This window comes from Cherax quadricarinatus, chromosome 64, assembly GCF_038502225.1.
Source record: "Cherax quadricarinatus isolate ZL_2023a chromosome 64, ASM3850222v1, whole genome shotgun sequence".
NCBI lineage: Eukaryota > Metazoa > Arthropoda > Malacostraca > Decapoda > Parastacidae > Cherax > Cherax quadricarinatus.
The window spans coordinates 2,471,431-2,601,879 of NC_091355.1; the positions used below are offsets into that span (position 1 = coordinate 2,471,431).

The 130,449-nt window shown below is 38.8% G+C and overlaps 5 protein-coding genes across 15 annotated transcripts in view; 2 read left to right on the plus strand and 3 right to left on the minus strand.

Moving 5' to 3' along the window:
- The first annotated feature begins 3,286 nt into the window (after positions 1-3,286).
- P32 (complement C1q binding protein P32) lies at positions 3,287-10,905 on the plus strand. Its single transcript, XM_053792834.2, has 5 exons — positions 3,287-3,595; positions 5,145-5,292; positions 7,188-7,384; positions 8,019-8,104; positions 10,317-10,905. The coding sequence occupies exons 1-5, from the start codon at positions 3,403-3,405 to the stop codon at positions 10,464-10,466; spliced, it is 774 nt and encodes a 257-aa protein (XP_053648809.1). The 5' UTR covers positions 3,287-3,402; the 3' UTR covers positions 10,467-10,905.
- Positions 10,906-10,988: 83 nt separating this feature from the next.
- On the minus strand, positions 10,989-32,165 carry LOC128700075 (uncharacterized). The gene is made up of 6 exons (XM_053793031.2): positions 32,047-32,165; positions 26,590-26,986; positions 25,202-25,375; positions 15,644-15,854; positions 14,838-14,956; positions 10,989-12,423 (listed from the first exon to the last, which is right to left on the minus strand). Exons 1-6 carry the CDS (start codon positions 32,162-32,164, stop codon positions 12,228-12,230), a joined length of 1,215 nt encoding a protein of 404 aa, XP_053649006.2. The 5' UTR covers position 32,165; the 3' UTR covers positions 10,989-12,227.
- Positions 32,166-34,764: 2,599 nt separating this feature from the next.
- On the minus strand, positions 34,765-99,795 carry ema (C-type lectin domain containing ema). Of its 11 annotated transcripts, none has more exons than XM_053792832.2 (20): positions 99,606-99,795; positions 97,795-97,923; positions 97,232-97,365; positions 96,641-96,789; positions 96,007-96,236; positions 94,203-94,380; positions 92,765-92,917; positions 89,377-89,605; positions 89,008-89,131; positions 87,806-87,954; positions 79,374-79,496; positions 78,791-78,963; positions 73,319-73,480; positions 72,827-72,965; positions 72,089-72,240; positions 68,625-68,785; positions 67,970-68,106; positions 56,675-56,812; positions 55,667-55,869; positions 34,765-35,620 (listed from the first exon to the last, which is right to left on the minus strand). In XM_053792832.2, exons 1-20 carry the CDS (start codon positions 99,677-99,679, stop codon positions 35,609-35,611), a joined length of 2,949 nt encoding a protein of 982 aa, XP_053648807.1. In that variant the 5' UTR covers positions 99,680-99,795; the 3' UTR covers positions 34,765-35,608. The 11 variants fall into 11 exon arrangements, with proteins under 11 accessions (XP_053648807.1, XP_069954806.1, XP_053648802.2 ...); XM_070098705.1 differs by having other exon boundaries at positions 55,623-55,869; XM_053792827.2 differs by lacking the exon at positions 34,765-35,620 and adding an exon at positions 48,986-50,726 and having other exon boundaries at positions 89,377-89,587.
- A 5,748-nt stretch (positions 99,796-105,543) lies between these two features.
- Positions 105,544-113,742, plus strand: mRpS18A (mitochondrial ribosomal protein S18A). The gene is made up of 4 exons (XM_070098707.1): positions 105,544-105,801; positions 107,298-107,440; positions 111,902-112,025; positions 113,520-113,742. The coding sequence occupies exons 1-4, from the start codon at positions 105,648-105,650 to the stop codon at positions 113,648-113,650; spliced, it is 552 nt and encodes a 183-aa protein (XP_069954808.1). The 5' UTR covers positions 105,544-105,647; the 3' UTR covers positions 113,651-113,742.
- A 7,506-nt stretch (positions 113,743-121,248) lies between these two features.
- Oda (Ornithine decarboxylase antizyme) overlaps positions 121,249-130,449 on the minus strand; it is a 12,164-nt gene continuing 2,963 nt past the window's right edge. The window contains exons 2-4 of the mRNA XM_053792823.2: positions 126,558-126,712; positions 125,299-125,539; positions 121,249-122,293 (exon numbers count right to left, since the gene is read on the minus strand). Coding sequence (XP_053648798.2) covers positions 122,184-122,293; positions 125,299-125,539; positions 126,558-126,712 — 506 coding nt within the window. The 3' untranslated portion in view covers positions 121,249-122,183. The remainder of the gene's footprint in view (positions 122,294-125,298; positions 125,540-126,557; positions 126,713-130,449) is intronic.

Sequence of the window (130,449 nt, forward strand, 5' to 3'; positions counted from 1 at the left end):
ATAATAATAATAATAATAATAATAATAATAATAATAATAAAATACCAGTTGAGAAATTTTTTGTTTCGCTTTCTTTTCCTGCAATATTCGGGTGTAGAGTTTTATCATGAGCAGAGTTTTATCATATAGCGCTGTATGACCCTAGTGGGTTTAGCGCTTGGTTTTATTATAATCATGTATAGTAGTGATGTATCGGATATCCGCATCCGCGGAACATCCGCACAATTTCCTGCATCCGCATCCGCAAAGTGAGATATCCTCATACACATCCGCAAAGTGAGACATCCTCATACACATCCGCAAAGTGAGACATCCTCATACACATCCGCAAAGTGAGACATCCTCATACACATCCGCAAAGTGAGACATCCTCATACACATCCGCAAAGTGAGACATCCTCATACACATCCGCAAAGTGAGACATCCTCATACACATCCGCAAAGTGAGACATCCTCATACACATCCGCAAAGTGAGACATCCTCATACACATCCGCAAAGTGAGACATCCTCATACACATCCGCATCAGAGGATATCTAAATTTTTACATCCGATGCATCTCTAATGTATAGAACTATATCAGTAGTACAGCTTTATCATGAGTACAGCTTTATCATGAGTACAGCTTTATCATGAGTACAGCTTTATCATGTGCAGGCTTTATCATGAGTACAGCTTTATCATGAGTACAGCTTTATCATGAGTACAGCTTTATCATGAGTACAGCTTTATCATGTGCAGAGCTTTATCATGAGTACAGCTTTATCATGAGTACAGCTTTATCATGAGTACAGCTTTATCATGTGCAGAGCTTTATCATGAGTACAGCTTTACCATGTGCAGGCTTTATCATGAGTACAGCTTTATCATGAGTACAGCTTTATCATGAGTACAGCTTTATCATGTGCAGAGCTTTATCATGAGTACAGCTTTATCATGAGTACAGCTTTATCATGTGCAGAGCTTTATCATGAGTACAGCTTTATCATGTGCAGAGCTTTATCATGAGTACAGCTTTATCATGAGTACAGCTTTATCATGAGTACAGCTTTATCATGAGTACAGCTTTATCATGAGTACAGCTTTATCATGAGTACAGCTTTATCATGAGTACAGCTTTATCATGTGCAGAGCTTTATCATGAGTACAGCTTTACCATGTGCAGAGCTTTATCATGTGCAGAGCTTTATCATGAGTACAGCTTTATCATGTGCAGAGCTTTATCATGAGTACAGCTTTATCATGAGTACAGCTTTACCATGTGCAGGGCTTTATCATGAGTACAGCTTTATCATGAGTACAGCTTTACCATGTGCAGAGCTTTATCATGAGTACAGCTTTATCATGAGTACAGCTTTATCATGTGCAGAGCTTTATCATGAGTACAGCTTTATCATGAGTACAGCTTTATCATGTGCAGAGCTTTATCATGAGTACAGCTTTACCATGTGCAGGGCTTTATCATGAGTACAGCCTTATCATGTGCAGAGCTTTATCATGAGTACAGCTTTACCTTGTGCAGGGCTTTATCATGAGTACAGCTTTACCATGTGCAGGGCTTTATCATGAGTACAGCTTTATCATGAGTACAGCTTTATCATGAGTACAGCTTTATCATGAGTACAGCTTTATCATGAGTACAGCTTTATCATGTGCAGAGCTTTATCATGAGTACAGCTTTATCATGAGTACAGCTTTATCATGAGTACAGCTTTATCATGTGCAGAGCTTTATCATGAGTACAGCTTTATCATGTGCAGAGCTTTATCATGAGTACAGCTTTACCATGTGCAGGGCTTTATCATGAGTACAGCTTTACCATGTGCAGGGCTTTATCATGAGTACAGCTTTATCATGAGTACAGCTTTATCATGTGCAGAGCTTTATCATGAGTACAGCTTTATCATGTGCAGAGCTTTATCATGAGTACAGCTTTATCATGAGTACAGCTTTATCATGAGTACAGCTTTACCATGTGCAGAGCTTTATCATGAGTACAGCTTTACCATGTGCAGAGCTTTATCATGAGTACAGCTTTACCATGTGCAGAGCTTTATCATGAGTACAGCTTTACCATGTGCAGAGCTTTATCATGAGTACAGCTTTATCATGAGTACAGCTTTATCATGTGCAGAGCTTTATCATGTGCAGAGCTTTATCATGAGTACAGCTTTATCATGAATACAGCTTTATCATGTGCAGAGCTTTATCATGAGTACAGCTTTATCATGAGTACAGCTTTATCATGAGTACACCTTTACCATGTGCAGAGCTTTATCATGAGTACAGCTTTACCATGTGCAGAGCTTTATCATGAGTACAGCTTTACCATGTGCATGGCTTTATCATAAGTACAGCTTTACCATGTGCAGGGCTTTATCAAAGGCAATTAAATATATTTTTTTCGTTAGGGTCACAATCATTTATGCGAAATTACTGCATACACAAATTTTCGCTTGCCTTATTCGGCAAGAATAGCGTTGCTATTTAAGCCAAAATCGTAAGTTTTACCTATATATATATATATATATATATATATATATATATATATATATATATATATATATATATATATATATATATATATATATATATATATATATATATATATATATATATATATATATATATATATATATATATATATATATATATATATATATATATATATATATATATATATATATATATATATATATATATATATATATATTATCCAAATGGGTTTAGCGCTTTCCAATAACAATAATAATTAATAAAAAATAATAATGTGGGAGTATGGATAAAGCAAGAACACTGGTAGAGTAATTATTTTCATTAATAGATATAAATCGAAGCTAAAATATTTCCGAAAATAATACAAATTTTACTAAAATATATAATGAAACTAAAGTAAATATATATTTTTTGTTTCTAAGGAAAGAGTCGATTTTTTATTCAATTGTCATGATTGTGGAGGAAAAAATATATTTACTAACGTAAATTAGTATAGTTTTTACCTCTTGCTTATTTTATTAGATAAAGTTTATGGAATATATGGTAGAAAATATATATAACAGAAACAAGAGGGTATATATTACTTTGAGGAGGAAATTTGTAATTATATTTCCGTTTTCAAAAATATCGAGGGCTCTTAAAAGGCTATTTAAACCATGGATAGGCATTAACTGGCCTCCAAAAAAAAATTTCCTTAATGCCACCCATAAATGATATGTTAATACAGTCTTTGGCAGTCAAATTCCCTCTTGTTTGACCTTTTTTTGGAGTAATATTGGTGGGTGTAGGTGAGGTAACCTGACGCTGCTGTGATGGAGGAGTGAGGCTGACACAGCCGGTCGTCTGCTGCACGTGTCTTGCTGTTACTGCTGTGTTCAGACATAACTGTCTTTACTGCTGTGATCATGAGTCTCCTGAGTCGTGCTGTGTGCCGCCTGCGGTCCTGTGTGCTGCCAGTGATGGCTGTGAAGGCAGGAATGGCACCCTCACGAGCCCTGGCCCGCAGCTTGGTGGTTCTCTCTTCTAACCGCAGCCGCAGTCCTCGCTCCTCACATCTCTGCTCCTGCGGCTGCGGCATCCATGGTCTGCACACTAGGGGTACGTTCTTACCCTAAATACCCTTCGAGGGGGTAAGGGGCTCTGGTGACAGTAAAGGGCTCTTGATTCTAGGAATTGGAGAAGAGTGACTGGTTATCCTGGGTAATTTACACTGATTATTGTACCCCCTCAAGGGAGGTTCCTTGATGCTGGTGAGAGGCTCTTGATCTTGGGAATTGGATCTGTGCTCCAGTTCCCTGAATTAAACCAGAATACATTTCACCCCCCCCCCACAGGAGCTGTATAATCATACGGGTTTAGCGCTTCCCCCTTTATAATAATAATAATAATAATTATTATACTTATGTCTGCCTGTGCCTAAATAAACTTAATTTACTTATTATTGTAAGCTGATCCTCTTTTTAATGTTAGTGTAAATAGCTTATTTTATTTATCTTGTATATCCTTTTATTGTGACTGATTTTCACACAGTTGAGTTACTTGTATATGAATATATATAATATATTATTATATAAGTAACTTAGATGTTTTAACTTATAAGATTTAAATAAAATGGTATTACAAGGACCAAAGTGAAAGTAAGTCACTTTGACTTTTTTGGGGTTATTTTGGGTAATTTACACTGATAATGGTAATTATGTATATCTGCCTAAATAAACTTGCTTAATCCTTGGATAAAACACTACTCATTCCCATGCAGTGTACGATCCCAATGGAATTAAGTCGCTTTGACATTTTTTTTGAGTTATCCTAGGCAGTTTACACATCATTATTTAGGACGTTTGTAAATATCCGAAGATTATGTAATTGTACCTTAATGAACTTAATTACCCTGCACGTATTAGGCTTTAAATGATAAGATATTACAAAGACCCCATTGAAATAAATCACTTTGACGTTTTTGGGTTATCCTGGTGAGTAATTTACACATTATTATGTATGATAATTACAGTAGGATGCCCATATCCCAGGGGATACATTCCAAGGACCTCCCATGGATACAGAAAATAGATAGTAGTAAACCCTATATGTAAGTCTTTTACATACCTATTATAAAGTTTATTTGATAAATTATGCCAGCTGGCCCAGTGGCTTACGCACTGGCTTGGAGTTTGACGACTCGCTTGCCATGGGTTCTAACCCCACCCATACCTTGGTTTGTTTAGCCTCTCCTCGGTGGCCGAACTGTGTGCAAGCTTCGTCTCGTCTACCTGGCCTACTGTTCCAGGCTGTCTTGGTGGGTGTAATTACTGGACACAAGTGGAGAATTATTTTTTCACTGATGGGAAGCACTTCAATGCTTCTCTTAGGCTTTGAAGAACAACCAGTTTCTCTTACTTTTGTGCTTTGGGACCATTATTATGCAAAATTAAGAGGTATTTTTGGGCCACAGCAAACGGTGGATAACTGAAACCGTGGATACTGAATCAGTGGATACAGGGGTTATACTTTGTGTACCTGTACCTAAATAAACTTACTTCCATAAAACCAGTCTGAAATAACACTTAACTTTTCATTGTCTTGTGCACTATATTGGTATTATTTGTAATCAAATGCTGTGTGTATCATGTTAATTTTATCATTGCAGGTGACCGTGAATTGGTAGAATTCTTGCAAGAGGAGATTGTTGCTGAGAAAAAGACTGTAAGAGGGAGTATTCCTCAGCATCTTGACGATTTTGCTGTCAAATTAAAAGATGCGGAGGTCATCCTCACCAAGAATTTTCATGATGAAAAGTAATTATATCAGTGTTGGTATTGCTCATTTCTTTATTTCATTACTACAGGATAATGGTTGCTACAGTATAAAAGAAATTAAAAAAAAGTCTATAGAGCACTTTGGGTTACCATTCACTTATTACCAGCAATCATTATGGGTTATGGAATGTACGTGATGTATGAATAGTGATTAGCTGTATTGTCAGTATAGCTACTGAATTCCCTACACTTATACTTTTGTAGTATATTGTAGATTGTATCATCCATGTATATATTTAGGCTCCCTTTCACTAGGCTCAGCAACTAGCATGTGTCGTCACGTGATGCGCATGTGTGCGTGAGATTCCCTGTAACTCCCTCAGTTCTCCACGCTTAGGCCTACAGGCAACACAGGCAGTCTGGGCTTCCCTCTCACACTCTGCTAATATAAGTGTTACCATCCAACAAGTGTGTTTAACTCCAACCATCACATCTCCACGAACCCTCTCGACAGTATTTGCTTTGCAGCTTTCCTACATTGCAGTCACAACAAACTATATTTCCATAATATCAGTAAAAGGAAGGTGGCTTAGTTTGGTAGGCAGTGCACTCTCCTCATACACTGAGTGTCCATGTTACAATCCCCTGGCTGAGTGGAAAACATCAGGAATGTTTCCTTACATCTGCTATCCTGTTCACCCAACAGTAAGTAGGTACCTGGGTGATAGTCAACTGGTGTGGGTTGCATCCTGGGGGACAAGATTGAAGGACCCCCAATGGATTAAAACACAGTCCTTGATGACACACTGACTTTCTTGGGTTACCCTGGGTTGCAAACCCTCCAGGTTAAAAATCCGAATAAATCTTAGTCTTGCTGGAACAAAACCTCTTGGATACAGGCTCTATATTGTTACTACAATACCCTGGACAGTTAAGAAAACTGTAACCTAGAATTATTACTGAATTTTCTGGTTTATTATAGACCCCATACTGTAGCTCAAGATAACTTTACATTCTACTTTCTGTTCCACCTGAGGTACCATTTTAAAATAAAAACTAAAATTTCACTATTGTTAATGCAACAGTAAATTGGTTTTAATGTGGCCTAGATCAAAATTGTTTTATTGAGATGCTGAGGGTCACAGTCCCCTCAAGGAAGGTTCCTTGATGTTGGTGATGGGCTCTTGATTTAGGGAATTGGATCTGTGCTCCAGTTCCCCGAATTAAGCCTGAATGCCTTCCACATTCTCCCCTAGGCGCTGTATAATCCTCCGGGTTTAGCGCTTCCCCCTTGATTATAATAATAATAATGAGGGTCACAGTGGCAGTCTTCTTGACTCATGGCTGAATGAGGTGCTACAAGTCCTTGTATACCAGGGAGAGAATTCAGTTGTTGTTTTCACATTGTCAAAATAGACAACTAAAATGGCACTTAATCTGCTATAGATTTTTAATTAAATATTCCCATACAGCCCATATGTTGGTATCTTTATTAGTAATAATACTGCTTTAGTTTCATGAGGATTTTATGGTATACAATTAGTAATGTCAGAATAATATTTATATAAGCTTATTCCAAAATCTCTCCCCTAGTCAATAATCACTTCAACAGGGTATTTATTTTTGATGCCAGATTTTTTCACATTGGATACTTTAGATAGTACTGTATGTATGATATTGGAGCACAGTTACCAAGATCATTAGGTTAGTGTACTGAAAGCTGCAGGTTCCATAGTTTGTCCTCACTTCATAAGGAGTGCCTTGATGTTAAGGGGCTCTGGATCTGAAGAATTAGAGCTCCCCTCCCCTTCCTCAAATTGACCCTGGTTATCTCCTGTTCTATAGGTGCTTTATGACTTCCTGTGAATACCATAATAAGAGTACAGTTTATCCTGATGTTTGTCAGTCACATGCTGGGGAAATATTTTTTTCAGAATTACAATCTCCTTGAATGTGAATCACACTGTTGAGTCCGAGGAACAAGAAATTAATGTGGAACAGACAGAGGAAGCAAATCTGACAAGTCGGCCAAGCTTTGAAGTTGATATACAGATTGGTTCAAAAATTTTGTCATTTACTTGTTCATACACAACACCTAGTGATGTTGTAGAGGGACAGGACCAAGTTGAAGGTGAGACTTTATTTGTTGTATTTATTGTTTTAACAGTTCAGTTTACAAGCTAGGTGGTTTAATCTTACCTAGGCTCATTACTAAACCTTGACCTATCTATATCTTCTGATGCTGGACTTTCAGACGATGACCCGCTTAGAGATTAAGTAGCCATCTGATAAATTTCAGGTGCTATATACCTGGGATTAATCATTCTGCACAATTCTAATTCATGAATTTATACAAAGCAGGACCATCCAATTTACTCTTGTGTGATCTCACTATGATTTCTGGAATCTAATAGTTACCATAAAATTTTTTTATTCTTAATTGAAGAGGGCATCTTGTTGCATGAACAGGTTCCTCCACTTTTTATTTTTTAATTGAAAAATGTAGTCCAACATGACAGGGAGTTCCAAAAATTGCAAGATATAAACAATCCCTAAGGATTATAAAAGGTAAGACCACCCTTTCTATGGGTAGTTCCCAGACACATCAAAGCACCACAAGGAATAAAGGAGATAGTTGTATTGAATAGTTAATTTTATCATTCTAACTACTGGAGAGGAAATCTGTTATACATTGTTATTTCATATTTCAATGTTGTTATTCCCTTTGCTCTTTATTTTATGCTTATTTTTTCTTTTCCTTTCAGATGTCTTTGGAATCAGTGAGTTAACAATATATGAAGGAGAGTGGGCTGAGAGTACTTACTGTGTTTCAGGAGACATCTTAGATGGGGTAAGCTTATAGTATTCTCATAAGTTTTCAAATTGTTATTGTATCATAGGCATTGTAGCATTAAGATGTTTTGTACAGTAGCACATTTATGCCAGTTATAGTCGGGAAGCATTGAATCCAAAAGCATACGTTAAGAAGTAACAGATAATTAAAGGTGGAGAGAATTGTTATAACTGCTGAAAACTAACAGCCCAAAAGTTATAGCACTAAAAAGCTGTTATGTGCTATAAAGTGCGAAGGAAGCAGTGTAGAGTCAAAGTACTGTATGTGCAAAAATCAGGTTACTACACACCATAGATTCTTACAATCTGCTCGCTTACCCACAGGCATTACTTCTACCAAGTTAGAATAAGTCACTACAAAACATTTTTTTTCTAATAAATGCTTTCCAAAATTTATATTACTGTATTTAGGAATGTTTAGTTTATATAAAGTACTTATGTAGAAAGTTTGAAGAGCCTACTCAGTGCATTAATATGAGGGATATTCAAAAAGTACAGTACAAGAAATGATGACCTCCTTTGAAATAGTAATGGACAAATAACCTGTACTCTGGAGAGCAGCGTTGTATGCCCCTTGTGGTTTAGCGCCTCTTTTAGTTTATAATAATAATGTACTCTTTAGAGCAAATGTGTGGTGAAGTTTCTGTCCATCTTGGACCTTTTGTCAAGTCTTGATGGACAGTGGTCCAGAATAGACAAAAAAAAAATCATTATTAGTTTCTTCTCCCAAGTGCAAGTTATTTGTATATTGTTCCAGCTGCAGTACGTATTGTGATTTTTTTATTTCTTTTGGAATAGTAACCCAGAATTGTACATTATCCTAATTGCACTGAAGTTGCAAATTCCTGTACCTTCAATAATTTAGTATCTACTCTTTCTGATTTCTATTCCTGTACATGGTGAATGATAATTAATGAAAAAGTGTTTAAATGAGAATGTTGTAGTGGGGGTAGAATACACATCTTCACTGAGGCTCTACCCTAATACATTGCACATTTCTAAAGATTCCATTAACCTCCTTAAGTAAGGTATAGTAGTACAGTGGACCCCCGCTTAACGAACTTTTTTCATTCCAGTAGTATGTTTAGGTGCCAGTACTGACCGAATTTTTTCCCATAAGGAATATTGTGAAGTAGATTAGTCCATTTCAGACCCCAAAACATACACGTACAAACGCACTTGCATAAATACACTTACATAATTGGTCGCATTTGGAGGTGATCGTTAAGCGGAGGTCCACTGTATTTATTTTGGCAATAAAATGAGGGAAAATGTATAGGCAAGTATTCTGGCAACTACTGCTTCAGCTATGTTTTTTTCTTTAACACGCTGACCGTCTCCCACCAAGGCAGGGTGACCCAAAAAAGAAACACTTTCACCATCATTCACACTATCATTGTCTTGCCAGAGGCACACATATACGACAGTTTAGATGTCCTTCTAAACTGCAGATATCCTCACCCTTCCATCAAGTGCAGGCATTGTATCTCCCACCTCCAGGACTCAGGTCTGGCTAATTGGTTTCCTTGAATCCTTTCACAAAATGTTACCTTGAAAACTAAATTATTTGTGATAATTTAAAGCCTGGATTTCAATGTTCTCAAGAGGTCATGACCTAGATTATGACACATTCAAATGATTTAAATTTTAGGGGCAAGCATGAAATACTTTTCAAATAATCTTTCTCTTCAAATTTGTACTCATTTTGGGGTCTCAGAGGACTTCTCTTTTAAATGTTGTTCTAACTTCAAAAGGTAACCACTTCACAAGAAAAAATATCTAGAAATACATGGGATTTGTAGTTAGCATTTTCAGTTAATCTTTATGTAATTTTTAATTTAGGGGTTGCTTGCTAAGGCTAAAGAAAATGGATAGCTTAAAACTGTAAATAGTCAAATTTATTCAGAGGACCTTCAGTAAAAAAAAAAAAAAAAGAATTCAAGAATTGGTTTACAGCAGATTTGCAGGGATCACTCTTTATATATAAAGTACAGTATTTCAATACTATGCAAGCTTGCATCCCTGCATTACTAGGCTTCAAGCAGGGTCTGTCAGTGCATAATACAAAGTTAACACTTTTTTTTTTTTAAATTCTGTTGTAGGACATTTTGCATGCTCTGTAATACTCGAGAAGAATGTCCAGAGTAGGGCTGTCACAGCTACTCCCTGTGCACAATTTTAAGGTTAATGCAAGGCCCTCCTGATTGCAGATGATGTATGACCTTCTAATGAACATGCTGGAGGAAAGGGGCATTACAAGTGAGTTTGCCGAGAAGCTAAGCAGCCTATGTTCTAATTACGAGCATGTTCTCTATGTATCATTACTTCAGCAAGTTCAAGACTTTGTCAAGAGGAAATAATAGTGAGGCCTGTCATTATATATCCATTTGTCTGGCAAATTTATTCTGCAGTAAGGCCAAAGAAAAGCTCCGAAAGGATTCTGTATTAAGTTTTATAGGAAAAATAAGTAATTAATTAGGAGAATAGTACTTGCTTTGAAAATATAAATTCAGATTTTAAACTTAAAAAGTGCACATAGAAAACTTTCATAAAATACATCTTATCAAATTTGGCCTACCTGTTTTGTGTGCTGGATATAAGAGAGGCTGTAGTAACTGAAGAATATATTGAGGGGATAAATTTATGCAGATTTTTGTATTTGTTTCTACAGCTTAGTGGTTAATCTGTCATGTTAAAATATTTGTAACATCTTTGGTTAAATATGATTATGTACAGATAATGTGTAGCTTATGAAGATGTTTTGTATTATTAAAATAAAAAAGTATTTCTTTTTAATAACTTTCAATTCTTATTAACAATTTTTATTACTGTTTTTCACTTCTTTAATGAGCTTATTTCATAATAGATTTTGCTGTTTTTATGCACTGGAATATTAAAGAAACCTCTCAGATAAGAAGCCAACACACTACCAATACTAAATCAATTATTATTTACTAAAAAATAGAAAATTCTCTACTATACATGTATAAACCCTCTTGGAAATGATCATGTTCTACTGGGAGTAACATATCACATGTTACAAACTGTAACTAGGGAGCAATAAAAAATGCAAACAGGCATGATTTGCTTATAAGAAGGAAAATATAATTTATGACAGTATTTCAGATACAAAACTCCTTAAAGGGGGTGAGGGGGTTATGTTGATGAAGGTCTCAATCCTAGGAATTTGAGCTACTTCTCAAGTTGAACCTGATTGCCTCCCATTTCTCATGCACTGTACGATTCTTGTGGAGATAGCTCTTAACCGTGAACATAATAAAGACAACATGGAATAAAATAATGCCAATGAGTAGACACAAATTTTTTTTAATAAGGGTTTTCGGTTTATTTCCCAAATACAAAAGAAGTAGCAAAGAATAGTATAACAGGTGCTGGAGAACCATGAATAGGAAAGGACTATGAATCATTACAGGAAGCAAGTCATCTTAACATACTACAGAGATTCAAACAAACTTGAAATATTTGATTATACATACAAATGTAAGGAAGAAGGAGCTTGAAGTGAAAATATTGATAAGGACAAGAAAGTGACATTTTATATTAAAATTTGTGGAATTTAAACTGAAAGACAAAATATTAATGTCCACAGATGACAACAAAATTGCCAAATTGGAGGAAATGTAAGAAATATTAAATATGAAGTTCCAAAACAAGTTTACAGAAGAGGACAATTTCATTGCATGAAAGCATATTAGCTGACAAATAGAGAATGGCAGTATATTGTACTAATATTTAAAAATGTAACAGGAAAGTCATTTAGCGGGAGACTTGCTGTTCATAATACACACACACATTTGTCAAACCTAACTGTTCTAGCACATACTTTTATAACTTAGAAGGTATATTAAACTCTTATAAAATGTTAGGCTACCACAATAAATTTCCACTTTTTACCAGAATATTCCTTAACCACATTGTCCTTTTTCCCCACCAAGGTAGAATGACCCAAAGTTGGAGACACATTCACTATTACTCATTTAATAGCTAACTTGCTAGAACATTGACATCACAATTTGAATGGCCTTTCGAACCACAACATTTCCATGTCACTTTTAAATGGAAATTTTTGCTGGTGACTAGGATACATTTTGCCAAGTTGCTTAGGAACTGAACAGCTTTACCAGTGTTTTTCCTTTTGCTGGCAAATTTGTAAGTTTCTGGTAACTTGGGTTCACCCATAATGTTTCAGAAAACACATGAAAGGTTAGACCGACATGAGTGGCTAGTTCTGGTGCTTTGTAGTTGGGTTCCCAGTGCGCCAAGTGGAACCCTCGTGACTGAAGACCACTCAGTACCCTGTAAGAAATTAATTGTTATAAGTTCTACCTAGAAAGTGTGTGCTTTGTAATTTTGCTTCTCTTTTCTTCTAAAATGGGGTGGATCCAATGCATGTAGTGTCTCCAGCTGTTCATTTATACTTTTAATCATTATATAATTATTTACAACCTGCACAAAAGCTATACAATATATATTGACTAGGTGATGGTTTGGTTTTGATTACGTACCTCCTTTCTATCCTATTCATTCAAGACTTTTCCAATGCACTTTTTTTTTTTTTTTTTTTTTTTTTTTTTTTTTTTTTTTTTTTTTTTTTTTTTTTTAACACTGGCCATCTAGCACAGACAGGGTGACCCTCAAAGAAAGCACCATCATTCACACTATCACTATCTTGCCACAGGAGCTCCTTTAACAACAGTAATTCATGACCCATATTCATATGCTCCCAGTGAAAGGCCCTTGATCCAAGGAATTGAAACTACCCTCTCTTTCCTTGGATCATATCTGATTGTTTCCCATTTCCCTGATGCTGTATAACTCCTATGAGTTTAGACACTTGGTAAAATTATTGTATTGGTGGGGTATGACTGTATGTGTGGCCTGAATACTCAGCCTGGCTAAGAATCCAGCAGCCTAGTTTTTGGGTCTGAATAGTGGGGAGATTAACACGTTTTATCGAATAGGCTACAATTTGTATCCTGTAACTTTGAATGAATTATGGATACAGTTTGAACTTCAATAATGTACTTCGAATTATTTTAGTTATGTTATAATTATTGTAATGGGAGTACGTTAGTCAAGATAGCATATTAGTATTGATAGTAAATTGTTAAGATAGTTGAAAATTAGTAATGATTTTAGCAACTTACGCTAAAAGCAACAAATACAGAAACCGGTCTAATATGTTCTTTGAAATTTTAAAAACTATTCGTTCTCGGAGCATATAAATTTTTTGTTGCAGTAACTTGGCAAAAACTCAAGGAAAGTTGCTTGATGCTGGTGAGGGGATTTTGATCCAAGGAATTGGACATGGCTTTTATTTCCTTGGCTTGAACCTGATTGCTTCACATTCTCCAAGTGCTGTACTCGCTTATATGTGCTACAGGTCTTTAGTACTTCCCCAGAAATATAGTAATTCAGCAAAAATAAGTCTAAACATCTGAGAAATTAATATACTAATGCATTTCACATATGTAAAATATTAAATTTATGCTGACCTAACTGAAATTAACAGTGATCATTTTAGTAAGGTTAGGTTAGTGCTGATTTAGTCTTGATGCAAACTTGAAGACATATAGAGTACATGTACCTTGTTAATTCACAATAAAACAGAGTATACTGTATTAATTCTTAAGACAGTATTTCTGAAAAATCTACAGTATTTTAAAGGTAGTTTGGCTTGTTTGACCAACACTGCCTGAAAAGCATAACATACTGGTGTATACTGTATTGTATTACAGTATTTGAGAGTTACCCAAAAGTTTAAGATGTAAACAAGTACAATGGACCCCCAACATTCGATAAATCCGACATTCGATGCATTTTAACGCAAAAATTTCGCCTCGACATTCGATGGGAAACCCAACATTTGATTCGATTCGTACGAGACGTGTCCACGTGTGGCCTGAACTGCCCCGTGTTTGCCAGTGTTTACAAGCCAGCCAGTGTGCGTGCATCTAAGGATACATTCAGTACATTCCATATTATCACTGTTTTTGGTGCTTGTTTCTGCAAAATAAGTAACCATGGGCCCCCAAGAAAGCTTCTAGTGCCAACCCTTCGAGAAAAAAGGTGCTAATGACTATTGAAATGATGAAAGATAATTGCAAAGTACGAAAGTGGAGTGCATGATGATTTGGTAAAGAAATTGCCTGCAACTAGTGGTGATGTGAGTGAATTTAAGGCCAGCAAAGGTTGGTTTGAAAGATTTAAGAATTGTAGTGGCATACACAGTGTGGTAAGGCATGGTGAGGCTCCCAGTTCAAGTCCTAATGGAAGGGGATTCCCCTTCTAAACACTAACACCATCCACACTCTCCCCTCTTCCCATCCCATCAATCATCAGATCTTCATTAAAGGTAAGTGTCAATTATTCTGTTGTTATTAATCTATTGTTATTATTGTTATTGTAATTATTCTATTGCACTAAACTTAATATTTCATGTGGTAAATTTTTTTTTCCATACTTTTGAGTGTCTTGCACGGATTAATTTGATTTCCATTATTTCTTATGGGGAAAATTAATTCGACTTTAGATATTTTCGACATTCGATAGCTCTCAGGAACGGATTAGTATCGAATGTCGAGGGTCCACTGTATAGGTAAGTTTTCTGTGGTTAGCATTGCTTTAAATTTCATAAAGTGCATTAAAGTACATAGCTAATGTATTAGTTTGGCCTATAATTAAAGATGGCAGAAATTAATGTCACTAACCTGAGGTATTTAGTAGCACTTGTAAGTAGGGACTGGGGGCTACGGGACCTTCCTTTTTGACGGAAATCATCAAGGTGTACTTCAAGTGCCAGTTGTTGTGTTCTATTCAGTATGGGAGTCTGTAATGAAGGAAGATGTCAGTGTAATGTCATATATCTTTATTAGATGGCCATACCTTGGGCATTTTAAACTTTGCTAGATTATACCACCAGCATTTTATACAGGTGTGAAACAAAAAGGCTTGGTAATTGAATCTCAATTTACTGTTAGGGGAGTGAGCTTAAGTTTAAAATTGTTTTGCAGACAGCTGGGAGTACAACAAAGGCCACAGTTGGGAAAGGAGAGGGGGTGGAAGAGGACAAAGGCTTCCATATTACTGTCAGGAGAGCTCTGTTGGCTAAATTGGCAAACCTGTTGTATTGCGTATAGTCTTCGTGCTTTATGACCATTTCGGGTTTTGTGTTTGATTGCAATAATAATATACTCTTCCAAGGACCCTTTAATTAGATGGGTTGCTTTAGACTACAGCAAGTGTGTGTGTTCATGGGGATGTATCTTAGATACTAATATACACACATTTATTGCACTTAAAATCTCATCAAGGGGAAGGGAAATTACTCTCTATCCTAGGAGTTGGAGCTAACCTTCTCTTAGATTCAACCTGATTTACCCCTCTTATTCTCCTAAGCATTTAAAAAAAAATTATTATCAATATTACCAGTAGCTTCTTCATGTATTTCAAGTTCTTTTTATTAAAACTTTTTCTTTATTAGTACCTCCCTTACATTCATGCTTCCATTTCATACCTTAAAGACAGACTCCTCCAGCACTTCCCACTCTGCACCTTCGATGTCTAGCTTGAGGTAGTGGAACTGGTGACGAGTATGACCCAGCTTGATCATGATGGCAGGTAGTGGCCAATACTTAACTAAGTAGGGTCCAGAAGCTTTGTCAGATGCTTGGTGCTGAAACTCGTTCAAGAAGTACGTCCCCACTCGCACCTTATAGAATGTCAGCCTGAGAATGTAGATCAATGTTGTGTGCATGTTACAAAAAATGTGATTCTAAAAGCTTAGAGATCTCCAGTGAATACTAGAAAGGACTACCCTTCTAGCATCCAGCCTGTTACTGGGTTTTCGTAACAATTAGTCAGTATCCTTGTCCAATTATCCATTAGAATTCAATAAGAATTATTAGTGCTTCAGGATTACAACTGGTAGGCTACTAACTAGAGAAATTAAAATTTAATAAATTTATTAATCATGGTCTAGAGGTATATTATCAAAGTAAATTAAATTTATAATAATCAAAATAATAATAATCACTTCTCTCGTTTACAGTAGTATTGTGCTGAAAGCACATATCACATTTATAAGTCTTAAGTACTGTCTGGTACAGTAGCATTTAATAATACAATGTACAAATAAGATTATGTGTATGTGTGTAAGTGCTCTAAGTAGTTCACTATGTCTCACGACTCGATTAGACTTAAACAAGTGACTGACAAAGTCCTCACATAAACTAACTTCTCGACCAACTGGCAATCAGAACAGTCTGCTTGAACAATAAAAAGAATGCTAAGCCCAATAGCAATATAACAAGCAACTGCGACACAGAATCAGGAACAAGGAGATAATATAACGACACTAAGTAGGGACCATCAGCAGATCCTCCACAAGTCACAAAACTCCCATACTACTGAATCTAAGTTCAGCATAAGAAAATCCCCGACTGTGACAGTACACAGATACCAGTACAAATTAGGTCCGAAGCTACAGCTCAGGACCTGAGTTGCTTAGAGTGTATAAGAGACACACAACTTCAGTACAACGTTGAAAATCACTAAGTCTATACAATGTTCTGTGAACAGTCTCTCTAGAACTAACAATAAAGCTACAGAGACGATCTTCCAACAACGGCCAATAAGGAAGAGTTAGGCACTTGTCAGGAATACGTCCAACCACCAAGCGTGTCTAGAGCAGACTGAATACTTCAGGCGAGGTGAGATCACCCCCCCCCCTCGATCACCTGATAGCTCCGTGGGCAGTTGCTGCCCAGCAACAGAAGCCGGCAGGGAAACGAGCCACAAGCGATAATTACAGTACAGTGGTCCCTCAATAATCGTTCATAATCCGTTCCTGGAAGTGGGACTATTATCGAAATGGACGATTTACGAATCAATTTTCCCCATGAGAAATAATGTAAATTCAATTAATCCATTCCTGACACCCAGAAGCATTAAAACAAAAAATTTTTTACATGAAATATAGATGTAGTACATAAACAATACAGTGGCACATGATGAATTAAACATTAACAGAATAACACTTACCTTTATTGGCGATTCTTCTTTGTGTATGGAAGACTGGAGAAGGAGACAGATTGGATGATTTACTGTTTGGAAGGGGAATTCCCTTCCATCAACACCTCGGGTACCAATTGCTTTTCTGGGGTTACTTCTCGTCTCTGTTTCTTAATGCCAGTAATGTAGGTCCTCTTTGGCATTTTCTTCCAAAAGAGGCCTGTTTCATCACAATTGAACACTTGTTCAGGTTTCAGTCCTTCACTGTTTATGTACTCCTTGAATTCATGCACATATTTTTCAACCGCCTTGTGGTCTGAACTGGCAGCCTCACCATGCCTTACCACACTGTGTATGCCAGTACGCTTCTTAAATCTCTCAAACCAGCCTTTGCTGGCCTTAAATTCACTCACATTACCACTAGTTGCAGGCAATTTCTTTACCAAATCGTCATGCAACTGCCTAGCCTTTTCACAAATAAGCGACGTCATCAGACTATCTCCTGCTAATTGTTTCTCATTTATCCACACCAATAATAACTTCTCAACATCTTCGAATACTGGTGATCTCATTTTTGTCAGCATATTTACCCCCTTTGCAACAACAGCATCCTTGATTTCCTTTTTCTTGGCTATGATGGAAGATATGGTTGTACGGGATTTGTTATACATCCTCGCCAGTTCGCCCACACGTACGCCACTATCATATTGTTCAATGATGTTTTTCTTAAAATCAATCGTATTTCTCACCTTCTTTACCAAAGGCTTGGTACTAGGAGCTTTCTTTGGAGCCATGGTAGCTTATTTAGCACTTAAATAACTTGCAAGCACTAAAATAAATGGAATATTATGAAATATTTCGCTGGAGCACGTGAGGGGACTGTCACTCACTGGTAAACAATGGCACACTGGCTGGGAAGGAAAGGCCGAGGCGGCTCAGAGCATGAGTACGTGTCCTGGACGAAGGACTATTAGCGAGTTACCGGACCATTTGCGAGCCAATATTTTGACGAAAAAACAGGACTATTTCCGAAATGGATGACTTTCAGGCCGGACGATTATTGAGGGACCACTGTAGTTAGACAATCAAGACTTGAACTTTGAGCACATAATATGTTACATCCTACCTAACAACATAACTAAGTCAAATAATAATATAAAGTCATATATTTACAATTTAGCTATTATCGCAAATATAAGCAATATAAAATTATATGAAAAGGTAATATACATTATATAAATCATATACATTGTAACCCATTCAGGGGTTGCAACACCCCCCCCAACACGACAAACGGTCGCACTAGGAGTTGCGTTAATGTCTTTCACATTATTACTGATTACAGTGGACCCCCGGTTAACGATATTTTTTCACTCCAGAAGTATGTTCAGGTGCCAGTACTGACCGAATTTGTTCCCATAAGGAATATTGTGAAGTAGATTAGTCCATTTCAGACCCCCAAACATACACATACAAACGCACTTACATAAATACACTTACATAATTGGTCGCATTCGGAGGTGATCGTTATGCGGGGGTCCACTGTACTCATGTCACTTTAGTAATAAAAAAAAATGAGTCAATCTTGTGCCAAGCACTTCTATAATTTCACAGTGTCTATATCACTAAGATATGCCCCTAGTACTAGGGCAGTACACAGCATCGTATCTCTGCATACTCGTGGTTATGTACATCAGTGTAGAGACAGGATAACGTAGACAAGCATGACACGTTGAGGCTCGATCATAGTAGTGGAGACTGCATAAGAACAATAGTCTTGTGCGATAGACAGGAGACAGCATTCCACTCTTAAGTAGTGGTTGTGGAATGCTATGCAGTATGGACATCTGAGTATGAAACAGCTTAAGGTGTGTAGTGAGGGGGGGGAGGGTCTGCGGCAGGACAGTGTTCTGCCACGCAGTAACATCATCGCCCACACAACACTACCCACTCAACACTCAGCTTCTGTCTCCTCCTCACACATATATCACCACTACTGTGAATATATAAATAGATTAATTAGACATGACTATATATAATTAACATGGGCTGGAGAGATTACGTTACTTTACTGAATTTGACATAGCAAGTAACTAAAGGAATTTGGGCATAAAATTACATTAATTTAATGTAACTGATAATTATTAAGGACGTGACAGAGCGTCAGCAATTACATTACAATGACCACTTATGTGTTTTATACTAATAGAATAAGGTTGGATTCTGAGTGCCTACCTCATGATCCTAGCATTCTTACTCTTCATAGTGTTAATGTAGGTGAGAGGATTGTGGTCTGAAAAAACGTTAATTTTAAATGGGGAAGTGCCCAAATACACGTCAAAATGTTCCAAGGACACCACAAGAGCTAGAGCCTCTTTCTCAACAGTGGCATAATTTTTCTGGTGTCGTTTAAGCTTAGATGAATAGTAACATATAGGATGGAGAATGTCAGTGGATGTTGACTGTTGGAGCAGCACAACACCCACTGCATAACAACTCGCATCTATATATAAAAAGAAAGGAAGATTGAAATTAGGACTTTTCAACACAGGAGCGGAGGAGAGTAAACGTTTCAATCTTTTGAACGAGTCTGAACAATCTCTAGTCCAGGTGAACCGAACTTTGCTACTAGTGAACACAGTAAGAGGTGTAGGTGGAGGTGTGTGTGCTGGCTTGCCTGTCACTTGACACACGGCAACGTCGCACATGATCAGCTACTGTTTCCTTCATTTTAGGCCAAGTAAAATGTTTTGCCAGTTTACCGAGTGTCTTCTTGACACCCAAATGTCCTCCAATGGGACTATTGTGAGCAAAATCAATGGCTTGTTCACGAAATGTAACTGGTAACACTACGAGAAGCTTGACTGTGGTGGAAACACTATCAGCTGACAACTTACATGTATTTTTCTCCATCAGTACACCGTTACTATAATAGTAACAATTATCGAGATCTTTTGCTTCACTCTCAGTAACTGCTATATCTCTCAGTCTTTCCAGTGACTGATCAACAAACTGATCCTTGATTAAATCATCATGAGTTAGAAATTTAACGTCAGTTGTATCCTGACTAGGTTGATGACACGGGGGAGTTGGTGTTAATGATCCTGGGCGCAGAGCATCACTAAACAACATATTCAAGCCCCAATCATTGTCATCCACTAACTCAACAGGATACAAGGATGGTTGTTGTATCTTTGACATAGCTCTAGTAATTGCACTGAGAGGAAATAAAATAGGCGTCTCTCTACAAGCTTCAATGGCATAATTATCATCAGTGTTATTATCAATCACAAGTGGTTCTTTACATATACCAGCATGAAGGATATCGTTCCCTATCAACAAGTCCCCTGACCTGATGGGAAGTACTCCACTGGATATACCCACTGAAATATAACCAGTATAATAGCTTGTTTCAATGTAAACTTTGTGCAGAGGTACTTTTGTAACAGCCCCACAATAGGCTTCTAACAATACATCTATCTTGCAATAGGTATCATCAGTTATGGGCAGTACATCTTCTCTTAATAACGTGAGATAACTGCCTGTGTCTCTGAAAGTAATTATCTCAGTTAGATGTGATTCGTCAAATCCTACTTTACCTCTCGAAAAGTAAGGACTCATCGCTGAACGAATCTTTTCATCAGATACACTTTCTGACACTAGTCATCTGTTCTGAGTAATATTATCTAAAACAGTAGGATCAGAGGTATTACTAGGATTTTGGTGCCTTTGTTGCTCGGAAGAGGATACAACTTGAGTGGGGGCGCAAGCCGCACGACTGCTTCTCGTATCTCTTTCTAACTTATAGCAATACTCTCTAGCATGTCCTTTTCTGTTACAATAGGTACATTTTACTTTCTTCTTCTCGATATCAGATTTCTGTCTAGCCACAGAGACAGAATCAGGATTGTGAGTTTTCCTGGTAAAGGTACGAGAAGTTACAGTAGCAGGTACATCAGGCCGGCAATGAGCAGCTGATTTAGGTCACCAACTTCTAGGACAACTTTTAGTTACCTTGTTTCTCTGTGTTTTAGTATGTACAAGTTTGTGAGAAATCTCGTAATTGTCTGCTAATGCTTCAGTTTCCAGAATATCCGAGGAAGTATGATCGATCAGATATTCTTGTATGTCAGCAGACATACAGTTGTTAAACTCTTCGTGTAGTAACAACTGAATAAGAGTGTCGTAATTGTTACATTTCGCAGACCTACACCATCTCTCAAATGCAACTTTTTTCTCACGAGCAAACTCTACACAAGTTTGATCTTGCCGTCGTTGTAACATACGAAATGCACGTTGATAACTTACAGGCAACAAGTTATATGTCTCTAGAATAGTTTGTTTGACACCGTCATAACTAATGTACTTGGCAAATGGTAAAGCAGCAGTACAAGTTTGAGCTTTTCCTGTTGACGCTGTGTGCAACAAGGTAGCCCAGTACTTACATGGCCAGTTCATAGCACGTGCCTGGTTCTCAAACACATCAAAATAGGTGTCTAAGTCACTCTCAAAAAACTTAGGAACCATTGATGCAGCTTTCTGCACATTTAATGTGTCCTGTGATCTATCAGTCTGTTGACTTCCCAGACGAACATTTTCTCTTTGGAAATCTTTGTTCAATTTCCTCTGTGCCTCTATTTGTGCAGTCTGCAACATAATGAGGCATTCAAACCTCTCAAACTGTTCCTGAGAGATAGGACCAGTGGGTAATGGAGGAGTAGGGAAATTACCACGTCTTTCTGGACGGTCCTTAGGTCGGACACCTCGTCCAGCCGTCCCTAGAGAGTCTAGATCTGGTCTAGGATAAGTAGATACAGGTGTAGCATACACAGTACTAGCATGAGGCTGAGTCATACTACCAGCTATACTCTGTACTATTGTGTCAGTGAGGTGGGAAGGTGTAAGCGAGAACAAAATTTCACTAGGCTCAGACACTCCTGCCTTAGTTGCTCTCTCTTCTAAGTCATCAGATGGAGTTATACTTTCTAATTGTGACACTAGGCTTTCTGAATCTGAATCATAATCAGACATCTCTGTATGAGCAGGAAACAATATATCTTTAATTAACGCTCTGACAGTTTCTGCGGTGTAATTCCTGTTATACGTCACACCGAGATATTTGGCTACTTGCCAACACGTCTGAAGTTTTAATGTACTCAACTCAGACAAAGTCAGAGTATCAATTAACTGTTTCACTTTGGCATACATCACGAAAATAAATGTACTACGAGAGAGTGATTATGGGAAACTATAATCCTAATAGGAATTTTAGTGTTGGCTGTCTTAGAGCTAGAGCTTATAAACAGTATTTCCATCTCATTGGATCAAGAGACTCAGTCAGGTACATACATCCACCTAGTATGTTGTACAAGACTAAACTCAAAGTCTTCAGATTAGGAAAATACTCCAAGCATCCAACCTGTTACTGGGTTTTCGTAACAATTAGTCAGTATCCTTGTCCAATTATCCATTAGAATTCAATAAGAATTATTAGTGCTTCAGGATTGCAACTGGTAGGCTACTAACTAGAGAAATTAAAATTTAATAAATTTATTAATCATGGTCTAGAGATATATTATCAAAGTAAATTAAATTAATAATAATCAGAATAATAATAATCACTTCTCTCGTGTACAGTAGTATTGTGCTGAAAGCACATATCACATTTATAAGTCTTAAGTACCGTCTGGTACAGTAGCATTTAATAATACAATATACAAATAAGTTTGTGTATGTGTGTAAGTGCTCTAAGTAGTTCACTATGTCTCACGACTCGATTAGACTTAACCCTTAAATGGTCCAAACGTATATATACGTTTTTTCAACATCTGAAAGTATGTAAAAAAATGTAGATCTTCTTTTTTGTTTTACATTTGAAAATGTGTAAAAAAACTTTTATCTACATTTTTTTTGTTATATTTGAAAATATGTAAAAAAAGTGGATCTACTGTTGTAGCACTACGAATTTGACGTTGATCTGTTTGGATCGTTTAAGGGTTAAACAAGTGACTGACAAAGCCCTCACATAAACTAACTTCTCGACCAACTGGTAATCAGAACAGTCTGCTTGAACAATAAAAAGAATGCTAAGCCCAATAGCAATATAACAAGCAACTGCGACACAGAATCAGGAACAAGGAGATAATATAATGACACTAAGTAGGGACCATCAGCAGATCCTCCACAAAAGTCACAAAACTCCCATAATACTGAATCTAAGTTCAGCATAAGAAAATCCCCGACTGTGACAGTACACAGATACCAGTACAAATTAGGTCCGAAGCTACAGCTCAGGACCTGAGTTGCTCAGAGTGTGTAAGAGACACACAACTTCAGTATAATGTCGAAAATCACTAAGTCTATACAATGTTCTGTGAACAGAGTCTCTAGAACTAACAATAAAGCTACAGAGACGATCTTCCAACAACGGCCAATAAGGAAGAGTTAGGCACTTGTCAGGAATACGTCCAACCACCAAGCAAGTCTAGACCAGACTGAATACTTCAGGCGAGGTGAGATCACCCCCCCTTCGATCACGTGATAGCTCCGTGGACAGTTGCTACCCAGCAACAGAAGCTGGCAGGGAAACGAGCCACAAGCGATAATTACAGTAGTTAGACAATCAAGACTTGAACTTGGATCACATAATGTGTTACATCCTACCTAACAACATGACTGAGTCAAATAATAATATAAAGCAATATATTCACGATTTAGCTATTAGCGCCCCTCAAGGAAGGTTCCTTGATGTTGGTGAGGAGCTCTTGATTTAGGGAATTGGATCTGTGCTCCAGTTCCCCGAATTAAGCCTGAATGCCTTCCACATCTCCCCCCCAGGCGCTGTATAATCCTCCGGGTTTAGCGCTTCCCCCTTGATTATAATAATAATAATAGCTATTATCGCAAATATAAGCAATATAAAATTATATGAAAAGGTAATATACATGTAATATATATACATTGCAACCCATTCAGGGGTTGCAACAGTGCACTTGCGGTAGTCACAGCATCGTTTGCTAAAAGTGCCGCTGAATGTGTGTGTGAATATATATATATAAATATATATTACAACAGATAATTTTGTAACACAGCCATTTTCCACAAAAGTAAAGTAACTCAAAACAGGAAACACTGACCATCAATTATTCTCTAGCTGTCTTTCCAAAAGTGAACAGACATCAAAATTTAGATGACCCACTGAACCCCAACATTACCACTCATCCTTCAACTGAAATTTACCTTTATTTTAATCTAGCACATCATATTCACTATAAACTGCACACTGTTTCATCCATGGTTATTACAAATTATTTACCTCAGATGAGGAATATTCAATATTAAGACATAATTAAGTGCAGTGCAATTTTTCATGAATAAACCTCATTTTTGGGGCTAAATGATCTGTTGCATTTTGAATATGTAGATTTATTATTGGATATGAAAAAAAATTGCTGTATCTGTAAATACATATCTTTATATGTATATGCTTCTAAGCTGTTGTTTTCTGAGCACCTCTGCAAAAACAGTGATTATGTGTGAGTGAAGTGAAAGTGTTGAATGATGATGAAAGTATTTTCTTTCTTTTTGGGTCACCCTGCCTCGGTGGGAGACGGCCAACTTGTTAAAAAAAAAAAAAATGCTGTAGCCCGGCAGGCTGGACTTGATTCCTGGAGATGGGAAGTACAGTGCCGGCACTCTGAAGGAGGAGTGCTAATGTTGCAGTTTTATAACTGTAGTGTAAGCATGCCTCTGGCAAGACAGTGATGGAATGAATGGTGAAAGTTTTTCTTTTTCGGACCACCCTGCCTTGGTGGGAAACTGCCGATGTGTTAATAAAATAAATATAATAAATGCTGTAGCATGTATTCTTTGGATGGTGAGTAGTTAAAGAAATATTAGAAAAGTTTTATCTTTACACCAGTGTTATACAATGCTGTACATGTTTGTACCGAATTGAAAAAGTCACTGGTTGGCAAATATCTTCAAAGTAGAGATACCCAGGTGTTGCATGTGTGTATAATTCTTTAGGAAAGTTGGTTAACTTTTTTTTAAATATTCTAACCTGTCACTGATGAAGGTTGGATAGTCTTTATGGTAGACATCACTGTCGAAAGCAAACACTTCACAACCAACTTTGTCCATTTGTGCATCGAAGGTTAAGTCGTGGCCTACACCAATTGAGTACACCAGGCAGTAATGATTAGGTGGAAGGAGGTCAGGATCATAACATACATGTCTGGGAAACATTTTTACTTATTAGCATTGATTTTTTTTTTTATTAAAATGTAATTGAAAAAATAGTAAATTAAAATAGTGAATTAAAGTAGGGAAGGAGATGAAGAGTGGAGATAGAAGTACATTGAACTTCTGGTTGATTTATTTTGTTAGTTTTATTGATTGTGTAACTGTGGTAATTTTGATACTGTACATCATTAAATTTTTTCCACAAACATCTAATGAAAAATTGAGATTTATCTGTTTTTCATGTTGCCCTTAATATTAAAGCTTCCTGAAATTTTAGGACATATAGTAGAGCTTTTTGGCCAAATGTTAATAGTGACACAGTATTGCCTAAAAATAATTCATTTGTGGATGCATAAACAGTGTTAATTATTCACTGCACAGGAGCAGAGACTAAAAGGACATAAAATTTGCTCGAAAATTAGGTGATTTTAGATGCCTTCTTTAGTGCCCTGACGTGCTTACTTTCTCATCCCTTACTCTGATGATTCCATCTTTGCTGCAGGCCCTGATTTTTTAAATGGCATTGATTTTCTACACCATCTGTTGCTCCCATTCTTTCAGCTAATGTCCTTTCCCTCAATACATCTACCTCTTTCCTCCTGCTGTATCTTTAACCTCTGTCATACACTCCTAGAGTGACCCTTATGTGTTTTCCTCTTTTATTGCATATCATAATCAAATAGGAGGTAAGGTCAACCAATTATCACAATACTACACTTCACTAGGTTTAACTTACACTATGTACAACATATGCTGTATTGTTTAAATAATTACCTTTAGTTTTCTTTGATACGCAGTGCATACAAGAGACCTACTATAGATAATTACTCTGCCAATAATGTATGCCAATCACTCTGAATTAATTTTTAACTGTTATGCTGATATTGTGCATACAATGCAGGTATACGAACTCCACAGGTTTTGCCTTTTGGTACCATTATTATTATAATCAAAAAGAAGCTCTAAACCCATTAGGGTCATACAGCACTGAGCCTTTTGGTACTGAATTTTTTACTTTTCAGAGACTTGATTTTGTTTGTTGCGCTGTCCATCTTTGTGATGTTAGTCAAAAATATACATATTTATTACCCTACTGTTCCTGTTACACCTTTTGACTAGTAGGAGATAGAGTACTACTGTACCATGTAAACATTGTAAGCCCAGGGTTCTCACCTGGCAACAAAATTTTACAATTGCTCCACTTACTTTTCTCCATCTGGTTTATAGTTGCAGTATATTCCTCCCATTGTAATTAACTTCCTGCAGTGGTAGGTGGGTGTAGACATGCTGTACAAAAGTTGCTCCAGAGTTTCTCGCAGCTCCATCTCTGTAGTTTTATTGTCTAGATTTGTTAGGTCACTCTTGATGTCTTCTGTCACCTCATACATTGAACTGTGATTCCTGTACGAGTCATGCATTGTTCTCGACTTAGGTGGTGTTTCTGAGAACTTACTCGAGTCTTTCAGACCTAAATGTTCATTATGCAATTTATCCCAAGACTTGTTTCTAGTGACGATCATAGACTTCATTCCCACTGGGAAGAATGACAAAGAGGGAGGTGGGGAAATATTGTGGTACTGAAGTGGTTTGTGTAACCCAGCACCTGAGGGAAAAAAGAATTTGCAAGGGAATTTTTTCAACATAAGTTTTATAGTAGTGCAGTTTCAATGGTTTTCTTTGGGTTAATTTATGAAACATGATTTTTCAGAATATATTTTTAGATGCATACTTTTTTATAATAAAAATAAGGAATATATGAGAGTAATGAGGGCAATTTGTGGTGTTAATATAATGCAGAGAATCCATAGTTTAGAAATTATGAGGAGGTGCGGAGTTACTTTAAAGTATTATCCAGTGGGCTGAGGAGGGATTTTGAGGTGTTTCAGACATTTAGAGAGAATGAAACAAAATGGAATGACTTGGAGAGTGTATAAATCTGTATTGGAAGGAAGCCAGGTTAGGGGTCAGCCTAGGAGAGGATGGAGGGAGGGTTTTGTGTGCTAGGAGCTTGGACTTCCAGCAAGTGTGCATCAGCATGTTAGATAGGAGCAAATGGAGACAAATGGTTTTTATGACATGTTGTTGGAGTGTGAACCAAGTAATATTTATGAAGCTATTCATGGAAACCAGCAAGCTGGACTTGAGTCCTGGAGGTGGGAAATACAATGCCTGTGTTCTGAAGGAAGAGTGTTGATATGTTACAGTTCTTTAACTAGTGTAGGTACACCTCTAGCAAGACAGTGATGGAGGGAAAGATGATGAAAGTGTTTCTTCTTTTTCTGGTCACTGTGCCTCGGTGGGATATGGCTGATGTGTTAATAAAAAAAATAGAGTTACAGTGTACTGTCATTGAATGTATTTCATATAGTTATTTTCATATGGTTATGTATAATAATGTGAAACCTCCTTAATAGCTACATATTTAATCTCTCACTTATGGAAGAGTGACACCCTGATTGTTTAATTATTGTAAGTGTGATGCATACCTGGAGGGAGGGACACATGCAGTCAATGCCTGAAGCAGAGTCTGAGCACAAAGGAGTGGTGTTTATTTCACTGCTCTACTCTTCACTCCTTTCAAGGTAGGTGCCCTGATGCTGGTGAAAAATACCAGCATAGTGAAAAAGATGAGTTATCATGAGAGTAGAGGTGTGAGGTTGGTTGACAAGGTGACATCATTACCTGTGCTAGTGGAGACTTCATGCCTCTGGCCAGGAATTTTGATGTCAGTGAATCTACTATGCAGTACTTTCCTCTTTGTTTTGCGCTTTTTCACCCCTTAAAGGTGGTAGGTGCCTTGATGTTAGTGAGGGAGTTCTTGATTCAAGGAAATGGACCTATCCTCCCCTTCCTTGAACTGAATTTGATCGCCTCCCATCCCTCATGTACTGTATGACCCCTACAGGTTTATTGCTTCTCACTGAACCAGTATCAATAATAATTTTCATGTAACTTCCATTACATGAAACTTATCTACACTAAATTCCATCAAGCATCATTCCACTTGCTCAGTTAATTCAAGTCTCCTTGTAAGGATTTAGTCATTTTTAATGCTTGTTTTACATAAGATGAGGTTTAGCACTTTACTTGATTATATTTTTACTATTATTGTACATAGGATCCTTGTATCATCCACAAACATTCACATATAGCTTTTAACCCGTAAACGGTCCAAACGTATATATACGTTTTTACTGCTAGTGCCCCAAATATACAGTGGACCCCCGGTTAACGATATTTTTTCACTCCAGAAGTATGTTCAGGTGCCAGTACTGACCGAATTTATTCCCATAAGGAATATTATGAAGTAGATTAGTCCATTTCAGACCCCCAAACATACACGTACAAACGCACTTACATAAATACACTTACATAATTGGTCGCATTCGGAGGTGATCGTTATGCGGGGGTCCACTGTATATATATACGTTTTGTGTGTCATACATTTAACATTGCCACGATAAGCCTGAGTCGCCTAGACATGAGAGAATGGGTGTGCACACTCACTGTGTGCCATATTAAAATAATTGGGGATGCCTGGGTACCATATGCTCTTTTTTCCCATTAAAAACAAACTATTTTTTTTTTCTCTCAAAATTTGGGGCACTACGGTAGATAACGTATATATACGTTTGGACCGTTTACGGGTTAATCCTTCTTGTGGATCTTTTTATACATTAGATGCATTATCAAGCCAACTTCTGATCCTTGGGGCATTATTCTGATGGTGATTTTACCCCACGAAGACATTTTGTATCTTATCAGCCTTTGCACTTTCCTTTCAGATAGGAAATCTATCATTTACTATAGTAGTATGCCTTTTATTTCTCCTGTTATTTTTTTCATGACATGCACTCTACTTACTCATTTCTTGAATATTTTGTGGGAGTGTCTTAGTAACCTAATATATATGATGTAATGTACAAGAGCTTAATGATCATGAACAGAGTATACTTTTTGTGTAGCATTATATTTTGTTCCCTGTATGTTTTATCCACTTTTCTCTGATACTTTTGTCAGTACAGTATTTTAAAGACTGCTTACAAATGAGGCACAGTGTGTGCCTTTTTTGCTTGTAGTAAAATCTTTATATTTTTCAAAAGTGGATAACTTAGTTCACAAGAATATTTGTCTAAGACTGAAACTGCTATCTCATTTGGGATCTTTGTGTTTTCTTAACATCCAGTAGAAACTTCTTCACCTCTCCATTGGATATGTCAGTGCTCTCCATGTCATTGGGCTGTTTGGGAATAATTTAGGTTCTCTGCACCTAAGAAAAGTAGTAGTGTGTGTGGAGGGGGGTGCAAGTACATTATATACGTACTCATTGTGTTTGTAGGGTCAAGACTCAGCTCTTAGTCCTGTCTCCTTGATTAAGTTGATCAGCATCACAGATTTCTGGCCTCTTGGGCCTTATCATATCTTCTCTTCAACCTATGTATGGAATTTTCTTCTGTTTCTACCTTGTCCATGTCATTCCAGTTTTCAACCACTCTGAGACTAAAGAAATCCTATACAGGTCGGCCATCACAAATCCAGCATCATTGGGACCTGTAGTGTGTTAGATTAGTGAGTCTGCCAGATTACAGAGTGGTTAGGTTAGAATACACTTAATGAACCTATCAACAGAGACTCTTTCTGCTACATCTTCCTCATTTTCATCACTGCTTTCTCCTCCATTGGCTTGCTGCTGTGGATTTACAACCATCTGCACAATTTCTGAGTCAGTATAATGATGAAATTTGAGTTAGCATAATGATGAATTTTGAAATTATGCTAGCCGAAATTAGTGCCGGATTACTGATGGAACCAGATAACTGAGTGCCGGATTAGTGATGGAACCAGATAACTGATTGCCGGATTAGTGATGGACGACCTGTACATCCCTGTAGATCATGTTTCTTCAGCTTCCACTCATCTCTCTTCAGTCTGTCCTTATCTACTCTATCAATTACCTTTAAAATTTTGTATATCTCTGCCTGGTTTCTTTGTCCTCCAGTGTTAGAGTAAATTCTTTTAGCCTCTCCTCTCTATGCCTGTTCTGTATATCCCAAGATCTAAGATACTACTTTACCACCCTATGGGAGGCAACCCACAACAGTCAATTAACACTTAGATACCTACTTACTGCAAGGTGAACAGGGGCAGCAAGTGTAAGGAAATATATTCAGTGTTTCCACCAGTGCCAGGGATCAAACCATGGACCCTCAGTATGTGAGCTTAGTGCACTACCAACCAAGCCATGGGATGTGAGCCTCTGGCAATATACCAGGCACTGTGCTCTCTGCTAGGTCATTTTTTTTGTAGCCTCTGTCCCTTTCTTCTCATTAGCTGTACATAAGCAAACAGGGTTATAGCTCATTCACATTAACCAGAAACAATACTGTTCCTGGTGGAAGTCCCCAGTCTGACATCTCATTTTACACAATCACTCTGCTTCCTTCCTGCTATTCCTGCCTGCACCTTAAAGTTTTTTGCCCCAGTTTTTTTTTTTTTTTTTTTTTTTTTGGGGGGGGGGGGGGGGCCGGGAAGGCTATAAAGTATCCAATGCCTTCTTGCAGTCTAACAAAATGCAGACTATCCATCTCTCTCTCTCTCTCCTGCCTCACTTTTCTTACTTTGTCATAAAATTCCAGTGGACTGTTAAGACAAGATTTGCCATTTCTGAACCCTTGTTGCTTATTGTTTATGAAACCACTTCTCTCCAAGTGCTCTACCACTATCCTGATTATCTTCTCCATTACATTGCATAGTATGCAAGTTAGTGCAACTGGTCTGGAGTTCAGTGCTTCCAGTTTGTCTCTTTTCTTAGAAATAGGGATTATATATCCTATCTTCCAGATTTCCATCAACTGTCCCATGTCCAGTGAATCATAAATCTTAGCTAGTGGTTTAGACAGTGCTTCTGCTTTCTCTGTCTTTGAAAACACTTTGTCGGGTTTCATTGTCTCTGGTGTATCAAGTTTCTTTACCTCTACCTTTTTGTGTGTATGATGTCCAGTACCTGTTGAGGTACCCTGTTTCCTAAGCTTTCTGGTATTGCCCATTTCCACCAAGACCTCGTTGAACCATTTGTTCAATGTTTTGTAGACTTTTTTTTATAAGCTCTCCTCCAGTCAAATTATCTATCTACTCTGTCTCTCTGTCTCTGTCTCTCTCTCTCTCTCTCTCTCTCTCTCTCTGTGCACACTCACGTTCACCTAGTTGTGGTTGCAGGGGTCAAATCACAGCTCCTGGCCCCACCTCTTCACTGGTCACTACTAGGTCACTCTTCCTGCTCCATGAGCTTTATATTACCTCTTCTTAAAGCTATGTATGGATCCTGTCTCCACTACATCACTTCCCAGACTATTTACTTCCTGACAACTCTGTGATTGAAGAAATACTTCCTAACATCCCTGTGATTCATTTGAGTCTTCAACTTCCAATTGTGACCTCTTGTTGCTGTGTCCAATCTCTGGAACATCCTGTCTCTGTCCACCTTGTCAGTTCCTCTCAATATTTTATATGTGTGTGTTTGTGTGTGCATTTTAATTATCATTGTTGTGTGAGAAAGAGAAAGTGAGTTAGTTACCATTTGCCATAGGCACTTGTCACAAAACACTTAGCGTGTTTTGTGTATGTCTGTGTATTTGTTTGTTTTGTGAGGTGGAGAGAACAGACCTTGAGGGGATGAGACAGACGAGTCTAGGATGATGTAAGTGTGCAGGAGAACAGGGAACACGAGGACTGACACCACCTTCAGTGTGTCCATCAGGCGGGGCCACACTATCACCACCATCTCACCTGTGAAAAAACAATCTTCATGTTTTCTTAAACACTGTATATTAAGGAGGCCAAATTGTCAGGCACACTATATCATAACTTGGAAATTAGAGGGGCTGTAATTAGTATCCCTCAAAGGAAGGATTTTTGATGCTTGTTAGGGAGACTCTTGATCCAAGGAATTAACCTTGGCCTTTCTTTGAATCAAATCTTCATACCTCTCATTCCCCAGGTATTGTAAGGCATCTACAAGTTTAGTGCTCCTCATGAATATAATTATGGGGTATACAGGAAGTAGACTGATGTTGGTGAGGTAGTAGAGTACTGAACATGTAATGTCTGCTGGCAAGCATATAGTACCTCACTCACTCAGGAACACCAGTGGAGTAAGTCACACTGATTGGCTTTACTAGGTTATCCTAATTTACTAACCCTTCTAGGTTAATGATCAGAATAAAAGCTTCTACACAGGGCTCACTCACATCTGTACAACATACTCAGTCTTTACTTCCTCCTAGTTTTGGTCAGGTTTTCCTGCATGTTTATGTATACCTGTTGAGTTTGCATTCACCCACCACAAACACACACACACACGCTCGCTCTTATATGAGCGTAATGCATGGGTTTTGAAGGCTGCTAGAGGCAGTGATGTCATGTTTGAGAGCAGTGTGTGTGAGGTGATTGTTATGCAGAGAATTCAGAGTATAGAATTAAGACAGTGTGAGATCACCAAGGGTATAATTCAGAGGCTGAGGAGGGGTTGTTGGGGTGATGTGGGCATGCAGAGAGAATGGAGAGTAATAGGATGATGAAAAGGGTGTAATAATCTGGAGTGGAAGGTAGGAGAGGGTAGAAATTCCAGGAATGGTTGGAGAGAGGAGGTAAAGGAGGCTTTGAGTTTTAGGGGCTCAAACATCTAGCAGGCTTGTGAGTGACTTAATTATTATAATCAGAACTAAGTGCTAAACCCACAAGGGTCATACAATACTGCAGGGTGTAACAGTTTAATATGGTTGATCTGAGAATAACAAGGGTGGAAAGTATAACAGAGGTAGAGTTAGTAAGGGCAGGGAGGAGTGCTAAAGGAAGTATAATCAAAGTTTGTGTAATAAATCTTCCCTGCTTGCCATCAGCAAGGAGGGAAGATAAGTAATTGTGTTAGTGGTGATGACATCGGAGGTAAATTTTGCATGCTCATTGGTAAATGGGAGTCTAATAGAATACGGCACACTGAAATTGGAATCTGACAGTGGGCGTCTCTTCACGAGATACCCATGAGATGTGTAGGAGACTTAAATAGGAACAAATAAATGTAAATGGCTTGTAATGTAGTGTTGTTGGAAGGTGAGCAAAGTAACTTTTACAGAAACTAGTTAGCCAGACTTGAGTTCTGGAAATGGAAAGTACAGAGCCTACTGTGAAAGAGGGGTAGTGATGTAAGGGGAATTTTCATCCAACAAGGTCGGGGGGTGTCATGACCCCTCCTGCTTTCCAGTGCAAGAAGGTGACTGGGAGGGAATTTACCTCCAAGGGGGTTGACCCCCCCCCCCCATTGGAGGTAAATTCCTCCACAGGTAATGTTGCAGTTCTAGAAGTGTGAAGTATAGTGGCACTGGACAGGCACCTAAAGTCAGTACCTGACCAACCAGGTTGTGGTTCATATGTCAGTTTGCGTGTGGCCGGCAGTAACAGCCTGGTTGATCAGACCGCTGATCCACCATGAGGCCTAGTCTCAGACCGAGCCACAGGGGTGTTAACCCCCGAAACCCTCTCCAGGTAAAACCAAAGGAGGGGTGGTGATGTTGCAGAGGGTAATATGAACAGTGATATTACACATCTGGAAAGACAGACTGAATAAATGGTGGTGAATGTTATCTTTGGGTCACTCTGCCATGGTGGGAGACTGCTGCATCTGTGTGCAGGGGGCGAAGGGGAAGAATGGGGGTTGTGACAGGAGGTGCACAAGTAGGAATACTGATTGAAATCTGGATAAACATGCACGAGATATAATATTTGACATTCATATTCCATCTATGTATATAAATTAGCATCATGTTAAATAACATGTCATGAAACTGAACTGTTTGGTTATAAAGACAGTACATACATTTTTCCATTATTTTTTAATTTTTTTTTAGATAGAGGAAGTTAGAAACTGGCCTGTAATTGTTGAGTCTCCACTTGGTAACATCTAACTATATACATATAAAAGGTCATCACTCAGTAATAGAACTCTTCCTTCAGGATGTATTATTACATTGGGAGGAGGAATGCTCAATCCATGTTGGTCATACAGCATCTAGAGGAATGGAAGCCAGTCAGGTTCAGTTCAAGGAGCTGGAGCACAGCTCCAATTCTTTAGAACAAGAGTCCCTCACCAACTCAAGGAACCTTCATTGAGGGGACTATCAAGGAGGATCTTTATAAGGTTCTGATCAGTTGGGTTGTGGGCTTACACAGAACTGCTAGCAGTGAGCACCAACACTCATGAGTAAGGCTATTGACAGGAGCTGGTCTGGGAGTAGACCATGGTGACAATCCTTGAGGTCACCTTTTCCAGAAACTTTCTAACCATTCTTATTAATCAATATACTTAAGGATAGTAAGACAATAATGTAATGTTTATTTACACCTGATTATTTTTTAAATATCAGTACATACTACAAAATTGGGGTAGGTTTCTGACCTGTAACAAAAATGCTGATATATGAAGTATCTACAGGTAGATGTTTAGTGTACAGAATATTTTACATAATGTATGAAATTGTACATTGATGGCCTTACTTGTTGGAGACTCATCGAGCACTACTCAATACAACTACAGGTTGTATGTCATCTATGTATATAATTAGAAATGATATAGAGTATATTAATTCAGTGGTTTATGAAAAAAATTAATTAATTATGCTGGGTATCTCAGGACTTTGTAGTGCATTAAGATTAAAGACTACAGTGATACATAGCAAGGTGATATTTTTTCAGATAATGTTTCATAAGTGTGAGCTTTATAAAGCTCTACAAAGGAACACACAACACAAACTTGTATACGCCATCACAGCGAGTTAGAGGTGTTGGAAGGTGTGGTGGAGACGGATGAAGTGGGGGCTTGATGTCATTAGGTCAGGTGTCTCATCATGTTGGCTTAAGAGGTGGTGGTGTGCTGAGGTTATCGTACGATGTTTCACCTGTCAGTCTCTCTGCTGTCTATAGCTTTCAAGGACTTGTAGTTTTCAGTTGCATTCTTGATTAAGTATTTGAGAAATTTCAACATGGAGAGCATTTTGGCAGTGGCAACATTCTTTGAGAAAGTCACTACTGCATATGCAATATACCCTCAGGAAGCAGCCAGTGAGCACTCCACTTAGTTGTATCCTTGTGGCATGAATAAGTGTGCAAGGTCAACCTTATCTGTCAGGTTTTGATATAGTGAACCATGAATTTGAGCCATTTGCCTGCTTGATTAACCTGGCAGCTACAGATGGGAGGGAATAGACATGAACAAATTAAAAAACGAAAATATACAAATTTATGGGGTAATGAAAAACGGACTTAGAGCTAAAAGACACTATTAGAGAGAAGAAACCTATTATATCATCAGCCTCGCAGCCCATTCTTAGATCAAGCAACAGGAAAAGAAATACTGCAGAATTAAAAATTTTAAATTCACACAAGTAAAGATTAGTGTATACTAAATGCAAGCAGAAGTCTGCAAAAGTTACTTTACATCTTGCATGTTTGTAAGGTAAAGAAAAGACCAGTAGTCCTGCCAAAGTGCAAAATAAATAGATTTCAGCTTCGCACTCACCTGACAGGACTTGAGTACTACATAGATGCTTGCCTTGTCAATTGTCTTTTTTATGCACTGTTCATCAATTCGCCTCTAAATCCACGAGAATAATGCAGTCATATTCTAATTTGCTAATGATAGTACGTATAGTACAGTATTATGTTGCTTGACTTTGTTCTACATACAGAAGATGGGATTAATTGAGATATTTACATTATGTCAGAGGTCACAATGTAAAGCATAACATTTTGGAGTGGATAATAATTTTTACACACCCTTTGTATAAAAAAAAATAAGTACAATAATACTTTTGAAAATTTCAGGGCATATGAGTTACGTAATAAAAGATCTTGAAAGAATATTTAGAAAAGACAATAGAAACCTTTACAAAAATTATATTCCAGACACAACCTTCATTGTCCTAACATAACTTTGACTCTGAAGTGTACATGGTGGTGAAAAACTATAGACTTGTCGGGTAACTCTACATGAACAAAGAGCCCAGTACTTCCTTTGGTTTAAATAGCATTGTTATTTCTTAATCAATTTAATTTTCAGTGTAGTATGATCCTAACAGGTTTAGTGCTTTTTCACAAAGAAATTTACAAATTGAATATGGTACTGATAGGCAGTGTTGTAAGCATGATTAAGAAAAAAAAAAAAAGACAGCAAATACAAGTTAATGGCCAAAGGTATTAAAAATGCATATATCAAATCAGAAGAAAGGGCTAATGCTAAAATGTATATATCAAGCTAGAAGACTGGGTCAGTGGTAAAACATATGTAAGACCACATTGGTAAACGAATTAGTCACTAAGTGAGGAGCATACTATAATGGTAGTGGGTTTGTGTCAACCATCTTATATTATTTTACTGTCACCTTTGCACCATTTATAACATTTCTGGTATATTTTTAAATGTTTATACAGTAGTTTACTGTATATTGTAATAAACAGAATAGAGGAAATCAGCTCTAATATATATTATTTAGGTACGCATACTGGTCACAGAGCTTGACGTAAGTCCAAGTCGTCAGTAAACGAGTACGTTGCTAAGTGAGGAGAGGCTGTATTAAACCAGAAGAAAGGGTTAGTGGTAGTGTGTGTGTGTTAAGCCAGAAGAGTGGGTATGTGTGAAGTCAAAATGATAAAAGAATAGACAACTGTGTATTTTTAAGTACGTATGGTATTGTACTTGGCAGGTTGATGATTTACAAAACTGCAAACTCTATTATCACAATAATGCTAAGCAATACACTTTGTTAATCTATTTTTTCAGTTGTTTAATCTATTCTTATAAGTTCCACAGAAAGCATTCTTTGGTTATTAACCCAAGACAGGCAGGTAATGTACTACGTATTTCTGTCCTTTCTCAGGATGCAGCCAGCAACAGTTTAATAATACTCATGTACCTATTTCCTGCTAGATACACAAAATAAAACTGCACATGGGAGAATGAAACTTATCACAACATTTCAATCCTATCTGGACAGTTAACCAGTAACACTAGTTAAGCATCCAAGTTGGACCAAAATGTCATAAGAAGTTTCATTCTCCAATGTGCAAGTTATTTGTGTACTGTTCTAGTCTCATTATTGTGCCTTTTTATTCTTTACTGCTAGATGAACACAGGCAGCAGGTTCAAGGAGACTTGCCCATACATCTTGAGTTGCCTGTGTTTTGAATCCAAGCCCAAGTTATAAGCTCAACATTACAACTGAGCTACGGGACTCAAGAATAAGTTACCATAACTATTTCTTGTGTAAGTCAACAATCTATATTTTAATACCTATGAAAATAATAATACACCACCTGTAAATAATAATCTTGGACTACACAATTGTTGATCATCTGTACTGATAAAAGCACAAATTCTTATTACAGCTCATCTATTTCAAGTTATTGTTGCCTTTTGCATTTAATAGCAAATTTAAATGGCATTATACAGTACAATTAAGCTAAGCAAAGACATCTGTATAATGCATTCAATTTTTATGGACATTGCTGAAGATCTAGAACACTCACAAAAAGCAACTTTTACATTCCTGAAAACCAGTATGCATTGTAAAAGCACACTATACGAACTGAATAACATATGTAAAAAATAGGCAACATTCCATACATCTCCAAGTTACCCACAGAAATACTAAAGAAAACAACTCAGTGTCATTTATAGTCTCTCTCTCTGTCTCTCTCTCTCTCTCTCTCTGTCTCTGTCTCTCTCTCTCTGTCTCTCTCTCTCTCTCTGTCTCTCTCTCCAACACAACCACTCGTTTGTATTATCTAACGGAAAGTGTAAGTCCCAATGACTAACTACTGCTGACCACATCTACATGTATGTACCAAGGTTGTGACTGGTGCACTAGTTACCTCAAGTCTTACCACGTACTACCTGGAGAGGGTTTCAGGGGTCAATGCCAATGCAGCCTGGTCTGAGACCAGGCCTCGCTACCAACAAGAAATGACACATTTTCAGGGAATTACATAGGAATATGATATGAATTGTTGGGTCATGAAAATGCCAGTTTCGCAAATACAAGTTTTTCTGTATATAGTATAAGCTTGCACATTTTCTGTCATACAGTACTTTAGTAATTATCATATCTCCATTCACATTAGCATGATGTAAATGAAGGTTGGTGTGTAGTCAAGTACACATCAATTTGCATTTAGTATACTGTACATAATCTAGTTTGGCACAATGATCTGCTATGTAGAAAAGTTTCTCATAAAAATGTATAAATGGCAAAACACCTCAGTGAGGTCCTAGCATCTATGTAGTTGAGGTAAAGATGAAGCTTATCAAGATGACTGACATCTTCACATAATCTAACATTATTCTTTATTATATTTATTACTATATTCATGGGGGAAATACTAAACCTGTATGGGTCATACAGCTCTTAGGGAAGGGCATTTCCACATTCCTTGGATCAAGAATTCTTCAACATTGAGCTATCCCCTTGTACATACCTGCACATAGAATGAAACTTATGACAACATTTCGGTCCAACTTGAAGCATTAACTAGTCACGGTATCGTGCCCTTCCTTCTTTACCCACCTTACTTAAGCAAATATTAAGCCATTTTTTTTTTCAATGATAAAAAGATAACATTCACACATTGAATTTATAGACTTTTGTTTTAACATGTTATCTTCCACCCCTCTATGGTTAATTTTTGTAATTCATTGTGCAACGTTCTTGAAACAATGGTAATTAATTCCACACCCTGTTGTAACTATGAATAATTCCCAGTATAGCAGTTCATAGATCTGCGATAAACCGTTCTCCATCTTGTTATAGATCTATGGTGAACAGTTCCCCATATAGCTGTAAATGTGATAAATAGTTCCCCACTTGGTTGTAGATATATGGTCAACAGTTCTCTATACAGCCACAGATCTAAGGTAAACAGTTCCCCACTTAGTTGTAAATATGGTAAAAGTTCCCCACCTAACTGTAGATCTGGTAAATAGTCTCATACACCTATATCTATGTGGTTAACATTTCTACATCTAGCCACACATCTAGATGGTAAACAGTTGCCCAAACAACTTGAGATGTGTCTGATAAATAGTTGCCCATATAGCCATAGATGTAGTAAACAGTTATCCATACAACTGAAGATATGTATGGCATACAGTTTCCCCAATAGCCTTAGATCTACATTACCAGCATGTACAATTTAAGGATTACAGCAATCATATAATCTTCTCAAATTAATTAAACTGTTAATACAGTAGAACCATCATGTAATAAATGACTCGGAAGACAAAGTGGGCAGCTCTAAGATGCTTTACCTCTAATTTATCTGGCAAAAATGTTAATATGCTATATATATATTCTAACTTTTATTCCTAGGTTTGCAAAATTCATTAAAGGGCACCTGCAATTAAATTTTTTACATTGTGCTATAAAAATGAAATTTTTCAACTAATAACACTGGTCTATAGCAACAATGATCTTGAAAATTAAATTAGTCATTCATTACTAACTTTGGGCCACTGAATACAGAAATGATGCTTAAAACTGCAAATTGGCTCTGTTTATAAAGATATAGGCTCTGGCCAGTTGCTGTTATCTTTAACCCTTAAACTGTCCAAACGTAGATCTACGTTCACTTGCGTAGCACTCCGAACATAGATCTACGTTCGATTTTACATGTTTTATGTAAAAAAACAAAATGTTGATCTACGTTCTGAGAGCTATGCGAGCGAACGTTGATCTGTTTGGACAGTTTAAGGATTAACATAAACCGTACAGGGGAAAAAAAGGCTCTTGATTGCAACTCAAAATGCATAACTGTTTAAACATACATACAGTTTTCTATAGCCACAATGAATAATTGTTCAAAATATATATACAATATCCTTTGGCTAGTTAAATGCTATTATGGTCATATTCACTTTCAGCATCCCAAAAACCATAAAGTGAAATACTGTAGACCAATGCAAGGAGATACGGCATCTCAGATCTTGTACCTGTACTGAGTTTTTATCTGCCCCCAACAAGTTTAGTACTACAGTTACTAACAATGATTATTAACATGCAAGTTGCAAATGGAAAATAGACATTTCAGTCAGTGCTATTACAAACTGATAATGGTTCAGGATAGGCCAAAAATTTGTGGATTAGTTGTCAACCTTTCTTGTTGTTGTTTTTTTTTTAACTTATTCATTACAGTACTGTATTATTATTCACCTGACCTGTAAAATGAAAATAAGATGACAAAACCAGTCTTTATTATGGCTTTGTTCCACTGATATCTTTGCAATATGACAAACAAACTAAGCAAACTTTAATGCAGTTAGAGAGGAAAAAACCTAGATCAGAGCACATTTTGGTATGTAAGTCACTACTATTTACATAATTATTTTTGGCAGTTAGTTAACCTCTCAACACATCAATCTATCTCATACATACATGCATTTGACCACACTTATGTTACATGTTTATACATCCAGCAAAATAACTGAACAGTGCACATGTTTCATACTCTGCATATCCATTTCCTCCTATGTACATCCATACACATTCATCCACATAAAAATGCACATACAGGTCTCCCTCCACATTCACGAGGGTTAGGGGATCAAGACTCTCACGAATGTTTGGTGCACAAATATATTGTAGGGAAATATAATAATAGCATTTACTTAGCCTAACAATACTGCTTCCTTAACCTATTGAACCATGGACAATCATAAAACATGAAAACATCATAAAATATTGTACTAGTGCCAGCCCTTTGGTAAAGAAGATGAGAAAGACTATAGAATTCAAGAAAGAATTCATAGCAGAGTACCAAAGTGGAGGAGGAAGAGAGATGGGAGAATATGCCTTCTTCAGTGATTCTGCGATATGTACAATACTAAAGCAGCCCGAGTCGATAAAGGCTATAGCGCCAGCCAGTGATAAAGTGTAGCATTAACAGTGTAGCAAGTAAGTTAAGCGATTAATCGATAGAAAAAGGACAGCACGAACCTAACTCCTCCAATGTGTTGGAGTTATATAGGGCGACTGACAACACCGTGATCTCTGTTGGCCTTCACCACCACTATGTAAGGCTTATGCTCTCAGTGGCCCTTATACACCCAACAACAACCACACACAACACTCGTGACATAATGATACATTTTATTCATTCTAAAGTATATGTCATGTTTCTATGCTATTAATATTGTTTTTTATGTCGTATTAGATGAATTTTGATAGAGTTGATATTAGTGTCATATTGAAGGACTATCCTGTCCTATCTCCAAACAAACTGCCATTGCCACAATTCCTAACATATGTAATGACATATTTTAAATATGACTGGGCGGCTGGGCATTCGCGAAAGTTTGAAGCCCACGAAAGTGTAACTCATGAATGTGGAGGGAGACCTGTACATACACACAAAGTCTGTAACACACACCATATCCATACCTCTCAAAAACATCCATAATTTCTTGATTAACAATTTAAATCTCAATATAACTCTGGTTCAAAGAGTGACAGTGACATTAAACCAGTCAAAAATTATTAAGTGCAAGTCAAAATTAAAATTAACCATGACAATAGGATTCCAAATGACAATCTAAGTGAACCATAGCAGTAAATTATACCTACTGGGAATATGTTAAAAAGTATAACTACCTCATGGGTGGTGTGGAAATGTTAAATGAAAATATTTAAGCATATGGGTCCCTCAAGGGAGGTTCCTTGATGCTCGTGAGGACCTTTTGATATAGGGTATTGTATCTGTGCTCCAGTTTCCTGAATTAAGCCTGATTATTATTATAATCAAAAAGAAGCGCTAAGCCACAAGGGCTATACAGCACTGCAGGGCAGGAAGGAAGCAAGGGTATCAGGTGGTAAAAGGGAGATGGATGAGTAATAGGTTACGGAGAACAGCGGGGCAGTGGATGGTGAAAGGGTAAAGGGCAGCAAGAGACTGAGCTAGAAAGGGCTGAGGGGAGTGCGAAAGGTATCATCATCAGAGTTTGTGGAGTAAATCAGTCGTTGTCAAGAAGTCAATGAGAGAGTCAGGATTAAAGGAGGGTCCATCAGCAAGAAGGGAAGGTAAAGAGAGAGTAGTAGAGTGGAGACGACGACGGAGGTAAATTCTGCGTGCTCGTTGATAGGGCAGTCTAACAGAATGTGGCTAATCGATACGGGAACTTGACACTGCTCACAGAGAGGAACAGGGTGCCTCTCCATGAGATACCCATGGGTAAGACGAGTGTGGCCAATGCGAAGGCGGGAGAGAGTGGTCTCCCAACCTCGGCACTGATGACAAGAAGACGGCCAGTAATCTATGCTCGGTTTAATAGAATGAAACCATACCCGCGGTCATAGAGTCTCAAAACTCCAGCCCGTCGCGTTAGCCACTAGACCAGCTAGCCACAATAAGATTCATTCAACTAGGTATATTTCTACACCATAGGAAGGTTAGCACAGGCACCTCTGTGACCACAAATGCAAGTTTTTACAGACGAATCTCCAGCTAGCGTGGCCGTGACGAACTCTAGCTCAAGTCCCTTCATTGCCGTCAGTGAAGGGACTTGAGCTAAAGTTCGTCACGGCCACGCTAGCTGGAGATTCGTCTGTAAAAACTTGCATTTGTGGTCACAGAGGTGCCTGTGCTAACCTTCCTATGGTGTAGAAATATACCTAGTTGGATGAATCTTATTGTGGCTAGCTGGTCTAGTGGCTAACACGACGGGCTGGAGTTTTGAGACTCTATGACCGCGGGTTCAATCCCGGCCGGGGGTATGGTTTGTTTGCAAATCGATTACGATTTCTTGAGTCATAATAGAATGAAGTTTGTTACCGAGCAGAGTTGACCAACGTTGTTGCCAACGGGTATGAAGGTGGGTAGCTATTGCAGCAAAATAGTCCAGAAATGGAACACCTCTATAGGAAATTGGTAGGTCATATACTGCTGACCGCGCAGCAGTGTCTGCCTGTTCATTGCCCTGTACGTCGACATGACCAGGGACCCAACAAAAAACAATATGTTTATGTTTGGTAGAGATATGGCATAGCCAAAGTTGGATACAGAGAACTAGGGGGTGAGATGTATCAAATTTTCGTATAGCCTGTAGAGCACTAAGGGAGTCTGAGACTACCACAAATGATGACACAGGCATAGATGCGATACGAATAAGTGCTGCAAGAATGGCATACAATTCAGCAGTAAAAATGCTAGCTGAAGATAGTAAATGCCCCCGCACGACGCTGTCCGGAAACTGCTGCGAATCTGACGCCGTCTGAAGACTTAGAGCCATCTGTGTACACAGCGATGGCATGAGAATGAGAGTGGAAGTGATCAAGAAAAAGAGAGCGGGAAGCCACCGTAGGCAGTTGGGCTTTCGAGAAAGAACAGACCCGAACAGCTGGAACTTCCCAGGGGGGTAGGGAAAAGTGAGATGCTACATGAACATATAAAGGTGGTAACTGAAGGGAAGACAAGAGCGAATGTAGGCGAAGAGAAAAGGGACGGAGCAAACAGGGGCGGCGAACAAATAAAGAATGTCTACTAATATCAGTGACCATTCTATAAATGGAAGGATTGTGGAGATCGTGAGAGCATACATAGTAGCGAAGGCAATGGGCATCACGGCGATCAGACAAGGATGGAACATTCGCTTCTGTATAGAGGCTCTCAACAGGGGAAGAGCGAAAAGCACCAAGGCATAAACGTAATCCGTGGTGATGTATGGGGTTAAGGCTAGAGAGAGTAGCAGGAGAGGCAGCTGAATAAATCTGGTCACCATAATCGAGTTTCGATAAAACGAGGGCTGAATGTAGGCGAAGCAGAGTTTGACGATCAGCTCCCCAGGAAAGATGAGCAAGGGTTTTAAGGTTTAGCCGGCTGTGACAAGTTGCCTTCAGAGAGGTAATGTGAGGTTTCCAGGATAACCGACGGTCAAAGAGAAGGCCTAGAAACCTGACTATCACGTTCGGGGATACAGGAGCCATAGAGATACAAAGGATGATCGGAGAGGACAGAGCGTCTAGTGAAGGTAATCTGGTGAGTTTTGGTACTGGAAAATTTAAACCCATGCGTGGTGGCCCAAGTGAAAACACGGTCGACTGCATGCTGGAGAGAAACGGCAATAAGATGACAGTCAGCGCCTGCACAAGCAATAGCGAAGTCATCAACATAGAGTGATGACCAAATATTGGGTGGAAGAACAGAGGCCAAATCATTTATAGCAAGGAGAAAAAGCATTGTGCTCAGAACACATCCCTGATGGACTCCTTCAGCTTGGATGAAGTCCGGGGAAAGCACATTATTGACTCGAACACGGAAATGTCTGTCAGTTAAAAAGGTCTTAAGGAAGGATGGGAGATTGCCTCGGAGGCCTATGGAGTGGGCTTGGGCCAAAATATTATACCTCCAAGTTGTGTCATATGCCTTCTCAAGGTCAAAAAATATGGCAATAACTGAGTGATTATTCGCAAAGGCATTACGAACATACGTATCCAAGCGTAGTAAGGGGTCTATGGTAGAATGGCCCTTACGAACGCCATATTGACTAGCGGAGAGACTGTTGTGTGTCTCTAAATACCACATTAAACGTCGATTTACCAGACGTTCCATCACTTTGCAAACTGTACTAGTAAGAGCGATGGGACGATAGTGGGAGGCATCATGTCCTGTAGTACCCGGCTTGCGGAAAGGGAGAACAATGGCAGATTTCCACAACTGGGGAAGAGCTCCTTGTGCCCAAATAAGATTGAAGAGGTGTAAGAGGACTACAAGGGCTGACCGATGTAAATGTTGTAACATACGAATATGAATGTCGTCAGGCCCAGCTGCCAATGATCGGCAAGCCGAGAGCGTTGCCTCCAGTTCCTGAAGTGTAAAAGGTACATTATACTGTTCTTCTTTGAGAGAAGAAAAGTCCAAGGGTACTAACTCTCTGGCAGACTTTGAGGAAAGAAACGAGGGGCATAGATGGAGCCCCCGGGAAATACGGACCAGATGAGTGCCAATTTCAATGGCAACGTCAAGAGGGTTTGCTACATCAACACCAGCGACCCGTAGAACAGGAGCCGGGTCAGGAGAGTATTTACCACTCAATTTCCTCACTTTTTTCCAGACTGCACTCAGAGGAAGCAGAGGTGATGGTGGAAACATAGTCTCGCCAGCAAGTGCGTTTAGCGTCACAGATGACACAGCAAGCGATCGCACGCTTCTGCTTAAAATCAAGAAGTCTCTCATCGGTTCTACTGTACCGGTACCTGCCCCATGCAGCGCGTTTCAAACGTACTGCACGAGCACAAGCAGGAGACCACCAAGGCACGCACTTCTGAGAACGCCTGCCTGAGGTTTGGGGTATAGAATGAGAAGCTGCGGCATAAACTGACGTCGAGAAGAGGTGTAGGAGCTCATCAATGGAGGATGAAGAAGGAACGTCACTAAAAGCAGTGAGTTTCGAGTAAAGGTCCCAATTTGCCCAATCAAATTGCCAGCGAGGGCTATGGAAAGGTGGTGAATAGGAAGGTGAAGTAAGAATGATAGGAAAATGATCGCTGTCATGTAAGTCCGGTAGAACAGACCAGGTGAAGTCTAGTGCAGTGGAGGAAGAGCAGACTGATAGATCGATGCAAGAGAGAGTACGAGTACGAGGATCAAAATGGGTGGGAGTACCCGTATTTAAAACATGGAGGGGGTGAGAGGCGAGAAAAGCCTCCAACTGGATGCCATGTGAGTCACAATGTGACCCCCTCCCCAGAGGAAATGGTGGGTGTTGAAATCACCAAGTAACAGAAGTGGCAGTGGTAAGGATGAAACTAGAAAAGCAAAATCTGGGATAGAAAATGCTTGAGAAGGAGAGAGATATAAAGAACATACTGTATACCACATATTCAAGTGGATACGGGCTGCAGTGTAATGCAGCGAGGTATGGACAAATAGCTGACAGTACGGAATATCATTGTGTAGAAGAAGAGCACTCTCATTAAAGGTCCCATCTGAGAAAGGATCCGAAGAATACAATAAATTATAGCCTGAGAGAGGTTGGAAAACAGCTGAGTGTAATTTTGGTTCTTGTAAGCAAGCACCAACAGGGGAAAACCTGGAAAGCAACATCTGAAGCTCACCCCGATTACCCGAGGCCGCGGATATTCCACTGTAAATAGGCCATGATTGGCAATGAAGAAAATACCAGGAATCCGTAGGGAAGGGCACCTACGGACTAGAGGGGTTAGAAAAGTCAACGTGTGGTGGCATTGGAAGGCGTTCAAGTAGCGAAGGAACGGAGCGTTGCGAAGAGTGGAGTTGTGGAGATGGAGGAGAGGGAAGAGAAGGAACAGGAAGTGAATCAGTGTCCATTGAAGGTTTAGTCTCTGCAATATATTCTGAAATGGCTTCAAGTGTTTCTGAATTCAAAGATGTATGGGAGACAATATTGGAGGTAGAAGGAGGAGAGTGAGTAAAGATTGGGACAGTAATGGACTGTACCAAAGTAGGGGGGGGACGAAAGAGTGTAGAGGACTGGAGAAGAAGCGTGGGAGGGGACAAAAGAGGCAGAAACCTGGGAGGTGGCAGAAGAGGGAGAAACTTGGGAGGGGACGGGGGTGGAAGGCATAGTACGAGGAGGAGGGTGAACCTCCACACTTGTAAGAGAGCCAGATAGAGGGGAAGAACTAGGTACAGAGACTGGAAAGGTAAAGTGCGGAGGTGGAAGAAGGGAAGGAAGGGGCAACGAAGATTTGAGCACTGGGGTTTTTTTTGGACTTCTGAGAAGTAGAGGGGCGGAGTTGGTCCGTTGTGAAACAGCACCAGCAAGAGGTACAGGGGCATCAGGAGTGTCCGAAGAGTGGTCAAAAAACAAGGCACGGTCAGAATGGGGTGCGGTATCAAGAAGGGGCCCGGGGGTAGTGGGTTCATGGATTGGGTTCTCCATGGTTAGGTTACTCCTTTGCTTTTTGTTTTTAAGAAAAAAAAAAGAAAGAAGAAAAGAAAATAAAAAGAATAAAAAAAAGGGGGGAGCAGGGAGGAATAATTCCCAGGAGGAATGAAAGGGCCGGAAATCTCCCTCCGCGCCCAAGAGGACCTCAGCACCACTAGTAGCGCAGATGCAGCAAGGAACCCGTGCCATACCCTACCCTTCACGCCAGTAAACCAGCAATCCGGGATAGCAACCTCACATCTGCCGAGCTACCTCGGTGGACAAAAGAGAGGGCGGCCGGATATCTGCCACAAAATATACCTCCTTCGGCCACCACCCCCGGAATCCGAAAGGTGGCTTCCAGAGATACACCCGTCGCCTGAAAGACACCCAAAGCCACTCTCCGGGATACCGGAGAGGGATCAGGACATCCCCAGGCGATCCAGATTCCACGGCAAACTACGCCACCGCCAAGAACCCCAACGGAATGGGATGGACCCCGGTACCCTTTCCCCTACCTAGGAACTAGCGCGCCTGTGGGAAAAAACCCCAAAGGCCAAAAAGAGGAAGGGCAAAAGGGAGGGGTGGGGAGGAGGAGGAAAGGAAAAAGGGGAGGATGGGATAGGGGAAGGGAGATTGGGGGGTAATTAGGTTCGGTCTGAGGAAGAAGACCAACAGGTCTAATTCCTCAGACCAAGAGCCTCTTCACCACACCAAGGAGCCCCCCTTGAAGAGGAAATTAAGCCTGAATACCTTCTATTCCCCCCCACCCACAGGTGCTGTATAATTGTGCAGGTTTAGGATTTCCCATGACTATAATAAAGCATATGGGTGGATAATCTGGATTGTGGGTGTCAGCACACTTCTGGCAAGACAGAAATTGGATGAATAATTTAATGTTTTCTTTGGGTCACCCTGTCTTGGTGGGAGATGGTCATTGAGGCAAAAAAAAAAAAAAAACAGAAAATTCTTTGCAAATTATTCAAAATACAAAGAATATATTCCAGAATTTTCACCTTCAGAAAAACTTTACAGGATGCACTACTATCCTCTAAATTATACTTAAACTTTACTAATTACTTATTATTAACAGTCTTAACATTTTCCCATGGTAATAATGTGAAAATTATGCTGTATAATTTTAATTTCACCCATAGATGGAAGTACTAGCAGCTAATATAGTACATATAGGTAGTCATTTTCCAATAAGGAAGAGTTGATTCAAAGAAGGTAAGACAGTCACCATTACTCACTCCTTAGCTGTCTTTCCAAAACAAACACAACTAGGTCATTTAGCACTGCTACAAATTTGTAATAACCTACTGATTTTCATATAGAAAAAGTAATTGCAGGTGGCCCGTAGCTTTCTATGTGCATGAGATCTACATTATAACCTCTACTTAAAAAGCATAGGCAGATGATTGTGCATTGCCTTGCATGTAAATATATCAATACTTCAAGACAATATATACCTGCCCACAAGGTATTTTGCAATTAGCAGTGGACACCGTCATCGAGTAATATACATACTTGGAAATGCCAACTATGTTATGTACTGTAATTCATCAGCGTTTATTAGGAAAACCCTTGCTCATTATGGCAACTAAATTAAGTTTTACCATCATCAAGTAGCATACAATAGGACAAAACTAATTCACAAAATGCTTTTTAAGTATCTTTCTTGAAAATTCAACAGAAAATCATATTTACTCTTTTCCATACAACATAAAGAGCACTACATAATAACTAAGTTAATATACATATGATCCTAACATAGCTTTAAATATCACATATTAGTGAACATCACAAGCTGCACTGTAGATAACTTTATTATGTTAATTCTGATCACTGTCTCATGTAAGTGCTTGTGGCAACAAATTTTACCAATAGTCTGACAAAATGACTCAAGAAATTGACTTTTTGACTATGGTTTAAATTTCATTATACGTATATGTTCTATAAATAATTATATTTAAATCACTTGTAAATACATCACTAATATTTTAATTTGTATATTAAATAACATCATTAAATCAATTTGTCCTTTACAAATTAAAAAAATATAAGGACACCATGAAAAAATTTTCACATAACATAAAGTACCTTGTTTTAATTTTAATTGTTAAAGAATCTTATACACTAATGTATTATTGTGTATATCATAATTAGCTTAATTTCAGTTGTATGAAAAAATATTCTTTCCTTTTAAAAGCCAATTAACTAAGATAAAGTTTACAGGGAGTCCCCAACTAAAGAAAGAGTCGCATTTCTAGAATTCCAACTTATGGACATGATGTTTGTAACCTGGAACCTATTTTCTTGTAAATAACAACAACACAAAATTTGGTCATGCACTATATGTCTGTAACTGTGGGTTGGAGTGCATAAAAGGACTATTTTTTCAATATTATTTCTAATGAATCTAGCTCATAAATGAGGATGTTTAGTAACCTGGATATTCATAAGTTGTGGGAGCCCCTGTATGTGCAAACTTATGCCCACTCTACCTCTATTAGCACCATGCTCCTTAATGAACAGATCTCTTCTTGAGAGATCTGGCTTTATGTATCATCCTAAAGCATCTCAAGCACTTTCAGTGAACTTGAGACCTGGAAAGGGCCACTTCAGAAATTTGCTGGGAATTTTATAATGTTACCTTTTTTCATAAACTATATATTAAACAAACTTCAATATCCAACAATAAACTTTACACAAACAAATTTTGAAAAATATATAGAATGAAACTTCTTTCCTGTTTCTTTTTTCTGATCATTCACTAATATAACAAATTAGGCATCAGAGAGAAAAAGAAATTATGATATAATGGCATTAAGTACTGTACACTATAAACATCACTATAATTTTTATATCACACAGTTTCTACATTTCCTTTAATTCTACTTCTACGTATTGGGCTAAAATCAGCCGAACCAACACTGTTTCTTGGGCTATCATGTTTCCTGCTACCAACATTAACACTTCCATTTGTATGTGGTTCATAAACATCATAACCATTAGTAGTTCTGGCGAGCGGAGGTTTGGCAGTAAAAGACGTTTCAGTCTCGTCCATCTGAGGTGTAAAGTTTGTATGTGTTGTCATAAAACTGTGCTTATCATTTTCCATGGGTAGTGAATTAGAATCAGTAGCTGTCAGGAGGAGCGGAGAGGGAATATGACTAAGAGGTGGTAAGAGACGAGTGGGTCCAGGAGACAGCTCGGGATTCCCCACAAGTGATGCACATGGCCACATTCTCTCATCTGTTCCAGGACTTGTCGTGCTGGGCCTTCCAGGTAACTCTAGGTTTGCAGAAATTGATCTTTCTAGAGCAGTGGTCTCTCCTTCAGTGCTAGAAGAGCTACTACTGTTACTGCCCCGTGGGGAGCTAGTACTCTCTACGTTCACCTACCCGATAGATCAAGATACATCATTATCAGTATTAGTGAATACAATTTTAAACTAATAGACCTAATTAGATATTTAGTCTCCTGCAGATTTATTTTATGAGAAAACCAGTTCTTTTTAACACAATGGCCATATCCCACCAAGGTAGGATGACCCAAACAAGGAAAACACATTCACCATCACTCATTCCTCAGCTGTTTTTTTCAGAAAGGCACAAACCTAACAATTCTAGTTTGCAATCAAATTTCATTGCAAATTATGTTACAGAACTATTAAAGAAGATTAAAATACTCATTATTGGTATTTTCAAAGATCCTATAATTTGTGCTCAAATTAGTAGTGTAACAACAGTTGCATTTACTGTTTAATGCATTGAAAGGTAATTTCATAAAATAAGTATAGAGCTCACAAACACAGCCAATTAAACATGCTTAATTAATTACATATTTATAAAATCTTATACAGGTCGGCCATCACTAATCCGGTATCACTGGGACCTGTAGTGTGCCAGATCAGTGAGTTTGCCGGATTACAGAATGGTTAAGTTAGAATACGCTTAATTAACCTATCAATAGAGACTCTTTCTGCTACATCTTCCTTATTTTCATCACTGCTTTCTCCTCCACTGGCTTGCTGATGTGGATTTACAACCATCTGCACAATTTCTGAGTCAGTATAATGATGAAATTTGAAATTATGCAAGCCGAAATTAGTGATGGCTGACCTGTATAACTGCACATTATTATTTCTATAAATTCCCATGCAATTGCTTCCTAATGTTTAGCAATAGAAATATTAAGAACTTCCTACATTACAGTACTGCATATGAAAGGTATCAGCCTAGTATTATGCAACACTGCTGATGTATGTCAACAACTGAGGGAATATGTATGATACATTCTGCTGCAAGTGTGTTTACCTATTTGTGGTTACAAGAGCAATGCTCTACTCATGATGCTCAGGTTTCAATGTTTAGTATTTCACATATTCTGTTTAAAGTTTCAAGTGGTTGTGACATACAGTACTACTGTACCTACTCTTGAATCCCATTTCATCATCCTGTCACTACTGGTATTCATAATGAAATGTTGTATAATACAGGATTCTCTTGGGACCATTTTCTTAAGTTGACAATTGTTGCCTCTTTGTTCTCTCTGTTGATAGTGCCTAGAAGTCTTCTTTATCTATTTTCTCGCATCTTTTATGTAATACCATGCAAGCACACCTTTTACTGACGCCACTTTTATATCTTCACTCATTCTCTAGCTGCCTTTCCAGAAAAGCACAGTTAAATTTAACCTCCAAACAACATTCCAGAGTGAGTTGCTTAGCCCTGCACATTATTTTACAACCCAGAAAATCTTGCCTGTTCCTGGTCCTGTTCCTTGCACTGTGCCAATCTTCAACAGTAGTTTCTTATTTAAGTGGACTTTACAACTGAGTTCAAGTTTACTTGGTTTAAAGTTGCTTCTGTATTATATTAACAAAAATGCTGAAACCTGAAGGATCAACAAAGTCTGGGGAATGTAAGGTAATCAAATTTAATCCAAGGTAGTGGAAGGTAAATACACTCTGGAACCACTGACTCTGTAATTCTGGTCCCATCTTCGATTTTCTTGCATTTTGTCTTTCAAGGGGAGGTTCATTGATGCTGGTGAGGGGTTCTTGATCTAGGGAATTGGATCTGTGCTCCGGTTCCCTGAACTGAGCCTGAATACCTTCCATCCTCCCCCCCCCCACATGCGCTATATAATCCTATGGGTTTAGCGCTCCCTGTGATTATAATAATAATTGTCTTTCAAATTTCCTTTGTGCTTTACAAACTTCAACTGGAAATCTCACACAACTCTACCTACTATTCATTCTTCAAAGTTTCTTCTCTGATTTGCTTTGTTTTTTTAACATGTTGCCCATTTCCCACTGAGGCAGAGTGACCCAAAAAGAAAGAAAACCCCAAAAAGAAAGAAAATACTTTCGTCATCATTCAACATTTTCACCATCACTCATACGTAATAACTGTCTTTGCAGAGGTGCTCAGATACGACAGTTTAGATGTCCCTCCAAACTGCCAATATCCCAAACCCCTCCTTTAAAGTGCAGACATTGTACCTCCCATTTCCAGGACTCAAGTCCAGCTACCCGGTTTCCCTGAATGCCTTCACAAAATATTATCCTGCTCACACTCCAACAGCTCGTCAGTCCCCAAAACCATTCGTCTCCATTCACTCCTATCTAACACACTCATGCACACTTATATCAGTATATTAATTTCTGTTTGAATCTTTAGCTAGTTTGGCTAGTGCATGAGCTCAGTTCACACCATTCTTTCAATGCTTTCTCACATACACACACTAATACTATCAACTTGACACATTTTATCACTTGCATTATACCCCCCTCCACACACACACATTAACAACCATGATTACATAAAATGGGTATAATGTCATAATTAATCACTGCTCTTATGTGAGTATCATACATACATGTCTAAAACTTTCAAGATTAAAACAAAAGTAAAATTGGAAGACAATCATAAAATCTGGGGAAGTTGCAGTATTTTAAAGGGATCAGTTAGCAAGATAAAATAAGAGCTGTCATGTGAAGAATGAACAGAAAGAATGTTTATATAAAGTTCTGAAGAGATACTGTGGAAGATAAAAGGAGAGCTGAAGATTTTCAGGAATGAAGTAGAGACATTTCTGTTTAAGAATTTCAAGAGTCATCTTGGTCGAGGACTCTAAGGAAGGTGTAGAGATTGTGCAAGCATGTTCTGTACATATTACCCTTGAGTATAGACAAGACTGTTTTACAGACTACTGACGAAGGGAAATACTGTACTGCATTGTGAAAACAAAGTCAAAAACATATCACATATACATACCACACACACAAACATGTATTTCATATGTATATAAATGTAATATTCTGATACATATAAGACACTTATTTCTAGTATTTGAACTTGTGAGGCAAATGGGTTAATATTCTGCATTTCAAAGGCTTCACACACAAAAAAACAAATATATAATTTTACAACCTAACTGAAGGTAATTTTTCATACAGTAAATGCACCATTTCAATTTATATTACATGATTTAATTACTTTAGCTTTAGTCAGTGTAATAGTCTTCAAAAATCTAGTTCTCCAACATTGATATAAGAATATTAACACCTACTTCAACACTTAAAAATATCTGTACATATGTACAGTAAATATTGTACTGTATATATGTGTACTGTACTCTTTATACACTACTATATATATACTGTACTATATAAACAGTATTGTATAGACAGTACTATACAGACAGTACTGTATATACAGCATTGTATATTCATAATGAAGTGCCCGATTAGTTTGGAGTAAATATTTATTCCTTCTAGAACAATATGTACAAAGTTCCATTATTTGGCTGACCATTTTCTTTGATGCTCCACAATGCATGTCAAGCATATATCACATTTTTATTTATATACATATACACATTGCATATATACATATTATATGTATGTGCAGTATATACACACTTGTTTGTACACTGAAACTCCTTTATTTGCATTACTAGGCCTCAAAGTGCTCTGGACATATTAACCTTCTGGCCACAAATGAAAACCTCTTCAAGGTCTCTATGACCTCAAAATATGATAAAAGAATTGAAGTTCAACCTTTATTTCTCTTTTAACATGTTTTTCACTCATAATAGTGTCAGAGATAAACATTATGTTGAAAGCTTTCATGCTGTATACTAAAAAATTTTAATGTTACAAATTACTAAAATTATACTCTTTCTCTAGTGCCTACTAGTGTATCTTCTAGCTGCTTTGTCCCAGGTACTACTGTCTTTTTAATGACTGTTTAACTGCCTCCTAGCATACGTAAGGGGGATTACCAATAGATCCCTGGCTGTCTTCAAGAGGGAGCTGGACTGATGCCTGAAGTCAATACCTGACCAGCTGGGCTATGGTTCATATGTTGGTTTGCATGTGGCCAACAGTAACAGCCTGGTCGATCAGGTCCTGATCCACTGTGAGGTCTGGTCATGGACCGAGCTGCGGGGGGCACTGACCCTCAGAATACCCTCCAGGTATCAGAATATTTACAATTTGTTTATACAGCACATTCTTCATGGTAATGTAAAAAAACTGTCATCTCTGTATTTAACACTTATAAACCTATGCATTACATGTATCAATCATGCAACACAGCTGAACCTTAATAGCCAGTACAAATGAAGAAGTTCATGTGGTGCCTAGACAAACAAGGAAGATTTTGTTGGGCACTCAATCTGCCCTACAAGTGCCAGATCAGCCAGGTTGTGACTGGTATGTAGGCCTGCAGGCCACTGGCAGCAACAGCCTAGTTGATCACCCAGTCAACAGGGAAGTCTAGCTTCAGACAGGGCTGCTAGAATAGAAGAATTCCCAAAATCAGTCAGAGGTACAGTATGTCAAAGCCACTCCCAAGCACAGCCTGCTCAACAAGTGACAAAGCACTGTACCATATATACCACAAACTTGTGAGGTTATCATCAACATCAGTATAAGCACTCAAGCATACTTCACTTATTGCTAAGAAAATTTTGTAGACTTAGGATAGTGTTTGATCATTTCCTAAAAGGCCACACTAATCAGGATTTTTCATCAGTAACTAGACTAATTTTTGGAGAACCAAGTATGCATCTAAATCTCACTGCTGATTAGTTATCTGTGATTTTTGGTTAGTTGAAATCCAAATAAAGGAATTTCAGTGTATATGCTGCATATAATTTTAGTGGATCTAATATATGGCATAGGCAAGATACCAATTCACATTATCCAGTATGACATACAGTATTTCTTTTTTCTAAATAATTCTATATAATTAAATCAAATACTGGCTCATATTATTCTTACTAGTAAATATCCAGTTATCGAAGAGATGTAGCAGAGAGACGAACCTTAGGCATAGATGGCGAGGCCTGAGGAAAACCCCCAGATGCCATCATGTCTTCCAGTGGTATTTCTTCACTACGTGGCCGAGGTCGAGAACTAGATCGAGAGCCTCTCTCCTGACTAGTCTGTGGCTGTCTACTAACTGGACGATCACTGTGACTTGGACTTTGGGATTCTGATCGTCCTGTACAACTGCTTCCATGCTCTTCTGTGTAAAAATATAGAATAAACCTAAATGAAAAATGTTATAGAGAGTGAATATAAGAATAATTCATTTTCTATTTTGAGAATATGATTAGTTGTATTAGGCAACTAACTTATAATACATAGTATGTAAGATATAGCCTGTGGTAGAGTTAATTAGTGATCTCATATTTTTTGTTGTTTTACTTTCCAGTAGACAAAGTTGACATAAGGTAAAGAGAAAAAAAAAAAAAGATACTTTTAATGATTCTGAGAATCATCACCCTCACAGCCACATCTCAGATCAGACCTCCTAAATTAGAAAGAAAATATTACAGAACTGAACTATAAAAAAATGCAGGAAAGTAAGGTGCATAAATATAAGTAGAAGTTATTAAGATTTATCCATCTTACAAGTTAAAGAGACAAAGAAAAAAGACCAGCAATCCTCCCTGAGTGCAAAAGCCTTGACAGGCTTTATTTCACACTTGTATGACAAGATGGTAGTACCTCCCTGGATGGTTGTTGTCTACCAACCTACTGTCATATTGTTAAAAGGATCGAAGACCTTTCACAAGTAAATAAATACTCCTAAGAATGATGCAATTTTTTTAATATGGTATTTATAATATTTCTTAAAATTTAATTTCCTCCTTTCTTTTCTTCTTTTACCAAATAAGAGCAATATGAAAGATAAGAATTTAAACATGCTAATTTTGTAAATGGACGATCAATTCTCTTAGACAGATTTATATTAAATTAATAAGCAATCCTGTAATTAAACAAGCTAGTTATAAAAAACTACCATAAGAATCACCTCTGGACAGTACCTGTATCTGAGGTAATATGCTGATTTACTCCATCACGCTTCAGAGCAAAGCCCGGCACACGCGTCACGTTAAACATTGGACGGTGAGATTGACTACGACTGCGTCCATCTGCGGCAACAGCACGGCTCAAGCCGCGTCCTTAAAGTATAAAGAAGACTCCAGTCTCACAATGCAATAATTATCCAACCTAATTAGCGAGTATTACATCCATTAGAGAAATTAAGATTTTTCACTTTCTTTTGTTAAATGTATGTCGTGCTTTTTTAAGCAGCTAGTCACACAAGCTGAACTCCCCTCAAAAAAATTTTCCCTTTTGCATTAATAAACATATTTTTGCACTTTTTTTTAAATTTTTCACCAAACCTAAGTTAGTAACCTACCTTGGTTGCTAAAATTAGCAGCCTAACTTAACCTTGCTAAAACCAGCATGATACAATTTAACCTAATCCTATGGAACCTATCTTAGGTCAGCCTATATTTAGTTAATAACAAGTACGTAATATCAGTGAAATATATTAACGATGTTGTTGCAACAAGTTTATACACGGCTTATTTGCCAAACGACAGTTGCTTCATAAGCCAAAGTTGCAAGATCTGCCTAAAAAGCACGACATTTACAAAATTTGCAATATCTACAAAACGATAAGACATATCTCCCAGTTTATGATGAATATTGCTCACACGCTCATCCACTTTAATTCACAGTGAAAGGAAAAAAGTATTATAGGGGTAATTTCCATTTTGCAAGCTGTTTAAACCATGCCAAGCTCCCAACTGCATCCAATTTTAATACTGAGCAAATTTTATAGCCAAAAGGAAGAGCTAGCAATTTGTACTTGTAAGCTTTAAAAAGCACTAGAATTCTTTCGTTAATCAGCATTTTAAATGTAAAATATTGCCAACACTATCATCTTTTGCAATCGTTAAAAAATTCTTGCCATATTAAATAAATATTTATCACGACGTATTCAAAATAATTCAGAGCTCATAAATCTCAATTCCTTATATGTACATATTTGTTTGACCACATTTAACATAAGAAAGGAGCACTGCAGCAGGCCTATTGGCTCATGCTAGGCAAGTCTAAGTCACACCTGCTTGAGAAGGAAGGAGCACTGCTGCAGACCTACTGGCCCAAGCTAGGCAGGTCTAACTCACACCCATCCATGTATTTGTCTAACTTATTTTTAAAGCTACACAAGGTTTTAGCTTCAATGACACTACTGAGGATTTTGTTCCGCTCATCCACAACTCTATTAACAAACTAATGCTTACCTATACCCTTTCTAAATCTAAATATTTCCAACTTAAGCCCATTGCTGCAGTCTCATCTTGGCTGGATATTTTTAGCACATTATTTACATCCCCTTTATTTATTCCTGTGTTCCATTTATACATCTCAATCATTTCCAGTTCTGTGCCTTTCTAGAATGCAGATTCAGTGCCCTCAGTCTATCCTTGTAGGACTGATTTCTGATATATGGGATCAACTTTGTCATCCTTCCCTGTGCATTTTCCACCTGGTTTGGTTAAGTAAGCTATGTGCACTACAGCAGTGTATTCAATCACTGAAAAAACCTACTAATATATGCAATGCAAAAACTATCTGACCTACAGACACCACTCACATTCTAAATTTGTCACAGCAACAGATACCTATCAGTGACAGCTCCCCCTGCACTGATAATTTACTCCACTTGTCAATGGCTGAGTCTCCTTGTATTAGTGTTTTTCTTCCCAGCCTTTCATTTTTTCCACATGCACTGAATCATTTAATCTCAGTCACAACACTACTGATCACTGAACAGTATTTGTGTTGGAACAAGTTTTAATTCCTCAGTGTACATTTTCATGTAAACAAAGTCCAGTGTCAAGGATCTACTTTTAACTTTAATTTTATTATTTTCTGATCCCCTTTACTCATACTCTGGATACAAGTTTAACTGAAGTCACTCATATTTACCCACCAAAAAGTCCTTAAATCTCCTCCCGTATTAGAAGTGTGAAGAATGGCAAGTATTGTATGTTGGTGGAAGGATATATATATACGTATATATATTAGTCTTTTATGTACTTCATGCATAATAAAATTATTGCCAATGCAACAGCAAAGAATGCCATCAAGTTTAAAGCATCACTCAGCATTATCTTGAACATTATCACACCTAAGACCCTAAATTCCGTAAACAAGACACAACATGGACAGAGAAGTGCAGACGCATACACACATTAACCAATAACACTTGCCCTCTTTCTTGACACGGTTTCCTGCCTCCGACAGATGAGTAGTTAGTTGTCATTTTTTTGAGCGCTGTCGCATAAGCCCTGTAAATTTACCCATAGGCTTCAGTGGACTACAATTCAAAATGTATGTAGTTATTACCTGGTAAATAACAAAAAGGCACAATACCGTGACTGGAACGATACACAAATAACCCGCACATAGAAGAGAGGAGCTTACGACAATGTTTCGGTCCAACTTGGTCCAAGTCGGACCGAAACGTCGTTGTAAACTCCTCTCTTCTATGTGCGGGTTATTTGTGTATTACCTGGTACTATGGAAAAAATAATTCTTATAAAATAAGGCCTATGAAAATTGTGAAGCTCTAAGTAAACACTTCCAAATTCAGTGCATAAACTTAGAAGTGCACTACTTAAGTTTTCTTTTATGTTAATGTATAAAACATTCTAATTCTTATGTTATAAAGATTTTTTGCAGTATAAAGTTGAATGGAAAATAATAAAGGTATATTTCAGAATATGCATAGAATATAAAGCATAGTGTAAGTGACACAGCTGTCAATGTGCATCCAGAGAGATATAAGGTGACCTAATAACCAAAGTTTGTCCAGAGAAAGGGTGAGCTAATAATCAAAGCAGTAACAACAGGGATTTAAATAATTTATACAAACTGAGTTTTTTGGGGCCAAGAAAAGTTCCAGTGATCCTAGATTAAAGCAAAACCTGCTCAAGAAATGTTCCTGCTATTCAAATGTAAGAAATAAAGTTTTTTGTTTTGAATGTAAGAATTAAACAGTTTTTTGTTCTTCCGATTGTTCTGAATGTAAGAACTGAAAAAAAATTTTGTTCTTCTGAATGTATGAATGAAAAAAGTTTCTTTGTTCTTCTGAATGTAAGAACTGAAAAAAGTTTCTTTGTTCTTCTGAATGTATGAAATGAAAAGTTTTTTTTTTTTTTGTCCTTCTGAATGTAAGAACTGAAAAAAGTTTCTTTGTTCTTCTGAATGTATGAAATGAAAAGTTTTTTTTTTTTTTGTCCTTCTGAATGTAAGAACTAAAAAAAATTTCTTGTTCTTTTGAATGTAAGAACTGAAAAATAAGACTTAAAAAAGTGGAAGGTTTTTAAAAAATTCCAACATAAATGCAAAACTCCAAATGGGAAATAACATAGAAAAAATAGAAAATCAAATAACAGACACAGAAATAAACATATCTGAAAATAATGCAATTTTTTTATGAATCAAGTAACAGAATTAAGGCAAAATTAAGAGGGAGCATCAACACAAAATGCACAAACTTGTGAGGTCACTAGTGATCACAGAATGTATGTAATGAGATATCGTGCACGAGATATCCTGCTGCTTGTCATGTGTGAAACACACAACTATGTGACTTGCCTCGTTACCTTCACATATTCCCGTATTGCCTCCAGTAGTTTATTCCCTCAAATGTACCCAAATACTCGCTCTCCTTGATGCTACAGAAGGCACTTTTTTGGTACAGGTAGACCATCACTAATCCATCATATAAATGTCCATTATTTCTTGTTCACTTATAAAATTGCATTGTTATAGAACTTGTAGATATTCACCTGTCAAGTGAATTAACCTATCAATAGACACACTAGCCAAAATTAGTACCAGATTAGTGGTGGAACTAGATTAGTGATACCGGATCAGTGATGGCCAACCTGTATTAACCCTTTCAGGGTCCGTCCTGTAGATCTACGGCTTTACGTTCAGGGTCCAAACCGTAGATCTACGCCATGAGCTCAGCTCACTCTGATAAACTGTGAGTGGTACATTTGGGCCTAGATATAAGAGAATACATCTATGTGGTATGTGTGCACCACATAAAACAGATCCTGCAGCACACTGTGTATAATGAGAGAAAAAACTTAAATCATGATTTTTCGATTAAAACAGCAACTTTGCAGTGTTTTTTCGTATGTTTTTTATAGTTGTATTTGCGATTTCTTGGTCTCATTTGATAGAATGGAAGACATATTACAGAAATAGAGATGATTTTGATTGGTTTTAGCACTGGAAATGGCTTGAAACTGAGCTCAAAGTAGCGGAAATGTTAAATTTTTGCCGATATTCAAGAGTAAACAAACGACCTCACACGTCTAATACACGTCAGCTGGTGGGTCTAATATACATTCACAAATATGGTGATGATATTTGTATGTGGGTCTAATATACATTCACAAATATGGTGATGATATTTATACAATTATTACAGTATTGCATAACAGTAAATCTTCTATTTTTTGGTGTGAATAAAAATTCATTATGTGAATAAAAAATCAAAATGGAATTTATTTGTAAAGCCTCAAAACATAACTAATGAACAGAGGAAACGTTAGTTTAGTGCCAGGAATGCCTACATTGTTTATTCTGGACCCTATTTTGAAATTGGAATATTTTGAACTTTGTGTTAAATTGGCCAAATTAACAATTTCCGATCACTTTATTTTGTAGTTGAAACAGTTGACTTGGCGATTTCTTGTGCTCAATCGATAGAATAGAAGTAATACTAGTGAAATAGCTAAGAATTTGGTTGATTGGAATAATGTAATTGGCCTAAAATGAGAGTCAAAGTCGGCAAAATCGCCGATTCGTAAATGTCGCTGACACGTCAAAATTCGCGAGAGCATAATTTCATCAATTTTCCACCAAATTTCGTACTTTTTGTTTTATTACCTTCACAAAAAGATTCTCTACGATTTCATAAGAAAAAATAACAAATTTTTTTTTTTTAAATTCTTGGACACTGGTGCGTGACTCCAGATTTGGGCCTTGGACCCTGAAAGGGTTAAGAACTGAAAGTAAACAAGTTTTTTCAACATACTGGGTAACACTGACAATGTATATTGTGAGGACTGCTAGCATTATGCAGACTAAGTTAAAAAAAAAAAAAAAAGGAAGCCTTGCAAAACGTAAAAGAAGAGTATGAGGGTAAAGGACTCAGATAATGTAAATAACATAAAAGATAATATGAAATTCTTGAAGAAAAATACACGTTTTTTCACCTAAAAAAAAAGTTTATTAGAGTGAACAATGTAATGCTGAAACATTTAAAGAGCAGAGAGACAAGAAGAAAAATACAAAATAGTTACTGTATAAGACTTGAAGAAAATCTATCATATTTTCATATAAAAAAAATGGGGAGTAATGACAAGAGTCAACTGGAGAGGTCAAGAGAGAAAAAAGAGGCAAGGGAGGTGAAAATGGAAAATAAAGCAATAGAAAAGACAAAGGATGTAGCTTGCAGTTTTAATTCTCCATGTGTTAGAGACTTGGTGCTACCTTCTTGTAACGGTGTCTCAATACCCGGGTGCTCCATGTCCTTTTTTCCTTTTCAGTCTCACCATAAGCCTCTATGCATTCACATGCGAGTCTTAGCCCCTGGACCAGTGTCCCAGCAACTCAGCAACACTTGGGCATTGCTACTTGCAATGATACACACATATGCACAGTTTGACATTTCTTATCACTTAATGTTCTGAATTGTGCATATGCATGTCTAACCACATACTGGCAGTATCACCATATCTGTTCTCCAGTCTTTATTTGTACTGTGTGCCCTGTTCATCTCGATAAATGTTGAACATCAAGAGACATTTCCCTTCGACCTACACAGTCGGAAAGTCTTGCTACAGGGATGGAAAAGGAGAGGACAGAGAAAGAAAAGGAGCAAAAACATATATGGAGATTTAAAAAGTATGATAAGCTTATTCCTACTACCATTTTTATCACCAGTGCAATTACTACCATTACCACCATTAATTATTACCACCCACAACTACTACTACCACCACTACTACTGTAATACCATAACTTGTACTACTGTACTGATCCACTACATTAAAATAAAAACAATAATAATAATATAATAATAAAGAATAAAAATGAACAATACCATAACTATAACAATACACAATAATCTGCACTTAGGAGACAAACTTATGGCAACGTTTTGATCCGACTTGGATCATTAACGCTTTGACTGTCGCAGGCCCATTTCTGACACTGTCATTCTATGTCGATAAATTTTTGAAAAAAAAAAAAAATATATTTTTTTCTTATGAAATGATAGAGAATCTTTTCCCGATGGTAATAACACCAAACGTTCGAAATTTGGTCGAAAACCCACGGAATTATGCTCCAGCAAAGTTAGCAGTCTCAGCGACATATGCGTATCGGCGATTTCGCCGACTTTGAGCCCTGCTTTCAGCCAATTCCATTGTTCCAGTCAGCCAAACTCATAGCTATTTCTTTAACCCTTTCAGGGTCCGTCCCGTAGATCTACGGCTTTATGTTCAGGGTCCAAACCGTAGATCTACGCCATGAGCTCAGCTCACTCTGATAAACTGTGAGTGGTACATTTGGGCCTAGATATGAGAGAATACATCTATGTGGTATGTGTGCACCACATAAAACAGATCCTGCAGCACACTGTGTATAATGAGAGAAAAAAAATGAAATCATGATTTTTCGATTAAAACAGCAACTTTGCAGTGTTTTTCGTATGTTTTTTATAGTTGTATTTGCGATTTCTTGGTCTCATTTGATAGAATGGAAGACATATTACAGAAATAGAGATGATTTTGATTGGTTTTAGCACTGGAAATGGCTTGAAACTGAGCTCAAAGTAGCAGAAATGTTAAATTTTTGCCGATATTCAAGAGTAAAGAAACGACCTCACACGTCTAATACACGTCAGCTGGTGGGTCTAATATACATTCACAAATATGGTGATGATATTTATACAATTATTACAGTATTGCATAACAGTATATCTTCTATTTTTTGGTGTGAATAAAAATTCATTATGTGAATAAAAAATCAAAATGGAATTTATTTGTAAAGCCTCAAAACATAACTAATGAACAGAGGAAATGTTAGTTTAGTGCCAGGAATGCCTACATTGTTCATTCTGGACCCTATTTTGAAATTGGAATATTTTGAACTTTGTGTTAAATTGGCCAAATTAACAATTTCCGATCACTTTATTTTGTAGTTGAAACAGTTGACTTGGCGATTTCTTGTGCTCAATCGATAGAATAGAAGTAATACTAGTGAAATAGCTAAGAATTTGGTTGATTGGAATAATGTAATTGGCCTAAAATGGGAGTCAAATTCGGCAAAATCGCCGATTCGTAAATATCGCTGACACATCAAAATTCGCGAGAGCATAATTTCGTCAATTTTCCACCAAATTTCGTACTTTTTGTTTTACTACCTTCACAAAAAGATTCTCTACGATTTCATAAGAAAAAATAACAAATTTTTTTTTTTTAAATTCTTGGACACTGGTGCGTGACTCCAGATTTGGGCCTTGGACCCTGAAAGGGTTAAAACTCCATTTTATCTATCAGCTGAGTACAAGAAACCGCCCATTTACCAATTTGAACTACCCAATATAGTGGTCAGAAATTGGCAATTTGGCCAATTTCACGCAAATTAAAAAAGATGCCTATTTCAAAACAGGGTCCGGAATAAACAAGGTAGACATTCTTGGCACTAAAATAACATATCCTCTGTTCATTAGTCACATCTCTAGGCCCCTCTTATATTATTATTGCTTTCTATTTTGATTTTTTATTCATACAAAAAAATACAAAATTTACTGTTATGCAGACCACTGCATTATTGTAAAAATGGTATAAATAATATCAGTGCACTAGTGAAAGAATATTAGACTCCCCAGTTGACGTGTATTGGATGTGTGGTGTGATTTGTTTACTCCTGAACATTGGTAAAAATCGAACATTTCCGCTACTTTGAGCTCAGTTTCAAGGTTGTTTTCATCGTCAAAGTAATGAAAATCATTTCTATTTCTGTAATATGCTTTCCATTTTATCACCTAAGACCATGAAAACGCAAATACAGCAATAAATACTATAAGAAAATACACCTCAAAGTCGGCGTTTTAATCCAAAAAAACGATCAGTTTTTTTTTTCTCATTACGCACTGTGCTGCAGGATTTTTTTTATGTGGTGCACACTGACCACACAGACCCATTCTTTCACATGTGGGCCTACCAGCTTTCTCCCGCTTGATTTGAAGCCGCTAGAATTATTGAGTATATATACGTCAGAAACAGTGGCACATAAGACGTATTTATATGGCGTAAACAGTCAAAGGGTTAACTAATCACTGGTTAATGGTCCAAGTCGGACCAAAATGTCATTGTAGGTTTCAGTCTCCTGAGGGCTATTTGTGTAGTAGTAGTAGTAGTAGTAATAACAGTAGTAATAACAGTAGTAGCAACAGTAGTAGCAACAGTAGTAGCAACAGTAGTAGCAACAGTAGTAGCAACAGTAGTAGCAATAGTAGTAGCAATAGTAGCAACAGTAGTAGCAACAGTAGTAGCAACAGTAGTAGCAACAGTAGTAGCAACAGTAGTAGCAACAGTAGTAGCAACAGTAGTAGCAACAGTAGTAGCAACAGTAGTAGCAACAGTAGTAGCAACAGTAGTAGCAACAGTAGTAGCAACAGTAGTAGTAACAGTAGTAGCAACAGTAGTAGTAATAAAGGTCTCTAAAGGCCCCATATCTGCCTACTGATTCAGAACTTTTGCTAAAAAGCACCTCATCTCCTTATGTAATCTAAGCATCAATCCACTATGTCAAACAAAACCTGTTTTTCATCCAATTTTGTCCCTGTTCTTCTTCCATCCTTCCTTAAACTCCCATATGTAACTAGGAATATACCTTGTCCCTATTCAATCCCTCCACAACATTGAAGATCACTGAATCAGTTTAAATCATATGCAACTCTTGCAATTGATCATTTGTCATTAGATACCTTTCTTATTGTACTTATGATTGCAGTTAACTACACAAGAAGTCATGCATAATAGTCTAGTTCTTAAGCAACATGTAAGCCTTATGATTACTTGCCCAAAATGCACTGCAGAATTAGCTTTCTTTTGTGCCTACTTCTCATTCCACAGGCACTCTATGACTCCTAAGGATTCAGTGCTTCCCCCATGATGATGATCTACATACAGTAACTTAAAAAGTGTAATTATTTGCAAATGCAAATTTGTAAAAAAGGAAACAAAAATGTTACTAAGAATGCTCCAAAAAATAAAAGTCTTCCCTCATTAAACTTAAAAACCACTATAAAGCCACCAATTTTTGTTTTGTTTTCCAATTTACTTTCCTCGTAACATTCTACTTAAAATTCTCTAATGAACAATTATAAGAACTACACTATGAAAATGACATCAAGAACCATAAATTTAAGTAAACTTACTATATTTGTGGATTTAATTAAGCACTTAAAAAATGCAATTCAAGTGCTCTAGCATGCAGTTGGATAATAACTAATACCAAGAAAAATCAAAGCAGCAAAACATGGTTGACAGAAACCATCTAGGGAGGTACTACAGTCCTGTCATACAAGTATGAAACAAAGCCCTGCTAAGTGTTTTGCACCCTGGCAGAAATGTTTTTTCCTAATTCATCAACATGTAAGATGACAGGTAAATCTTACAAACATCTACTTACATTCCATATACTGATTTTCTTTCCAATTTAGAAGGCCTGGTTCAAGACCAAAGCACAAAGGTTATGGTCCCCAGAACCATAACCAGATAACTCCCAGTGCTGGTCCCTCCAGAGAGGCAAGTATCAAAAATATATTGTTTATACATGAGAATATATTCCCTGTAGGGACATAGGTTAAAATTCTTTCCTCTTACGCTATTAGTGTCACTGAAGACAACTAAAAGTAGTAGGTAACTAAATATGTAAATTACTAAATTCATTAATATTCTTCATTGAGTTATCTTACATTGGTGGGAAATGTCCAGATTTAAAAGTATTACATTTACAGCAGTTTCTGGTATTGTACTAAATTTATATCAATATCTTCAAAATACTTATCTAACACTTTTTTAAATAAATGTACTCTACGTATTATATTTGTGATTATAATAATGAGGAAAGATGGAATAAGTAAAGGGAGAGAGAAAGCAGATGAATAGGAATGGAACAGGCAGTGATGGCTTTAATGTTAAAGTTAAGCTTACAAATTCTCATTTATATTATAATTTTCTTGCTGTCCCTTCATAACTGAGTAAGTATGGTCCCTAGAGTTTACTGGCACTTCAATTTTTTTTAATGTTGAGTTATCTAAGCTGGTTTAGGTTTGCCAATGTCACTTTGTTTTTCTTAAAATATTTTTTTTTTTTTCAACTAGTCGGCCGTCTCCCTCCGAGGCAGTATATACTGCATACTTTTTTAAAATATACTCAGCATTCCCTCTGCAGTGTTTGCATGTAAAAGCTTAATCCAATTTATGTTAGTAATATTGTACAGACAGCCACTACAGTATCTAGGTATCCCTGTTATACCTTTTTTCCTTTGAATTCAAGACCATGTATTACACTTCACCTCTATACTGTATACATAATAAATAAGACTCTCCTCAACAATGTAAAAAATCATACAAACAGTATGCCAACCTAGAACCAACTGTACTGCACTGTCATACTTATATTTATTTAATTACAGAAAGAGGTGGTGGGAGTAGTGGCTAATCAACCCGAACATGTTTTAGCCAAATAAGAACTTGCAGAATTGTATTCTGTGGTAGTGCTGGTGTCTGTGTACCTTAAGTTTACAGTAGATGAAACTGCTGTGTTATTATGAGAGTTGTAAAATATGGTAAAACATGTTGGGGAAAGACAGCCATGTGCTGTCAGTGTCTCGCCACTCACCCACACACAAGAATATCAACAAAGTAATTGTGTTCACTTACAGCAAAATATTTGATGCAACAAACCAGAAATAAAACAGATCACATTTAAACTCCTGGAAGGCAAATTCTCCATTTCCTATCATCCAACTAGATAATGACATACAAGAGATGAGGAGAAAAAGAAAAAGTGGGATGTGAGAAAGGAGGGAGAAAGGATGAACAGTTTTGTTTGCAGGGTGAGAACTAAACTAATAAAACTGTAGAAAGAAAAATAGGACTTCCTTACAGCTCAACCAATCCAGATTATTAACTATGCATTACAAGGAAGACAACTCACTATGGGCTTCTTGTCTCATGGTGTGAAGGGCGTGTGCTGGTGGTGATGGACAAGGCTGTAAATGGCCTGGGAGTTCTAATAACCGAGCAATCTGGTGCAATTTTCTTTGTCGTGCTTTCATCCTCCCTTTGGTTAATCTGGGAATTAAAAATATCAAAGTCTGTCCATGATAGATAATATCAATCAATAAGTAGTAAATAGTATGAGGTATGATACAAGTGAGAGCAACATAGTTAATATATGTACAGGAGATCCCAACTAATGACTAAGTTACAATCCTGGTGTTCCATCTTATAAAGAGATGTTTATAACTTGGGGCTAATATTCCTATAGAAACCAATATTAAAAAAGGGATGGTTGTATGTCACCCACATTCATAACTACAGATCAGTAATCTTAGAATAATTACAGTATTTGAATATTATTTCTTTTGAACCCTGTTCATGTGTGGATGTTCATAACTCAGGAATTCTTAAGTTGGGGTCCACCATCCTGAATTGTATATGCCTTCAATTTCTTTTTTATTTTAGTGAAATCAATAATGGGTGCATGCAATGCTCAGGCTGGAAAAAATTATGAAACAGTATGGATTTTTTTTTTTTTACAATCACAGAAAATTTATTATTTTACTTTTGAAAATTATCAGTGTACAGACCTTTGTTTAGCAGCCATACATCGTATATGGTCATCGAAAATAAATTTTGCTGCTAAGAGGGGAGTGGTTGGTCTTCCAGTGACTCCCGATGATGCAGATGGCCGGTGGATGGTTAAATGTAGCACTCGAGAATCATCTTTATCTCCATTCACTTCTAAATCCTAAAAGAATTAGGTATACAGTTATGTACTACATAAAAATTTATTTGCCGTTTAAAAAAATTAAAAAATTTATGTATTTGCCATCATTCATTCAATCCTCTATATAACAGACTTGGCAGTGTACAACTTGAGGGCAAAACTATTTTTCAAACACTTCTACATTAGAGCAAGGAAATATGAGGGCACTAGTTTCCTATGGAACAAATGTGGAAGATACCTTATACTATGCATAGAGAACAAGTGTTGTAAAATATTTTTAATCCCCTTCTGTAATTCATTTCAATATTTCAGGTTTATCAGTAGTGCCCCTCTCTATCTAATGAAGATGAGATACTGGGTAATAATGACTCAGTGGTAAACGGACAATGTGTAAATAAAAAAAAAAAAACAGTACTGTTGCCTATATACAGTACAGTACTACATTTCCTTGTAAATACTGTAATTTTCTTTCTTATTACCATGACAGTCGTTTCCCACTAACACAGGAAGACTCAAAAAAAAATAAAAAAGGAAACACTCATTATCACATACAGTGGACCCCCGCATAGCGCTATTAATCCGTTCCTGAGAGCTCAATGTTATGCGAAATTATCGTTATGCGAATTAATTTTCCCCATAAGAAATAATGGAAATCAAATTAATCCGTGCAAGACACCCAAAAGTATGAAAAAAAAAAAATTATCACATGAAATATTAATTTTAATACACACAAACTTAAGAAAACATGCACAGTTACATGACACTTACCTTTATTGAAGATGTGGTGATGATTGATGGGATGGGAGGAGGGGAGACTGGATGGTTTTAGTGTTTAGAAGGGGAATCCCCTTCCATTAGGACTTAAGGTGTCAAGTCCTTTTCCGGGGTTGCTTCCCTTCTTCTTTTAATGCCACTAGGACCAGCTTCAGAGTCACTGGACTTCTGCCGCACAACATATATGTCCATAGTGGCCTGTACCTCTCGTTCCTTTATGACTTTCCTAAAGTGTTTCACAACAGTGTCAGTGTAATAGTCACCAGCACGGCTTGCAACAGCTGTCTGAGGGTGATTTTCATCCATGAAAGTTTGCACTTCAAGCCACTTTGCACAGATTTCCTTAATCTTTGAAGTAGGCAACTTCTTCAATTTCTCTCTCCCCTCCTCCGAAGCAATTTCCTCAGGTGTGGCCTCTTGCTGTTGAAGTTGATCTAGCAGCTCATCAGTGGTTAGTTCTTCATTGTCCTCCTCCACCAACTCTTCCACATCCTCCCCACTAACCTCCAACCCCAAGGACTTCCCCAATGCCACAATTGATTCCTCAACTGGCATAGGATTCTCAGGGTTAGCCTCAAATCTTTCAAAATCCCTTTGGTCTACACATTCTGGCCACAGTTTCTTCCAAGCAGAGTTCAAGGTCCTCTTAGTCACTCCCTCCCAAGCCTTACCTATAAGGTTTACACAATTGAGGATATTAAAGTACTCTCTCCAAAACTCTCTTAGAGTCAATTGAGTTTCTGAGGTCACTACAAAGCACCTTTCAAACAGAGCTTTTGTGTACAGTTTTTTGAAGTTTGCAATAACCTGCTGGTCCATGGGCTGCAGGAGAGGAGTGGTATTAGGAGGCAAAAACTTCACCTTAATGAAGCTCATGTCCCCACAAAGTCGCTCTGCCAAGTCTGTAGGATGACCAGGGGCATTTTCTAACACCAGGAGGCACTTAAGGTCTAATTTCTTTTCAGTTGGGTAATTTTTCACAGTGGGGGCAAATGCTTGGTGTACCCAGTCATAGAAAAAGTCCCTAGTGACCCATGCCTTATTATTTGTTCTCCATAGCACACACAAATTAGCCTTGAGGATATTCTTTTGCCTGAACGCTCTGGGAGTTTCAGAGTGATACACTAATAAAGGCTTCACTTTGCAATCACCACTAGCATTGGCACACATGAGAAGAGTAAGCCTGTCTTTCATAGGCTTATGTCCTGGGAGTGCCTTTTCCTCCTGAGTAATGTAGGTCCTGCTTGGCATTTTCTTCCAAAACAGGCCCATTTCATCACAATTAAACACTTGTTCAGGTTTCAGTCCTTCACTGTCTATGTACTCCTTGAATTCATGCACATATTTTTCAGCTGCTTTTTGGTCCGAACTGGCAGCCTCACCATGCCTTATCACACTATGTATGCCACTACGCCTCTTAAATCTCTCAAACCAACCTTTGCTGGCCTTAAATTCACTCGCATCACCACTAGATGCAGGCATTTTTCTAATTAAATCCTCGTGCAACTTTCTAGCCTTTTCACCTATGATCGCTTGAGAGATGCTATCGCCTGCTATCTGTTTTTCGTTTATCCACACCAATAACAGTCTCTCAACATCTTCTATCACTTGCGATCTCTGTTTCGAAAGCACAGTTAAACCTCTGGCAAGAACAGCTTCCTTGATTGCCGTTCTCTTGGACACAATAGAAGCGATGGTTGATTGGGGTTTACTATACAACCTGGCCAGCTCGGAGACACGCACTCCACTTGCATACTTAGCAATGATCTCTTTCTTCATCTCCACAGTAATTCTCACCCTTATTCCTGTAGGGTTGGCACTAGAAGCTTTCTTGGGGCCCATGGTCACTTATTTTTCAAGTGAAATCACTATAAAAAGGCTGCAATAATACGAAATGTTCCGATTGTATGCTTGAATGTTACCGCGGAGGCTGGCTTGTAAACAATGCCACTGGCAGAACAAGTGAGGCTGGCTCAGGCCGCATGGACGTGTCTCGGACGAATCGCATTGAGCGAATTTTTTAGCACTATGCGAGGCAAAATTTTAGCGATAAAATGTATCGCTATGCGGATTTAACACTATGCGATGCCAACGTTATGCGGGGGTCCACTGTATATCACAATTATAATTAATAGTATGTACTACTATTATTATTATTATTTTGCCGTTATCTAAATACAGCCTCTCCTCACTTAGCGACGTACTCATTTACCAATGACTCGGACATACAACAGGCTCTCTGACCAGTATTCATTCCTAAATAATGTATATTAGAGCTAATTTCCTCTATTCTGTTTATTACAATACACAGTACACTACTGTATAAACATTTAATATTATACTAAAAATGTTATAAATGGTGTAAAGGTGACATTAAAACAATATCAAAGATGGCTGACACAAACCCACTACCATTATAGTATGCTCCTTGCTTGGCAACGAATTCGTTTACTGACATGGTCTTAGGAATGGAACTCCATTGTTAAGTTAAGAGAGTCTCTACTGAATTTTCATAACCTTATTTTTATTTTGGGAAAATGCCTGGCTTACCTGTAAAAAACCTACAAATTTTGCCACTCCCCAGCCTAGTCTCCTCAAGTCTGGTTCCACAAGGATCAGCTGAATGACATCAATCACTAGAAAGCGTTTGGTGCGCTGTCCATCCCGAGGAATAACCACGCAGGCAATCAGGTCACTGTTATCTGAAAAAGCACTGTACATATTATAATCGGGTCACTATTGCCCAAAAGGAGCATTTATAAGATATATATTATGACCATACAAATTCACTGCAGTATACTAATTTTTATATTGAACAATATGTTAGGTTATTTACCCAGGTGAGCTATTGTTTTCAACTAGAACAGCCATTATGACTCACCAATACAATATAATGCTAGCAAGATCACAATTAACACTGTTGATATTTGAAAAAAGTTTTTATTTGAAAATCCATTTAATATTTAATTAACCAGCAAAAAAAAAAAAAAAAAAAGAAAGTTCCTAATACAAAAAAGATATTTCAAGTGCCATACTTTTCATATACGTACCTTAGAAAGCTTGAGAATTTTCCTACTCTCACAGTCTGGCCCCAGGCCAGACTTGCCATTATTTAAAAGTATACTAGTCACTGTTGCTACTCTAGAAATTCATCTAAATAAGTATCCACTAGTTCCCTTCCTTTGTACCTCCTGCTTTATTACTTTCATTTACATTCTCTTCACACAAAATCAAACTAAGTTTAAAATTTCTCATTTGGAAGTATTCATACACACACACCACACTTACTAAGATCTAGAACATCAGCTACTTGGACACAGGCAGCAGGGTTTGTCAGAGGCAAGTGGCTGTCTGGCTCATCACGTACAGCCAAGGTAATCTCTCGAACCAGGAAGAACACTCGCATGGCTCGTCGTGCTCGTTCAACCTTAGACGTGATATTTTTAAGAATTCTACCTTTGCTATTTTCTTGGATTAACAAATATAGAAAAAACTGAAGTAATTATATAGTACAAGAAAAAAAGTAAATCAGATGTATGAAAGCAAAATATAGATGCAAAAACATAAGTAATAAAATGCATAAAGGGGGAATCATCAAAATATTATTTAAATATTGTGCCATATTATCAAATAATATTACTTATTATTAACATTAAATTCTAGAAACCCAAAAGTTACTAAGGCTCCCAGAACTGGTTCAACTACTCAACAGTACAACATGATACTTTTATTGATATTTTCACTATAAAAACTCTTATTCCAATAGTCAAATGAACATACCTCTCCACAGGGCAATCTTTTATTAAAGTCAATGCCAGTGAGTGGTGTGCCTGCTGGTGGTAATAATACAGAAGCATCTTGCAGAAGATACTCCACATTAAGGGGTTTCCGGTGCATCTCATGCCACTCATCCTCAAACATGTCCAAGAAGATCTCTTCACTCTTTGGTAAAAATAATGACAAAACAAAATTAAGTATTCGACTGTATTCTCAATGTCATTAACCACATTTTCTTTGAGCTGTACCAAGCAGCAGAAATATTATAAATTAGCATTATGTTTGCTGATTTTTGGCAACAATTAAAAATAAAAACTTGAGAGTCAAATTATTTCTGATTAATGTCACTGTACAATATCTTCAATAAATGTCAATAAATCATAAATTTATGTAGCCTGACAACATTTGAACCTGTCTGTGTGTGTGTGTGTGTGTGTGTGTGTGTGTGTGTGTGTGTGTGTGTGTGTGTGTGTGTGTGTGTGTGTGTGTGTGTGTACTCACCTATTTGTGGTTGCAGGGGTCGAGTCCTAGCTCCTGGCCCCCGCCTCTTCACCGGTTGCTACTGGGTCCTCTCTCTCCCCGCTCCATGAGCTTTATCATACCTCGTCTTAAAACTATGTATGGTTCCTGCCTCCACTACATCACTTTCTAGGCTATTCCAATGCCTGACAACTCTATGACTGAAGAAATACTTCCTAATATCTCTCTGACTCATCTGTGTCTTCAACTTCCAATTGTGACCTCTTATTTCTGTGTCCCCTCCCTGGAACATCCTGTCTTTGTCCACCTTGTCTATTCCGCTCAGTATTTTATATGTCGTTATCATGTCTCCCCTGACCCTCCTGTCCTCTAGTGTCGTCAGGCAAATTTCCCTTAACCTTTCTTCATGCGTGTGTGTGTGTGTGTGTGTGTGTGTGTGTGTGTGTGTGTGTGTGTGTGTGTGTGTGTGTGTGTGTGTGTGTGTGTGTGTGTGTGTGTGTGTGTGTGTGTGTGTGTGTGTGTGTGTGTGTGTGTGGTGTGTGTGTGTGGTGTGTGTGTGTGGTGTGTGTGTGTGGTGTGTGTGTGTGGTGTGTGTGTGGTGTGTGTGTGTGGTGTGTGTGTGGTGTGTGTGTGTGGTGTGTGTGTGGTGTGTGTGTGGTGTGTGTGTGTGTGGTGTGTGGTGTGCGTGTGTGGTGTGCGTGTGTGGTGTGCGTGTGTGGTGTGCGTGTGTGGTGTGCGTGTGTGGTGTGCGTGTGTGGTGTGCGTGTGTGGTGTGCGTGTGTGGTGTGCGTGTGTGGTGTGTGTGTGTGTGGTGGTGTGCGTGTGTGGTGTGCGTGTGTGGTGTGCGTGTGTGGTGTGCGTGTGTGGTGTGCGTGTGTGGTGTGTGTGTGTGGTGTGCGTGGTGTGCGTGTGTGGTGTGCGTGTGTGGTGTGCGTGTGTGGTGTGCGTGTGTGGTGTGTGTGTGTGTGTGTGTGTGTGTGTGTGTGTGTGTGTGTGTGTGTGTGTGTGTGTGTGTGTGTGTGGTGTGTGTGTGTGTGTGTGTGTGTGTGTGTGTGTGTGGTGTGTGTGTGGTGTGTGTGTGGTGTGTGTGTTTGTGTGTGGTGTGCGTGTGTGGTGTGCGTGTGTGTGTGTGGTGTGTGTGTGTGTGTGTGGTGTGTGTGTGTGTGTGTGTGTGTGTGGTGTGTGTGTGTGTGTGTGTGTGTGGTGTGTGTGTGTGTGTGTGTGTGTGTGGTGTGTGTGTGTGGTGTGTGTGTGTGTGTGTGTGTGTGTCTGTGTGTGTGTGTGTGTGTGTGTGTGTGTGGTGTGTATGTGGCGTGTGTGTGTGTGTGGTGTGTGTGTGGTGTGTGTGTGTGTGTGTGTGGTGTGTGTGTGTGTGTGTGTGTGTGTGTGTGTGTGTGTGTGTGTGTGTGGTGTGTGTGTGTGTGTGTGTGTGTGTGTGTGTGTGTGTGTGTGTGTGTGTGTGTGGTGTGTGTGTGTGTGTGTGTGTGTGGTGTGTGTGTGTGGTGTGTGTGTGTGGTGTGTGTGTGTGTGTGTGTGTGTGTGTGTGTGTGTGTGTGTGTGTGTGTGTGTGTGTGTGTGTGTGTGTGTGTGTGTGTGTGTGTGGTGTGTGTGTGTGGTGTGTGTGTGTGTGTGTGTGTGTGTGTGTGTGTGTGTGGTGTGTGTGTGTGTGTGTGTGTGTGTGTGTGTGTGTGTGTGGTGTGTGTGTGTGTGTGTGTGTGTGGTGTGTGTGTGTGGTGTGTGTGTGTGGTGTGTGTGTGTGGTGTGTGTGTGTGGTGTGTGTGTGTGGTGTGTGTGTGTGGTGTGTGTGTGTGGTGTGTGTGTGTGGTGTGTGTGTGTGTGTGTGTGTGTGTACTCACCTAATTGTACTCACCTAATTGTGGTTGCAGGGGTCGAGACTCAGCTCCTGGCCCCGCCTCTTCACTGATCGCTACTGGATCCTCTCTCTCTCTGCTTCCTGAGCTTTGTCATACCTCTACTTAAAACTATGTATGGTTCCTGCCTCCACTACTTCACTTGCTAGACTATTCCACTTGCTGACAACTCTATGACTGAAGAAATACTTCCTAACGTCCCTGTGACTCGTCTGAGTCTTCAGCTTCCAGTTGTGACCCCTTGTCCCTGTGTCCCCTCTCTGGAACATCCTATCTCTGTCCACCTTGTCTATTCCCCGCAGTATCTTGTATGTCGTTATCATGTCTCCCCTGACCCTTCTGTCCTCCAGTGTCGTCAGTCCGATTGTGTGTGTGTGTGTGTGTGGTGTACTCACCTATTTGTACTCACCTATTTGTGGTTGCAGGCGTCGAGTCCTAGCTCCTGGCCCCGCCTCTTCACCGGTTGCTACTAGGCCCTCTCTCTCCCCGCTCCATGAGCTTTATCAAACCTCGTCTTAAAACTGTGTATGGTTCCTGCCTCCACTACGTCATTTTCTAGGCTATTCCACTGCCTTACAACTCTATGACTGAAGAAATACTTCCTACTATCTCTCTGACTCATTTGTGTCTTCAACTTCCAATTGTGGCCTCTTGTTTCTGTGTCCCCTCCCTGGAACATCCTGTCCTTGTCCACCTTGTCTATTCCACGCAGTATTTTATATGTCGTTATCATGTCTCCCCTGACCCTCCTGTCCTCCAGTGTCATCAGGCCGATTTCCCTTAATCTTTCTTCATAGGACATTCCCCTTAGCTCTGGAACTAACCTTGTTGCAAACCTTTGTACTTTCTCTAGTTTTTTGACGTGCTTTATCAAGTGCGGGTTCCAAACAGGTGCTGCATACTCCAGTATGGGCCTGACATACACGGTGTACAGTGTCTTGAATGATTCCTTACTAAGGTGTCGGAATGCTGTTCTCAGGTTTGCCAGGCGCCCATATGCTGCAGCAGTTATCTGATTGATGTGTGCTTCCGGAGACATGCTCGGTGTTATACTCACCCCAAGATCTTTCTCCTTGAGTGAGGTTTGCAGTCTTTGGCCACCTAGCCTATACTCTGTCTGTGGTCTTCTGTGCCCTTCCCCTATCTTCATGATTTTGCATTTGGCAGGATTAAATTCGAGAAGCCATTTGCTGGACCAGGTGTCCAGTCTGTCCAGGTCTCTTTGAAGTCCTGCCTGGTCCTCATCAGATTTAATTCTCCTCATTAACTTCACATCATCTGCAAACAGGGACACTTCTGAGTCTAACCCTTCCGTCATGTCGTTCACATATACCAAAAATAGCACTGGTCCTAGGACCGACCCCTGTGGGACCCCGCTCGTCACAGGTGCCCACTGTGATACATCATTACGTACCATGACTCGTTGTTGCCTCCCTGTCAGGTATTCTCTGATCCATTGCAGTGCCCTTCCTGTTATATGCGCCTGATGCTCTAGCTTCTGCACTAATCTCTTGTGAGGAACTGTGTCAAAGGCCTTCTTGCAGTCCAAGAAGATGCAATCAACCCACCCCTCTCTCTCTTGTCTTACTTCTGTTATTTTATCATAAAACTCCAGAAGGTTTGTGACACAGGATTTGCCTTCCGTGAATCCGTGCTGGTTGGCATTTATACTCCTGTTCCGTTCCAGGTGCTCCACCACTCTCCTCCTGATAATCTTCTCCATAATTTTGCATACTATACACGTCAATGACACAGGTCTATAGTTTAGTGCCTCTTTTCTGTCTCCTTTTTGAAAATGGGAACTACATTTGCCGTCTTCCATACCTCAGGTAGTTGCCCAGTTTCCAGGGATGTGTTGAAGATTGTGGTAAGTGGTACGCACAACATATCTGCTCCCTCTCTAAGGACCCACGGAGAGATGTTGTCCGGTCCCATTGCCTTTGAGGTATCTATGTCCCTTAGCAGTTTCTTCACCTCCTCCTCATCTGTATGTATGTCGTCCAACACTTGTTGGTGTATTCCTTGTTGGTGTCCCCATCTGGTCTGTCCCCCCAGAGTCCTTCCTGTCTCTACTGTAAATACTTCCTTAAATCTCGTGTTGAGCTCCTCACATACCTCTTGATCGTTTCTTGTGAGTTCTCCACCTTCTTTCCTCAGCCTTATCACCTGGTCCTTGACTGTTGTCTTCCTCCTAAAGTGGCTATACAGCAGTTTCGGGTCAGATTTGACTTTCGATGCTATGTCGTTTTCATACTGTCGCTGGGCCTCCCTCCTTATCTGCGCATACTCGTTTCTGGCTCTTCTACTAATCTCCTTGTGTGTGTGTGTGTGTGTGTGTGTACTCACCTAGTTGTACTCGCCTAGTTGACTCAGGTTGCAGGGGTCGAGTCCAAGCTCCTGGCCCCGCCTCTTCACTGGTCGCTACTAGGTCACTCTCCCTGAACCTTGAGATTTATCAGTGTGTACTCACCTAGTTGTACTCGCCTAGTTGAGGTTGCGGGGGTCGAGTCCGAGCTCCTGGCCCCGCCTCTTCACTGATCGCTACTAGGTCACTCTCCCTGAGCCGTGAGCTTTATCATACCTCTGCTTAAAGCTATGTATGGATCCTGCCTCCACTACATCGCTTCCCAAACTATTCCACTTACTGACTACTCTGTGGCTGAAGAAATACTTCCTAACATCCCTGTGATTCATCTGTGTCTTCAGCTTCCAACTGTGTCCCCTTGTTACTGTGTCCAATCTCTGGAACATCCTGTCTTTGTCCACCTTGTCAATTCCTCTCAGTATTTTGTATGTCGTTATCACGTCCCCCCTATCTCTCCTGTCCTCCAGTGTCGTCAGGTTGATTTCCCTTAACCTCTCCTTGTAGGACATACCTCTTAGCTCTGGGACTAGTCTTGTTGCAAACCTTTGCACTTTCTCTAGTTTCTAACCAATCATGAATCAGTATGAATCTTTATATTTAGAATAACCCAATACCTGTAAACATTCCCTTTAATAAAATAAAAAATGCTCCCACATGTTTGTATAAGAAAAATATTTTTGTAAACACCACCTTTTGTAAAAGAACAAATACCATATGGAATTTAGGGAAATCAAAAAAAAAAAAAAGAAGTTTACTGACTTTATAAAAATTCCTGAGCATAAGTGTTGCCTCTTCCCGAGCACCTTCCAGTGATGCTAAATGGTGGTCACGAAGACAACTGGTGTGTTTTCTGCAACTGCTGGACCCTACACCAATTAGCTGCTTCAACACTAAGATGGCCATTTCCAGGGTAGCTACACGCACACGTGAATCTGCAGGTGCCACAAATGCCATTCTCTCTTAAAAAATGCAACCTAATTTGACAATATCCTAAATACCATTTGCCAACTTAAAGAAGGAAAAAATTATCAATTGTAGCATTCAAATATTATACCAAAATAAATTATGTAGAAGCATTTATAATAAACACATACAGTATATACACTTGTTGAAAATTATATCTGAATGTGTATTTAAATGAAAACTTTACAACAATTTACTCTTAAGACATAGACATGCATATACAAAAAGTTAGAAAATAGATTAAAAAAAGTTTCTCCTTCCATGACCTGCTAAATAGTCATAATTCAGAGGTACACACCAATACCAAACATGACAAGTAGAGTATCATGAAAGTAATCACACTGTCAATACTACCATTGAAAATACATCACCTACTTACTATACTGACAACTCAAAGTGATGATTTCAAGCATTTTGTCCACCAAGAGTGTGTTGTAAAGTAATTTAGTGTCTGAAGTATCTCCACTTCCCACCACCAAATCCAAAAGTTCTTGATTGATACCTATAAAAGGAAAGAGAAACCCTTATTTATAGAGATGCTAAATGCAGTTATTTAAACATTATGTAAAGATATTAACACACATCAAAATGAATATAAGAATAAATTAACACTTGAAATTATTCAAACAAGAAAAATGCTGCATTTAGTATTTTTCAAACAAGATATGTTATACTTTTTTGCTCTGTTTATTTCTAACAGGAATATATTCAACAAATGTAAAATCTATTAAAACCAAGACAGCGGAAATAATTTCACCGTTGTTAAAATACATAAAGGATGGAATCAGCTCATGCTTAAACACCAAAGCCAATGCTATAACACAGAGGGATACCTCTTAGCAGCGGAATTAATCACGATTTAATGTTACAAAATGTTAAAAGTATATTTTTAACACTTTAAAAAAAATATAATTATTTTTAGGTGTAAGATATACCACAAATCTCCTAATGATTTCATGCATTTAATAAAAGCAAGTGTGTAAATTAAACTGTGTAAAGACTACTGAGCACTGATCTGTATCACCATTATACTTGCTAGGCAACAATGTACCAAAACTTCTAAACCTTGTACCCAGTGGACTAATCAATACAGTAGTCTTGCACGAGTCAAGTCACAAGATTGGTTCCCAATACATATCCTGTGCTTTACACAGTTTGTTACTTTCATAACACTTATTGCCAAAACGTCTTTTCAAATTTCTGTATAGTACATTATTTTGAGAAAAGTATTTGTGATAGATTAAACTTATTTGCTCCCTGACAACAGCTTTATTAATGACAACTAAACTTTCCTTAATTTTTTTCTTTTTATGTAAATACTGAAACTAAATTTTGTTCTTCTATTAAAAACTGTCTAAAGACGTCACTGACCAATTTTTATTTTTTAAGTTATCTACCAAGTTTACAAACAATTTCATAAATATATCAGTGCAATCCTAGGTAGTAGGTTGGTAAACAGCAACCGCCCAGGGAGGTACTACCGTCCTGCCAAGTGAGTGTACAACAAAAACCTGTAAATGTTTTACATGATGGTAGGATTGCTGGTGTCTTTTGTCTGTCTCATAAACATACAAGATTTCAGGTATGTCTTGTTACTTCTACTTGCACTTAGGTCACACTACACATACATGTACAAGCATATATATACACACCCCTCTAGGTATTCTTCTATTTTCTTTCTAGCTCTTGTTCTTGTTTATTTCCTCTTATCTCCATGGGGAAATGGAACAGAATTCTTCCTCCGTAAGCCATGCGTGTTGTAAGAGGCGACTAAAATGCCGGGAGCAAGGGGCTAGTAACCCCTTCTCCCGTATAAATTACTAAATTTAAGAGAAACTTTCGTTTTTCTTTTTGGGCCACCCCGCCTTGGTGGGATACGGCTGGTGTGTTGAAAGAAAGAAAGAAGATATCAGTGCAATAAAAAACAATTAACAAAATGACTCCCAGAGATAAAAAAAAAATACAAGTGATAATGAAAAGATGATAACATTGTACATGCAAACCTTGGCTGGCTGATAGGCAGAACATAAGGCCATAACTAGAAACCAAAGAAATGCCAAAAGGATACTAGAAAGATTTTATTCATAGAATGGTAAAATAATGGAATGGTTTACTAAAAAATAAAGCAGTAAGTGCTACAACCCCAGGAAACTTACAATAATTACAATTACAATAATTAAATGCTGCTCTGAAGACTGTATACTACTGCTCCTTTAGCTACAAATGAGTAATCAGCAATACATAATGACGACACATACAGCCCAATTTGCAGCACTATGGTGCTATGATACTCACAAATTGGTACTGTATAAGACAAACTAAACAAGCATTATACATTCAATCACTGTAAAGATAGTGATTCCATAAATGATGGTGAACATGCTTTCTTCTTTGGGTCACCCCTGCCTTGGTGGTAGACAGCCATCGAGTTAAAAAACACTAACTATACCATTACAACAACCAATCACTGAAGCACGGAAAATAAAAAGACGAGGCTTATGAGCCTATTTCAACTTTTGACTGGATTGTGAGTCACTCCAGGAATCTTGGGAGCTATCCTTGAAGGGTTAATAAAAGTAACTGCTAACCAATAAATCAGTAGAACATCCAGTATCTATAGCATTATCTGAAGTTCTGAGGTGGTATGTGCATACATGATGAGATTGTACTATAAGAAAACACTTTGCAATGTATACAAGATGTAACTATACAGAATGGGATCTGATAAAATAACAGCTATGACCTTCGTAATACTTTTTCTGCACTACTAACCACTCAGGCAGCACAAATTAGAACAAATTGCTATACTAAATATTAATAATGAAAAAGATTAAAAGTATAAAAATACAGTAAAACCTCCCATTAACTGACCTGCATTTAACAAATTTCAGCAATTTCAGAAAAAAATGGCCAGACAAATGTTGAACGCATCAGTCATCAGTCAGTCACTAATTATGGATTCTGTCCATTAAAGTAGTGTCCGGTTGTCTTCTTAAGCATTGGACCAAGTCCAGTGACTCTGACATTTGTCCAGTATGGGCCATAACGAGCTATAGGCAACCTGCTTCGGTTTCTTGTTCGTATTTACTCATGTTTACACTCGTCAACCAGTCTCCAATCTTTCTTGGATTTACAGCGTTTTCTGTGACTTTTTTAACATATTAAAGAAAGTGCAATCAACAATGGCTTCTAAAGCAAGTGGTGGTGGTGCAAGACGAAATCCGTCATTCTCAGTGTTATGCAGAAACTTGAACTAAGAAGAGTGAGTCTGGTGTGTCTCAGTGACATCTCAGCCATCTGAGTTTTTTTCATGAAAAATTATTTTCATAATTTGGAAGTGTCAGACAACTGGCAATTTCTTACATCTCCTTCCCCCTGTTAGTCCATTAATTAGAGGATTCACTCTACCATTAATGTAAATGACAACTGAAACAAATGTGATATTATTTCAGTAAACACTCACTCTCTCTCACACTCTCGACTCCTGCAACTACAATTAAGTGAGCACGCGCACACACGCGCACACATGCACACGCACGCACACACGCACGCACACGCGCACACACACACACGTTCCAGAGAGGGGACACAGAAACAAGGGGTCACAATTGGAAGCTGAAGACTCAGACGAGTCATAGGGATGTTAGGAAGTATTTCTTCAGTCATAGAGTCATCAGGAAGTGAAATAATATAACAAGTGGTGTAGTAGAGGCAGGAACCATACATAGCTTTAAGACAAGGTATGACAAAGCTCTGGAAGCAAAGAGAGAGAGGACCTAGTAGCGATCAGTGAAGAGGCGGGGCCAGGAGCTGTGTCTCGACCCCTGCAACCACAATCTCTCTCTCTCTCACCTCTTCACTCTCTCGCACCTCTTCACACTCTCGCACCTCTTCACACTCTCGCACCTCTTCACACTCTCGCACCTCTTCACACTCTCGCACCTCTTCACACTCTCGCACCTCTTCACACTCTCGCACCTCTTCACACTCTCGCACCTCTTCACACTCTCGCACCTCTTCACACTCTCGCACCTCTTCACACTCTCGCACCTCTTCACACTCTCGCACCTCTTCACACTCTCGCACCTCTTCACACTCTCGCACCTCTTCACACTCTCGCACCTCTTCACACTCTCGCACACACTCACCTAGTTGCAACCGCAACTAGGCAAGTACATTCCCTCTCTCACTTTCACTCTCTTACATTCATTCATAATTCTTCTATTTAGAATTCTCTCAAATTCAGGAAATAAAATTTTGAATTTGAATTGACCTCATGTATGATACAATCTATTTTTTTTTTTAACAAACCAGCCGTATCCCACTGAGGCAGGGTAACCTAAAAAGATAAACGAAAGTATCTTTTTTTAAAACTTAGTAATTTATACAGGAGGAGGAGTTACTACAATCTAAATTATAAATGAGAAATTCTCTAATTTCTGAAAATATTATCTTGTCTTTCCAAGATATTTTCAGTAATTTTGACTTAAGCATAATCTCCAAAATTCAGAGCTTTCCAAATATTGGTAAAAAATTTCAAATGTCAATTCAGAAGTTCTCTCCAATTCAGATATTTTCTTTGAATTAATGCAAATAAAGAGCAACATAATATTTTGTGATAGGATTCAGGGAGACCAGTTAGCCAGACTTGAGTCCTGTAGGTGGGAAGTAAAGTGCCTGCAATCTGAACAAGAGGTGGGAATTTATGCTGTTTGGAGGGACATCTGAACTGTTGTATCTGCATGCCTCTGGCAAGACTGTGATAGTGTGAATGATGATGAAAGTTTCTTTTTTGGGTCACCCTACCTCATTGGGAGATGACCAGTGTATTAAATATAACTTTGTTTTACAAAGAAACATGAAACTGGCAAGTGTGTAAATAACTGGACATCCAGAAAGCAATTAACTGAGACATGACTATTACTGAGCATGCAACACAAATGCATTTCCTACCATCTTGGAAGATCACATGGTAAGGCAGTAGCAAAGAAAGACACCAGAGTTAGTTGCAATCTGGGATTATTAAGATGAGCACAAGAAAATCACACTGTATCTAAAGAAACATTTTCCACCTGTAAATGGACACTGATACTGCGAGGTTAATACAAGATCTGGAACATCCAAAATATTAGCAAGAACTCAGAGAAGACAAAATAGAAGCCAAGACAAGCACCATATATTCTGGCTTCACACTCAGGTCCTTTTCAGAATCTCAAGCAGCACTGCTGAAAAACCATAGTGCCAGGCTTAAATATATAGTACTGTTCTCATCTTCTGTTTTGTAGCCTTCCTATGAGTTAGTTTGTACCTCTGGCCAGGATTTTATTACATTTGTGTTCAGGTTCAAAAAATGCCTCAGGTATGTAATTCATTGTCAACCCATAATTTAATTATTCAGTATAATGAATTTTGAATGCATGGATGAGTCGAGTCCTGTATTTATGCATTAATCATAAAAAGTCCCAGTAATTTGTAAATTATCTATTTGAGTTTGCAGGGGAGGAGAAGCAGTCTCCAACTCAACCACTGTCTTCCTACTAAACTCTACACCCATTTTTTCCTGCCAAATTCTTCCCCATTCCATTCCCCTTACCAAGTTCTTTCACCTACCCTCCATTACCAAGGTGTTGCCCCTCTCTTCTTTTTACTAAATTCTTCTCCCTTACCCCTTCTAAATTCTTTATGCTCCCCTTCCCCCCTCCCCACTAAACTATTTGTTCCTCTTTCACCAACTAAACTTTTCCCTAAAACTTTTACTGTATTCCGTTACCTTCCATGGAACCATTTCTCTTCCTATTCTTATTCCCATCCCCCCACCACCATGCTCTCCCCCACCAAACTTATTCCCTCCTTCCTCTAAATTCTTACCCCCTCCCCTCACCAAACTGTTATAACCTCCTACTACTCCTCCTCCTATTCCTCTTTTTCTTTCTCTTCCAATGCTAAGCTGACTTCTGATGATGATTCAGTATTAATATACAATTCTCCACCATTAAACTAAACACATTAGGATCGGGACCTTTTCAGAATTTATAAATGTGTGGCAAGTATTGAATCATAAAAGTTTATATTTGTAGCAAAAAACAATAATCCACTGCAAGTCTAGCTAATCTTAGAACTTCCTTTGCAAACCTCAACATAAATCCTTTTGAATATTGTACATGAAATATGCCAGGTCTGCTTTGTAATATTCAGCACCAGTATTGAGCCCACACCTGAGAAAGCACATTCTGAAGTTTGAAAATGTTCAGAAGTATACAACTAAGCTGGTTCCAGAAATGAAGCACTTAAACCTAACATAACTGGATGAGAGAGAAAAAGAAAGATATGAGACAAGATACTAAAGAGGATTGTTCAGAGCAGAAAAGAAAAACCAGTTCCAAATGAGAAGCAAAAGGGTGAGAAGACATCAGTGGAAGATAAAAGTCCAAACAAATCATAACACTAGGAAGTACTTCCTCAGTTTAACCACCAAGTCACAATACCCTGGCTGCTATAATTCACAACTAATATAGTCATAATACCCTGGCTGCAACAATTCACAACTAACAAAGTCACAATATCCTGGCTCCTACAATTCAAGGATGATAAGCAGGCAGAAAGAGCCAAGAGAGAAAGGAGAGGCAGCAAACCTCCATACACAGTTTCCAGAGTAGATATGAGAGGGTCCAGGAGGCCACAAACCAGTAATGCAGAGCCAAGAAGCGAGTCACAACCCCAATAAACACAATGAATACTCTGGAGTACTGTATAGCACTTTAATCCAGTATTTAGTTTATTTTTTCCAACAAATGCCTATGGAATATATCACTCAGCTTCTCTCCCTCCTTATCTTGTGCCTTGTCAGTTTACCAGCATACAGATTAAGTGTAGCATAACTATCTCCAGTAGATATTTTGCCATTTTAAGTTGTAATTTCATGTAAATGATGGAAAGAAATAATATAATGTCTAGTTCCAAATTATAAATAATTTTGAATATAACCTTTTATTTCCCGTTTAAAAAATCCAAATTAAAAAAAATCCAAATTGAAAATGAAGAATTTTTGCACTTATTCATGAATTTTTTTATAATTCTTACAAACATACAGTTTCATATATTAAAAATTTTATATTCCAAATCCAAGAGAATTCTTTTCGAGAGAAATTACCATACTATTATATACTGTACTGTATACACTATGCAGCATAGATTTTCCATGTATGCAACATACAGTATTTGTTATACCTACTGAAAGATATGATGGATACACCTAAAATATGGGGATGCAAGGGATTTGCATATTTATATACAGGGGGTCCCCAACTAACAAGCGAGTTTCATTCCTGACATTAAACCTAACAAGTTTCACTCCTGGTGCTACAACTAACAAATGAGTTTCATTCCTGGTGTTTCAACTAACAAATTAGTTTCATTCCTGGTGCCCCAACCAACAAATGAGCTTCACTCCTAGTGTTCCAACTTACAAATGAGTTGTTTTGCAACTTGCAATCTATTTTCCTACAGAAAATAGCACAATGTATGTTTGTGTTTCACACACATTTGTAATTATGTACTGGTCTTCATAAATCAAATACTTTTTAAATTACAGTATTTCTCATGAACCTCACTCGTAGATGTGGAAGTTCATAACTCGTGTATTGGTATGTTGGGATTCCCCTGCACTGTATAACTAGCAAGCCACCTCTCACTGCCCAGCAGGTTGTTGGTTCATGCAAAAGAAATTATTTTCTGTGCAGAACTGGATACTCTAGGTGAAAACAATCACACTATCTTATTTCTTGCCTTGCAACTATCCCATAATCAAACTAGAAATAAAGAGGACTGTCACCTGGCTTCTTTATCAGAAAATCATTTTCTTCAAATGAGAGAACTGTTAAGCTATTTAGATTCCATTTATCTTTAGTCATATGAAACTGTATTGCATTAAAAATGTATTACAGAAAATAAAGCAAATAAAATGCAGTATCCACACATTCCATTAAATTCTTTTCATAAAAGAGTAAGATATGAAAATACATTTTTTTTTTTTTTTTTGCAAATGACGGCTGAACTAAAATAAGTATTTTTATACAGGTTCATGGTTGTCTAATCTGTGCAGCCTCAACATGTGCACCTCTAGTGCCCCTAACACACAAAACCGATACTCCAAGTCATTACACATTAATAGGCCAACATATCCTACAAGACTTTTCCAATGTCATCATTTATTCTAACAGAGTGGTTCAATGTCAACAACAAATATTTGAAAAGCATAACTTTTCACAAAACTCCACAAGAAGTTTAAAGGAGTGATATCAGGTGGACATGTGGAGCCATTTGATAGGGTCATCATGCCCAATTCATTTGCCAGGGAACATCATGATACAATAACTATGCTATCATATGCACAGAACTGTATTTACATATTTTTTTAACCATTTCTGAAACAGGAAAGGGTTTTGTGAACAGCCTATAAAATACAGTGGACCCCCGCTTTACAATCAGCTCCCAATGTGACCAATTATGTAAGTGTATTATGTAAGTGCGTTTGTACGTGTATGTTTGGGGGTCTGACATGGACTAATCTAATTCACAATATTCCTTATGGGAACAAATTCGTTCAGTAATGGCACCTGAACATACTTCTGGAATGAAATAATATCGTAAGCCGGGGGTCCACTGTATATTATTAACAGCTCTCTTAACCTGAAACTGAAACTTTTTTTTTTTTTTTAACTTTTTTTGGTTCACATGTAAAGACAGTTATGTTAATAGACTACTATGACTTACTAATTCCCGTGAATCTATACATATAAATAGTTCCTTTACCTTGATTATGACCAAGTGCATACAGGAGGCACAATGCAAACAGAGACGCATAGTCATTTTCCGAGCAGTCCAAAGATGCAATAGTTGATTGAAGAAATGGCCGGGAAGCGAGTGAGCGTTCTGTTATCCCAACATCAACCATATTTCCTCTGTCAAAGGGAAATATATACTGTATATTTATAGCACAAACTCACACAGAAAATAATACAGAAAGTAAAAGTACTATATATTTTGGACATCCCAATAAAAATTAGTCATACTGCATACTTTCTGGGTTATCTTGGGTTTTAACACACACATTACCCATTCTAGGGAAAATAATTCAAATAGTTTTCTTCTATCCTTTCTCCCACATCTCTCTTCCAATATTCCAGATAATAACTTACTTGCAAATTGAAACAAAGGAATCCAACTTGTGCACAAGTTGGAGACCCCTGGCACATATATATTTTATTATCTTTGAAAATATGCATATTACTTGAAAAAAAAATCATTTAATTCACAGCCATGTCTCTGTTGTAGATTTTGAGCCATAATTAAATGCATTCCACTGTTTTACATTCCAGCCATTTCCTACCAAGGTAGGGTGATAAAGGAAAAAAACTTTCATTACCACTCGTTCAATCACTGTCTTGCCAGAAGGGCCCCAACATCACAGTTCAGAGGGCTTAGACATCTAACAGCTTTGTTGGATTTCATTAGTGTAAAATTTACTTTGTTTATCTTATATTAATAACTGTTTACCATCCCACACATCATAAGCCTTCCTTTTGTTGTTATTATTCAATCTTCTGGATATTTCAGTCCTTGCATTTCTTCCTAGTGTATTCTCAGTCCTTGCATTTCTTCTTATTGTATCCTTTCATCCTAGACAAATATTTACATAATGAACAGTCTCTGATTTCCTAATTGATTAATTCTTCTCTTTTTTTTTTTGACTTAAAATTCGCATACAGTACTGTGGCTTCATTTTTCGCTTGCTACAGTCACTGAAGGATAGGAATGATACTACATATCAGAGGGTCGTTTGAACTAAGATGTTCATGCACTTTTGGAAAGTCAGCTTGAGAATGAGTGATGGTGAATGTTATCCTTCTTTAAGTCACACTTACTATCATTCATTTAATCACTGTCTTACCACAAGAACTCTAGCATCATATAACATATTACAATAATAAATTAATCAGGAATGTGATTTGTACCCTAAGTGATCTGAAGCTCTGAGCTGCTCCTTCTCTTCATCAGTGATGTTAACATGGGTGGCTTCCAAGTCAGAAATGCCAATGCTTGCCATTATATCTGCAGCAGGAGTTGATACCCGCAACTCTGAAACATAATAAGAGAACATTTCATAGTGTCAAGTAAGAAAACTAACACTGTATGTGACAAACAGTAATGTGAAGATAGAAAATGATTAATGCAAAATGCCCTAAAAGTCATTGCTAGTCTTACAGGATATTATAGAATATGTTATTTGCTAATTTATCCTTTTGTTATTTCATGTTATACATTATCAAAATTATACCACTTTTGGAAACTATATCCAACATAATTTGGGCAGTACAATTTACCTTGACAGAGCACAGCCTCCTCAGCCTCCTGGTCCAAGGATGACCTACCACTACTAATGCCACCCTTGCTACTACTGGCATCCCCTCTTGATAAGCTGTTACTCGGACTGTGTGAAGAACTACTCCCTGAACCACTTGATGTTTTTGCTTGCAAGGACTTCTCAAGGGGCTCCTCAGGCGCAACAAAGCCTCTACGCACCAGGCGCTGCCCCTGAAATACCTCAAAAAACTAATTTATATCCTAATAAGATAACTTGGAGGGTGTATAAATCTGTAGTGGAGGGAAGGCAAGGTAGAGGTCGTCCTAGGAAAGGTTGGAGATGGGGGTAAAGGAAGTTTTGCGTGCAAGGGGGTTTGGACATACAGCAGGTATATGTGTAAGTTTATTCAGGTACAGTATAGATAAATATAGTTACAATGTATATAAATTTTAATATATAGTATCATAAGTGTAGATTACCTAGGATAACCCAAGAAAGTCACACAAAGTGACTTATTTCCATTGGGGTCCTTACTTATTCCACTGTGAGCATGTTAGATAGGAGTGAGTGGAGAAGTGATTTTTGGGACTTGATGAGCAGTTGGAGTGTGAGAAAGGTAATATTTTGTAAAGGGATTCAAGAAAACCAGTTAGCCAGACATGAGTCCGGAAGATGGGAAGTACAGTGCCTGCAATCTAAACGAAGGGTTTGGGATATATGCTGTTTAGAAGGGCATCTAAACTGTCATATCTGCATGCCTCTGGCAAGACAGTGATAGTGTAAATGATGATGAAAGTGTTTCTTTTTCAGGTCAAAAAAACTAAACCCATATAGATTACTTAGTGCGTATTACATCTTGAAATATTAGTTTTAATTTGTTATTTCATATACTATAAACAACCACAAGAGAACAAAAGGAAATATTTAAATTGTCTAAAGAAGTATAATAACAGGAAGTTCTTGCTTGTAAGTTCAGTTGAATTTAGACATGAATTAAAAGCATTACACTGAATGTTACACAATTTACCTTGGGCTTTTAACCCATGAGAAAATGTAAAATTTCAAATTATAGTGTACAAAAACTGAACCTCTATGTTTTGAAATTGTGTACAAGAAAGTCATTCACTTGGGTACACAAATGATCAAGTATTGGCATAATATTCGTCATTCTTGTTAATTTTAAAAACTTAAAATATGATAATTATTTGGGTATAATATAACTAAGCCTTTAGTGCAATTCTGTTTTTTTTTTTTTAAACACGCTGGCCATCTTCTACCTAATGCAAAATCCTAATTTTTTTTTAACATGTTGGCCAACCTCTCACCAAGGCAGATGATCCAAAAAAGAAACACTTTCACCATCATTCAACACTTTTGCCATCATTCACACAATATCATTGTCTTTGCAGAGGTACCCAGATATGACAGCATAGATATTACTCCAAACAGCCAATATCCCAAACCACTCCTTTAAAGTGCAGGCACTGTACTTCCTGCCTCCAAAACTCAAGTCCAGCTAACTGGTTTCCCTGAATCCCTTCACAAAATATTACCCTACTTACACTCCAACAGCTCATCAGGTCCCAAAAACCATTTGTCTCCATTCACTCCTATCTAACAGGCTCACACATGCCTGCCGCACATCTCTACACAAATTCAAGGAGTTAAAATTGGAGAACAGTTTTTGGGTACAGACAGTTAGGCCTATATCCAGCAATATATAGAAAATGGCATATATGCAGACAATTTTTTAAAGCATGGCCACAGGAAAGATTTATATCAAATATCTGTTTGGAGTGACATCTAAACTGTCATATCTGGGTGCCTCTGGATGAAAGTGTTGAATGATGGTGAAAGTATTTCATTTCTTTTTTGGGTAACCCTGCCTTGGTGGGAGATGGCCGTCATGTTGAAAAAAAAAATCTGTAGTATTGATTTAAGGATCTTTAAAATTCTTATGCCCATTCCTCATCTTAATGAAGAGAAAGATATTGCTAAAGTCAAATTATGGTTACTTTCATAGAGAAATACACACACTGGTATGCTACAATGCCATAAGTTTAACCCTTTCAGGGTCCAAGGCCCAAATCTGGAGTCACGCACCAGTGTCCAAGAATTTTCATAAAAAATTTTTTTTATTTTTTCTTATGAAATCGTAGAGAATCTTTTTGTGAAGGTAATAAAACAAAAAGTATGAAATTTGGTGGAAAATTGACAAAATTATGCTCTCGCGAATTTTGATGTGTCAGCGATATTTACGAATCGGTGATTTTGCCAACTTTGACTCCCATTTTAGGCCAATTACATTATTCCAATCAACCAAATTCTTAGCTATTTCACTAGTATTACTTCTATTCTATCGATTGAGCACAAGAAATCGCCAAGTCAACTGTTTCAACTACAAAATAAAGTGATCGGAAATTGTTAATTTGGCCAATTTAACACAAAGTTCAAAATATTCCAATTTCAAAATAGGGTCCAGAATGAACAATGTAGGCATTCCTGGCACTAAACTAACATTTCCTCAGTTCATTAGTTATGTTTTGAGGCTTTACAAATAAATTCCATTTTGATTTTTTATTCACATAATGAATTTTTATTCACACCAAAAAATAGAAGATTTACTGTTATGCAATACTGTAATAATTGTATAAATATCATCACCATATTTGTGAATGTATATTAGACCCACCAGCTGGTGTGTATTAGACATGTGAGGTCGTTTGTTTACTCTTGAATATCGGCAAAAATTTAACATTTCTGCTACTTTGAGCTCAGTTTCAAGCCATTTCCAGTGCTAAAACAAATCAAAATCATCTCTATTTCTGTAATATGTCTTCCATTCTATCAAATGAGACCAAGAAATCGCAAATACACCTATAAAAAACATACGAAAAAACACTGCAAAGTTGCTGTTTTAATCGAAAAATCATGATTTCATTTTTTTTCTCTCATTATACACAGTGTGCTACAGGATCTATTTTATGTGGTGCACACATACCACATAGATGTATTCTCTCATATCTAGGCCCAAATGTGCCACTCACAGTTTAACAGAGTGAGCTGAGCTCATGGCGTAGATCTACGGTTTGGACCCTGAACGTAAAGCCGTAGATCTACGGGACGGACCCTGAAAGGGTTAAAAGCACTTGAACATACTGCCTATTTCAAATTTTTATTTATCTACCAGCCTTACTTAATCAATTTTGAAACAGGAGTGATAATGGGTCAGTAACTCTCAAAATTAAGCTACCATTTCCAGTTCACTTAACACTATAACCTAACTCTCAACCTCATGTTTCATGTTACCTGTACCACATTTGCATATTTTTTTCCAGGATTTTGACTATCTCAGTACCCCTTTAAATAGTTAGTGTCTAAATCTAGGAAATGGAGAAGGAAGTTACCTGTAAAATAATTGTGTCTTCAGAAAATATAGAGTTGTCTGCATGGAAAATTATTTTTGCAAGTGCTCTGACTAGCGGGGCATGAGACACAATAAGAAACACTTGAGCCAGCAAGAACAGCGAGACAACACTGCTTACTCTCGGTCGATCATCCTGAAAAACATTCAACTTGGAATACTATGCTCTGAAACATGAAATATAGTTTTTTCGACTTGGTTAGATTACCCAAATTCATAAACATGCAAGCATTAATTCACATATTATTATTACAATCAAAACTAAGCACCAAATTTAATTCACATAGCTTGTCTGTAAAAACAGGAGATACTAATCCAATATCAAAACAAACTATACGAGTGCTGAGGGCAATTAAAAAACAATGACACAGTAAATTATTATTATGTATATTCAAGGGGACACACTCAACCTGTGGGGGTAATACAGTGCATAAAGAACGGGAGGTACTGGTAATTAAGTTTGATCCAAGGAAGAGGAAGATCATTAGTCCTTCAGTAGCATCAACACACTCTGTTGGAAGGAGATATAGTGAAAGTGGACTCCATACAAGGGTTCAAAGATAGATATGACACATGACACTTCAGACAGTCAAAAGGGTAACAGTGGGATCAAGAATTACAAGTTGTCTTCCTCCCCCTGTACTCAGATACATACAAATACAAAACAAATATAAATTTTATTTCTAAAAACACAAGGTGTTCATAGAGTTTTGGGATTATATTTTACATAGTGCAATGTCTTCGAAAAGCTCTGCTATGCAAAGCATTTGGGGAAGACTAATACCAGTACTTACAACTACTTAATATTAACTAGTACAGGTTTGGAGATCATTATTAAATGGAATAGTAATTTTAGGTGACAAGTTGGCATATGCAATTTCTGCATTTAGGCCCAGTAGTTATGATTAAAGCAATGAGGTAAAAATTTACTAAGCTAGTGTTAAAAATATATTAGACAAAAACCATTTATGATCATTACATACAGTATAAAATATTATATCCAATCAAACCAAATTTTTATTTCCAAGAATTACAGGGTGTTGATTCAGTTCCAAGATTATGAAGTATAGTGCAGTAAGCCCATGATTTAATGGACTTCATATACAGAACAAAATTTACTGGGAACAGGACAAAATCCACTGGTTACAAAATTGGCCATTACTGTTACAATCACAGGATTATAACATATAATTCCAGCTTTGTTTGATATTTCAACATGGTTAATTTCTTCACATAGCAAAGTGGTTGAGAACACAATGGGGAAATAGCAATCAAGTTAGTGGTATCAGATACAACTGACACAGATAAAAATGACAGAGGTATGTAAACATTGTCTAGTTATCTGTCCTGAGGCAACTAGTTGTATGAAATATGTTTACATACAGCATAAAACAAAAATGACAATTGTGGAATCAACTCACCTTGTCCTGAGAAGGATTGAGAGAGTACACCAGTAGTGGAACAAGCAACCTGTTCAGCAGGTGATCAGCTAGTACAGCATTAAGAGTCTTTATGTCCAACTTAAGTATGTCATTCAGATAGTGGAGATGGTCTAGGTGCTCTGCAACTAAGTCTGCAAGACGGCTTCGACTGTTGTGACTGCAATGATCAAAGTATTCCACATGTGAACTTGGTCATACATGTTCAGTATCATTATAATTACTATGCATTAGAACTAAATTAATATCTAACCTCAGTCTCACTACCGTGGGACGCCTTTATGTAAAAAGATCGTGCTGACGAGGTTAAGCACTGATGGAGACATATTGGTGTCTGATGTTAGGGTACAATTTAAGATATGCAAATTGACACCATAATGTTCAAGTTTAAGGTGCAGGATGTTGTGGTCCATGTTATTAAAAGCTTTCCTAAAGTTTATAAAGAAGCCTAGTGGATATTCATTATTCTCAAGAGCTTCACAAAAGTCAAGCATTTTTAGAATTGCATCATTTGTGCTTTATCTGGCCTGAGACCAAACTGGCAAAGGTTGAGTATACTGACTGATGCTAGAAATGAGTATAATCTCTTGTGAAGGTGGTTGTTTCCTCTTGAAAACCTCACAATAATAGTAACGAACATGATAACAACATCGAAGCATCTTCTCCAAAGTGTGCATTATTTGTAAATTGTTCCAACCATGATGCTGTGACTTTTTGTCCTTCTTTGAAAGCTTCTTTTGATTAGTAATGAGTTGCCTACATGCTAGGCAAACAATGTTAAGAGCTAGGCAACCAGTTTTACTTAGATTTCAGAAACAGGCAACAGACTCAGATCTCATTAGGCAGCTATATTAATTGAAATTAACCTTTATGTACACAAATATGCTCTGAATGACCCATACAGGTTTTGCACCTGCTTTTAATATAATATAAAGCTCACCTTCTGTTTGACATGTACCATAAACTTTACATCGCACATGTTTAGGCTGGATGGTGGTGGTAAGGAAAAACTGCCACACCTCTCAAAGCAAGTAATTATACTTTAATTTCTAATTTCATATTTTCTGCTCAGGGTTTTCAGAGAAATCTAGACAACCACCTCCTGCAAATACATGATCAGCTGGGTTGTGATGGGTATGTGGGGCAGATGGCAGCTAGCATAAAAAATCTGACTGAAAGACTGCTTTCAGAAAGGGTTATATCACAAAATTGGCACCGGTGTCATTACATTTTTATAATACAAATCCCCTTTACAACAATCTTGTAAGATAAACCTTTAACTGCCATCCCTTTTTTGTTTTAACTGTCTTTTCATTGCAATAAATCCATTAATATCAACGTAACTTTTTCTGTCATTAAAATATTCTAAAGTAATTTTGAATCTTTTAACTCATAATTACTTATATCTAGAGAAAAAACAAACAAAATACTATTAATAAACATTCAATTTACACCTAATTATCTATATTTAATATTTTACCCTCCTCACTTGCCACACTTTACCCTAAATTAAATATACAAATTCAATGCATTTGTACCTTTCATTTTACTTAATAGGGCATCAAATTGTAGTGTACTTTATGATCTTTTTTTTTTATCTTTACAAAGGTTCAAATATTGACACAGCAACTCATGGTATCTCATATACAGCATGAAGAACAAAGTTTTCATGCTTCATACATGAATGCACATGCCATAATGAGTGCAGTATTTTGAAGGACACTGTTAAGCAACTAACACTAGTAAGAAAACTTTCTACCATCAATAACAAGACAATTCTACTTACTCAACATCACTTCGTACACAATTTTCTAGTTCTAGTATGTGGTTGCCTATAAACCAAACGAGGTTAGAGAAATAAGGAGCTGCAGTTCGATCACGGATAAACTGGAGCATGGATTGATCATTGACCCGGTATACATTAAGAGTTAGCGTTCGAACAGCTATCCGCACCATACTTTCTGGATGATTAAAAAACTTGATTGCTTCTGTATAGAGTGGGAAGTCATTTGTGTGCTGCAAAGATTAAGAACAATTATATATGTATATACCAAATACAGAACTTGCTAAAATGCTGTATGCTTTACATTCATTACAAAATGCTTAGAAATGCCATTCATCATTTTATAAAGGAACAAAGATATGACCACAACTCAAGACTGCATTAGAAAAACTATGTGAATTATGCACTGTAAAGTACATGATGAGAAAGAATATCTCAAACAAGCCCACAAGTATCAAATAAATAGAATACTGCAGAGTATGATCTAATGAGAGGTCCTTTTCAGCATCTGTGGTAGACCAGAATAGACATAAATCTTATCTTTCCTCTCTGTGGGTTTGTTTGAGCTATTACACTAACTTTATGGTATGCTTCAGTATACAATACTAAATAATTACTATAAAATTAATAACAGTACCTCATTATAGAAAAAGTGAATTGTATGGACATTGAGCTTTAGTGATAAGGTCTTGAGGAAGGATATGTAGTAGGCCATGACCTCTTCATCACTGAAGTCAAACTTGTGGACGATAATAGAGTTTACGTGGTTATTGGACAGCAGGTAATCTGTTGAATGAATATACAGTAATGTATACCTACAGTGTGTAAGAATGCATAGAGCACAGTATTACTTCTTTAAAACTGAAAAATGTTTTCAACAAATTTAATTATTTATATTTATATGAAATTTATCAGTTGTCAAATCCATGGAAATTTCGTCAGCTGTACTATATAGATAATGTACGTCAGTCAACTATGGTTGTAACAAATCCCAGCTAACTCACAAACTGAAGATGCAACCAACCATATACAGTGGATTAATTGTGAATGAGTAGAATTAAGTAAATTATAATGAATATAAAAAATTACATTATCGATCATGAATGAAAAATAAATAGCACAAAAAATACATTATCGATCATGAATGAAAAATAATAAATAACACAAAAATTATAATTTATGCATTCATAATTTGTGAATTAACTTTCTCTCATAAAATGTTACTTACATAGTGAAGTTTCATTGCGTATGTTTTCAAAGAGGATATTGAGTGTCTGAAGCAGCTGAACACATACATAGCTTCCACATTTCTGCTTCATGATGCGAAGAAAGAAAGATAACATATTCTTCTCCAAGAAGAAACTGTTGGGAAAAATATTTCAAAGAAGGTTTCATTATGTCATTGTGTTCATCACATCTTTTTTTTATAATAAAATAATTTTCCCTGGAAGAACCTACAGTATATAGGGCAGCAGTGTAGGTGAACAGAGCAGGTAAGAGTGAGGTGACCCTTTGACTCAGGTCATACAGTCAGATGATAAGGCGGACCAGAGGTTTGGATGAGTCAAAAGCTACCCATACTGTGCAACTGTATTAATTAGGGCTTATTCTAAGCACTGCTATTTCTAGTTATCTTACTGCTAATGAGTCTCTTACTTTAACATTCTTTAAAATTTAAGGTACTGATTAACCAAACACTGTAGCTCTAGTAAACTCAACTATCACGTTATATGAGAGTTTACTATATTTAGATGAGAACTGCACTAAGAGAAAGACATTAGTGCGACTTACTCAAATACTGATGAATCATTCTGGTCACCCCAGATGAGTATTTCAGCAATGGCACGGAGGTTCTCCACCAGAAGGCCGCGGTTACTTTCCTGCACAACCTGGTTCTTACTGAGCACATTGTACAGGTACCTGAAAAAATTTCAATTTCATTTTTTATCTTTAATTATAAACATCTGCCTCTGAACAGAAGACTTAAAAAACATTACATTTGGATAATTCACTTTCATTCATAGTACTGTATTTTGTATGAGAAAATGAAAAAACAAGAGAAAGACCCCCATAAAAGTTCTGAGATCCCTACAAGAACCCTGGTAATTATAAAAAAACTGACAAAAGTGGAAAGCTCCAAGCCATGGACACACTGTTAAAATATATCCCACAGTCAGTCAGCTGCACACCACAAAAATAATAAATGTAGCTTAGGTCCAAAGGGTCTTATGGTCATTTTTTCCAGGATGCCACCCACAAGAGTGGGCTAACACCCAGGTACCTAATTACTGCTAGGGAAATGGAAGCAACAAGTGCAAGGAACCATGCCTAATGTTTCCCCACCCCAGGATCAAACTCAGATCCTTCAGTTGTGAACATTTACAATTAAACTTTTACCACATTAAAATTCAAAATTAACTACAAAATGGTTGGTTGCTTGTAATTACATAATTTCAACAATTTTAGGCATCATTAGGTGAATAATTTGATAAATTAATGAAATTCCTTGAAAATTATTATTTCATGGGGAATACTAAACACATAGGGGGTAACACTATTTTTTTTTTAATTGGGGGGAAGCATTAAACCCACAGGAATCACATAGCACCTCAGGAATGGGAGGTATTTAGGTTCAATCCAAGGAAGGGGATGATAACATAAGAATGAAGGAATATTGTAGTAGGCCTGCTGGCCCATATTAGAAAGGTCCAATTTACATCCACCCACACTCACTCGTGTACCCATCCAACCTATATTAAAGATACCAATAGCTTTGCTTCAATAACACTACCTGGGAGTTTGCTTCATTCATCTACAACTCTATGGCCAAATCAGTACCTCGCAATATCCATTCTAAATCTAAATTTCTCCAACTTAAATTCAATGCTGTAAGTTTTGTCTTGGTTAAATATTTTCTTACTTCAGTTTTCCATTTGTACAATTTAATCATATCTCCCCTAATTCTACATCTTTCCAAAGAGTGCAAGTTCAATGCCTTCTGCCTATTTTGGCAGGAAAAGTTCCTAACACATGGAAACAAGGTATAAAGACACCTCCCTTGAGCAATAGGCAGTCAGACAGCACTTGAGGAATGTGAAACAATCTGGTTTGATGCAGGGAAGAGAAGAACAGAGCCAATTCCTTGGATTAAAGGCATCTCAGCAGCATCAAGGAACTTTAATACTAACACATCAGTTACACAATGCAAAACAGCTTCAAACACCTTTATATATCCACATCATTAAACTAATTTATAAGATATTCTATTATACTGACTCAGATGGGTATTATATATATATATATATATATATATATATATATATATATATATATATATATATATATATATATATATATATTATATATATATATATATATAATATATATATTTCTCTATCTCTTTATCTATTTTTCTATCCTTCTCTATGTATTTCTTTATCTATTTCTCTACCTCTAACTACTCTATCTCTATCAATCTATCTACTTATTTATTTATATCTATCTATATATCAATATGTATGTATATATACATATTTATTGGTAGAGTGAAAAATGGCCTGAGAGATATGAATGAAAGGAGCGCATCAATAATGAAGTCTGACCTGAGATGTTCCAGCGAGTGAGGGTTCTTGGTCTTCCATAAACCTCCTCCAAACCACCCCCGGCCCTTCAGCATGATTTAACCTTCAGAGGGAGCCCATAGTGTCAGTAAGAGCAGCGAGGAGTGTGTGTGTGTGTGGCAGGAGGGCCAGCACAGCTGACAGATTATTGTCAACAAACAATACCTTCCCCCCACAACATCATATTCGCCTCTTGATTGGTCACTGGGAAAGCTGGCTCTTTATTGGCTAACTCCCTGGAAAATCCTCTCGACTGGTTGGCTGCCCTGTAAGCTCGTCGCTGATTTGCCGGTTTAGTAGCGCTGATTTTGAAAGACATGTATGGGGCATGTTTGGTTTATGGTTGAAACTAGTCCAACCTGTCTGTGGCACAGAGAATAAGTAGGTTTATTTAGCCACAAAAAACACATAATTACAATTATCATACATAGTGTAAATTACCTAAGATAACCCCCCCCCCAAAAAAAAAGTCAGACAACCCCAGAAAGTCAAATAACCTAAAAATTCAGACAAAGGATACGAATATCTGGATGGAAATCAAAGTTGTTAAGGATTGCTACTGTAGAATGTTGAATCCCTTCCTTAGGTGATTCCTGGCGAAGTCTGGTACAGCCAGAGTAAAGCCTTGGGTGTTAATCGGGTGGCCCGGTGGCCCGGTGGCCTGGTGGCTAAAGCTCCCGCTTCACACACGGAGGGCCCGGGTTCGATTCCCGGCGGGTGGAAACATTTCGACACGTTTCCTTACACCTGTTGTCCTGTTCACCTAGCAGCAAATAGGTACCTGGGTGTTAGTCGACTGGTGTGGGTCGCATCCTGGGGGACAAGATTAAGGACCCCAGTGGAAATAAGTTAGACAGTCCTCGATGACGCACTGACTTTCTTGGGTTATCCTGGGTGGCTAACCCTCCGGGGTTAAAAATCCGAACGAAATCTTATCGACTGGTGTGGGTCAAGCCTGTGGACAAAATGACCTAATTTGCCAGAAATACTTTGCATAACCAAGGGTTTTCTATATAGTAGGAAGTCATTGATGTCAACTAGCCCTGTATACCTTGTACATGTACTTGTAGAAATAAAGATTATTATTATAAGTGTTCAACTGCATCATCCTGCATGGGTACAAAGGGCAGCTGAGGCTCTCCATCAGGTGAGAGATGTGCCGCCAGCCTGGTATGTCCAACATGGCATCATCAGTAGACGATCTTCAGCACCAGTCCAAGGACAGTGTTCATTGTAATGACGAATGAGGCCTAGCTGAGTGGATCTGAGGGCTGGTGCCCAGTCTGACAGACAGGGTTGATAACAGGCACCCCCTATCACTGGAGTCAATTAATTTATATCCGACATAAAATTTCTCAGCCCCTGCTAGGTATGAGTAATGTTTACAGGCCGATCATGCTAGGCAAATCCAACTCGCACCCACCTCTCATATACCCGTCCAACCTATATTTAAACTTACCCAAAGTTCTTGCCTCAGTGACGCTATTTATAACTTTATTGCATTCCTGGAGTTTACCTGGAGAGAGTTCCGGGGGTCAACGCCCCCGCGGCCCGGTCTGTGACCAGGCCTCCTGGTGGATCAGAGCCTGATCAACCAGGCTGTTGCTGCTGGCTGCACTTCATCAACAACTCTATTGTCAAGTCATTACTTTTCCCTATCTCCATTCTAAATCCAAATTTCCCCAACTTGAATACATTGCTGTGAGTCCTGTCAAAGTTAGATAGTACTTTAAACACGCTATTTATATATTTATTTATTCCTGTTTTTCATTTGTACACTTCTACGTCTTTTCTGGATGTAAGTTACTTGCCTTCAGCCTGTTTTCATATAGAAAGATTTGTAATACATGGAATCAACTTTGTCATCCTTTTTAGTATATTGTCAAACACATTTATGTCCATCTTGTAACGTGAAGAGCAGAACTGAGCAACATAATCTAAATGAGGCCTTACCAAAGCTTTATAAAGGAAAAATATAATTATATTATAGCCTTATAACTTATTATTATCTCTGAGAGACAGAGCTTATCGCGGTTTCGACAGAGGTCGACCTACAAACCTTAATTAGTTTAATATCTTCATTATGAACCCCATAAGCATCCTGTGGGTGGTAGTCAAAACAAGTTACAATTGTAGTGAACTAGTATTTGCATGTTTATCTCTGGTTACACTCGTAATGAGTTATTTATGCAGACATGAATTAAATCACACACACACACACACACACACACATCAGGTAGGACTACAAAGAGAAATGGACAGGCTGGACACCTGGTCCAGCAACTGGCTTCTTGAATTTAATCCCGCCAAATGCAAAGTCATGAAGATCGGGGAAGGGCAAAGAAGACCGCAGACAGAGTATAGTCTAGGTGGCCACAGGCAGCAAACCTCAATCAAGGAGAAAGATCTTGGGGTGAGTATAATACCGAGCACATCTCCGGAAGCACACATTAACCAGATAACTGCTGCAGCATATGGGCGCCTGGCAAACCTGAGAACAGCGTTCCGGTACCTCAGTAAGGATCGTTCAAGACTCTGTACACCGTGTACGTCAGGCCCATACTTGAGTATGCAGCACCAGTTTGGAACCCACACCTGGTCAAACATGTCAAGAAATTAGAGAAAGTGAAAAGGTTTGCAACAAGGCTGGTTCCAGAGCTAAGTGGAATGTCCTTTGAAGAAACGTTAAGGGAAATCGGTCTGACGACACTGGAGGACGGGAGGGTCAGGGGAGACATGATAACGACATACAAAATACTGCGTGGAATAGATAAGGTGGACAGATACAGGATGTTCCAGAGAGGGGACACAGAAACAACGGGTCACAATTTGAAGTTGAAGATTCAGATGAGTCACAGGGATGTTAGGTTCTCGGAACCATTCATCTACATTGTTAGGAAGTATTTCTTCAGCCACAGAGTTGCTAGGAAGTGGAATAGTCTGGCAAGCGATGTAGTGGAGGCAGGAACCATACATAGTTTTAAGACGAGGTATGATAAAGCTCATGGAGAAGGGAGAGGGAGGACCCAGTAGCGGTCAGTGAAGAGGCGGGGCCAGGAGCTGAGTCTCGACCCCTGCAACCACAAATAGGTGAGTACAAATAGGTTAGTACACACACAAAAAAATTAAGTGGTTATGCGTTATGTACAGTGGGCAAAGACAGGGTATTTTTCCAGAATGGTTGGTAATATACCACTGTGGATAAAATACTTTGACATTTCTTGAATATTTCTAAGTGAGTTGTCTCTGAATAACTTTATCGCATTCCATTACATAATGACGCAAGGTGTGACAATTGTGTGTAAACCCCAACATGAAGAAAAATTGGGTCTAAACCTCTAATTAAACTGATTTTAAGGACCGAAGATTGTTCAGTTGCCTCCCAGCACACATAAGAGAGATTACCAATAGACCTCTGGCAGTCTTCAAGAGGGAGCTGGACAAACAATTAAAGTCAGTATCTGACCAACCGGGCTGTAGTTCGTACGTTTGCGTGCGGCCAGCAGTAATAGCCTGGTTGATCAAGTTCTGATCCACCGCGAGGCCTGATCATGGACCGGGCCGCGGGGGCGTTGACCCCTGCAACACCATCCAGGTAGCCTGCTCCACCCTGGTGATACGCGGACGTCTCACTCTCCTGAACATCTGGATAAATTTCTCGTTTTCTCTCTGGGATGCTGGACACATTTAGGGAGGATCACTGTTCATCATATATTTCCCTCTGCGGATATTCAGTGATTTTGGTATCGACTAGACTCCTGCAATGGGGCTCCTGTTCCCTTAATGGGTCTCTGTTAGACCCCACTGAGCATAGTTCCAGTGGTGAAACAATGGGGCTCCTGTTCCCTTAATGGGTCTCTGTTAGACCCCACTGAGCATTGTTCCAGTGGTGAAACAATGGGGCTTCTGTTCCCTTAATGGGTCTCTGTTAGACCCCACTGAGCATTGTTCCAGTGGTGAAACAATGGGGCTTCTGTTCCCTTAATGGGTCTCTGTTAGACCCCACTGAGCATTGTTCCAGTGGTGAAACAATGGGGCTTCTGTTCCCTTAATGGGTCTCTGTTAGACCCCACTGAGCATTGTTCCAGTGGTGAAACAATGGGGCTTCTGTTCCCTTAATGGGTCTCTGTTAGACCCCACTGAGCATTGTTCCAGTGGTGAAACAATGGGGCTTCTGTTCCCTTAATGGGTCTCTGTTAGACCCCACTGAGCATTGTTCCAGTGGTGAAACAATGGGGCTTCTGTTCCCTTAATGGGTCTCTGTTAGACCCCACTGAGCATTGTTCCAGTGGTGAAACAATGGGGCTTCTGTTCCCTTAATGGGTCTCTGTTAGACCCCACTGAGCATTGTTCCAGTGGTGAAACAATGGGGCTTCTGTTCCCTTAATGGGTCTCTGTTAGACCCCACTGAGCATTGTTCCAGTGGTGAAACAATGGGGCTTCTGTTCCCTTAATGGGTCTCTGTTAGACCCCACTGAGCATTGTTCCAGTGGTGAAACAATGACCAGCGGGGTTGACGAAGAACCACTGGGACCTCTGTAATCTTTTTTACTTTATTTTTTTTTGGCTCTACCTGTCAGAGGATGAGGTTGGAGTACACAATAAACTAGCTGCTCAGGCAAATAAGTTTGTTTAGGCACAAGTACACATAGGTATAACTATCATACATGCTGTAAATTGCCTAGGATAACAAAAAAAAATCGAAGTGACTTATTTCCACAACTAACTATTCTTTCGTCGCCCAACTTTGGTAATAAGTAACTTTTCCTTTTTTTTTGGGGTTATTCTAGGTAATTCACACCATGTATGATAACTGTTAAAAAACGCCTTCTCACACATATGCTGCTATGTATGATAATGTATGTAACTGTATTTGTGTATACCTGAATAAACTTAATTAATTAATTAATTCTTGATATATGTAATCCTCAGAATAATTAAAACATTGTGTCTATACTATGTTAATATGCTATGTCTAGTAAGTATTAATTTTAGTCTGCCGGACTGTTCAACTGCCTCCCAGCACACATAAGGGGGATTACCAACAGACCCCTGGCAGTCTTCAAGCTGGCACTGGACAAGCACCTAAAGTCGGTTCCTGACCAGCCGGGCTGTGGCTCGTACGTTGGTTTGCGTGCAGCAACAGCCTGGTTGATCAGGCTCTGATCCACCAGGAGGCCTGGTCACAGACCGGGCCGCGGGGGCGTTGACCCCCGGAACTCTCTCCAGGTATGGTGGCTAAAGCTCCCGCTTCACACACGGAGGGCCCGGGTTCGATTCCCGACGGGTGGAAACATTTCGACGCGTTTCCTTACACCTGTTGTCCTGTTCACCTAGCAGCAACCTGGGTGTTAGTGGACTGGTGTGGGCCGCATCCTGGGGGACAAGATTAAGGACCCCAATGGAAATAAGTTAGACAGTCCTCGATGACGCACTGACTTTCTTGGGTTATCCTGGGTGGCTAACCCTCCGGGGTTAAAAATCCGAACGAAATCTTATCTTATCTCAGGCATGTTAGTGGCTTTCTTTGTACTTAACAGTATTTTATAATATGTAAATCACACATTGTATATTATGCTTGCGCACACATCTCACACACTAAGGTCCGGGGGTCGATCCCCGGTACGGCTGGAAAACATTAGGATGTGTTTCCTTAAGACACCTGCTATCCATGTTCACCTGTCAGTAAAATAGGTACCTGGGTGTTAGTGGACTGGTGTGGGTCGCATCCTGGGGACAAAACTGACATAATTTGTGGAAAATGCTCAACATAACAAGTGGTTTTCTATATAGTAGTATGTCATTGATGTCAGCTATGATCTGTATACCTTGTACATGTACTCGTAGTAAATAAAGATATTATTATTATTATTATTATTGTTATTATTATAATTATTATAGAGAGGGAAGGCCGGATACAGTGTAAGTCGTCAGTGGTCCTTATAAACCTAACAAGTAGAAGGAGGAGAAGAGGAATATATCAGTCAGTATAAAGGTGTGTGTGTGTATCGTGGATGAAGAGTTATGGCTTCCCGCCTGGTTGTTGGTGTGAGAGTGTTGCTCTCCAGTAACATCTGCACCAAGATGATCCCTGAGATCCGGTCTTGCAACCTTCTTACACTGGGGAGTCTCCACGCCAGACAACTGTCTGCTTCTCCTACAAACTTCCTGAAAGAAAGTGAGTATATTGTCACCATTACAGCGTTCTATATGACCCTTGTGGGTTTACAGCTTGGTTTTGATTATAATAATTGTCACCATTACAGCGCTGTATATGACCCTTGTGGGTTTACCGCTTGGTTTTGATTATAATAATATTGTCACCATTACAGTGCGGTATATGACCTTTGTGGGTTTAGCTCTTGGTTTTGATTATAATAATAATTGTCACCATTAATAATACTCCTTCCATACCACTTTCCTGATGGTGAAGGGCTCTTGATCCAAGGATCTGGGAGTATTCCTCAGTTCAAACATGTTTCCTTACACCTGCTGACCCTCTTAACCTAGCAGTAAATGGATACCTGGGTGTTAGTCACCTTCAAGACAGGCAAAATTACAAACCTCGAGAATACAGAAAACTTTCACAACATGTATAAGTGAGATAAAGTACCTAAATTACTGGGAACAGTTGAAATCCCTTGATTTGTACTCCCTGGAATGCAGGTGAGAAAGATACATGATAATATACACTTGGAAAATCCTGGAGGGACTAGTTCCAAAACTGCACATAAAAATTACTCCTAATGAAAGCAAGAATTAACAGATGCAACATTTCCCCAGTGAAAAGCAGGGGCACCACAAGTACACTGAGAGACAACACAGTAAGATTTAGGGGCCCAACAAGACTGTTCAACTGCCTCCCAGCATACATAAGGGATATTACCAGTAGACCCCTGGCTGTCTTGAAGAAGGCACTGGACAGGCACCTAAAGTCAGTACTTTGCCAGCCAGTGTGTGGCTCGTTTGTTGGTTTACGAGCAGCCAGCAGTAACAGCCTGGTTGATCAGACCCTGATTCACCATGAGGCCTGGCCACGGACAGGGCTGCAGGAGCATTGACTTATTTTCATTGGAGTCATTGAGAAAATACTGTAACTTCTTAACAACCTAAGGGAAGATGCTACTGTAGTAGAAGCAGATACATATGTTCTAGCATAAACAAGCAGTAATACTGTTAAATGGGCAGGGACAGCAGAGACGTAAGGAAATTTGCGTAAATGTTTTTTCTACACCTAGGAATTGAACCCGAGACCTTGTGATTTTTTTGTTTTGGTGTTTCCATTAAATGTTTGCATTATTTTAGTATGTCTTTTTTTTTTGTTCTGTTCAGCTTTGTTTCTATTTTGTGTTATATATAACAATATTATTATTATTATTATTATGAGGGAGTGCTAAACTTGTAGGGATTATACATGGCCTGTGGGGGAGGGATGAAAGGTATTCAGACTCAACTTGGGAAACTGGAGCACAGATCCAATTCCCTAGATCAAGAGCCCCTCACCAGCATCAAGGAACCTCCCTTGAGGGGAACAATAAAAATAATAATAATCCTGTCGCTGGCATTTTTAAATTATTTTACCATTGTCATTCTTGAAAGATATAATTGGCTATATATAATTTGTTTGTCAATAAGAGATCTCTTTGTTGTGCTACATTATAACTTTGTTTTCAGTCGTGGTTCAAGAAGAAGGTCAAAAGGTAACAATAGAAGGAGTTTACAAAGACTCACCACGTATTCCTCTACTGGTTAAGACAGGTTATGAAGATTGTCATGTGTGTCCACTTTGTGCTCTCAACCTCAACTTGAAACATACTGTAAGAATTTTTTTGTTGCTCTTAATTGCAAATGCTTTGATTTGATGCTGATGTTATACCAGTTAGATGCACATAAGCACTCTTACAAATTCTCAGTACAGTATCCTAGGATATTTACTGATTTTGATTATTCATGGTAAAAACCTTGAATAAGGGGCTTCCTGTGAATAAAAAGTCAGTTTGCATTTTTTATGATGCCCATTTCTTCTTGGCATATGTAAGTCACAAATTTAAAACCAACCCTAGAATTTTGTTGAAAACATGCTCACTTGATTTCCCATACACAACTGTCTCATTTCTTTTACATTCTTTTTTTGTTTTTCAATATTAATAAGGTAAGAGAAATGCTTCAAAACATATGGCCTTTTAAGCATAGAGCCCAAATCTGACAAAATTTATTGTATGGCCTATATTTAGAGGTACAGTCCAATGCTGCATTTGTACAGTAGTATCTTGATTTGCTCAAACCTCTATAAGCAGAATTATAGGGAGCTCAGTAATAGGTCCAAAAACTGGACCCATATGTTAGGTAGGAAGCCAGATTACAGATTACAGTAGTCAAAGTTGGAGTGATTGACAAGAAATTTAGGTAATATATGTAGGTAAATAGTCCAGAGAACTGACAAGTTGATAAATTAGACAGTTGTGCAATACTTGGGTATCTTTATCGAGGAAATGTTTCGCCACATACTGGCTGTCATTGCTATGTCTGACAGACTGACAGGATGATCGATGAAGCCACTGTGTGGCAAAATGTTTTGTTGATAGGGATACCCAAGTGTTGCACATGTCTAATTTATCATTAGATGTTCATTCATGAGGGTGAGGTGTGAGTGCTGAACCTTTAGGGATCACACAACTCCTGAGAAAATGGGAAGCAATTATGTTCTATCCAAATCCTTCAATTAAGAGCACTCACTGGCATCTTCAGGGGTTTAGGTAATTCACTATATACACTGTTATATCATCATGGATTAAAATATTTGATGTTTCTTATTTACAAGAGAATTATTCCAGGGTACTGTATTTGGATTATATTGACTCACGAAAACATAATGACACGATTGCAGACAAACCATACCACTGGTGGGGCTTAAACCTGGAGTCAGTCGTGAAACTCCAGACCGACGCGCTAGCCACTGGGCCAGCTGGCTACAATAAGATTCATCGAACTAGGTAGTATATTTATGCACCATAGGAAGGTTAGCATAGCCACCACTGTGACCACAAATGCAGGTTTTTACAGATGAATCTCCTGCCAGTGTGGCCATGATGAACTCTAGCTCAAATCCCCTCAAAGCTGTCATCATGACTCATGAAATTGTAATGATACGATTGCAAACAAGCCATACCACTGGGCCAGCTGGCCCAGTGGCTAACGCGTCGGTCTGGATTATTATTACAGTGGAACCTCAAAAATCGAACTGCTCCCAACACGACCAATTATGTAAGTGCATTTTTGTAAGTGCTTTTATAAGTGCTTTTATAAGTGTATTTTTGAGGGTCTGAAATGGACTAATCTAATTTACATTATTCCTGATGGGAATAAATTAATTCGGTAAAGGCACTCGAACAGCCTTCTGGACCGAAGAAAGTTCGATATTTGAGGTTTCACTGATATTATAATCAAGGGGGAGTGCTAAACCCATAGGATTATGCAGCGCCTGTAGGGGGATGTGAAAGGTATTCAGGCTTAGTTCAGGGAACTGGAGCACCGACCCAATTCCCTAGATTAAAAGCCCATCACCAACATCAAGGAACCTTTCTTGAGGGGACGTCGGTCCGGAGTTTCACGACTCTGACCGCAGGTTCAAGCCCCGCCCATGGTATGGTTTGGATTACATTGTATTTCACATTAAAGTACATAATGGTATAAGGTGTAAAAATATTACTAAAATTGTCTGGGCAGTTTTACATCAATGAGAGATGAAAACATTGATTTTTATAGGTTGCACTGGCCTTATTAGTAGTATGTAGACATCTGACTCTGTCCTCCTCCTATTCTCTCCTTTGGATACTTGTCTATGACATATTTTGTTTGCCAAGCATATTAGTCAGGGCACCAAACATCAACTCTGATTTTTCTGTTGTACAGATTTTTGTATGGCTGTGGGCCATACACACACACACACCAACATGCAAAGAAATACAGTACAGTACTGTAATTGCACATGTGTGCACTGTGTGGGGTGCACATGTGTGTGTGTGTGTTAAATTGTAATACTGTACCTTTGAAGAGTTTCAAGAGTTTATCTACTCTCTGAGCCAGGCTCGTCTGGTGCTTGCCTGGTCAACCAGGCTGTTGCGGCTGGAGGCCCACTGCCCCACATATCCATCACAGCCTGGTTGATCTGGCACCTGGTGAAATTACTTGTCCAGTTTCCTCTTGAAGGCTTCTACACTTGTTCCGGCCGTGTTTCTGATATCTTCTGGTAAGATGTTGAATAGTCTGGGACCCCAGATGTTGATACAGTGTTCCCTTATTGTCCCCACCACACCCCTGCTCTTTACTGGGCTTATTTTACACTTTCTCCCATATGTCTCACTCCAGTATGTTGTTATGGCAGTGTGCAGATTTGGGACCAAGCCCCCCCCCCGAGTACCTTCCAGGTATACTTTATCATGTACCTCTCTCTCCTCCGTTCCCAGGAGTTTAGATGATACAAAGGTGTGCCGGGTGTTTTTGTCTATGTCTGCTATGAGGATGAGAAACAGCAGAGGTGCCAGGACAATGCCTTGGAGCATTGAGCTTTTGACCTCACTGATGCTGGCTCTTGCCCTGTTCACTACTACTATTTGTGTTCTGCATATTAGGAAACCGAAAATCCATCTGCCTACCTTCCCCATAATACCCATGGCCTTCATTTTGTGCGCTATCACTCCATGATCGCATTTGTCAAACTCCTTTGCAAAATCTGTGTAAATTACATCTACTTTTGGTCGTCTTCCAATGCCTCTGTAATTCTGTCATAATGGTTCAGCAGCTGTGACAGATGATCGTCCTGTTCTAAAACCACGCTGGTTCGGGTTATGTTGGTCCATGATATTTGTAATCTGCCGTCTCATCACTCTTTCGAAGATTTTTATGATTGTAGCTTGACTCGCGAAATCGGGGGTTCTATCCCCGTCCGTGGTATTTTTTTTTTTTTTATATATGATGTAGGTCAGTTTACTTAACCTAAGAATTTGCGTAATTATGTTTCAAAGTGATGTCACCGTGGTTGTTTGATATATTTATAGATGGGGTTGTAAGAGAAGTAAATGCGAGGGTCTTGGCAAGAGGCGTGGAGTTAAAAGATAAAGAATCACACATAAAGTGGGAGTCGTCACAGTTGCTCTTTGCTGATGACACTGTGCTCTTGGGAGATTCTGAAGAGAAGTTGCAGAGATTGGTGGATGAATTTGGTAGGGTGTGCAAAAGAAGAAAATTGAAAGTGAATACAGGAAAGAGTAAGGTTATGAGGATAACAAAAAGATTAGGTGATGAAAGATTGGATATCAGATTGGAGGGAGAGAGTATGGAGGAGGTGAATGTATTCAGATATTTGGGAGTGGACGTGTCAGCGGATGGGTCTATGAAAGATGAGGTGAATCATAGAATTGATGAGGGGAAAAGGGTGAGTGGTGCACTTAGGAGTCTCTGGAGACAAAGAACTTTGTCCTTGGAGGCAAAGAGGGGAATGTATGAGAGTATAGTTTTACCAACGCTCTTATATGGGTGTGAAGCATGGGTGATGAATGTTGCAGCGAGGAGAAGGCTGGAGGCAGTGGAGATGTCATGTCTGAGAGCAATGTGTGGTGTGAATATAATGCAGAGAATTCGTAGTTTGGAAGTTAGGAGGAGGTGCGGGATTACCAAAACTGTTGTCCAGAGGGCTGAGGAAGGGTTGTTGTGGTGGTTCGGACATGTGGAGAGAATGGAGCGAAACAGAATAACTTCAAGAGTGTATCAGTCTGTAGTGGAAGGAAGGCGGGGTAGGGGTCGGCCTAGGAAAGGTTGGAGGGAGGGGGTAAAGGAGGTTTTGTGTGCGAGGGGCTTGGACTTCCAGCAGGCATGCGTGAGCGTGTTTGATAGGAGTGAATGGAGACAAATGGTTTTTAATACTTGACGTGCTGTTGGAGTGTGAGCAAAGTAACATTTATGAAGGGATTCAGGGAAACCGGCAGGCCGGACTTGAGTCCTGGAGATGGGAAGTACAGTGCCTGCACTCTGAAGGAGGGGTGTTAATGTTGCAGTTTAAAAACTGTAGTGTAAAGCACCCTTCTGGCAAGACAGTGATGGAGTGAATGACGGTGAAAGTTTTTCTTTTTCGGGCCACCCTGCCTTGGTGGGAATCGGCCAGTGTGATAATAAATAAATAAAATGTTTCAAAGTTTTCCATGGTGGCCAGAACTTATGGTGACCCATTGTGTTTTGTAAGATGGCTAAGAATGTGCACTTTATTAAATTTTTTTTTTTAGGACGTGCTGATCCTTTCCCAGTTTATGCGCGCAGATGGCTGTTTGTTGCCTAAACGTGTCACAGGGCTCTGTTCAACACAACAGCGAAGGCTCACACTTCTAGTGAGAATGTCACAGAAAGCTGGTAAGGAGATAGTTGTCAGTACCATATATTATTATCATCATAATTAGGCAGTCGGTACTGTTTAGTATTCAGCACTTCATTCCAGGAATTCTCATAATCACATAATCCAGGAATTTTCATAATCACAAAACCCCACAAACAGAAATGTTTGTGGGGTTTTGTGGCTTTACAGTTTACATGCATACATAAACTACATTATAAATGATGAGAAAAGTTGCAATAACTGAAAGTATGTGTTTTGCATGTGAAACATTATTATAATACAAAAAAAAAGAAGTGCTAAACCTGCAAGGGTCATTACAGCGCAGCAGGGCAGGGAAGGGTGCAGGGGTATTCAGTAGCAAGAGAGGGATTATTATTAGATCGTGCAGTGTAGAGGGTAGAAAGGGCTGTGGAGAGTGCTAGGGGCACCATCAAAGTTTGTGCAGTAAATCAGTTGGTCAAAAAGTCAACGAGAGAGTCTGGGTTAAGGAGGGTCAGTCGGCAAGAAGGGAAAATAAAGTAAGGGCATTAGAGCGGTAACAATGTTGGAGGTAAATTCTGTGTGCTTATTGATAGAGTGGACAGGCCAACAGAATATAGCTAACAGGAAATGGAACCTGACAATTCTCAGAGTGGAAAAGGGGGCCTCTCCATGAGGCACCCACGAGTAAGAAGAGTATGGCCATTGCGAAGATGTGAGAGTGTAGTCTCCCAACCTCGACAACAAGATGGCCAGTGCATGTGAAAGAGGCTTTATCAAGTCAGTGAATCATACCTGGGATTACCATGTTATTAGGTATAGGTATAAGTAGAAGAGATGTAAATTATAGTCAGGGGCTGTGACGAGTAGTAGCATTACTAACGCCAGTAGTAGTGGTATTATCAGTATGCCAATGGAACTGGTATGGTGATACTGACAAGTTGTAGGGAAGACACGCTGATCAAGATATTTCCTTGGTAAATATCTAAAAAAGTGCGTGTTATACACACTATAGTATATTTTTTGACCAACTGTATTACCAAGAATGTGACCAACTGAAAGCTTTCTTAAGTCAGTAATTGTTGGGGGTTGTAATGAGTGCAGTTTGGGAACATTCTATTATGTCACCTTTTTATGACTAATTTGGCATCACACCATCTTGTCAGAGGGTTATTTACTACGCTGGATGCGTATGTCATTCAAATTATTGGTTTGGGTCAGTTACTAGTGTTCATTGATAAAAATAGGTAAAAGTGCCAAGAATTTAACTATGTATATATACATTTTGCTACAACTTCAGTATTCATTGTCTGGTTGTGATTGGTGAGCCACTTTGTTGTCTGTGACTTGTAATATTTTTTTTTAAAAGAATGTTGAATGTTAGTATAATATGCACCTAAGACAATATTGTATATTTCTGCCTCTTGATACTCTTCACTGTGACACAACATTACTTATCTTACCTTGCTTTAGTGTGCAATTTGTGCCACTGACAAATGTTTAGTTTTGCTTTGAAAATTTTGTCATTGCAGGTTTGATGCCAAATTTGGCACCATCACCCAGCAAGAGGGATCCCACAAAACGGTATGGATCAAAAAAATACAACAGATACTTCGATGAAGCTACTCTTGATGTCAAACCTAAACGTAGATTCCGCCGCTAATGTTTTGCCCTTAATGGAACTATTTTAGTGGTATATACTGTATTGTATATAATGTCTAAGTGGTATATTTAAATAAATGTCACTTAAATTAGTTTTTATTGCATCATTATAATCAAGCACTAAACCACCTAGGGTTAGAATTTTACAGGCCAAGTGCCATTATCTTGCTTCAGATAATTTCCAAGCCTATCCGTTTTAAAATTGTTGTACACTTAATATTTTGTATAGCACAAAACCCATTACTATATTATGCCATCAAGGAAGGTGCCTTTACCATTGAATTATAATTATGGGGGTGCACCAAACCCGTATGATTATACAGCAAGTGAGGGGGGGGGGAATGGAAGGTATTCGGGGAAACAGCAGATCCAGTTCCTTTGATCAAGAGCCCCTCACCAGTATCAAGGAACCTCCCTTGAGGGGCTCTGCCATTGAAAGGCTCTTAAAGAAATTGGAGTTTCCCTCTACAACCTTGGCTCAAACCTGATTGCCTCCAGTTCTTCAGGTAATGTATGACCCTTATGGGTTAGCATGTCCATGAATGTGTTATCACAATAGGTAAGTGTTAACCAGAGGGGTCATACAGCACTTGGGTAATGGGAAGCAATCAGGTTTGATCCAAGGAGAGGTAGTTTAATTTCTTTACATCAAGAGCCCTTCACTAATAGCTGATCTGTTTATGAAATACCAATGTTAAAACTGCCCAATATCAATTGTCAAATTTCATTAAATTATATAGACATGTCAATGTGGCCAACTGATACCTCTCCACCTGTGGGAAATGGTTATACTATTATGAAGCACAGAAAAAGTACAGGGGGTTGTCTAATGAAAATCAGTGATCAAGATGCCACATTCATCACGAAGCTACCGGAATCTGAACACCATTAAAATGGATTTAGTTCATTGTAACTTTGATAAACGAACTTAGTCCGTTGTATCAAACATTTTGTTCGGCCGAGCGTCTATTGTATAAGGGTTCTACTGTACTTTTCCTCTTCAAGGGGGGCTCCTTGGCGTGGTGAAGAGGCTCTTGGTCTGAGGAATTAGACCTATCGGTCTTCTTCCTCAGACCGAACCTAATTACCCCCCAATCTCCCCTCCCCTATCCCATCCTCCCCTTTTTCCTTTCCTCCTCCTCCTCCCCACCCCTCCCTTTTGCCCTTCCTCTTTTTGTCCTTTGGGATTTCTCCCACAGGCGCACTAGTTCCTAGGTAGGGGAAAGGATACCGGGGTCCATCCCATTCCGTTGAGGTTCTTAGCGGTGGCGTAGTTTGCCGTGGAATCTGGATCGCCTGGGGATGTCCCGATCCCTCTCCGGTATCCCGGAGTAGCTTTGGGTGTCTTTCGGGCGACGAGTGTATCTCTGGAAGCCACCTTTCGGATTCCGGGGGTGGTGGCCGAAGGAGGTATGCTTTGTGGCGGATATCCGGCCGCCCTCTCTTTTGTCCACCGAGGTAGCTCGGCAGATGTGAGGTTGCTATCCCGGATTGTTAGTTTACTAGCATGATGGGTAGGGTATGGCACGGGTTCCATGCTGCATCTGCGCTACTTGCGGTGCTGAGGTCCTCTTGGGCGCAGAGGGAGATTTCTGGCCCTTTCATTCCTCCTAGGAACTATCCCTCCCCGGTCCCCCCTTTTTTTATTCTTTTTTTTATTTTATTTTCTTCTTTCTTTTTTTTTCTTAAAAACAAAAAGAAAGAAGTAACCTAACCATGGCAGCCCTAGTCCATGAACCTGGTACCCCCGGGCCCCTTCTTGATACCGCACCCCGTTCTGACCCCGCCTCGTCTTTGGACCACTCTTCAGACATTCCTCATGCCTCTGTACCTATTGCCGGTGCTGTTTCCTCACCCGCTTCAGGTACTGAGGCCTCGACTGACTCCTTCGATTTATCGGACCTTTGCTCTCCTCTGACTATGCTTCCGGCCTCTCCCTCTACGGTGCGGCAATTTTCAAATCGCTGACCCGTTCCACGTCGGAACAACTCTGGTCCCACGCCTAAACGCCAACGGCAATTACCTGCTGATGATACTTCTCCACCTTCTCGTTCTTCTCAGAAACGATCGACACGTCCTTCACTACCTTTCCACGCTCAGTTTCAGACTGAACAATGGACTAAATTCTTCACTTTACGACCAACTTCCTCTACTGCCTATCTTTCTGACCATAGTATTGGCAAGGCACTCCTACGCCATGTTGGTCAAGATATTTCTTTTCATGCTCTTAAGAGCGGTACGCGCATCATTACCGTACAGAATGCTACCCAGGCTCATGAGCTCTCTCGTCTTTCCCATATCGATACTGTTCCTGTCACTCTTGAAAAACATCATGCCCTCAATTCTTGTAGTGGTACCGTCATTCTGCCCCATACCATAGTTCAACAAAATTTCCAGACATGTGGCACTGACATTCTTGAACAGCTGGAACTCCAAGATCTCCCAACCCTCAAGGTAGACACTTACGTTCTTCCTGCCCGTGGGCGGAGACGATACCCTAGCAATGTGGCTCATTTAACTTTTGACAGCCGAGAACTCCCATCCTCAGTTTATATAGCAGGACATCGGTTACAAGTTCGAAAGGTGATCCCTACACCACAACAGTGTAGAAATTGCTGGCGATTTGGCCATCCAGCGAAATATTGCAGATCTATCGCCGAATGCCCAGTCTGTGGTGCCGATGACCATTCTAATACGTCTTGCAATCGATCTCCCTCTTGCCTTAACTGTCATGAGGCTCACCCTTCGTACTCTCGCCGTTGTCAGGTCTATTTAAACGAGCGGGAAATCCGTTACCTCAAAGAGACAGGTCTCCCTTATGCCATGGCAGTTTCTCATCTCCGCCTCCAAGGGAGACTCCCACGTGTTTCTTATTCCCGTGTTTCAAAACGTCCCCCCCACTTCTGGTATCCCATCTTCTACACCCACCTCTGTGGTTCTCTCCCATAATCACTCCTGTATCTAATCCTTTTGCTGTCCTCGGCTCAGACGTCACTACTTTAACGCCTCAGTCTAATCTCGCTTCTTCGAGTTCTCTCTCACAAGCCTCAGTATCGACGAGACCTCGTACGACACCTCCTCCCAATCGTCCCTCTACTTCTCAAAAGTCAAAAAAAGGTCCGTTAACACCTCCTACCCATCTTCCACCTCCTCATTTTACCCTCCCTGTCTCTGTCCCTGGTTCTTCCCCTCTCACTGGCTCACAAGTGTAGAGGTTCACCCTCCTCCTCGTACTGTACCTTCCTCCCCTGTTCCCTCCCAAGTTTCTTCCTCTTCTGCCACCTCCCAGGTTCCTGCCTCTTCTGTCCCCTACCACGCTTCTCCAGTTCCCTCCACCCTTTCGCCCCCCCCCTACCTTGGTACAGTCCAATACAGTTCCAATCTTTACTCATCCTCCCCCTACCATTCCCAATATTGTCTCCCATACATCTCTGAATTCTGAAACACTTGAAGCAATCTCTGAATATATTGCAGAGACCAAACCGTCAACGGACACTGATCCACCTTCCGCTCTTTCTCTCTCCTCTGCTCCATCTGCGCAACTCCTTTCTTCACAGCGCACCGTTCCTTCGCTGCTTGAACGTTTTCCACTGCCTCCGCATGTGGACTTTTCTAACCCTTCTAGTCCGTAGGAACCCTTACCTGCGGATTTCAAGTATCTTTATCATTGCCAATCATGGCCTATTTACAGTGGAATATACGCGGCCTCAGGGGTAATCGGGGTGAGGTTCAGATGTTACTCTCCCAGTTTGCCCCTGTTGGTGTTTGCTTACAGGAACCAAAATTACACTCTGCTGTTATTTCTCACATCTCAGGCTATAATTTATTGTATTCTTCAGATCCTTTTCCTGATGGGACCTTTAATGAAAGTGCCCTTCTTCTCCGCACTGATATTCCATACCATCAGCTATTTGTTCATACTTCGCTGCATTACACAGCAGCCCGTATCCACTTACATAGGTGGTATACGCTCTGTTCTTTATATCTCTCTCTTTCTCGGGCATTATCGATTCCGGATTTTGCCTTCCTTGTTTCGTCATTACCGCCACCGATTCTGTTACTTGGTGATTTTAATGCCCACCATTTCCTCTGGGGGGGGTCTCACTGTGATTCCCGTGGAATTCAGTTAGAGGCTTTTCTTGCCACCCACCCCCTCCATGTTTTAAATACAGGTACTCACACCCATTTTGATCCTCGGACTCATACTCTCTCTTGCATCGATCTCTCAGTCTGCTCTTCCTCCGCCGCATTAGACTTCACTTGGTCTGTTCTCCCGGACTTACATGACAGTGATCATTTCCCAATCATTCTTACTTCCCCTTCATATTCGCCACCTCTTCGCACCCCACGCTGGCAATTTAATCGGGCAAATTGGAACCTTTACTCACACCTAACCGTTTTTAAAGAGGTTCCTTCTTCGTCCTCCATCGATGAGCTTTTACACCTCTTCTCGTCCTCCGTTTTCACCGCAGCTTCTCATTCTATACCCCAAACTTCGGGCAGGCATTCTCAGAAATGCGTGCCTTGGTGGTCTCCTGCTTGTGCTCGTGCAGTACATTTGAAACGCGCTGCATGGGGCAGGTACCGGTACAATAGAACCACAGAGCGACTCCTTGATTTTAAACAGAAGCGTGCGATCGCTCGCCGTGTCATCTGTGATGCTAAACGCACTTGCTGGCGAGACTATGTCTCCACCATCACCTCTGCTTCCTCTATGAGTGCAGTCTGGAAAAAAGTACGAAAACTGAGTGGTAAATATTCTCCTGACCCGGCTCCTGTTCTGCGGGTTGCCGGTGTTGATATAGCAAACCCACTAGATGTTGCCAATGAAATTGGCAATCATCTGGTCCGTATGTCTCAGGGACTCCATCTATGCCCCTCATTTCTTTCCTCAAAGTCTGCCAGAGAGTTAGCACCCTTGGACTTTTCTTCTCTCAGAGAAGAACAGTATAATGTGCCTTTTACACTTCAAGAACTGGAGGCAACACTCTCAGCTTGTCGATCATCGGCAGCTGGGCCCGACGACATTCATATTCGTATCCTACAACATTTACATCAGTCAGCCCTTGCAGTCCTATTACGCCTTTACAATCTTATTTGGTCACAAGGAGTTCTTCCACAGCTGTGGAAATCCGCCATTGTTCTCCCTTTCCGCAAACCAGGCACTACGGGACATGAAACCTCCCACTATCGTCCCATTGCTCTTACCAGTGCAGTTTGCAAAGTAATGGAACGCCTAGTAAATAGACGTTTAGTGTGGTATTTAGAGACAACAGTCTCTCCACTCGTCAATATGGCTTTCATAAGGGACGTTCTACCATAGACCCCTTACTATGCTTGGATATGTATGTTCGTAATGCCTTTGCGAATAACCACTCAGTTATTGCCATATTTTTTGACCTTGAGAAGGCATATGACAACTTGGAGGTATAATATTTTAGCCCAAGCCCACTCCTTAGGCCTTCGAGGCAATCTACCATCCTTCCTTAAGAACTTTTTAACTGACACGCATTTCTGTGTTCGGGTTAATAATGTGCTCTCCCCGGACTTTATCCAAGCTGAAGGTGTCCCCCAGGGATGTGTTCCGAGCACAACACTTTCTCCTTGCTATTAATGATTTGGCCTCTAGTCTTCCATCAAATATTTGGTCATCACTATGTTGTTGACTTCGCTATTGCCTGTGCAGGCGCTGACTGTCACCTCATTACAGTTTCTCTCCAACATGCAGTCGACCGTGTTTCCAATTGGGCCACCACACGTGGGTTTAAATTTTCCAGCACTAAAACCCACCAAATCACTTTCACTAGACGCTCTGTCATCTCCGATCATCCTTTGTACCTCTATGGCTCCCGTATCCCTGAACGTGATACAGTCAAGTTTCTGGGCCTCCTCTTTGATCGTAGGTTATCCTGGAAACCTCACATTACCTCTCTGAAGGCAACTTGTCACAGCCGGCTGAACCTTCTTAAAACCCTTGCTCATCTTTCATGGGGAGCTGATCGTCGAACCCTCCTTCGCCTACATTCCACCCTTATTTTATCGAAACTTGATTATGGTGACCAGATCTATTCAGCGGCATCTCCTGCTACTCTCTCTAGCCTTAACCCCATTCATCACCAAGGATTACGTTTATGCCTTGGTGCTTTTCGCTCTTCCCCTGTCGAGAGCCTCTATGCAGAAGCGAACGTTCCATCCTTATCCGATCGCCGTGATGCCCATTGCCTGCGCTACTATGTACGCTCTCATGATCTCCGCAATCCTTCCATTTATAGAATGGTCACTGATATTATTAGACATTCTTTATTTGTTCGCCGCCCCTGTTTACTCCGTCCCTTCTCTCTTCGCCTTCATTCGCTCTTGTCTTCTCTTCAACTACCACCTTTCTATGTACATGTAGCATCTCACTTTTCCCTACCCCCCTGGGAAGTTCCAGCTGTTCGAGTCTGTTCTTTCTCCCTCCCTTGCTCGAAAGCCCAACTGTCTACAGTCGCTTCCCGCTCTCTTTTTCTTGACCACTTTCACTCTCATTCTCATGCCATTGCTGTGTACACAGATGGCTCTAAGTCTTCTGACGGCGTAGGATTCGCAGCAGTGTTTCCGGACAGCGTCGTACAAGGGCATTTACTATCTTTGGCTAGTATTTTTACTGCTGAATTATATGCCATCCTTACAGCACTTATCTGTATTGCATCTATGCCTGTGTCATCATTTGTGATTGTCTCAGACTCCCTTAGTGCTTTACAGGCTATACAAAAATTTGATACACCTCACCCCTTAGTCCTCCGTATCCAACTTTGGCTACGCCGCATCTTTACTAAGCATAAAGATAGTTTTTTGTTGGGTCCCTGGTCATGTTGACGTACAGGGCAATGAACAGGCAGACACTGCTGCGCGGTCAGCAGTACATGACCTACCAGTTTCTTATAGAGGTATTCCATTTACGGACTATTTTACTGCAATATCTTCCCACCTTCACACCCGTTGGCAACAACGTTGGTCTACTATGCTCGGCAACAAACTTCAATCTATTAAACCGAGTATAGGTTACTGGCCATCTTCTTATCACCAGTGTCGAGGTTGGGAGACTACTCTCTCCCGTCTTCGCATTGGCCATACTCGTCTTACTCATGGATATCTCATGGAGAGGAGTCTTGCTCCTCTCTGTGAGAATTGCCAAGCTCCATTATCAGTCAGCCACATTCTGTTGGACTGCCCACTTTATCAACGAGCACGCAGAATTTACCTATGTCGTCTTCGCTCCGCTGCTCTCTCTTTACCTTCCCTTCTCGCTGATGGACCCACCTTTCATCCGGACTCTGACTTTTTGACAACAACTGACTTGCTTCACAAATTCTGATACCTTCAGCCCTTTCTACTTCAATCTCTTGCTACCCTCTACCCCCGTACTATCCCCTGCCCCGCTGTTTTCTGTAACCTGCTGATCATCCCCCCTCCCTTCTGCCATCCAATTCCCTTGCTTCCTTCCCTACCCTGCAGCGCTGTATAGCCCTTGTGGCTTAGCACTTCTTTTTGATTATAATAATAATCTACTGTACTTTTTATGAAGAAATTTGTGGTCAGGAACAGAAAAAAAAACACTTACAGTTGGGTGATTTATTGATTATATGAACAACAAAGGAACCACTGATTATTTCTCCCAGTACAATCAAAGTAAATCTTCATACAAAATCAATGACTGAAATGGTGAATGACTATCAGTGTCCACGTCAACCTGTTAATTCTAAAAACCCCAATAAAGTGATAATCATGATAAAATGAATACTATACTGGGAATCTACAAGGATTCAAAAAACATACATGGAATGAATATCAACTCGTTTTTTGTCAATTTTTTTATTTTCCATTTTTTTTTTTACATTTTGTTTTTGATATATTGTACGTGTCTTACTAGCAGCAGAAGCCAGAGGTCACTGTGGAGCTGGATAGAAAAACTTTATCCAGGAGTAAATGGCATAATGCCTAGTCAGTACCTAACAATATCAAGTCTAACCATAGATTAATCAATTTGCTTACAGATGTGGTTAAAAAAAAAAAAAAAAAAAAAAAAAACTGATTACATACCAAAATATATTGAAAATTTCAAAACAATCTTTGGTCCACAGGTAATGATAGAATTACACAAAAAAAATATTCATAAAAATTCAAAATTTACAAGGCAAAAAACCTGAACTACAGTCTAATCAACATGATTTGAGCCTCTGATACCATTTATACAGATTATCTGTAAGTGTTGCATAGGATAATTCATTGTGTGGCAACACTGTACAAGACTCAATTGTGAAAACTATGCAGGTGCATCACTCCTGTATCTGCCACACAGCTACCTCTATCCCACTCCACAACAATAAAAGACAACCTGGGGAAACAAAATACTTCGGCCAACCAGGTTACACAAGCAGAATTATGAACATCAATATTGTAAAGCCAAAGAAAAATAGAGTAACAGATTTTCCTAACTACATGTAACCTGGTTTAACCCAAGCATAATACAGAACCATCAACCTGTGAAGATACTACTCGATCTCATAGAGCATGTAGAAGTGATCATTGTTGGTGGGTGCTAGTGGGTGACCGGGTGGTATGGCCACAAAACCGAGGAACATGAAGGTGCGGATCAGCATAGCTGTGGAAAAATGCCTTCAATTATACCATCTGAATATTAGAATGTAAAACATACAAATGGCTGGCCTGACTGCTTTTACCTATACAGCATATTTTAATATAAAAAATTTAAATAGGTCCATATTAAGACTAACCTAGAAACTACAGTTGTAATAAGCAAGATTTTATAATGGAAAGACTGGATAATTTCAGTGCTGTATAACCCTTGGGGGTTTACCACTTTAGTTTTGATTGTAATCACTGAGGATAATGTGATTAGTAATTAAAGAAAAAATAAGTCATCATTATAAAATCAACATTTAGGGTGTCAGAAGGGTTAGAGTTTGCCCGAATGATATTTCAAATTCAGTAAGTTGCTTTCTGCTATACTCTGCTACCCGAGAATGCCGATACGAAGATTGAGTTGTACACGTGTTAGCCTGATATTCCTATTGAAAGTTCTTCTGCTATGAGGAACAGTAGTCATAATTGGAATGCTTCTAAACACTGCTGATGTGATTCTCTTCAATGATGCCAAAGTTCAGGCTATTCCTAGTCCATAAGCTGTGTTCTCCCATGCACCACACAAGTGCTTTTGTTGATGCAGCAGGCATACTCATGTTTAGCACATCTTTAGGACTCTCCCACTTTCTCCTATGTATACTTTGTCACAAGATGATACATACACCAAGACTTTATACACTGTACATCAGGCCCATACTGGAGTACGCAGCACCAGTTTGGAACCCACATCTGGTCAAACACGTCAAGAAATTAGAGAAAGTGCAAAGGTTTGCAGCAAGGCTGGTTCCAGAGCTAAGGGGAATGTCCTTTGAAGAAAGGTTAAGGGAAATCGGTCTGACGACACTGGAGGATAGGAGGGTCAGGGGAGATATGAAAATACTGCGTGGAACAGACAAGGTGGACAGAGACAGGATGTTCCAGAGATGGGACACAGAAACAAGGGGTCACAATTGGAAGCTGAAGACTCAGATGAGTCATAGGGATGTTAGGAAATATTTCTTTTGCCAGAGTTGTTAGGAAGTGGAATAATTTGGCAAGCGATGTAGTGGAGGCAGGAACCCATACATAGTTTTAAGATGAGGTATGATAAAGCTCAGGGAGAGGGAGGACCCAGTGGCAGTCAGTGAAGAGGCGGGACCAGGAGCCGAGTCTCAACCCCTGCAACCACAATTAGGCGAGTACACCTGCAGAATGTTAAATTTTGTAATAGTCACAGCATCCATTTAGCCTTGTCCCTCGTGCCTACATACTTGAAGAGAAACATCAGGCTAACACCTGTAGAATTCCAATCTTATTAACATTCCCAGATAATACAGCACTGAAGAAGGCCTACTGGCCCTTCCACATATTAAGGCACCAGCCACTTCACAGTCACCCGATGCATTACCCGCTTCACCAGGTGCCAGATCAACCACGCTGTGATGGATACGTGGGGCAACCGGCCTCCAACAGCAACAGCCTGATTGACCAGGCAAGCACCAGACGATCCTGGCCCATGGCCAGACTCCGATAGTGAAACTCTTTAAACTCTACTAAGGTAAAGGCAAGGTATATCCCCACTATACATATAAACATGTTTTACGTTCAATTCACTTTATAAAGTTCACTAAATGTGAACAAAATGCCTTTTACTATAAATAAAGGTTCCGTTTTCTCAAGTCTATCACTATATACTTGTCAGCTGTTGCCAAAATTTCACATTTGAAATGCTCACAATCTGTCTTAAAATAAGCCATCAACTACTACATTGTAAGGTTACTAGTTTAAAGTTACACAATTATAAATGGTATACCAAGTTGTATTAGGTAATGGGCACTTAATGTAAGTACACACTTCACTGACTGATATTTACAAAGTACCAGTGCAGTAAGATTATTCATTGCTTTTAAGGAAAGGTTGTTCATTGTTAACAGACTGTCTTATCAAATTTCAGCTAACAATTTGCCAGATCCATTAAGAGCAGTTCCACCCATATTCATGGGTTGCTGAAAGTCATTAGGCTACAATTCAACAAATTAGGACAAAATGATGGGGAGGGGGATAATGGTTTCTTGAAAAAGTTGCTGGGTTCCTATTTAAGCACTTAAGGCATTCAACCTCACTGCTAGTGGCCTGGCATTAGGGAAAAGGCCTTCTGTATATTTACCAGTACAGTGGACCCCCGCATAACAATTACCTCCGAATGCGACCAATTATGTAAGTGTATTTATGTAAGTGCGTTTGTACGTGTATGTTTGGGGGTCTGAAATGGACTAATCTACTTCACAATATTCCTTATGGGAACAAATTCGGTCAGTACTGGCACCTGAACATACTTCTGGAGTGAAAAAATATCGTTAACCGGGGGTCCACTGTATTACTGCTCTGGCAAATTTCACTACAGTAGTAATATGCCTATGATGTGGTCTTTGGGTACTCTAACTTCAAAGAGCATTTATGTTCACAATTTTTAATAATAATAATAAAAATGGGGGCACGATACTGTGGCTGGAACAATATGCAAATAACCTGCACACAGGAGAGAAAAAGCTTTTAACACTTTGGTCCAATTTGGACCATTCACAAGTCACAATTACAGAAGAGAATGAGTGAGCTAGTATATATAGGCGAGGGGTACAGGGACAGGAGAAAGAAGAAGTATGTAGTAGTAGTAGTGGTGGTGGTGGTAGAGGTAATGCTGGTGGTAGAGGTAATGCTGGTGGTAGAGGTAATGCTGGTGGTAGAGGTAATGCTGGGAGTGGTGGTGGTAGCAGTAGTGCCACTACTACTACTACCAGCATTACCTCTACCATTACTACTTTTTCTTCCTCTTTCGTCCGTCCCCCCCTGCCTATATATACTGACTCGTTCATTCTCTTCTGTCAGTGTGACTTGTGAATGGTCAGTCAGACCAAAATGTAGTCATTAGCTTTTCTATGTGCGGGTTGTGTATCTTTATGAGAGAAAAATCCTGATTTTTGTATTGCCATCAAGATATATTACAAATAAAATTACCAAACATACCTCGATCACTGCGATCCTTCTTGAAGCAAATGAGCACATGTGAGCACCCAAGGACTTCCTCAGCATACTCCAAGAGTGACACAAATGCTTCTTTGCTACCCTCTGGCAGATGCAAGATGGACAGGTAAAGTCGGCGGCCAACTACAACAGTCTCCCATAGCACCGTCGTTTGTTCAGCCAACTGAAATTCAAAACTCAGGCGGACACAACCACTCTGAGCTGCAGACACCACTTCAGTACCCTGAAAGTATTTGAACACTTATATGTACATTGAAATTTTATTGATGCCAGTTGCCTACTCAGATCCAAGTTCAAGCACAGTGCCCTCAAATATGCTGTGAACAGTAAATTTTGACCTAGACAAAAAAATGGGTCTGGGAAGCAAGAGTGAAAAAAAAAAAAAACCTTCCCCATGCAATGATTGACAGGAAAGGCAAACCTTATGCGTGAATTTGAGGCTTTTTCTAAGATGAATTTTATGGTTTTACTGGCTGTTTCTTGATATCACTGATAGAATGGAAACAGATTTGTGTGATGACTGATTCAAAATGAAGGGCAAGTGTAATATGGAAGAAGCCTGTTTGCTTTAGTGGCTAGAATACATACAGTATTTATTTTAGACTTTTAAATTGGAATTTAGTTTTTTTTCTGAAATTGGCCAAATTACTTAACTCTTGTTCTTTATAGGGTAGTTCCAACATTTGACTGGGTGGTTTCTTGTGCTCAATAGAAAGGAAGGCATACTAGCACAACTGCTAATTTGATTGAACTGAGCAATGGAACCGATTTAAAATAAAACAAGGTGGGCAAAAATCACCAAAGCATAAGCTGCACCAAGAGTTAACGTTATGCAATTTGCAAATTTTACATCAAACTTCACATTTTTGGCGTTATGACCTACAGAAAAAGATTCTCTAACAATTCAGAAGCTAATTTTTTGTTTTTAATTGTGACATTGTCACAATTTCAGGGGTCATGACAGTTAAAGGGTTAAGTAGCAGTAGATATATTTCACCTTGTGTGGTAATAAATTTCTAGTGATCAAGTCTTTATGAACCAGCGATGTATAGCCCTTGTGGCTTAGCGCTTCTTTTTTATAATAATAATTTATATTAGAGGCTTTTATTTCTGTTAATGGCTCAGGAGATTATACCAAATGTTGAAGACAGACTTATGGAAATTATCCAGCAAAATAAAACCTAAAAAAATTAATTAAAAAAGTACATAACTGAAAATTAATAGAGATAACCGAAACTTACCGACACAGGTTTACAACGAGTGCCGGCCACAGGGGGCTCTGAAGGTTTCCCCACGCCGCTGCCCTCTGCACTAGTAGACACATAGGCGGCATGGGGGGCATCAAACCCACCACCGAGGCCCTGCGCCCAGGTGAACTGAGAAGTGGCGCATTCCACTCATACTACTGGAGTCGGTACTGAAAAATGGTCATAATTCATAAAGCACTAGGACCATTTAGCTATACTATTGTACTTTCAATAAAATACGCTGCTACAGTAACACTAACTCTTATAGTTACTAATTTAGTCTTTACAGATATGATAATCAGAATGAGAAAGGATTAAACATTAGCTCCAAGCCAAACTACTATATTTTCCAAAATAGGCTATAAATCACAGCTAATTTTGACATTTCCCATGGGAGTGGGGGAGGGGATGTTCCTACACTAGCCAGTCGAACCCCACTACGCATACGTGATTATCCAGTTCGGGGGGTTTCATGCCACAGCACAATGTAACAACTGAAAATTATTTATAGACCAGAAGGCTTTATCAGTTTAATAAATCATACCAAGTAGTGGCACAATTTATAGCCAGAAGAGAGGAACATGTTTATGTGTTAGCACGAGAAATTCAGCAAATATTAGAAGCATTGCAGTAGTCCTACTGGTACACGTCTGGTAAATCTTGAGACATTGGCATGTCGACTTGTGCAGGCAATAGTGGTGGTAACGATAGTAGCACTAGCAATGATAGCAGTAGTAATAGCAATACTAACAGCAATAATGAATAAAGGAAAAAGTGAGATCAGGCACCGAAGGATACTTATGAACAAAATATTCAAATATTAGGACTGACCTAATAGTTAAAGTCACTGGAAAACCATATGAACAAATTGCGATACCTTCATGCTACACTAGTTAATTATATAAAATTAATTTCAAATGTATGGATGGAAACATTGCTAAAATGCAGCGTTAGAGGTTAGAAAAGGGCCAAGAGTTGAGGAAAGGCTGAACAACATTGGTAATGCCCACATTAGCTGATGAAATGAGAAATTATAACCACAGGTTATAAAAGAGCAGGAATAGATAAGGAAAACTTCTTTGTACTTTAAGATGGGATAAGAAGGCCAGCTGGAAATGAGGAACGTGGAGCCGAAGGCATAATAGAAAATTCAGAGTGGTTTACCAATGGAATGATTTAAAATGGTAGTAAATGCTACAAAGATAGCAATATATAAAAAAAATTACTGAAGACGAGACATGAGCATAGCTCTGCTCCTGTAGCTACAAACGGGTACTTACAATTATGCAATTACACACACATGCGCAAACATCTACAAACATTTACTTCACGTCATATTTAAAAAAAAAAATGACTAAAATGCCAGTTTCTTGAGCAGAGATACCCACCTCCCTCCCCCTAAGAAGTTATCTAGCACAATACCAGTGGATTTCAGTATTTTGAGAATCTCTTCCCTCCCCCAACCTAAAATGCAAAGTTCCACGGTTTCTCATTTTATCTTTTTAACGCATTACGTCTCTCTTGTATTAGTAGTTGGGTTACAATCCTTTGTAGACATACTGGAAAGCAAATAAATAAAAAAAATTCATACTTCTGGCAGCAGGGTAACTACGCGAACATAAATGACCGTTAAATTCTCACCCGGGATTTCCCGGGTGAGAAAGGATTGGTCACTGACCAGAGTCCATCAGTCGCCATGAAGATGTTTGACAAGTATAGGAGATTGATGGCCAGAAATCAAGCTTACGTGACTCCTCTAAACCACAAGAATAACAAAAAATGCAGTAGGCTTATTGGCCCATACTAGTCAGTGTTCCGTAGCTCATTCCTAGAACTCGGTTCACACAGAGGTCAGGGGATCGATCCCCGGTACGGGTGGAAATATTAAGACGTGTTTTCTTAAAGGCACCTTCTGTCCATGTTCACCTATCTGTAAAACAGATACCTGGGCGTTACTAGACTAGTGTCATCCTGGGGACAAAATTTACCTAATCTGCCAGATGCTCTGCGTAACAAAAGCTTTCTATATAGTAGGTCATTGATATCGGCTAGGTCTGTATACCTTGTACATGTACTTGTAGAAATAAACATTATTAACTCGTACCCATTCACATACCCATCCAACCTACTATATTTAAAACTGACCAAAATTCTTCCCTCAACGACAACCTAAAAATCTGTTCCAATCATACACAACTATTGTCAAACCAGAACATTCCTATACCCATTCTAAATCTAAATTTCTCCAGCTTTAATTCATTGCCGTGAGTCGTAACTATTTTCAACACGCTATTTATATTCCCTTTTATTTCTATTCGTACACTACAAACGTTTCTAATTTTACGTCTTTCCAGAGTGCAAATTTAGTGCCTTCAGACTATCTTCATAGGAAAGGTTTCCGATACACTGAATTAACTTTGGCATCCTTTGTATTTTTCCTGAGCATTTATGCCCATTCCGTAATATGGAAACCAGAAGTGAGCAGCATATCTAAACGAGGCCTTAGCGCAAGATATTTGAAATTGAACCACTACCGTGTCTAATGTGTTGGCTTTAGTAAATTTAAAACACTACCAACACTCTTCAAAGGGGATGCCTTTAGGCTGGTGAAAGGCTCTCTCTCCAAGGATTTACCCCCTTTGCTGAAACTGATTACCTTTCATTCCCAAAAAGCTGTATGGCCCTTTAAGAGTCTCCATAAACATTAACATTCCATAATATTTAATGTACTATTTTAGGTTAGAGTATTGCATTCTTCCTCACATGACCAAGAGCAGCCACAATATTCTACGAAACGGTTAAAAAGCTTAATTTCTACTGCGTAGTTGGCTAGCAACTTGGTTGGCGCTAAATTAAAACCCGAACATTATCACTGCGCAATACTTTCCTTGTCTACGTCAGGGAGAAGAGACGAACATCTCGACACACTTTAGTAATCAGTTTGACCAGCTACATTCCGCTCCACTCGCCAACCTTTGCATCTTATACCTTTCAGAATGCATAAACTCGAGTGTGTACGTCTGCACATGCGCCCATATATCAGTACACAAACAATTTCTATAATTATATATATATATATAAAATTTCATGCAACTCAATTATTACTTTATACTATCAGAACACTACCAATTTAAGGTATTAAAATATTCTTAAATGATGCGCAACCTGAATCGCCCCACGTGCAATTAATAGGCTTAAAACGAACAAATTAACCTGCCTGTCTAGGTAGCTCGTGGCTCATTTCATAGCACCTCGGCTATCTTCAAACAGTTTTAATATGACAGACAATTATAGAAACATACAAGTTAAATTACTTGTATTAAACTATGTAGACAGTTTTGACTGCGCAAGCGAAATCGTCAATTTTCTATAACTCACGCAAGTGGATTATTATTATAATCAAGGGGGAAGCGCTAAACCCGGAGGATTATACAGCGCCTGGGGGGGGGGGATGTGGAAGGCATTCAGGCTTAATTCGGGGAACTGGAGCACAGATCCAATTCCCTAAATCAAGAGCCCCTCACCAACATCAAGGAACCTTCCTTGAGGGGCACGCAAGTGAAAACTATGTTGCATTTATCCTTTGCACCTAGCAGGTAAGTAGGTACCATTTACTTCCATCCACTTAAGTAGGTACGTGGGTGTTTGCCGACGGCTGTGAGTTGCCTCCTGTGAATGATCAGGTTATCCTGAGTTACTAGCCCACCTAGTTAATAATCCGAATAAAATCTAGTAAATTAGTAGGGATTACTGATAGAATTACCAACAATATTCTGATTAAGAGCCACTAACTACACATTCATTAGTCAGGTTGCCCTCTTCCCGAACTTTACAGCTAATAAAAGCAACGTTTTACTTCTTGAAATATTTGTCTGAAGGAGGGCTG

What these genes read in the sequence shown, in the direction of transcription:
- P32 (XM_053792834.2), top strand. Translation starts at nt 3,403, where the DNA reads ATGAGTCTCCTGAGTCGTGCTGTGTGCCGCCTGCGGTCCTGTGTGCTG. An exon ending in CCATGGTCTGCACACTAGGG is followed by an intron (nt 3,596 to 5,144) that starts GTACGTTCTTAC and finishes TTATCATTGCAG; the next exon opens with GTGACCGTGAATTGGTAGAA. An exon ending in AAGAATTTTCATGATGAAAA is followed by an intron (nt 5,293 to 7,187) that starts GTAATTATATCA and finishes TATTTTTTTCAG; the next exon opens with AATTACAATCTCCTTGAATG.
- LOC128700075 (XM_053793031.2), bottom strand. Translation starts at nt 32,164, where the DNA reads ATGGTGGTGATAGTGTGGCCCCGCCTGATGGACACACTGAAGGTGGTG. An exon ending in CCAACCTTCATCAGTGACAG is followed by an intron (nt 15,855 to 25,201) that starts GTTAGAATATTT and finishes CTACATTCTCAG; the next exon opens with GCTGACATTCTATAAGGTGC. An exon ending in TGGAGGAGTCTGTCTTTAAG is followed by an intron (nt 14,957 to 15,643) that starts GTATGAAATGGA and finishes CCTTCATTACAG; the next exon opens with ACTCCCATACTGAATAGAAC.
- ema (XM_053792825.2), bottom strand. Translation starts at nt 99,679, where the DNA reads ATGCTGAAGGGCCGGGGGTGGTTTGGAGGAGGTTTATGGAAGACCAAG. An exon ending in TCAATCCTTCTCAGGACAAG is followed by an intron (nt 92,918 to 94,202) that starts GTGAGTTGATTC and finishes AATGTTTTTCAG; the next exon opens with GATGATCGACCGAGAGTAAG. An exon ending in AGAGCTTCAGATCACTTAGG is followed by an intron (nt 87,955 to 89,007) that starts GTACAAATCACA and finishes TCCCTTTGACAG; the next exon opens with AGGAAATATGGTTGATGTTG.
- mRpS18A (XM_070098707.1), top strand. Translation starts at nt 105,648, where the DNA reads ATGGCTTCCCGCCTGGTTGTTGGTGTGAGAGTGTTGCTCTCCAGTAAC. An exon ending in TACAAACTTCCTGAAAGAAA is followed by an intron (nt 105,802 to 107,297) that starts GTGAGTATATTG and finishes CTTTGTTTTCAG; the next exon opens with TCGTGGTTCAAGAAGAAGGT. An exon ending in ACCTCAACTTGAAACATACT is followed by an intron (nt 107,441 to 111,901) that starts GTAAGAATTTTT and finishes TTTTTTTTTTAG; the next exon opens with GACGTGCTGATCCTTTCCCA.